The following is a 129,055-nucleotide window of genomic DNA, read 5'->3' as shown; positions in this document are numbered from 1 at the left end:
CAACCAGACCTCCATCATTGATAATTTTATAACTGAACTAACTTCAACAATTCAAAAAGCAGTTTCAAATGAAATGTGTACTATAAAATCGGATTTTCAAACAGTGACCGCCGGCTACAGAATTCTTTTCTTAAAAATTTGACACTATCCAAACAGATTTTAAAAATTTGAAGAGGTATTTTATATAAGATTTTTACGTCAAAAAACTATATTTGAAATTCACATAACTTTGTAATTTATCAGCAGATATTATAACATGGCATTTCTAATCGCATTGAATTTTAATGGCATTTCAAGTGAATTTTTTAAAAGTAAGTAGTGAAAATTAATGTGAAAAATCATAAATTAGCTACAAAAACTGTAATATAGTTCCGTCTGCAGAAATTAGCAAATTTTAAAATTTGTGATAATCCGAAGAAACCCTGCGTGAATGTTCATATCATGTATCTATTTTTCCGTAATATTTACAGTAAAAATTTCGTTAGTCTCATTGGAAGCTGACAAATGAAGTAAATTCTTCGCTCTTAAATGCCTGAAATACTAAAACTCTACAAATAAATTGTAAAATTTGTAAATGAATATATTTTGATATTTGCTATAATTTCGTCCTTAATTTATAATAATTTTTTTTTTTTCAAAATATCATATTATTCTCTTCAAAAACTTCAACTCTTGAATAGAACTAAGATCGGAATGTGGACATTCTGGAAAAAGCTTCGCGGGCAACAAAAAGACATCCGCGGCCCACATGTGGCCCGCGGGCCATGGTTTGGCCACCCATGCTCTAAGATGTCACTTGAGGTACTTGGAAAATGAATTCAAACATCTAAACGACCTTCTCTACCGACAATATATCTCTCGACTCGAAGAAAATTTCAAACGAGATCCATCCTCATTTTGGGAACGAAACGCCCCCGTACCCGTAGATGTTAGCTTCAATGGTGTCACTGCTTCCAATCTAGCTGAATCGGTAAATTTGTTCGCGGACTTTTTTCAAAACGTGTATTGTTCTGCTGGTATACAGACTGCAACTATCTCGCATCGATGCAATCCCAAGCAACCAAAAGTCTCATATCTACTTAAACTCGTGCCTCCAAAGTTCGAATTTCGCTGAACATAAGTTCCAAAGGGAATTGGTACCGAATTTCCTCGAATGTGAACATGAAAGTTACAAAAGGTTCCTCAAATAGCCTTCTATGGACTTGAAGTTCCAAAATGTTCCTCAAATAGCTTTTTGTGACATGTCATTCGCATCCATACGGTATAAAAGTTACAAATTAGATCTCAAATAGCCTTCTGTGGACTTCAAGTTCCAAGAAGTTCCTCAAATACCCTTATTTGTGACATGTCAATCGCACCCACACATTATAAAAGTTACAAATCAGGTCTCAAATAGCCTTCTGTGAACTTCAAGTTCCAAGAAGTTCCATCATATAATAAATTAATCATGTTTTGGAGCTTGAAAATTGTTTAAATGTATAATTTATATTGAAACTTCAACTCAAAACAACTTAAAGCAAACTCGAAAATGATTGTTTTAGAAAAGAGTAAATATTAATTAAATATAAAATTTCGTCCAACTGTATTTACTTACCACAAATTAATCACACATTGAAAGTCAGTTGAAGCAATTCATTAATTAAATATCAAGATAAACTCAAGGATTTGTATAATTTTATGCTTAACAGTTATAAACATGGAATTCCATTTCTTTAAAACCGATATTATTTTGGCGGATGATTGATTTATACGCCGTTTCGTAATGTTTCTTAGTAATAATCAACATGCGTCTTTGCTGCTGGCCGCTGGCTGCACTTGAGGGTATTCTAGGAAGCTTATAATCACTTCGAATTTTAGCTGCCGGTAAGACAACATCTAGGCGTGGCGTCGTGGCAGCGTGTTTGGCTATCATCTCGGAGGATCGGGTTCAAATCTGGTACCAGGACTAATTTTTTCCATTAGGTTGTTTGAATGCTTGAGTAAGCGAATGAAATAATTGTGTAGCAGAACTGGCGTGCGTGCTGGCATGTATCGAACAAAGTTAAAAACAAACCAATTAAGTAAAATCAATTGAGGGAGGTGATGGGAGGAATAAAGATGGATGCCGAGAAACCAGCAGCACCACATGGGCTGGTGTTGACCAAAGTAAGAGAAGAGAGAAGAATTTTTTTTGCTGATTAAACGTTTACTTGTGGGCTGAATAGAAGGCCGTTCAAATCTATAATGGAACTTCAAAGTTTCAATAAGAACTTAAATTTTGGGCTGAATAAAACGAACTTCGGCACATTGATTATGCTGATTAAGCTGTGTTCGACCTTTTTAACGAGACTTTTGGTTGCTTGGGATCTTACAATGTAAATTTGCCTTCACCGTGCTTCACCGAACAGGATATTTATGAAAAGTAGTCCACAGTTGATGCTTCCAAGGGTTCTGGTCCAGATAGAATACCTCCTGCTCTACTGAAACATTGCGCTGCATCTTTATCCACTCCGATCTCCAGTATCCTTATCCTTAACCGATCGGTAACTGAAAGATCGTTTTCCAATGCATGGAAAGTTGCGGCTATTTCTCCGATACACAAGTCTGGAAATGCTCACAGCGTGGAAAACTACCGGCCAATATCGATTTTAAATGCAATATCGAAGATCTTCGAAATTCTGATGCACGAGCAAGTGTATGCCGCTGTTAAACCTTCGAACTCGGAATATCAACATGGATTCGTCAAGAAAAGGTCAACAGTTACTAATTTGATGTGCTACGTAAGTTCACTGAATAAAAGTGTGGAGAAAGGTTGTCAGGTGGATTCAGTTTATATTGACTTTGCCAAAGCTTTCGACCGTGTGCCGCACAAAATATTGGTTGCAAAGCTGAATCGACTAGGTTTCCCGGCTTGGGCACTCGAGTGGATTGCCTCATATCTAACCGACCGTCAGGCTTTCACCAGGATACGAAACACGCGCTCACTAATGTTTGCCACACCGTCTGGAGTTTCTCAAGGAAGCCATCTCGGATCCTTGCTGTTTATAATCTTCGTGAATGACCTGTGCTCAACACTTCAGTCCGATACACTCCTCTACGCCGATGATCTGAAGATTTTCCGAAAGATCCATAACACTGTTGACTGTCTGGCCCTGCAAGCTGACATCGCTAGACTAGATGAGTGGTACCGCTTGAACAGAATGTTAGCAAACGTAAAAAAGTGTAAGATTATAAACTTTTCTCGTGCAAGAAGAACAATCCATTTTGACTATGTTAGAGATCAAGCAATCCAAGATGAGTTTGTGGAAATCTAGGCAATCCATGGTTTTCACTTCTAAAAATGTCATGAGAAATAAATTCATTCTTATTTAAGCTATTGAACAGTACAGTCTTTCATTTACAAGACACAATAGACTATCAACTAACCGGAGTTAGGAGTATTCTCGACCTAGGAGTGAAGATCGATAACAGGCTCACATTTGCAGAACATTGTCGTGATTTGTGGCTTGTTTTGCCACATGTCTCAGATCAGCATTAGTGCTGATCCGTTTCCCCGTCTTCTGCAGTTTGGCACTCATGCGGACCCTTGATGCAGACCTTTGATGCGGACCCTTGATGCGGACCTTTTGATGCGGACCCTTGATGCGGACCCTTGATGCGGACCCTTGATGCGGACCCTTGATGCGGACCCTTGATGCGGATCTTTGATGCGAACCCTTGATGCGGACCCTTTATGCGGACCCTTGATGCGGACCCTTGATGCGGACCCTTGATGCGGACCCTTGATGCGGACCCTTGATGCGGACCCTTGATGCGAACCCTTGATGCAGACCCTTGATGCGGACCTTTAATGCGGACCCTTGATGCGGACCTTTAATGCGGACCCTTGATGCGGACCTTTTGATGCGGACCCTTGATGCGGACCCTTGATGCGGACCCTTGATGCGGACCCTTGATGCGGACCCTTAATGCGGACCTTTGATGCGGACCCTTGATGCGGACCTTTGATGCGGATCTTTGATGCGAACCCTTGATACGGACCACCAAGCACAAGCACTACTTGTTGCTCATAAGAGCTTCGATTTCAGAATGACCTCTTAAGCGACCGGGTTGCTTTATTTATAGCGAGTGATACCCGCGCGTCACGTTTAAAACACTCGGGTGGGCAGAGGAAAACGCGAGTGGATTTTTTTCTTTCTTTTCTTCTTACCAGAACGCGCGTTCGCGTTGCTATGGGTTGCAGACCAAAGTGCATAGGGTTACCAACGGACAAATATAAATTTAACTATTTATATTTTTTTTATTTATTATTATTATTATTATTATTTCTAGTTCTAGTACATTATCCTACAAACATGTCGTGCTTACTTCTGCAAAAGGATTTGTACGCCGTCCAGGTGTGAGCTCCAGCTCAAAGCACACAATGCCTCCGTCTTGAACGAGTTCAACGATGTTTCCTAAGATACGCTCTACGGCGTCTTCCCTGGAATGACCCGATCCAACTCCCACCGTACGAGGAAAGGTGTGCTCTGATATGCCTAACCTCACTAGAAAAGCGGCGCGTCGAACTGCAGCAAGGTTTTATATTCGACACATTGACCAACCGTATTGACTGTGCATACATTCTACAACGTGTTAACATTTATGTACCAACGAGAACACTTCGACAGCGTCAGTTTCTTTCTATTCCTCACCACCCTACTGCCTATGGCCAAAACCACCCTATTGACAAGTGTTATGAACTTTTTAATTTAGTGTATAGTTTGTTTAATTTTAATATGTTCAAACGTCGTTTTAAAATAGGCTTAAGAAGTATTTCCTAGTTTTTAAGTCATCAGTCTGTACGGTAATTAAACCAAAGACGAAATAAAATTTAAAAAAACATGGGTTTCATCGCCCATCAGAAGACACCCGTCGAACTTGGTCATTACCTGGTGGTATAGATTCTGAGCACGGATTTTGGCCATACTATTCTGTTTTATAGTCCGATTTGGCCGATACGACTTGAGTCCTTCCCGGAGTCGAATTTTCCTCACGGTACTATAGGCAGCACCGGATTTTCTAGCCAAATCACGGTCCGATAAATTGAAACTCCTCTTAATCGTCTTCAAAACCTTGCCACGAAGTTTCCGGTCGACAGTTCCACTCCGACGATTGGCTTGAGGCTTCCGAATCTTCGTCAATGTTTCCTTATACCTTCGGCTTCCGTGTTGATTGTTTACATAGCACATTTGATTTGCGGAATGTCAAAAATACATACGTGAAGCTGACAAAATTCCCGACACGTGCGTGGGTGTCAAGAACATCCAAATCCGTCCACCAGGAGCGCAAAAATATAAGCAAAAGTTTGTTCCAATTCTAAATGAAACAAGATTTAGGTGAAAAAAAATTTGTTTCAGACAGCAGAAACTAAGACGAAGCAAATTATAAATATTCTAAAATATACGATTCAGTTTTTAAACAACTTTCAATGGAAACGAAAATGAAATTAAAAATTAGGAACGGTTTTGGAAAAAAAGGGGAACGCAAAAAACGATTTCCAAACTTCCTGCGAATCTCGGAAAGAACCTGTCTTGAAATCCCGGGAGCCTTTTTAAATTACTTCAAATTACAGGAGGATACAATTCCAAAGCTACAGTTTAATTTGACAGTTGTTTTCCTCTGTTTTTCTGTCCTGAAAGAGTCCTGTAATTCCAGCTGTTGAAAATACAGGATGAAACCGTCCCGGCCACAGGAGAAAACATTGATGTTGCATTATTTAGCACATAACAACTAGGGTGTCCCAAAAACGCATAATGTATCTATAGGAAATGATAGATTAAAGGGTGAAGGAGCAACTTTGTTGAAAATTTAAAGTTTGTAGGTACTGCACTACGAATTTACGATTTCGGCTTTATAAGTGAGGTTGAGAGTTGCGACTGTTTAACTTATAAAAAAGGTCTCAGGATTCAATAGAATCATTGATAAAGTACTCTATCATATACCAATTAATTAAAATGCAAAAGATTAAAGTGATTAAAGGTCACCTCACCATGGCTCGATCATTCACAATCAAATCACTTTGATTTGGTTTGTTTACAATCCGGCACGCCCACCTTCCGTGCTAGCCGGCAATTGGTCGATGGGTCCGATATCAGTTAGTAATCAAAAATTTGTGTAACAACTTTACTCCCACACCCAGCAACACGTGTATTGTTGGCCGAAGGCTCACAAAAATAGAAAATCGCGCCATGTTCCTTCCATATCAGCTTGTCTTGGCCGGCAGACTTTCTTCCCGGCGCGTCAAAACATTAGGTTCCCCAACAAGCGCCAAATTGAACGCAACCGATTGAGTGCGAAATTGATGAGGTCAGTCGGACCCGCAAAACAGGTTTAAACGACGACAGAGAGATGGCCTATATAAGCTCGCTGCCGGGTCTTCACCGGTCAGATCGTTAGGGAGAGAGTACACCGGGTGGTGGCGCCTGGTTTCGGCTTTTTTTGCTTTCGATTTTTTTGGGGACTCGGATTTTTGGGGGAAAGTTTTTTGCGCCTTTTGGGCATTCAATTAGTTTAGTTAGCGAGTTGCTTTGGTCTAGGCAAAATGGCTAGAAGCGTCGGGTTGCGTTTGGCTGTTTTGGCATTGATGGTAGGTTCGGTTTTTGCCTATCAGGTTAAACCCCGGAACTATGAGAAGATCGTCCAGCAGCAGAAGAGGTTCAATGGTGAGAGAACCCTACATTGTTCATTCAAGGTTGTAATGATCAATTTATATTAATTTACAGAGAAATTCGAGCAAGAGTTCCTGGAAGAGCACCTAAGGTACACTGAAACAGGCAAGAAGTCGGACCGACTTCAGGAGATGTTTGAGTATCTTCGTCAGAAACCGGATATGTACCGGCAAGAGTTGGAGAATCATCCACTTCCGTATGTAACCACTGAGTGTACTGCTTGTAGAGCTCTTTTCACGACCTATCTAACGTATCGACGGGTGTTGAATTGGGATCGGGCTCGGATCGCTGCTCAAGCTGCCTCGACCTGTGAGTCAATGAACATTTTGACCCCGGAAAACTGCGTCAAGATCATCGACAAGAATATCGACATCTTCCTGCACATCATCGATAACCGGCCGAATTTGTCAGCCCAGACTATGTGCGGTATTATCTTTCAATCCGGAGCCTGTGTTTTGGAAGATCGGGAATTCCTCGACTGGACTATCAACGTAGCAGCTGGAGGTACTCCGATCACCCAATCTAAAAGTGGACCATCTCGTTCAGCCAACGATATCAAGATTGTACATCTGACGGATCTGCACTACGATCCTCACTATAGAACTGGATACAATGCCGTTTGTGATGATCCTTGCTGTTGTCGACAAGGTCAAGGAATTCCGGCAGATCCCGCAAACGGAGCTGGCGAATGGGGAGACTATCGCGATTGCGACTCTCCGTGGAAGGCCGTTGAAGACGCTGTTCGCCAAGCTGCTCGAAGCCATCCGGATGCCACCTACGTTTACCATACCGGAGATATAGTCGATCACGGAGTTTGGGAAACGACCGTACCTGGAAACATCGCCTCGATCACTCGTACCATGAACCTGCTCAGAGATTCTTTCCCCGGAAAACCGATCTACAACGTTTTGGGTAACCACGAGATTACTCCGACCAACGTATTCGCTCCTAGTCACGTGACCATTGCCGATTTCTCACCCAGCTGGGTCTACAGCCTAGTTGCGGAACAGTGGTCGCAGTGGCTACCGGCTGACACCCGAGCAACCATTACCCAAGGTGGTTACTACACGGTCCTAGTTCGGCCAGGTTTCCGTATCATCGGTCTTAACAACAACGATGCCTACGTCTTCAACTGGTGGCTCATGTACGACCCAGCCTATCTCCGGAACCAACTACAATGGCTTCACGACACCCTCCTCAGAGCCGAGCAGGCCAACGAAAAGGTCCACATCCTGGCACACATTCCTTTCGGAGCCGGAACCTGCTTCGTCACCTGGAGCCGTCAGTACCGCAGGATTTTGGAACGTTTCTGGAACACCGTTCAAGCTCACTTCCACGGACACACCCACGCCGACGAGTTCAACGTATTCTACTCCCAGAACGGACAGCACGCCATCAACGTCGGCTTCAACGGAGGTGGTACCGTACCCTTCAGCAACTTCAACCCGAACTACGTCGTGTACTACGTCAATCCAACTACCTATGTAAGCTTTAAACTTAACATTCCTCACACAAAAACTTCTAAAACAATTATTCTCAACAATCCACAGGAAGTTACCGATTTCGAGTCGTTATACTTCAACCTGACCGAGGCCAACATGTTCCCGACTCGTAACCCGGCCTGGAAACCACTTTACTCCTTTGCCCGAGACTTCAACGTCCCTAACGTATCGCCAGCAGCCCTCGATACACTAGCGCGTCGTTTCGGATCAAATCCGGCAGAACTACATCGCTACTGGGAGAAGAAGGTCAAGTACGGAGATCCGTTCCTGGAGATGGGCTGCGATGGAGACTGTCTGATGGGTCACCTGTGCGATATTGTGTCGAACGAGGCTAACGACGATCGGAAGTGCAACGAGCTGGTGGCGCTGTTCCGCGAGGTTCCCGATGAGCTGTGGGATTTTAAGAAGTGAACTGAATAATATTAATGGTTTTTATAAAATCGGCTTTTGATATAAATCAAGCAACAAGTCGTTTACATGTTCTTCGGACTAATATTGAGAACTCCATCTGAAAATTCAGAAATAGAATTCCGATTTTTTTCTGTCCGGCATTGTTGAAATAACTCTCATGACAGACATGCCGAGAACTGATGAGTCCATTACCAGGAGGCTGTATTGAGTTTTTTGGTGTGGGGAATGTGGCGGGCCATTAAGGAAATATAAAAAAGAAATAATAATAAAAATTTAGGGACCAATTACCAGGAAAAAAAACTTATTTTCCTGTATTCAGAGTGTTTTGATACTGTTTACAACTATAAACGTTTGTTAGAAATCTTTATCTACTTTCGAATTTGGATGAGAAGCAGTCTCAATCTGATTAGTCATTTTTCGACAGCAAAAGTCAAATTTCAATCAGCAGAAGTGTCGACCAGCATTTTTCAGTAGCTTTCAGTCAAAAAGCAAAAGTTCCACTCCAGTTAAATATTTTCTATCGGAAAAAGTGTCATTTAAACACTACCAATTGATTTCAAACATCGCAAGTCAACTTTCACACTTCGATCAACAGAAGTCTCGATCGGATTTGTCGACGTTCATTAGCAAAGGTCATTTTTGTCATATTTCTTATGTTTGTCCTGAATCAAAGCAATCGAAAGATTTCCTTTAATTCAACCACGGTACCGTGGCTCGGGAATCTTTCGATTGCTTTGATTCAGTAGAATTATTCAACCAAGTAGGCTCACAACACATATTAAAGTCATTTTTGTCTTTTTAATAACATTTAGGAAGTTTAGATGTTTAATTATCAGTAGGAGATTGAAAATGATTTACTCTTTAGATCTCCTGAACATCAGAAATTGAAGTATGAGTTTGATTCGACAATACTTTTTGATAATTTTCTGAGACATCTAATCTATGTTAGCTGTACGAAACGTCCACGAACAGAATTAGGTAATGAAAAAAACTCTTCAGACCTCGGGAGCACAACAGATTAATTTTTTGACCAGATTTCACACGTCTGGACTGGAGGAGGTAGGAGTGTCTTATCAATGGTTATCAACTGTTGAATCCAATTTCCATATCGAATCTGTACGTTTATGTAACCTTTACAGCTATCAGAGATAACTGCTGACTACAATCTCTCGCATCCTATAAAAGCAAGATGACAATCGAACACAATTTGATAGCTATCGGCATAAGTCTACTGAACAGAGAAGAACCATGAGGTTCACAAGTGCTACCGTGTTAGTGGCAGTAGCTCTCATTTGCACATCTTACGGTTATCAGGTCAAACCACGTGACTACAACCTTACGGTTCAAAGCCTCCAGAAAGAATATGGTACGTTCCACAGTATTTTTGAAAACCTTTTTTCTAAGTTCAAACAAATTGCTTCTTAACAGTGAATTTGGAGCAAGAATTCCGGCAGGAGTTCCAACGATGGCGCCAAACTGGAGAGAAAAGCGCCCAAATGATGAGTATGCTGGATAAATGGCAGTTCCCGGAGCAACAACGCGGCACCGATCTGGAAGATCTACCGATCTCGCGGGAAGGTGAAATGTGCGGCCTCTGTAGAGCGGTTGCAACCCAGTTGATCGAGCTACGCAAATCGGGAGCATCAAGGCAGGAGCTGTTCGACGTCAGCTATGATCTGTGTATTTCTTTGAAGGCGGAAGATCCGGTGGTGTGTCGCCAATCGATCGGTCTTAATTTGGATGTGTTCCTTTATATTGTGGACACTCGACCGGATTTGAGGGTCGATAGTGCATGTGCAGTGGCTTATCAATCATCGGCCTGTCTTTTGGATGACTCCGAATACATGGATTGGACTGTTAATGTTGATCCTGCCAAGAAACCAATTACTGTGAGTGTAAAGACATACATACATGTAAGTTTTGATCCTTTGACTGTAATCTTGAAAATATTTTAGGGTTCTAAAGCCTTCAACCAAAGGCGTAGTCCGAATGACATCAAAATCGTGCAGATTACGGATTTCCACTATGATCTCAAATATGCTGTAGATCACAATGCAAACTGTGGACTGTTGGCCTGTTGTCGTAACGATCAGGGAATCCCGGAAAACCCAGAAGATAGAGCCGGTCGTTGGGGTGATTATCGACAGTGTGATACTCCCTGGGATGCTGTTGAAGATTTGATCGATCATATCGCAGAGAATCATCCGGATGCACAGCTTGTCTATCACACTGGGGACGTCATTGATCACGGAACCTGGGACACCTCCGTCGGATCCAACCTGCGTAGTATGGATCTTCTTCAAAGGAAACTTCGTGAGACTTTTCCACGAACTCCGGTTTTCAACATTTTCGGTAACCACGATGCTCATCCCACTGATCTGTTTGCACCTAAATCTGTAAGAGAACCTGAGTTCTCCATGGGCTGGTTGTATCACTACTCAGCCAGTACCTGGGGTCACTGGCTACCACTGTCCAGCCAAGCCACTATCAAAACCGATGGGTACTACTCGGTCTTAGTTCGACCAGGCTTCCGGATCATAGCTCTCAACAACCAAGACTGCTACACCCAGAACTGGTGGCTCCTGTACCAGCCAAATTACCCGGTTCATCAACTCCAGTGGTTGCACGATGAACTACTCCGGGCTGAACGAAACGGTGAAAAGGTTCACATTTTGGCTCATGTACCCTACAACTCGTACACGGCGATGTTCAGACCGTGTCAGAGGGAGTTCCGTCGAATTGTTGAACGTTTTTACGATACCATCAGCGGCCAGTTCAATGGCCACACTCATCGTGACGAGTTCTACGTTTACTACTCGAAGGAGCAGCCCCAGTATGCTCTCAGCGTTGCATGGAATGGAGGCAGCGCCACTCCGTGGAGGTTCGTTAACCCCAACTACGTGGTGTATTACGCTGACCCTGTCACCTACGTAAGTTATAATCTCGAATATAGTTTCCTAGTATTTTTGAATTAAAATTTAATCCAACCAACAGGAGGTTACCGATTTCGAGTCGTACAGCTACAACCTAACCGATGCTAATCTGTATCCGGAACGTCGCCCAGAGTGGTACAAAATGTACTCGCTGACGGAGGATTTCGGTATTTCGAATGGAAGTCCAGCGGAAGTGGATCGTGCGTTGAAGAATCTGGCTCACCCTAGCTCTCGGGGTCAGCTACTGAGATATTGGCAGTATAAGATCAAGTTCGGGGAACCGTTACTGGCGCAGGGCTGCGATGATGAGTGCTTGCTCGGGCATCTGTGTCAGATTGTGGTCAGCGAGACGGACGATGGCACTAAATGTGATGAGTTGAGGGAGATTTTCTATGAAGAATAGGAGTTCAATTTTGTTAATGTTTTGTAAACTTTAAGTCCAGGGCAGCTCTAATACCTTTTTATTTAGTTTGGATTCTATTCGTTTTACCATATCTTTGGCATTTGTGACTTTATTACAACGTTGCAGTTGGCAGACAGTTATTGTTATGTTGAGTTCGGTGTTTACTCTAGGACTCTAAATCGAGGACATCGGCTCAGGAGGCAATTGATTTGCCAATCACAAGCCCACAAGCACTTATATCACCCATAACAGTCATATAAGAAACTTTGAAATACAAGCACCATAGTCCTAGATCTCATAAAAAGTTCTTATAAATGAACCTTAATTCAGATAAGGCATTTTAAAACAATTCGCCAATAAGTTGTTAGACTTTCGTGTAAGTATGAAACCTACCACTCCCACCGGCGTGTAAATAAGAGAGTCCCTTTCTAGACTGTTACCATCCGATTCGGTAAACGGAACAATATTGAGGAAACTCCCTGAACAACGCCTCAGGGTCGGCTTGAGCTCGAACGATAAGGCTAGCCAAGAAAACACTTCGCTCACTATTAAACCTCCCACGTTTATTGATTTGCTGGTCTTGTTCGTGTACACTCGAATGTTGAACCCACCCCTTAACTATCTCCTACCTCTTGTTCAGCTGCACCTCGTGGGGAAACCTTCCGTCGTTATGGTGCTCCGTCGTGGGTACGGGGGTTGTTGGATGGCGACGACACCCACACCGGATGATGACGGAGAGGAATTTTGGTTCTTCGTTTGCAGCTCCAAGATCACAGTAGATTGGCGAAAGTCTGGCGATAGGCTGGGCGGACCTTCAGCACGGGTTGGCCGACGTGCAAACGACGGCGACGATTATAACTCGGGAATGGTAATGACCTTGGACCTTCTCCCTAGGTCGGTCGCGGTTTTACTGGCTCGTTGCAGCATCAAACGAGCGAACTCAGCGGTTTGAGTTGGTTGACCTACTAGCACTTGCGGACTCGTGCTTAGGCCGCAACACTCAGGCGGACTACCGCATGTGGACAATTGTTTGATAAGTCCAAGACTAAGATGATGAACCAGGATGTCCGCGTGTCGGTCCCAAGCACACTCTCGGGTACGCTGTAGCGTGGTGGCCGTCAAAATACGGGTGAGTATGGGTAAACTTTAGGGGCCCTGGAATTCAGGATAGGGGGGTTTTTAATTCACGGCGATACTGGACGTACAATGTAGCTACGGGGAGTGGGTTGAAGTTTACCTGGAAATCCTTGGGAATCTTTGACACTTCCGGATTTCACACACTTCACCACTGGGCACAGATTTTGTTTCACGGCGCGCTATTTTGTGATGTTGCCTTAGGCTTTCAGTGATGAAATGGCCGATCATTTACCCCGTAGCTGCCCTGTTCTTTCGCCTCCCTATCCTGTGCCACATTTCGCCTCGCCTCGCCTCGCCTTACATCTTCGCCTCGCCTCGCCTCGCCTTTCATCTTCGCCTCTTCTCATCGTCGCGCCTTTTCGCCTCGCTCTGGTAAAACGCTGCCCTCTGGTGGTGGGGATGTCGTACTCGGCCCTCGAGGTTGACGCGTAGAGGTTTTGGGTTGGGTGAACGTAGGGTGATTTTTCGCTACGCAAAGCACTTTCTCGGCACAAAATTTCAACAATATTGACAGAGAACCTACCCGTTGGTACAAGACCTCAGGGCGGTACGCTTATCAAACAAAATCGCAAGGAGCTTCCAGAATGCATTCAGACTAACCCCAAGATTGCACTTCTCTTAACAATGGTTTATCTCACTCTTGAGTTGCACAGTAAGGTAGTAACAATAATGGCACGATACCAGAAGAGCCAAGCCCTGGTGGATGCTGCCGATCCTGGTACGGGGTGTCGGTAAGGTTGACGTTGTAGACGGGTCAGCGAGTGGACTAACTGGTCCGATGACGATGGCGGCCCCTTTTCTTCGAATACAGCGTTGATCTCGATTGGTTTAGTTAAACAGTGGCCTTTCAAGTAACGGGTGGTCCACTGTCCTGGGTCAATCTTAAGGTTCGGAGATGTACAATCGACCGGTACTACCGATCGTGGGTTAACCGTGGTTGTGGCAGTTATTCCCGTCGCTATTGGTGGAAGAAGGAGATTCCGTCCACTGTATATTTTGTCCCAATACAAAGGGGTCCTGTATTAAGGAGACAGGAGAAAGGAGCGAGAGCAAAATGGCGGATGATCGGTGGCTGGCCTGGCTTATCTGGTGTCTGGCTGTTATTTGCACTTATGTAGTTTTGCTATCTTGATATATGTGTATACACTGTGGTGGTTTTTAGCAAAGTGAGCCAGCCCCAGGAAGCCGCGCTTGACCGGCCTTGAACCGCGAGTTTCAATTGTTGCTCTCGCTTTGCGATCGCTTCTCGTTCGTCGTATCGTCGGGACGTCGCTGCCGATCGTGTGTTTACCCAGGTCCCCGAAGCATCGACTATCTAAGTTGGCCCTCTGCTTGTGAGATGACAAATCATTACGGCTACATGCTGTTGACGTTCTTGCGCAGTCGTTCGTTACTTCGAAGGCGGTGAAAAACTTCACACACACTAGTCACTCACTGCGATACTCTACTTATTTTTGAAAAAGCTATATCTGACGCAGTCGATATTGATATATTTTCAACCTACGCCTACTTTTCCCAAGGGATGAATAACCTAATAGAATAACAATTCTTAATACAACTCTAACCATCGGTTCTCCCAAAAGGCTCAGTCAGCAAGAACCCCCCCCCCCCCCCCCCCCTCTCAAGGCTCAGGGTCAGCAACACTAGAAATTCGGAGTAAAAGAGTTCATTGTTTCCCGAACACGGTTTGCGGAACACTTTTCTTCCTCCCAAAAGTTGGTAGTTGTCCTACCTGTCCTACGAGTGTTGCTTCCACGAAACCCGTTAGATTTCATGTTCCTGATACATCGACGAACAATACCCACAAGCACAAGGTATTCCAACAACAAATCATCAAGCGGTGTATTTCCGAGAGCCGCCAAGTTCCAGAAAGGTCAACGACAACCACCAACCGGGACAACTTCTCACTTTTCGGTGGGGAGTATGTTCAGTCCGACAAGCGGACTGAGAATGGACGCGAGAGTGCCGCACCGAGAGAGCAAAACGGTTGCTCTCACTGAAAGCGAGATGTTTGCGCTTGGAATGTTCTAGGCGGTTCCATCTAGCGCGAGTCCGTATTTGTGTGCTTGCTCGTCAGCCTATTTAAGGGAGCATTGTTTATGCGCCTAGAGTCAGTCGTAATCAAACCGTCAAGAAGGGCGGAAGTGTATAAAAAAATGTAAATAATAGTAATAAGTGAAGAGAAAGTAAATAGATAGTAAGCCGAGAATTAAGTGCCTTGTTTCTTCTGGTGCTTCGCTCCAAGCCTAGCTCCCGGGTCCAGCTGCCACAATCGGCTCTTTTCAGAGCCCTCCCATTCAGAAAGAGTTTTGGATCTCGGTCAACCAGGCGATCGAGATCCCCCCGAGCCTTGGCCGCCAGGCAGCGTCATGAGGACCTGCCTCCACTGATGGGACAACCATGCGTGGTTGTCTTTTGCGGTCCAATCCCACGAGGGGAGCGGACCATCAGTGGTAGTTTCCCAAGCGCTCACATCGGATTGGCATTGGCCTCCAGGCAGACAGTCTTTGGACCTGCCTCCACTGTTTGGCAACCACCAGGGGTTGTCAAAGCCCAATCCCAGAAGGGGAAAGGGCAAGCAGTGGTAGTTTTGCCAAGCGCCGCACCCACAGTCCACCAATGGCTTTTCATGGTCACAACAGATACTTTTGACGTAGAATCGCGTCTTACGGCAACACTATAGGTGGACAAATTGAAATTTGCGAACGAATCTAGCGTCACGAAAAACGCCTCTTTCAAAGACATCCTATCTAAAGGATCCGGATCTATGATCCGATTATGTTGCATAATCCGATGATGTCCCATGGTCAGATTATGTCACATGGTCGATTACGCTGAATGATCTGATTATGTCATGGTCGATTATGGTCGTATTATGTCACATGGTCGATTTATGTTGCATGGTCGGGTTATGTCACGTGGTCCAAATCTGTTGCATGGTCGGATTATGTCACATGGTCCGGTAACGTGGCACGGTCGGATCATGTCACATGGTCGAATAACATTATACCTACTCCTGCATATTATAAAACGGATGCTTACGCTTGCTTCAAAACAAAACGCCAAATTGTTAAAGGTGACCACGATCATTTTTATTTATCAAAATTGATTGGTAGGCAATGTCGGCAACAGATGACAGTGTAATCACTTTGCGAAAAATTGATCGGATTTTCTTCAGAGTGTCCTGTCTGTTTGTCTGTGGTTGAAATATCGAGAAATCATGATTGGAGTAAAGGCTGAATTTTGGTTGTATTGTTTTGCATGGAAATAGAAGTTAAGTAGGTTTAGTTTTTTTCTTAGTCAGATTGTGGTTATATTGTGCTAATATTATGATTCCTTGGGGTAGATATCAGGGTATATTGAGTTATATCGAGAAAAACAGGACCTTACACTGAGTCCACCAACCCTGTGTGAGATTAATCGAATCATTTAACTATGAAAAAGTTTGGTTGTCGCTTGAAACCTTGGTCTTGTTGTAGTAGTCTCTCAAAAAAATCCTAGAAAAGCTGGTTTTCAACCGATTGGCGATCAGTACAAGTACAACTTCTCTGTTCGCCATTTTTATTCAACTGTCAGCCATAATTTATAGTAGGTACTAGGTACTAGTATACTAATTTCTCACCGAATGGATGTTGACGAAGTAATTTAGAATATTAATGAGAATTTTTGAATGAGCTCGAAAACATACTTACCATGGTAAGTGATTATTAAAATTCATGATAGTTGGTACGTGATTCTGCAAATCTATTAAACTTAGTTTGAAATGGAAGCCGGAATATCATGAAGTGGATATTTATACCGGATACTCAATTTAAGTACTTCGCCTATAAAAGAATAACTTTTTTTAAAGTAAACTCACCCAACCTGATAGCCAGTAGCACTTGTGTGCCGCTGAAAATCGCAAAAAGCCAGAAATAGTAACAAACTTGCTAGCAAAACCAATCAGTAGAACATAAACAATCGTTTCATAATACCTATCTCTACTTGGGGGGTTCTGCTGCTGCTGCTATCTTCGATGTTAACGGTCAGTAGGTGACATGAGATGCGCGAACTTGTTCCGTTTGCCGAGAATGACACCAGCAACGACGATTATTATCATCAACCAACGACGACGGGGGAAGATGATGTTGAACGATAGCAGCTGTACTACCTTAACTAGTAAAGGTAAGAGTTACATATTTTTTATTTTCTTCGGGCACTCCAGGCGAAGGAAGATAAGGCCTAAGAATTTGTCGCCCATGGTTGGCGAATGCAATTTTGTCCCTGCTTCGCCCATATAAAAAGTAACTGACCACAACTAAACAACGGTAGTCGACAATTCGGTTTCGATTGGAATCGATTGAGCTTTGATTAGTTTGGAGTAGGGAAGTTTCCGGGAGCGCAATGAGTTCGGTGTTGGTTCTGGTTCTGGTGCTGGGCCTATCCTTCGAATATGGGTTGGGCTATCAGGTGAAGCCGCATGGTTACAACGAAACCATTCTACAGATGCAGGCGCAATACGGTAAGTGAGTGGTTAGGAGGGCAGTGATTTTTCAAGTGTACTTTTTACTACTGGCTTATGGGAAATACTTCGGTTAAATTAAAAAATAGAAAAATTCATCTGAATCTTTTCAAAGGAATGCAAACATGATATGATCATTTGAGCTGTATTTGAAAAAAAAAAATGACAGACGCTCCCGAAAACTATCTATCATCGACAGTTTAAACTATTGAATTAGAGATACAATAAACTTTTAACGTACGAAATCTATGGGTATTAAAAATTAAATACCTACCTTCTTTGAAATTATCTCGAGTGTCATTTCACTTTCAAGTGCCTTGAAGCAGTTGGAACTGAATCCAGAAAACAAAGACGGATGTTACAAAACAATCCACTCGAAGGGATTTCCCGTATTAAAGGAAATATTTTTCCCATTTCAAGAACGCGTGGAGAAAGAATTCCGGAGGGAATTCCTCATCTGGAAGCAAACGGGCGTAAAAACCGATCGCTTCAACCAGATGCTCGATGCGTGGAAGTTCACCGAGCAGGATCGCCGCGAGGAACTAGAAAACCTGCCAATCCAGCGGGAAACCTTCTTCTGTACCCTGTGCCGATCGGTCGTTTCTCAGTTGATCGACATGCGCCGGGATGGAGCCACCCGGGAAGATCTCTTTGGAACCGTGTACGAGTTGTGCACCACTCTGCAGGTTCAGGAGCAGGACGTATGTTTCGGGGCCATCGATATCAACATCGACTTCTTCCTGTACATTTTCGATAACTCACCGGAGCTGCAGGCGGATAGCGTCTGTGCGGTGGTGTTTCAGTCCAGTGCCTGCATTCTGTCCGATCAGAGCTTCGTAGATTGGGAACTGCAAATTGATCCTCGGGATGAGCCTATTCAGGTGAGTTGAAAATTGTCATCGAATTCATCTCAAATTTTCGTTAAAATGTTAGAAATTAGCCATAAAATGTTCAAGAAGTCCTCAAATTTATTCGTGCAATGATTGCTTTCTTTCTCTGTTACAGGAATCCAAAGACTTCGACCACGTCCGGGGACCGAACAGCATCAAGATCGTGCACATCACCGATTTGCACTACGATCCGAAGTACGAAACGGGTTACAACGCCGTTTGCAACCGCCCTGCTTGCTGCCGTAACGATCAGGGAATACCGGAGGATGAAAGCGAACGGGCTGGCCACTGGGGCGACTACAGGGATTGTGACTCTCCGTGGAGGGTGGTTGAAGATGTGATCGATCACGTGGCCGAACACCATGGGGATGCGGATTATGTTTATCATACCGGGGATATCATTGATCACGGCATTTGGGAGACCTCATTCGCTCATAACATAAGGACGATGAATCGAGTTTACATGAAACTGCTGGAAGTATTCCCGGATACACCGGTGTTCAACATTTTGGGTAATCATGAAGCTCACCCTACGAATGTATTTGCTCCAAGTGAAGTTCGGCAGCTGGAGTTCTCGATGGATTGGCTGTACCGGTATTCTGCCGATGTTTGGGCCAATTGGCTTCCTCGTTCGACACAAACCACGATTACGATGGGAGGTTTCTACACGGTTTTGGTTAAACCAGGCTTCCGAATCATCGGCTTGAACAATCAGGATTGCTACACGTTCAACTGGTGGATCTTGTGGAGGCCGGAGTATCTGTCTCGTCAGATGCAGTGGTTGCACGATGTTCTGCTGCAGGCGGAAAGGAATGGTGAGAAGGTTCACATTTTGGCACACATTCCGTACAGTTCTTCTGGGTCTATGTTCCAAACATGTCAGCGGGAGTTCCGAAGAATCGTGGAACGGTTTTACGACACCATCAGTGGACAGTTCAACGGTCACACGCATCGTGATGAGTTCAACGTATTCTACTCGAGGGAGAACCCTGATCTAGCTATCAACGTTGCATGGAACGGTGGAAGTACAACGACCTTCAGCTTCGTCAACCCTAACTACGTTGTGTACTACGTTGATCCGGAAACATATGTGAGTATTCAAGGTTTTAAGGTCATGAAGTTCATGCAGAAATAGAACTCAAAGTATTATAACTTCTCCCAATGCAGCAAGTGACGGACTACGATTCGTATTACTACAACCTGACCGAGGCTAATCTGTACCCGGATCGTCCGCCCGTTTGGACCAAACTATACTCGTTCGCGGAAGAATTTGGAATTCGCAATCTTAGTCCAGCGTCCGTCGACCAGGTTGTCAGGCGGATGGGAACCCCAGAGGGTCGGGAAGATCTGCGACGGTACTGGCAGTTCAAGGTCAAAATGGGCGACCCATCGCTGGAGGAAGGCTGCGACGATGACTGTTTGTTGAACCATCTGTGCCAGGTTGTGGTCAACGAGTTGGGTGATGATTTCCAGTGCGAGCGGTTGCGTGAAACATTTTGGGAGGAATAAACGAGTGTAGGATACAAACTATCTGTGTTGCTGTATTTATTTGGGACAGCTCCTTGAACAACTACATATTTAAATGCAGCATGGATCTTCAATTTTCACGATACTCATAAGAAACTACAGGGTTAGAATTGAACCACACTTTGAGTCATCTCCAGAACTCATTAGCACCAATCCACAGATTCTTTCTCTAAGACAATCACGATCACAAGGTTCATCTATCAGAGGTCGAGCTGAGCGTGCACTCAATCGACGAAAATTGTTCTGTAAGGTCGTATTGGTAGCCATATTTTGGATCAGAGCACCCAAAGACTTCGGGGTCAGATCCCGAAGACTGTAATAGGATTTCATGCGGTATTCCAACTTCCACTGAGGACCTTTCCTAAAATCGGCATTCGTCTGTCGAAGGTCGTGGTAATACGTCTCGTGTTCATTGATTTCCTACAAAAAAGATACTGATCATCAAAATTGCTTTTTTTGGAACACGGCTATACTCACAAATCCCTGCTTTCCAACCCAGTAGATTCGGTAGTTCGGATTGACTCCACTGTAGGCCGCTAACGATCCAGCGTTCCAGGCCACGTTAATCGGTGTCGAAGCTCGATCGAAAAAGACTTTAAACTCATCCAAGTGAGTGTTCCCATTGAACTGACCCGTTATGGTATTGGCAAAGCGTTCGACAATCTTTCCGTATTGGATGGACCAATCTTTGAGCAGAATTTTGCTTCCGGCTGGCAGGTGAGCTAGAATGTGTACTTGTTCTTGATTAGTTTCCGATTCTAGCAACTCGTCATGGAGCCATTGAAGTTGTTTGGTGTAGAAGTTCTCAAACTTTGATAGCAGCAACCACCTGAAATACATATTTTACATGAAAATGGGTGTATGAACACTATGAGAAAATTATTTTTTATGAACGCTTTTGATTAAATCTGCACACCCACCAATTGTAGATGGAAGCCACGTTGTTGTTCAAAACAATTACTTTCAATCCTTCGACTGGTCTAACAGTGTAATATCCTTCATGGGAGGAGTTAAACTTAATCCCAGCCTTTTTGTACAGTTTAGTAACCAGTTGATCCTTCAATTCCTTGTAGAGATAACGATTTCCAAACTTATCCACCTCAAACGGGGCAAACAAACCTGCAGCATGACTATCGTAGTTTCCCAACGCCAAAATAGCGGAAACATTTGCAAATGCTCGACGAGCTCGCACCACTACAGCTGCCTTTCGCATATCTCTAACGACTTCCTCCTGGTTTGAAGCCCACAGATGATGATGCATGATATTTCCGGTCAAATAGATCCAATCGATGTTCGGATGCTTCTCAGCCATTTGCTCCAAACTCCGTTGAAAGGCATGAGCCGGTTGATCACAGTGTCCGTAGTCACCCCATCGGTTCGAAACAACGCGGAAAGGATCAACATAACGGCAGCAGGCCATGCTTCCACAATCACCCTTGGCGCCTACTACGTACGCTTGGTCCATGTGAATGTCGCCAATGTGAAGAACCCTGTAGAAACTGACAGAACGTTTTGGGTTCGATGATTTTAAGGGTTTTGGCGATATTTTGATTTGTTTTCTTATAGGAACGGGTTTCTTCTTGTCACTGCAACCGATATCCGCCAAGAGTTGTCTACAGAAATCATCTGCTGTTAAGGTAGGTTTTTGTTGAACCAGGTAGTAGAAGGAATGTACATAAATCTTAGCGATTCCTTCACAGACATTTATCGGATAACCTTCGAGTCGACACAACGTTCTACCAACAGCTTCCACCGTAAGTTTGGGCACTCTCATAGCGATAACCATTTTGATCAATGTATTGAACACTAGTCGGCATGTCAAACAACGCTTCGGCTAGAATTGAGGCACAGAAAGTTATTCTACTTTAAATAAATCTAGGTACAGCAAAATTTCAAACCTACATCTTCCGATTTCTGGATGTCTGTCAGTTCCAATGGACCCGGATGGGTTAGTTTGGCCAAAACTTTTGCATACTCTTCACTTACTGGCTCCGCCGTTAGGATTCCGATGTAGGATTTGAAAAACGTTTGTTCTTCAACGGCTACATCGACCCGAAGCAAGGATTTTGGGTTGATTTTTTGACCGGAGCTATAAACAATTGCTAGCAATATTATTGGAGTAATTGGACTTCTCATGATGGCATCGATGATATTTTATTTTCATGCGGATTTGCTTTTTATAGTTTCCGTTGGAGGGACTGAGAAGAAGTGACAATCTCAATAAGATTGCAACTTATCAACTTTATTGCGATCACTTTGACAAATGATTTGTTTGCACGGCAAAAGCATTGTGAGTGAAGGAACATGAAGCTTTTTGTATGACCCCACATTATTCCTTTATAACTACTCATAAAACGTTGTAATATGTATAATGTTAATTACGACTTTGATCTTATCAAGTTTTCGGTCGTTCCGGAGGAGATCCTTCAGGATACACTTTGTAGATACCTTTTCCATACTCCGTTTCATGCTTTGCGGAAAATTTTCAAATAACTGAGTTCGATTATATAAAACGACCTTAACTTCATTAAGACAGAACTCATGGTTGATCAATGTAGCTGTAGATGGTTCGTAATTCAGAGTGGCGGATAGAAAATACAACTTATTCTTGTGTTTTTTAACTTTACATTATCCCTTATCACTTCTATATCATCCCTTATCTCTGACCCCTTATCCCTTATCACTTATCCCTTATCCCTTATTCCGTATCCCCCATCCATGATCCCTTATCCCTTATCCCTCATCCCTAATCCCTCATCCCTCATCCCTAATTTCTCATCCCTGATCCCTTATCCCTTATCCCTTATTCCTTATCCCTGATCCCTTATCCCTTATCCCTTATCCCTTATCCCTTATCCTTTATCCCTTATCCCTTATCCCTTATCCCTTATCCCTTATCCCTTATCCCTTATCCCTTATCCCTTATCCCTTATCCCTTATCCCTTATCCCTTATCCCTTATCCCTTATCCCTTATCCCTTATCCTTTATCCCTTATCCCTTATCCCTTATCCCTTATCCCTTATCCCTTATCCCTTATCCCTTATCCCTTATCCCTTATCCCTTATCCCTTATCCTTTAACCATTATCCCTTATCCCTTATCCCTTATCCCTTATCCCTTATCCCTTATCCCTTATCCCTTATCCCTTATCCCTTATCCCTTATCCCTTATCCCTTATCCCTTATCCCTTATCCCTTATCCCTTATCCCTTATCCCTTATCCCTTATCCCTTATCCCTTATCCCTTATCCCTTATCCCTTATCCCTTATCCCTTATCCCTTATCCCTTATCCCTTATCCCTTATCCCTTATCCCTTATCTCTTATCCCTTATCCCTTATCCCTTATCCCTTATCCCTTATCCCTTATCCCTTATCCCTTATCCCTTATCCCTTATCCCTTATCCCTTATCCCTTATCCCTTATCCCTTATCCTTTATCCCTTATCCCTAATCCCTTATCCCTTATCCCTTATCCCTTATCCCTTATCCCTTATCCCTTATCCTTCATCCCTTATCCCTTATCCCTTATCCCTTATCCCTTATCCCTTATCCCTTATCCCTTATCCCTTATCCTTTATCCCTTTTCCCTTATCCCTTATCCCTTATCCCTTATCCCTAATCCCTTATCCCTTATCCCTTATCCCTTATCCCTTATCCCTTATCCCTTATCCCTTATCCCTTATCCCTTATCCCTTATCCCTTATCCCTTATCCCTTATCCCTTATCCCTTATCCCTTATCCCTTATCCCTTATCCCTTATCCCTTATCCCTTATCCCTTATCCCTTATCCCTTATCCCTTATCCCTTATCCCTTATCCCTTATCCCTTATCCCTTATCCCTTATCCCTTATCCCTTATCCCTTATCCTTTATCCATTATCCCTTATCCCTTATCCCTTATCCCCTATCCCTAATCCCTTATCTCTTATCCCTTATACGTTATCCCTTATCCCTTATCCCTTATCCCTTATCCCTTATCCCTTATCCCTTATCCCTTATCCCTTATCCCTTATCCCTTATCCCTTATCCCTTATCCCTTATCCCTTATCCCTTATCGCTTATCCCTTATCCCTTATCCCTTATCCTTTATCCCTTATCTCTTATCCCTTATCCCTTATCCCTTATCCCTTATCCCTTATCCCTTATCCCTTATCCCTTATCCCTTATCCCTTATCCCTTATCCCTTATCCCTTATCCCTTATCCCTTATCCCTTATCCCTTATCCCTTATCCCTTATCCCTTATCCCTTATCCCTTATCCCTTATCTCTTATCCCTTATCCCTTATCCCTTATCCCTTATCCCTTATCCCTTATCCCTTATCCCTTATCCCTTATCCTTTATCCCTTATCCCTAATCCCTTATCCCTTATCCCTTATCCCTTATCCTTCATCCCTTATCCCTTATCCCTTATCCCTTATCCCTTATCCCTTATCCCTTATCCCTTATCCCTTATCCCTTATCCTTTATCCCTTATCCCTTATCCCTTATCCCTTATCCCTTATCCCTTATCCCTTATCCCTTATCCCTTATCCCTTATCCCTTATCTCTTATCCCTTATCCCTTATCCCTTATCCCTTATCTCTTATCCCTTATCCCTTATCACTTATCCCTTATCCCTTATCCCTTATCTCTTATCCCTTATTCCTTATCTCTTATCCCTTATCCCTTATCCCTCATCTCTTATCCCTTATCCCTTATCCCTTATCCCTTATCCCTTATCCCTTATCCCTTATCCCTTATCCCTTATAGGCAAGATTGTCGGAAAAAAATTTGCGTTTTTGTGAAAAATAATTCTTATTTTCTGGTATTTGACCCAAAAATTCTGTGATGGATTTCTGTGATGCTGTTTCCTTCAATTTCAAAGAAAATTCTTGATGAATTGGGTTTTTTCACATTTTTGTTGGGCAAAATCAATTACCATTACTAATCTTCTACTTTTCGAATTCAAAATAAGAAATCTTTATTTAATATAGTCCAAAAAAATTACAATTTCGGAAATTCATTCAAATTTTAAAAATTCTGTGAAATCTGTGGAAATTTCAAAATTCTGTGTTCTGTGACACATATTCTGTGATGAAAAATTACTCAAAATTCTGTGAAATTACAGATTTTTCTGTGATTTCGGCAACCTTGCTTATAGGTTTGAAAAAATGGGTTTAAAATCTAAATGCTTAGGGCCCCACAACATGTCTCATAAATATCAACTGCTGGGCTCACATATTGTTCGATTTTATCAATGAGCAGTACGTAAGTTATAAGTACTGACAATTTTGTAAAAAGTTATTGAAGTAAGAGACGAAAGTAGAGGAACTAAAAGAAAGCACCTGAATATACATAGGTACGAAATTTTGTAAACGACTTCTTTGCCAAAAGGCTAAATTTGTTTATCAAGTCAAAGGCAAAACACTACCTCAAGAAACCAAAAAAAAAAAGAAAACAGCTCGCCACTGGGCAAAAATTATCCTTAATCCGGTTGAGTTGAACAAGAAGTTGAGTAGGCGAACATTATTCAAAATGAATGACTAGCTACTACGTTCTAATTCTAGTCTACATAGAACTTGACCACCGTGAATATTATGTAGATTACTGAACGCAAAGTGTTGTATTGATAGCAGCAATTTCCATATAACGGGTTAGATAATTACAGGGGTTTAAAACATTGTATTTTAGCAGCTAGACAAATTCTTATTTATTACACCTGTTGTTGACCAGTTCCTCTTTTCAAAAACAGTTAAGCAAATTGTTCCTGTAACACAAGAGTAAACAAACTATTTATTTAAGTGGCTCGATGGCTCCGTATAGCAATTTAAAACACTGCCAACTTGATCGGTTTCCTTCAGTGCGCAAGATGGATTGCCCAATGATTATTTGTTCATTGCTCCTAGTAACGGCAATCATTGCTGAAGCAAACGGACAAAGTAGTCCGGTTTCGTGTACCTTCAATTATTTGAGTACTTTAAAGGTGATCACGTGCTAGAACGGGGTATTTACAGTTGTTCTTTTTTTTTACAATCATCAGGTGATGCAGAGAGACATTTTGGCAATGCGTTTGCAGTGGGCTTTAAAAAGGAAAAAATGTCGAACCAAGCTAAACAGATCCTTTGGTGTCTCAAATCCCCCGAAACTCCCGTCATCTTGTCGCAGATACCCAATTGTGTGAAGGTAGGTTGTTAAACCTTGGAGGAACATCGGTCTATTTTTTGTGGCAATAATATTTTATGTTACAAAATTGGTCTTTGTAGCCTGAAGATTGTTTACTGTGCCGAGTGGCTTTATCAACGTTGATCGCCAGTTACAAACAGGTTGAACAGGCTGACAGTACTAAGGTACAGGCAACCATGCAAATGGTTACCGGAGGGCTCTGTCAAGCGGCCGGATTTGCCGAAGATTACTGTAAAGATTTGGTGAAGCTGTATTTGGTAAGTGGGATAAAGGGGGCAAGTCAAATTTGAATGAAACAGAAGGTGTGCTAAGAAAGGTTCATATAAGTAGCGAAAGATGGTCGTATGGAACCAAAAAATTTAACTGTGACATGAATATAAATTTTTCTCAGTACCTTTTCATACCATTTCAAAACATTTATTTGTATGTTAAATTTAATCCACCCTTTTGAACATCCAAACCAACTACAGGGTCCAATCATTGAAATCCTTCGCAGAAGACCGAACATAACCGCAAACGACGTTTGTTCGATGGCCTTTGGTCCGGATGGTTGTACCCAAGGAAGCATGTTCAAGGATCCGTCTTTCAAACCGGTCACGATTCCGGAAACGGACTTCAAGACAGATGTGTCCGTATACTATGAGGACGCAAATCCAATCAAAGCGATTCACCTTACCGACATTCACTACGATCCTGAATACAAGGCGAGCGAGTCCGGCGAAGCGCTGCGAAATTGTAAGAAAACGCTAGGTTGTTGTAGGGCTACAACGGGATCGACTTATGAGTGGGGTAGCTACCAGTACTGTGATACACCTAGGAAATTGCTTGAAAATAGTTTTCAGAGTATAAACAGTGCGCATCCTGATGCAGCGTTCATCTACGTTACGGGAGATCTAATAAGGCATCACTTAGTGGAAGTCGATTTCGAAGTCTTTAAGAGGGACGCCAAGTTTGTTTTTCGAAAGCTGATGGATTCATTTCCCAACAAACCGATTCTATTTGCTGTAGGCAACCACGATACCGATGTTTTTGGAATGTTTTCACCGGAGCGATGGAACTTGAAATCGGTTGGACAGAGTGAAGTTTACAAATTTCTCAAGAAGTGGATCGAGAAGCTCTGGAACAATGGTAAAAGTGAGGAGAAAATTCAGTGGCCAAAGATAGCGGCCGAAGGTTATTACTCGGTTTTGTTGAACGATCAGCTCAGGGTTGTAGTTCTGAACAGTAACGTCGCCTATTTCTACAACTGGTGGCTCTTAGTGGAACATTTCTACGACGATCAACTCCAATGGCTTCAGGATGTTCTGCGAGACGCGGAGATGGAACACGAAAAAGTGCACATTCTATCGCACATTCCACCGAATCATTTTTCGTTGCTCCCCGGATGGTCCGAACAGTTCCAGCGAATCGTTCATCGTTACCGGAAAACTATCGCGGCTCAGTTCAATGGCCACTCGCACTTTGACGACTTCACCCTTTTCTACGATCTTGATGACCCATCAAAACCCATAAACGTCGCTTGGAATGGAGGATCGATCACTCCACATGTGGCTAGGAATCCAAATTACCATGCGCTTACAATCAGTGGTCAAACTATGGTATGACTTTTTTTAGATTGAACCTTACAACTACAAAATTTATCTTTTTTATTTATTTTTAGGAAGTCACCGCTCTGGACATCCACTCCCTAGACTTGACGGCTACCAACAAGCAGAATAAGGCGAATTGGTCCTTGCTCTACTCTCTTCCCAAGGCTTTTGAAATTGAGGACCTCAGCCCGGAATCCCTTAATAAGCTGGTGCTGAGCATGGCCGATGAAGAGTGCCTGCTAGACGAGCTGTTCAAGATGAAGACACGTAACGGACCTCGCTTCCAGTTGCCCATCAAAGCGGAATGTAAGGAGGCGGTCCTGTGCGATTTGGTCAGCACCAACTGGGCCAACCGGACCAAGTGCGACTATCTGTTGAAAGGCGTCGCTTGGCCGCGGTCTGGCGGGAAACATTGTCGGTTGCAGTAATTTTCGAGAAATGTAACTCTCCGATTTTTCATAGAATGAAAGCTAATTCTACTTAATTCGGGAATGTTTCAATAAATTTATATATGACTATTATTCCTGATCCAAAAATAGAATTTCGAAAATTGGTAAAAAAATCTTTGAAATTACTGTAAACATTTGCAGAAACATCATTCAAAATATATAAACACGTTGTTCTTCTTAAACTAAAATATCAAGTTCCTTCAAGGTACAAAATTTTTTGACATCCGCATGAATTGTTACTACAAGTGTTTTCCATCAACTGCGTTCGGAAAAATATGAAAATTTTGAACTGTGATCCCCCCATCTGGCTTCTAAAGGCCAGAAAACGCATTTTAAAATTGTGATCCTAAATTAAGCTCAAAATCGCCGAAACACGCTTCTAAAGGCCAGAAAACGCATTTTAAAGTTGTGATCCCAAATTAAGCTCAGAATCGCTGAAAAACGCTTCTAAAGGCCAGAAAACGCATTTTAAAGTTGTGATTTCAAATTAAGCTCAGAATCGCCGAAAACGCTTCTAAAGGCCAGAAAATGCATTTTAAAGTTGCGATCCCAAATTATGCTCAGAATAGCGAAAAAACGTCTCTAAAGGCCAGAAAACGCATTTTAAAGTTGCGATCCCAAATTAAGCTCCTGAAATCAAAATTGATTTCAGGACTTTGAATTCAGTCATACGTCATGGATGGTATATTCGCGGTCATTTTCGAATTTCTCAAACTCTGAGCTCTCAATAAAATCGTTTTGATGGTTCGAAACTCACCCGTGATTTGTTGCTGAATGTTAAAAAAAAACGTTTACATGTAACTTTTACTTTTACTTTTAGTATGGGTAAATTTAAAATTTCGATTTGAAAAAATTGAACATGATTTTACTGTTCACTCTATAATCATGCCAATGTATCTATTTTGAGCCAATTTATAAATTCTCTATAATAAAAATTATCTACTGAACACCCGATCAAGGAAGAAACACAAAATTATATTTAGATGAAATATTTTGATATTATTTTTTTTTTCAAATAATGCTATAATTCGGTACTCATAGAATGTTAAATAATCTTAAACTATTTAAAAAATCTATACGATCATAGCTTGATAATCAGGTTTTAATATTGCCATTACGAGATTATATCTCATTCAAATGGCATATTTTGATATTGACCAGAACAACCTTACAGCAAAATAACTCTTCAAGATATGAATGCTTTGAAAATAATTTCTAGTGGAATGTCAATAAACCGCAGTATTCGCTAGAAGTACGCTCCATTTTTGGTTTCCCAAATAAGATTCAATTTTGTGAGACTGTAGAGCGAAAAATCATTATGAGATATTTCGATAATCATTTAGGATATATCAACTACAAATCGTATAGCAATTGTATGCAAAAAAAATTGTCGTTGAGGGATAAGATTCGAACTTATCTTTTTCACCATCACCCAGCTTACCAGCCGCGCGTCTTTGCCTACTTCTCTACCTTTGCTTGTTAGGGTGCCGTAAAATTTGCGAATGGGAATTCATATACGTGAACCTGATGTATTAGAATTTTGATGGATCGGAATCGAATGATTATTTAGAATTTAAAAAGGGAAGCGTGCGCACGGAAATAAGGCTGCCGTTTGCATGGATTGATGGGAAAAGGATGAAAATGGGTGGGGAATGGGACGCACAGCTAATCTTGGCCGGTGGTCAAGATAGTTACATACACACGAGAGTGCCCCTGATGACCCGACTTTTGAAAAAGTTATGTGCTGCAGGCTTAAATTGTTCCTAGGCCAAGTGCAAAATCATATGCCAAATTTGGGCCAGATCGGATCACGGAAAGGGGTCGCTCAACAAGCCTGAAGTTTGTATGGAATTTTAAGACAATTTGTTCGTAAGGAACATGAAAAACCAGTTTTTCATGAATAACTTTGGTTTCCTCCGGCCAATTTCTTTTGAAAATGGGTTTTCTTAAAGCCTAAATTATGACAAACATTTTATCCCAAGACTGCAAATCGAATCGAGTTAAAATAATAAAGTTATTAGGCTTCAAAGGCCTGGCATCCGTTGGGAGACGGATACGCTGTTTTGATGGCTGCGAAGGGGCTCGGATCTTTGGTCTTGTTCGGAGGACTCGAAATGGGTCTCATATCCCCAGCAGCTTAAAAGATCTGCAATTTGATGCATCTACCATCGACTAGAATTGACCCTTACATTTGGTCAAGTTTTTTGAATTTTTATTTCAAATATGTTTTGTTGGCTTTATATTTGGATTTGGGTCATTCCGAAGAAATGAGCCGGTATTTTAATATTATTTTTGAATTTGGATTAATGCCTCATTTAGGGAAATTATACTTCAGCAAAGATCATTGTTTTTGTTATCATCATTTTACTACATTTTACATTAAGCTCTGAGTTGATGAATTGAACAGTGGTATCGATTAATTGAAAGGCATTATCGTACGTTTGAGAAGCTATTTGCATCATCAATATTTATAAGAATAGCATTTATGAGTGTTTATTTTAACATGTTGCTAAAGTGTTGAAAATTTATGGAAAAAACATCATATTTTAGCGTTTATAGATGTTTCAACAAAACTATTCTCTCGTTAGGTTGGATTGTATAGGTATAGATTTTCAAAAAGCCTTGTCACCACGAGGCTGAGAAAACAAATAAGGGATTTTCAAGAAAGCATTATTAATTGGAAATAATAATTAAAATAAATATTTTTGAATCTAGCTAGATTGATTTGAAACTGTTATGAACCACCAACATAAATTAAACATTCAGTCATTAGTATCAAAATAAATTAGTTATGCACCTATTCCTGCATCAAATTATCTTCAGCAATATAAACAATCAACAATAGTATTAACATATCAAATTTTCAATCATTTCGTCGTAATACTTAAGATTCAATAACGTAGTTTTCAATTTGCATTCTGTTTATAATAATAAACAGTGCTGTAAGTTGCTATAAAACAATGAGGGCCAATAAATGATTCACTATAACATATTGCATTATTTATACTTTGATAAATAATTTATAATTCCATAATAATTTTTATATCCATCACGGATGTTAACAAATGATTAAACATTTTTACCGTCATAAAACTTTGTTAAAATGAGATACATTTTTCATAAAGAATATGAGGCAAAGAGTTGAGTTGTACTAATGAGTTCCGAAAACGATTTTATTCAGTTATCACAAACTACATAACAAGTCAAAAATCAAATAGATCAAAAAGATGATTAACTTCATCCATCAACAACATTTTAATATTTTCTACATTTCCTTATAAATATTCTTAGAAGTATGATAAAAGAATCTTAACTCTGAAAAGTCGTTTTTGGAAAAATATTAGTGTATCAGGAATAAGAACTAGAAATACAAGTTAGTTAAAACAATTAAACACATTTTTCAATTCACTAGGTCTATCTTAGTTTCTTTCTACTGCCTCAAAGATAGAAATAGGAGCTTCCTTAGGAAAAATTTAGGAGCATAGGAGGTGTAGGAAAAATAGATCGCACCATTGACCAAAATGGATCCTGATCTTTGACCTTTCCCCTTTTAACACAACCCATTCCTGGGATATTTCAATATAGATTCGCAGACGTATAGACGGTTTCTATAGTTGGAGATATAGACTTTCTTTTGTTCCTGAATTTTTCTAAATTAATCTTTGAAATATGAAGGGACAAAAAGTTGTTAATTGATTCTTTGAAGTATCCTACTAACAATCCTTCCTTCACTCCTCATTGACTACTAGGACGTAGCCGGCGCCGTTATTGATCATTTTCAAAGGGAGAGCATGAGTTTTGTGCGTTGTGAATGAACTGCTAGTCCCAAGCACCATTCTTTTGGCCCTTGCACAAAGGTTAAAAAAACTGATTTTTCAAGTGATTTTTTTTACTTTGACTGTAACTCCTGAGGGTGATGTGATAGGACTTTGACATATTCAACAAACTTATGTATTTTGATCAGATAAACAACTTTGTCGAAGACATCAAAGCCCTAATTTGACAAAAAAAAAAGTTAGCATTTTTATCTCGCTATCGGTGGGCCCCTCGGAAAAAAATTTTGATACTAGAATATGGTACTTGTGAAACTGAACAATGTTGCTGAAGACATCAAATATCTATCTCTTCATCCCTGGGCGCTATTAATTTCGTACAGCTAGATTGATGTTCTGCACCACTGTGCATTGGCGAGGTAGAACTTGTTCTGCTTAGCCACGCCAGCGATCATGGCATTCGAAGTGCGTAAGTTGAATAAAGTCTATTCAAATATGTTATCTGAAGCTTTAAATGAATGGTCATGGCTAAGCACTTCAAGTTCAATGATTTAAGGTGGATATGGGTAGTCAACCAAGCTAAGCTAAGCTAAAGTTATTAGGCTTCAAAGGTGTTTTTAAGAGCGAAATTTCACGAGAAGAAACTCATCCAAGCAAAGAATTTTGAATCAGTGGATTTATAATGCAAACTGGACACGGCGAGACCATTCTAAGCGGCTATGACTTCAGCCAGACAAGATCAGGACCGGGATGGAAATCGCGAAATCCGAATTCAGGAAAAACTTACGTTCAGAAATCCTAACTGATAAGTACCATTTTCTTTACCTGATAAGTGGGGCTATTGCTAAAATAGTTCTGAATTTTGAAATAAAACCACTAAAATATGAAAATCTGTGAAAAATATAGTACGTTATAGTTTGATTTCAATAATCAAGTTTTGAAATATTGATTTTCACTTTTACCGTATTTGTTTGGTCCACTCGCTCAGTTTGGCACTCATTCCGACAACAACTAACATAAATCGTCGTCAGTATATTGTTAACTTACTCAGTCATACGCGCATCTGCAACACTTCCAAAATCTTCAGTGTTCCATCGTCCACTTTCAGTTCAAATCTATGATACTACAGATTCAAATCTGAGCGAATAAATGATCAAAATTACAGCAAAAAGAAAAGCAACACCTATTTATAGGGACCTGGTGCAAAACTGTATGTTGTATGTATGTTGGTAATCCGACATGGGTGCACGGATTCACCGCAATTTTACCAAAGTATGAACACCTCTGCATTCTACCTCTATTCCGCGTAACTCTAATGCAGAATTTTCCATACCCGGCACCATGGCTTCGTGTTATCCGTTATGTCTGCGTGTATTTCGTGTCAATGTTGGTTTTTGTTTTGTAGGAATGTTTCAAATACCTGCACAACCATTCAAAAATTTAGATAAATTGAAAATTTTTTGAAATTTTCCTCAAGCATTCCGGCATCCGTGTATATACCTGGATGGTTGGCAGGTTTTTGATCATTCTTATTGGGATATAGAAATATGAAATACAAACTTTTCATTTTAATAGACATCTCACCTTGCCGCTACCACTCTACTTACCTTACCTTACCTTACCTCCGAGATGCCGCAAATAAGCTGGGTGTATCGTCTACAACCGAGCATCGAGCCAAAAAACGAGCCGGACTATCGAATAACAAGAAGGTTGTGACTCCAAATCGCGATGATAAACATAATACGACGGCCAAAGCGCGATCCCGGAGGCTGTACACGACGATGCTGACGAAGTTTGACTGCGTGGTAATGGACGACGAAACCTACGTCAAAGCCGACTACAAGCAGCTTCCGGGACAGGAGTTTTATACGGCAAAAGGAAGGGGAAAGGTAGCAGATATTTTCAAGCACATGAAACTGTCAAGTTCGCGAAGAAATATCTGGTTTGGAAAGACTGTACTTCTGGCTTGAAAAGCAGCATTTTCATATCTTTCAGGACTGTCAACCAAGAAATTTACGTGAAAGAGTGTTTGAATAAACGTCTGCTGCCTTTCCTGAAGAATCACGGTTGTTCCGATTGGCCGGTTGGCCGGATTTGGCATCTTGCCATTACGGTAAAAAGGCCATGGAGTAGTACGCCGCCAATAACGTGCAGGTGATTCCCAAGGACAAGAACCTTCCCAACACGACTGAGCTCCGCCCAATTGAGAAATACTGGGCTATTGTCAAGCTGAACCTAAAGAAGACCAAAAAACTGCTAAGGACGAGCAGCAGTTCAAGGCGAACTGGCTTTCTGAGGCAAAGAAGGTGGACAAGGTGGCTGTACAAAATCTGATGGCAGGAGTTAAGCGTAAGGCTCAGCAATTCGGATTTGGAAAAGCGGAAGCCTAACTGAATATTTTTCCTAAATTTAATACTAATTAAACTTGAAAAAGAAATTTAATTTGATTTTTTAAATAAACGATTTCACCGATTTACACCCGTTTTCCCTTGGCAAAATTTTGACCGTATCACCCTTTATTATAAGTGGTTATTGAAACACCTTGTTGGCTTGGCTGTTGATCATTGAATGTTGAATTTTATTTCTTAATATTTTTATCTACATGCCTTCGAAGTTGATGTTTAATTACTCTACGACTACTTTGTTGCACATAATTATCATGCATATTTACAACATTCTGATCTGGCTCCCCTCCCTCAGAGCAAGTTCACTGACGTTGGGAAAAAGTGGTAGAAATTTTGTCACTTTTTGCACATTTTGAAAATTTTGACATGCAAAAACATTTCCAAGATCTGTGGCCTTCAAGTTTTTTTGCAACACGTGTTGTAGTTTCGCTTGCTGTGATGCAAAAATAGTAATATAAATAGAAACAGTGTTTTAAAAAACTACAACTCCCAAAGATCTTGAAAACATTTTTGCACGGTAAAATTTTCAATTTGTCAAAATTTCTACCATTTTTCGCGAACACCAGTGAACTTGCTCTCAATGGGTTGGAAAGAGATTAAACTGTGGATGAAAGTCTGACAGAACTTTGTAACGTCAATTTTGTAACGAGATTTTCATTTCTTACACCCAAAGCATTTTAGAAGGTACTCTTTTACTCCAGACTTAATGCAATCCTGGAACCCCAAAGGACAGATCGATATATGAACTGGTAAGGACATTTATTCCACACGTGTTGAAATTCGATAGGTAAATTAGATTCGTTCAGCAAACGAATTTTCACTCATGTGCAAAATGTAGTTTGCATACAAAGCTTCAAAAAAATATTCTTGGATGACTCCTGCCTATCAAAGTTTGACATTCAAATTCGAATTATATTTTCAAGCTTTTCCAGATGGAACTTTTTTCTTTCAAAAAAAAAAAATTCTGCTGAACAATGTCCAGATAAGAAAAGCTTCGACAAAAACCACAAACTTTCTTCAATCGATCAGATTGCTCACCACGCGGTTCAATAAATATTTGAGCTAGATTTTGCTCTCAGTAAACCGTTTGGTTTGTTTACATTTGGCTTATCATATCAGCTCCAAACTTTCGTCCGAGCGAAGTCAGTCTTTTGGTCAGTGTTCAATCCCGATCGGCTGCAGGCTAGTTCGGTTCGACGATCCGAGCAAGACGGACGCGCTCTCAGGCTCCCGATGTCTGACGACTCACAGGCTTTCAAAATGATACGATCTTTTTTGTTGTTCTTTGTTGGTGTTTTGGTAGCCGTACTATGTGCAACACTAATCGAAAGCGATCAGTCCGGAAAAGTTGAAGCCGTTTCGGTTGAAGTTCAAATCGGTGAGTTGTGATCCTTTTGAGGTAGAAGTAGACGAATTTAAAAAAAACTTTTCTACAGATAAATATGAATCGGACTTCTTGACCGAGTTCGGCCACTATCAGTCAACTGGTAGCAAGACGGAGGCCTTCGATCGGCTGCTGGAGCTTATCAAGTCCCATGACATCAAGGTCACACTGGACCGGATGGTTCACGCCACCGACCCGAAGATGTGTCTCACCTGCCTATCGGCTACCAATACATTTTTGGAACTGTACAAAAAAAGGTCGGCAACCGACCGCGAAGATCGAGCATCGTTGATCAAGCTGGCCCAGGACATCTGTCATCTGTACAGCCTCAAGAGCTACGTTTGCGATGGGTTGATTGACCTGAACGCCGACATGATCCTGTATACGCTGCAACAACATCGGGAAAAACTACCGACGGCGGATGAAGTTTGTGCCATCGCTTTTCAGGTAGGTACCTAATCTACTTGATTTGGTAGCACACTGGATTCGTTGTCTTGAGTGATTGTTGTTTAAATTGAGGCTTATTTCTAATGAAGTGGCCAAATTAGTCTGTAAATTGATAATTTCAAATCAGATTTGCATTTTAATGTTGGAAGTAAAAAAAAACCTTATATGAACGCATCAAAACCACGAAGAATTCTACAAATTTGGTATTGATAGAATGACTCGTAGTTTTCTTTTTGATTTTGTGGAATGAGTTCATAATCTTTCAGGGGGAATAATTTCATAAGAGCTTATTTTAACCCAGTTATTTGACTCTGATACTGGTTCAAGGCTGTTTTGAACAGCTTCTGTCTTCTAAAATGTCAAAGAACTGGTTTCTTATTTTTTTTTTTAGAGTTTCATTAAAACTAAGTAGAATCTCAGACAATTCCATAGGCGTTTTATTTCTATCAGTTTGAATATTTTTTTCAGCGTATAGAGCAAGTCAATTGTAACAAATTGAGGGAGCTGATATATTACCTTCAAATTGAATGGTTAGCCCCAATTTCTGTATTTTTTTAACCCTTTATTCCTGAAAAGAATTTATTAGGGGAAAATACCTATAGATTTCTACAGTTTTTGGTTGTTTTGTCAGAAAAACAAATAAATTATTTAATTGACTAAAGTTTTTTATTTCAAATATGATTGGTTTTATGAATCATTCTTTTTTCTTCATTCCCTACCTTTTTAATGATATATATTTTGAAACAACATTTTAATTCACCTTTTACTAAAACCTCTCGATAATTTAGTTTTCGACATTAAGTTTTAGTTTTCGACACAGCATATTTCCACCTCCTTTGTTAACTTAGGAATGTGAAAATTTGCATTCTGGAATTTCTTGTCTACTTCACGGCGCTTTTTCACACCATGGAAACGGTATAAACATACCCAAGAAGATGGGTGTCGAAAAATAGATTATTAGGTGAATTTTCAGCGTTAGTTTTCGACAGCTAAAAAAACAGTAGAAATTTCATTATATGTTAGCAAAAATATAAAATAAATTACCGAAAATATTGATTACAGAACCTTATCCATCCATGAATTTCTTTTATGTTTCCTTTAATCGAATAAAAGGGGAGTTTTTTCGTGATTCAAAATCATTGTTATTTTGTCGATGGCAAAATTGATGACAAAAGAAGAAATTGATATTTGTTGCGGCCTAATTTAAAAAATTGGTCTTCGCGTATCTGCAACGTTTGATCTGCGCAGCAAAACCTAACGGTTTTCTAAAATTAAAAATTAAAATTTTCATAGTATTCACAATACAAGCTTATCTGGACCTAAATATTGTATAGAATAAACAGACTAGATTTAGGAAGATAAAAAAATAAGGATTAAATATAACACAACAAAATATCACAAGATGATAAAAGATAAAACACAATAAAAAAATAGAACAAGACAAAAAACATAAGACATAAAATTAAGGAATAGAAAACTAAATTTCATTTCTTCAAAGACAAATAAGAAGACTCAATTGACTCAAATATCGTTCAAAATAAAGGCAAAACAAATTTAGAAAGACATAAAAAACAGAAAAACATAATATCCCATGATATACGAAGATAATAAGAAATAAAACATGATGAAAAAAAAACTAGACAAAAAACTTACACAATACAAAAAAAATTAGAGAAAAGAAAAAAAGAAAATATAGAATAAAACTTAATTTAAAAAAACATTAAACACGATACAAATAAAAGAAAACTTATTAAAAAACACAAAACATGATAGAACAAGTAAAATAATAGGGACACAAGCAAAAAAACACATTTTTGTAAAGAATTTTAAAGTTAATTTTGAATGATTTAGAGCGCTGATTCTAAGTATGTTATTGGTTTTTTTTCTATCACCTTTTGTTTTCAAGATAATTGGAAGCTCTTTTAATAAATTTGTGCTCTTTTTCGGGAAAACTATAGAGCATTACAAAAAATGCAAATTCATTTTTTTTTTCAATTTAGCAAAATTCAGAAACTTTTTAAAGAAGATTTTAAGCACCAGGAATCTTTGTTATTTCCTAGAGCATACGTCAAGTCGTTTTACAATCTTCAACAATGTCGTTAAATGAGTTATAATATTCAATTTAAATACCCGAATTCTTCCTTGAATGATTTAAAAAAATACATTTTAAATCTATTTATAATTATCCAAGGCCGTAGGAAGAACCGGCTCATGGGGGTGTATTGGTGACTGAATTTTACCTATGATTTTTTGCCCAACAACGTACGAATAAAAAAAAACAAATTATATTTGTTACTATATGATTATTCATATTTCCGTTCTCATTAAAGTTAAAATCGTAACCTTAGAAAAGTGGTCCTTAGCCTTAAAGGTGAGCTAAATTTTTTTATGAAACTTTTTCAAACAAAATATGGAATTTGCTTTCATAGATGGTTAAAATTGTTGAATTTCTTTAAGAGTGAAAAAGATCAAAGTTATTTGATTTGAGCATAATATAAGTTCTTTTTCGGCCAGCCTTCCATTTCTCAAAAAAAAAACTTTTTCTATGCTCAAATCAAACAAGCCCAATCTTCCAAACTCTTTTGCAAATTCCAAGATTCTAACCTTTGTGGAAAATATATAAAATTTCAAAAAAACAGTAGGAGAATTCGGAATCAAATTTAATTGATGCAAACTTGAACTAAATTTATGATTTTAGTTTGAAATTCAGCCCAAAAAACTGCAATCTCAATAATTTTAACTATACACCGAGAAAATATAGATTTTTTTTTTAGATTTTGTAGGAGAAGATCAGGTACATGTTTTTTTAAATAAGTACCTACATGTTTTTAAAAAGGATTTTTTTTCGTGAAGAATCAATTCCAAAGTGAAAATCCTGGGGATGATTAAAAAAAACATAATTTGGGATATTTTGTATGAAACAAAACATAGAATATCAACTAAATTCTACTTTATATCTGTGGTTTTCAGCTAAATTGTGAGTATAAACTAATTCAGAATAAGTTTTTTAAATCTGGTAACTGACAAGCAAACTTTTTAACTCATGTTCTCTTGAATTCCTTTACATTTTTATGTTAATTGATCAACTCATTCACAAGTTGAATCTTTTCCTGAATTTTTAATCTGAATTCTGAACCTGAATTCAAAAATTGAACTTTGTATCCTTTTCCGCATTTCTATACGATTTCTGAATTGTACAAAAAGTACGATTTCAGAATCTTATTTTCAGATCAGAATTTTATGAGCCAAGTTTTAGAGCCATCATTCATGAATCTATTATTTAAATTCTTTATTGCTGGTTTAATCTGAATTCATTTTTTCAATTATTCATTTTTAATCTGTATTGTGAATCTAAATTGAAATATGAATTCCAAATGATGAATCTGCATCTGAATTTTTAAATTTTGGATCGCCAGTTAGAAGCGTGTTTGTGTTATAATAAAGTTTAAGAAATTCGAATTTGAATATAAAACAAAATTCTTTTAAACTATTATCAAAATATTGAAAATGCAAATGATTTTCGAAAAACATTTGATATGAAATGCAAAATCGAATTTGTACCAGGATTTCAAAGCAGCTTTGAATTTCTAATTTCTTATGATTATTCGGACTGAAAATCAAGAATCCTAAACTCTATACAGAATCAGAAATACGAAAATATTTCGAAGTAAAAATTTTGGTTATGGGAACCTCCAAAATGGGTTTAGTTTAAAATTTAATATTCAGACCTGCATTTCTATGAAAAGGTTTCCAGATTTTCCGATAAATAATATTAATATACCCGGATGTTTAATATAAAATTTGGGGAAAAAAATCCAGCCTTACCGGTTGCCCGATTTTTATTGGAAATGCCCTATTTTGCTGAATTTGCTGAATCAAAACTGCCCGGTATTGCCTGGATTTTGGTCGACAATTTTGAAATCAAATACCCCCCCTTATTCCATGGAGAAGTGAGAAAGTTTTGAAAAACTGTAGGAGAATTTTGAACTTGGGATGGGTTTTTGAGGTTTTGGTATAAGTTTTTAGTCTAGATTGTTACTCTTGAATATCTTTGCCTATTATCATGATTTGATTAGTTATAGATTTAAAATTTTGAGTGTAGAGTAGAACACCTACCTTGCTTTTTGGACCTTCATGGGGGGGGGGGGGTGAGTTTAACCCCCAATTGATGAAATTGTCAGAACAGATAAAAAAATTGATATGATGAGTAAAATTTTAAGTCACATAAATTGATAAAATTGACTCAACCTATAAAAAAAATTCGAATATTCAAAAAAAATTCAAAAGTTAAAAATAACTGTTTGTTACTTTGATTTATCGGCCTAGCGGTGAAAAGTGATGTCCGATGTCGTGTTTTTATTTCTTTTTGGCCAAAGTTATTTACGGTGGTTAATCTCTTCATAAAATTAAATAACTTTGGCCAAAAAGAAATGAAAACATGACATCATAGCATCGGTGGTTGATCACTATCAGACTATCGACTGTACCGTTTCGCATGCAATCCCCGCATGTAACGAATGCGAAGATAACAAACTGAGAAGACTTAAACATCGATAGATGCGTGTCTGAGTTAAAGGGAGCTTATCTGAGCGATCACATATCATCTTTTTGTTCGTCCGCACTACAAGTTCTCGCTTGTGGGGCGGACCACGCTAAGCCTACTAATGTGTGGTGGTAGATGCAACTCTATCTGTATATACCACTTCATAGTAGTAGGCTCGCGAGGAACAAATATTTAGTATGTGATGGTAATGCTTCTAGACAAATTCTACCCGCTCATTTTCACCATCTTTCATTTCTTCTAACCTTCTATCCATCTATATAAAAATTTCATAATCTTTAGATGTCCCTACTAAAAAGGACATCACTTTTCACCGCTAGGCCGATAAATCAAAGTAACAAACAAAAATTACGGTGGTTAATCTCTTCATAAAGTTAAAAATAACATTTGCTTGTTCATTGTAATAGATCAACATTTTTTCCGTTTTTCTCTCAATATTATTTAGTGAAATTGTTTTTTTTTATTTCCCTCCCTGAAAGCATGCAGGAAAATTTTTCAAACCAAACGCTGTGCAAAAAAATATAACCTTGTCGTGACTTGCATTGAAAATTCTGGAAAATCAATTGTAGATTTCTAATGAGCAAAATTTCACTGAAAGTTCAATCACCGGCTTTGACTTTGACTTTAAAATGTGTGTTGACTTTAAAATGTGTGAAACATGCACAATAACAATGAAACTTTGGTTGCAACATAAAAAGTTTATTGAATGATAAATTTTCTGTCAGAAAACGTCTCATCAAATAAGACATTCTACTGAAAAAAATCTTGCCAAGAAATACAAGTGACGATATTGAAAATTCTTTTCTTTTTCAAAATCTGATTGAAATTTCGGCTGAAACTTATTAGAGAAGATTCCAACTCCTACCGATAGATATTGAAATTGGAAGTTTGAGTCATGTAGGCAACAGAGTAGGCTTTTGCTGTTTTCACTTTTTTTCTAGCAACGATCCTCTTTCCTTCTGAGAAAAAATATATTTAATACATATGTTATTTTAACAATTTTATTCCTTTGTTTCTTCCTTAACTTTTTTCGATGATTTCATTGCTAAAGAGGCGTTGAAAAACTCATGTTGCAAAAATATATGAAGCAAGGCAGAATACCAATGTAGAGTCATTTTTTCATGAACAAAATTTGACTTTTCATTACAAAAACCATTCACAAAGGTTTGTGTGAAGTGTTAATATAAAAGTATACCTTTTTTAATGGTTTTCAAATCGATTTAAGGATTCAGCAATTTAAAAAAAAAGAGCACAAAAGATGCACTTATATGTCCTTACTGGAAGCTAGCAGGTGTGTTTTCTAGACCAAAAGCCAATCGAACAAGCGCGTATTTTCAGTGTTACATATTTTGCACAATTTGGAACTTTTGTAATGGTCGAACCGTTACGTCCAACGATGGAACGTTATCACTTTGAGTCAAGCTGACGTTTACTCTTTGATCAGGTGGCTCGAATGCATTCCTCAAACAACCGTAACTCACTCTTAACGCGATTCTTTCCATTGCAGGGCGCAGGATGCATCGGTGACATGAAGATAGCTCTCAGCGATCACTATCCAAAAGTTGACCTGAGTGCATCGGAAAACGTGCTTCGTACCTCCAAGGAATCGGAAATCAACGCTTCGGATGAACCGTTTGTCATCGTTCACCTCACGGATATTCATTTCGATCCGGAGTATCTAGTCGGAGTTAATGCGGAATGTGGTTCCGAAGCATGCTGCCGTACTATGCCGGACTCAGAACAGGCTGATACACTGACCGCGGCCGGTTTCTGGGGAGACTACCGTGATTGCGATACACCCTGGCATGGAGTTGTTGACGTGATGGAACAAATTCGATCTCAACATAGCAAGATTGATGCGGTATACTTCACGGGTGATATTATCCATCACTTCACCTGGAATACTACTCTTGAAAGTAACGAGGATTCGATGCGCAAGATCTTCCAACTGTTGAAGGAACGATTTGCTCCTATTCCGGTATTCCCAATTCTTGGTAACCACGAATCGCACCCGGCTAATCTCTACGCTCCACATAATGTTCCGGATAAGCTCACGTCCAAGTACCTATACGACTTCATCGTTAAGGAATGGGAAGACTGGCTTCCGGATGACGATGCGATCCGGGCGACAATAGCCGATGGGGGTTACTACACTATGATCTCTCCCCTAGGTCATCGGATCATTGCCCTCAACAACAATCCATGCTTCGTCCATAATTGGTGGCTACTTCACAACAATGACTACTTTATGGGTCAACTACAGTGGTTGCACGACACACTACTGGAAGCAGAAGCAGCTGGAGAAAAGGTTCACATCCTCGCTCATGTCCCATCGAATGATCCCTACTGTTACATTGGATGGACCCGTGAGTATCGACGAATTGTGGAAAGGTTTGCTCACATCATTCAGGGTCAGTTCAACGGACACTCGCATGTGGATGAATTTAATGTTTACTATCGTAAGGATGATCCTTGGGCAGCTGTCAGTGTGGCCTGGAATGGAGGATCGACGACGACCTTCACCAAGCTCAATCCAAACTACAAGGTGTTCTATGTGGAACCGGAGACTTTTGTAAGTGTACATTTTATTCAATAAGTTCGCTTAATCTAACTACGTTTAATGTATTTCAGGAAATCCTCGATCAAGAGGCCTGGATCTACAACTTGACGGCAGCCAATCTTCACCCGGACAAGAAACCGACCTGGTTCAAGGAGTACTCCTTCAAGGATCAGTACGGCCTACAGGATTTGAGCCCAAAATCACTGGACACCCTGCTACAGAAGATGGCTCAATCGGACACGGACCTGTTCCAGTACTGGGCTTTGAAGCAGAAACATGCCGATCCGATGATGGCTCAGGGCTGCGATCAAACATGTCTGCGGCAAACCCTCTGTCTGATTGTCTTAACTGAGTTTGGTGATAACAGGGCCTGTGATAGATTGTTGGAAAATGAAAATTAAAACCCTCTCAGGCGGATCTGTCAAAGTTAACACTAAAGTTCATATTTCCATGGTTTACTGTTGCTCATTTTATACATGTCTCTTTTTTTTGGTAGTTTTTTCTTCTTTGTGTCTATCTTTGGTTGAATCTATTTGGTTTGGCTTGAATGTTTGATTTATGTGTGTTTATTAAAATTTTGCAAAATAAATATCGGCTCGTATTTTTTAATAGCAATTTATATCTCATAGCTCTTTTCCCTTTCTGAACAACAACTAGGAATTTTTCTAGCATAATACAATCTTCGTTTCAAGACAGATCACATCTCGGATAAGTTGTTGTTGTTGTTGATTACACAATCAGGACAGTTTGATGACCGCTTATCACACTTACTCTAGGAGATCAAAATTTTTACAGCGTTTTAACGTTTCCCTTGTTTCTAACTCAATCGTATGTATTTTTTCACTTTAAATATTTTTTTTCTTCCCAACAAGGACTGATGTGGAACGTTCTTTGTGTGTGTGTGTAGGTTTACTTATGTAATGGTGTGGTGAAATACAGTAGTAAAATCCGATCGTCTGGTGTTTATTTTTTCTTTTTCCTTCGCATATCGCATAGGACCGTGGCCAGGGGGATGTCGTTTTCGTCCGCTACCCGAACTGAAATCATGGCCTGGTTGGCGAAACGGCCGCTCGAGATTAGCCGGGCCGAGGTGGTTCCGCAGAAGATGGCTTGCTCCGGCCCGAGCTCCAAACTTTTGCCGCAAACCGAGCTGGAACGGTCCATGTCGCTAGTGTCCAGGCCGGCCGAGCCGCCGATGTCCAGCCGGTCGTAGGAATCCGGTCGATCGCACTGTTAGAGGGAAGATCATAGGAAATAATCATATGGTTACTTTCTTGGAGCTTGATGATCAAACCTAAAGGGTAGATCCCAATAAGGAATTTAGGCAAGTAATGGCAGTTCAGATGATCTTCATCTGTCAAATCCATAATTGTCTGCCAACTTACTGGTAACTAACATAAGCTAGACATGGTCAATGATCTACCGATTTTGAACTATTTGTGAAAGTATACGGTTGTTGAACTGCAATTTCAGTGATCTTGGACTACTGTACCAAACATGATTAACATCCCTGACTTAAACTACGAACATTGGACAAGGTAACCTTCGCCATCTAATTTGTAGCGCCTTTGGTGCAAAATATCATCATCACGCTATGGTTACCCAATCCATTTGGAAACGTTTTGCCTTATCAAAAACATGGGCCTGAGAACATTAGGGTCGAAAAGGGGATTGATGATTATGAGTTCACGCGGACTATGTCAATAACTCAGAAGTTTGTTGAAGTACAAAAAAGGTATCCACCTATCTTCATCGTCGCTTGGCATGATGCCTACAGACCTCAGGATGATAAACACGTAGCAAGCCTATGCGTAGACTCATTGACGGATGAACCCGGGACAGCTCGTAGAACGAAAAGTATACCTATCGTCGCATCCCGAATGTCGATTGAGATCACCTGGACATTGTGTGCTAATCTGGATCATTCGGACGACTCGCGATAAACCTAAATAAATGACCTACGCTTCAAAGACCACCTGCAGCATCTGAACTTGATTCCCTCCAAAGACTGCCCCTAATCATAAGGGAAGAGAGGCTATACTAACACTAGTGCGCTCCATGGCAAAACTCGAACGAATTCCTTTGATCATACTTTTAGAAATATTACTTTACTCTTCTAGCGATTCAAGATTCGATCTCTCCTCGAGCGCCCGTGTTTTCATGCAACGACTCGGCTGATTCACGACGAAGACAACGAACGCGTCTTTTGTACCTAAACCCGTGCACATAGCGTTAAAGAATGACGCTCACTTCTACCACAGGGTATGGGTTTGGAACTACCGAGGTATCCTTGGAATCTGGAGCTTCTTGATTGACATCTTAGATTTCCTGTAGTGAAATGGATGATTTGAGACTGATCATTAAACTTTTAACCTCGAACGATGCCAAAAAAAAAAACCCAGAATTAAAGAGTCTATCAAATTCATAACGATATAGACTTTTACAGACTCTGACATGTCATGGACATGGACATGTTCATGGACAGGTAGACTCTGACAGACTACTAAACGTGAATAAAACGTGAGAATTGCGAGCTAATGAAGGTGTTGATCTGTATCATGGGTTGCAGCTTTCATAATTTTCGTGAAAATGAAAAGTATTTCCCCGGAAACGCACAAAAATATCGTGCACAAATGTTGTACCTTCCTAAACATTTTGTTGAGACTGCTGAAAATGAAAGAAGAAAGCATTCGAGAAGTTCGAAAGGCGATTGGGAAATATGAAGAGGGAAGAAGCTTCATGGACAAAAAACTCTGGCCGTAACCGAATCCGATGGACAAAACTTTGGACCAGACAGTCATGCGTGCTTACACCAGTAAGAAAACTATATCAGTTCGGGATGTTGCCAAAAATTGAGATCCCATCTATGCACCATCCCTCCTGCCAAGGTAAGATCGGATAAGACATTCAAGAAACCGAAGTGGAGTCCGAAACAAGCGGCTTCCGTCAAACCAAGAGTTCGTAAATTATATGATCAACTGCTGTGTGGAAAAACGGTGTGCGTTACCATCGACGACATAACCTATTGCAAGATTGATTCCAAAATGCTTTCTGGTGACCAGCATCACACTGTTTGGGATGGTCTAGGTGTTGACGAGACGGAGATATCAATTTTAAACAAAAAAATACGGAAAAAAGGCTATGGGTTGATAAGCCATATGTGAGTGATGCATGCTTGCGAGCCGTACGTAACCACTGTTGTGGCCATGAAAAGCCATTGGACTGTACTCGGGAGGGCACATGGAAAAACTACCACTGCTTGCCGTTCCTCTTCTGGGATTGGACTTTGACAACCCCTGGTGGTTGTCAAACAGTGGAGGCACGTCCCCAGCTGTCTCCAACAGTGGAGGCAGGTTGTTCGAGCCAAACTCGAAGAATTGGCAACGTCGCATTGCGCCACCAACCAAAAAATCATCACCGATCACCGCCTGCTACTTTTGTGAGTTGTTTGTCCATTCAAGGACATGCATTCATATGTGTACATAAAAAACGCCGGTAAACGCCGGCCGGCGTACAACAACAATTGCATGCTGTTGCTTCAGCCAGCGAGCAGTGGAAATTTCCATTGCGCACACAGATGTTTGTGTGCGTGTGAATGAATCAATCATTCAAGCAACCGGTGTGTTTGTCAATCCAGCCAGATCCATTCCATCCGTCGACAAGTTAAGACGTCGATTTGAAGTTGAGCCACGTTTTCCTCCATTCTAGAAGTTGAAGTTTAAGATTCCTTTCCATTTTGAGTTATTTAAGATTCCATTAAGATTCCTTCCTTCCTTCCTATGATAAGAGTTAAGTTACAAGTTCAGTGTAAATAGTGTAAATACATGTAAATAGAGAACAATTTAGTGATTCATTATTTGAGTAAAATCCCTCCAAATAACATCCGGTAAATTGTGTCTTCGGACTTTCGAACGGTCCCCAAAGTCGAGCAAAATACAGTCGACGGCTCTTTCACAGGTCTTCATGACGCTGCTTGGCGGCAAAGGCTCGGAGGGATCTCGATCGCCTGGTTGACCGAGGTCCAAACTCTTCCAGATGGAAGGGCTCTGAAAAGAGTCGATTGTGGTAATTGGACCCGGGAGCTAGGCGTCGAAGCGAAGCAGCGACGAACGAAGGCACTAGTATCGGTTTACTTTCTATTTATTCTCTATCTACTTATTTTCTTATATTTACACTTTATATAATATTATACACTTTTCACTTCCGTCTCATCTCGACGGTCTGACGGTTTGATAACGAATGTCTTTGTTTTTGGAATTGTTGGTGATTGTGGAAATTCTCTGTCGATCTAGCTGGAACGTAGCAACTAACAACTTTTGGAAAAGCTTCACTATTTGATGGCTTCTGTTGACGATGATGCTCTTGAAGAAGATCTCCTCCTGACTCCTGACTAGATCTTCTGCCCCCTGGATTGGTTCGGTTTCGCGCAGCACCGACCTCGATCCCGGTGTGAAATTTTGGTAGTGCCGGTTAGTTCTCAAAAATTCTCGACTTGCTCGTTTCCTTTCTGCTCGATCCACTTTGCTGCCCGATCCGCTCTAACAAACTCTTTGAAGGAGGTATCCCGTCAGAAGGTACCGGTTTATCTATCCGGCTCGAAGGACCATTCCATGTTATGACCATGAAAAGTTATTGGACTGTACTCGAGAGGGCACTTGGCAAAACTACCACTGCTTGCTCTTTCCCCTTCTGGGATTGGGCTTTGACAAGCCCTGATGGTTGCCAAACAGTGTAGGCAGTTCCGCAGAATGCCTGTCTGGAGGCCAAAGCCGGGTCGATGTGAGCGTTTGGGAAACTATCACACTAGTTTACATTCTTATAGTTTCTCTATACGTACTTATTTTTACTATTTATACTTTAAATTTCCTCCCATCACGACGGTTTGGCAATATTATTATGACTGTTTACGTGCCGAGAGTGCCTGAGCCTTCGCCTGCTGGCCATGCAGGCGCAAGCCTGATCACCCAGTACTGTTTTGGCCGGATTTGGCATCAGTTCACTACTGGCTTGATGAGTTCACGGTGGCTTGATATCAAAGACCAGAACGTACCGAAGGAGATGAATCCGACAAATTATCCTCAAGCGATATCTATTGCAACTTTTATGGCAATCACCAAATTGTTTTTTTCAGAAAATATGTAAATTCTGCATAGCTATTCATTTGAAAATTCCGCAACTCTGTGCTAAAGCTTATGAGCAGTCTTCGATGGAAAATTCAATCACTGACCAGCGATTAATTTCAATCTTATTTTGTATTTGTTTTAACCCACGAGTTGGGCAATTTGCGTATTGACGATTGCTGGTGGAACTAGCAATCGCTAGTGTAGAGTGCATCTGGATTAACACCACAGAAACCTACATTTAATCTTTCTTTTCAAAATGATAAGGGATCAAACACGTCTTGGGGAAACAAAGAGTTGGCGGGAGGGGTACTCCCAAGTTCCAGACTTGTGGATAGCAAGTGCGCCAGCTACCAGCACAGAGAAAAAAGCCAGTGCAGATACTTACGGTTAGCAAGTGTACCAGCACCCAGATCAGCGAAGTCCATCAGCCAGAGGAAGAGCCAACCAACGCAGAGACGAGTCAAGGTGTAGGAACAGCCTGTACAGAGGGATAAGCCAATGTAGAGGTACTAAGCACAGAGGATCGCCAGCGCAAATGCACGACATGCTCCAGGCGGGAAGACGGTTTTCGAGAGGGTCACCAGCTACGCTGCGGTTAGTAACGTAAGCTCATTTCCGACGGCCTGGAGCAGGATTCTTGGGAACCGATTGTGGTCTAGCAAAACAATGGTCCGGAGAGGATCTTAGATGAAGCCGATTACCGTGAGGGATACTCACATGGTGTGGTGCTACGCCCAAGTAACCAGAAGCACTAAAAACAAGCTCCAATTCTGCTGTAACGAAAGCTTTAGAGCTTGATTCTGTGCATCGTATTGGTCCTGTGAGCCAGGTTTGGCGAAATTAACTGCTGCTTCCCGTTTACCGTTCATCGAACTCGCTCCTGCACCGCTAGTTAAAGTAGTCCCACATCACCCTGCTCTACTGGCATCACTTGAAATAACTAGGCTGATCGCTACAGTAGGAAAACCAGCGACCTTCTACCTCGACTTCAAAAACGCTAACTTCGATGACATCTCTCACATTCTGGCAACTATCGACTGGGTATCTGAGCTATACCTTCTCACACATTCTGAATTATGTCATCGATCGTCACGTTCCAAAACGCTCTAGCAGCGGAAATACGCGAATCCCCTGGATCACGACTGAACTGCGACAACTGAAGGCTGCTAAAAGGTGTGCTCTTCGAAATTACAAGAAGCAAAAATCATCCTACACTAAGGATATATACCGTAAACTTAACTTCGTTTATAAAAAAGCCAGCGAACGTTGTTACCATAACTACCTACGTCGCTTACAACGTAACCTCAAGTCTTGCCCAAAATCTTTTTGGAAACACGTAAAGAGTCAGCGTAAGGAACCTGGTATACCTTCAAACATGTTTTTGGACGACATCACGGCGAACTCTGATCGTGGTATCTGCGATCTCTTCGCCCAAAAATTTTCCAGTATCTTCACTTCAGCTTCAACATCCCCAGAACATTAAGCTAGTGCTGTCAGGAACGTTTCGCCAGTGGGCTTTTCAATAAATGGTTTTGAAATCGAGGAGGCAGTCATCTCTAAAGCAGCAGCGAAGCTCAAGAATTCCTTTTCTACGGGTCCGGACGGTATACCAGCTGCTTTTTTGAAAAGTTTCATGCCTGTTTTGCTGACCCCTATTCGGCTCATTTTTCAAGCTTCGCTCTACTATGGAAGGAAGCTTACATGTTCCCGGTTCATAAAAAAGGAGATAGGAGAGATATTAACAATTACCGTGGAATCACTGCTTATGTTTTATTGCCAAACTATTTGAATTGGTGGTCTTGGATCCTTTTTTCACGTCCTGCAAAAATTACATCTCCAATGATCAACACGGATTCATGCCCAAACGCTCTACAACAAGTAACTTGCTAACGTTTACTTCTGTTGTGCATGAAAGTATTGGTGCCAAATCTCAAACTGATGCAATCTACACCGATCTGTCCGCTGCATTCGACAAGATGAACCATGAGATTGCCATCGGAAAACTCTAACGCTTAGGATTCTGTGGTACGCTACTGGGCTGGTTCCGCAGTTACTTAACCGGTCGCAAATTGATTGTTCGAACGGGTGACACCTTTTCCAGGCAGTTCCCAGCCACCTCTGGTGTGCCCCAAGGTAGCCATCTAGGACCGATCATTTTCCTAATTTATTTCAACGACGTGTTGTCACTCCTCGACGTCCCCAAACTCTGCTATGCCGATGACCTAAAACTATTTTACACCATAAACGACCACGACGACATAAATTTTCTGCAATGTCAATTTATCCTCTTCGCTGATTGGTGCAAACTTAACTGTCTGCCATTAAACCGAAACAAATGTGCAGTCATCAGCTTTTCTCGTAAGCGGCAACCTTTAATCGCGGAGTACTTCCTAGGAGGCGAACCCATCTCACGTGTGAACCACGTTAACGATCTTGGCGTAATCTTAGATCAGCGCTTGGAATTCAAGGCACACACCAACTACTTGATTGACAAAGCATCCAGAAGTCTCGGTTTCATTTTTAGAGTGGCGAAGGACTTCAAGGATGTATATTGCCTGAGAAGCCTATACTATACTGCAGCATCGTTCGTTCCATCCTTGAATACGCATCAGCTATCTGGTGTCCCTACTACCAGAACGGTGTCGATCGGCTCGAGGCTATCCAGCGGCGATTCTTGCGATACGCCCTTAGACACCTGAACTGGCAAGACCCTTTTCGCTTACCTAGCTACGAAAATCGATGCCGCCTCATAGATATCGATACTCTTCAAGCCCGCAGACAAGCAACACGTGCCTCATTCGTCGCCGACCTCCTGTCATCGCGAATCGACTGTCCCACGCTACTGGAGGCTATTCCGCTTAGTGTACGACCCCGTGGTCTTAGAAATTTGGATCTTCAGTTGTACATTCCCCTTCGAATGAACAATTACGGAGCTAACAGCGCCCTCATCGGCGCAATGGGATCGTTCAACCGTTTCTCGGCGCATTTTGACTTCGACGTTTCGAGGGATGTTTTCCGAAGAAAAGTGATACGGGCCTTGAGTACCCCATAGTTAGACTTAATGTTATGTTTTTAATTTTTAATTTTAAGTAATCATTTGGATCAACATGTGATCCGTTGATAAGAAATAAATAACAAATAACAAAACACTTCAGTGCAGAAACTGGTTTAACCCAATAAAAGCACTGTATTTGCATTGGTTAACTCTGCTTGTGGACCTACCAGGTCCGCGTTAAATCTTTGAAAGAAAAAGCTCTATTTGAATCAAATTCTGGCAACCTGTGCCCTAAATTTACATTAATTCAGCATCAATCAATTCAAATGTGCTTTGGCATAATGCTTACAGAGTGCTAAAAAGAATCAAAGCAAGCTATTGTGATGCCAATTTAATGCTTAGAAAATGCAAAATGCAAATGCAAAATTGCACATGTGTTATTCTTATTAAGAGCTATGTTGCATTTCAAAAGCACAGTGCAAAGCTGATAAAAGGGCTGTTATTATGCAAAATTGCACTTGTAACCAGTGTGTTAACTTATTGTAGAAGGTGCTTTAGTGCGCGAGGGAGAATGATCACCGTAATTTCCCGAACACCGTACCAATGGCGTATGTTTTTTGACACCCTAGTTCACTATTCACTAACAGGTGGCGCTGATCAAATTGGTTCTTTTTGGTAAAACTTTGTATGGAAAAAAATCTACTTGCATTTTTAAATTTTTTTCGGTGAGGGTGGCACACTTTTTGAAGATTTCCAAAGATTTCCATTAATGTCCCGCATCATTTGCGCTCGGTGTTGATGCCGAATGAGGTGGTGAAAATGGTTGAAATCGCGAAAAACTTTTCGAATTTTTCCCGGTTTGTTTACTTTTTGGACGGTGGCAAAGTTGCCAGTTGCAGTATGTTTAATTCTTTTCGTAAATTTTTTGCCACAATTAATATAATTCCTTAAACTATTATTTCTTTAATTCTAAATATTATTATAACTGAATAGAAACTAACAAACGCTGGGAGCTGGAAACCCGAATTTTATCTATATCTAGCATTTACATTGAAAAAATGACAAAATTTTACAACCGAACTGTGTTAAACTTATTGAATTTTTATATAGAGATACGTCGATTTCTAATTTACTAGAAATACTTTCGAAAACAAAGTTTTTCTTATATTATAAACAAAAATATCCAGAAAGAATATTAATCAATTCAAATTAACCCAAAATTTCAGCTTATAGACGAAATAATTGGGATTAATTATTGAAAAGATTTTATAATTTGAAATTTATTCTGATCAATTTAATTTTTTTTAATTGTTTGCTTTTTAAATGACCCTTCAACCCAGCTTACATGAAATCGTAGTAGAAACTTACTTTTAAGACTTATTTGATCACCATCGCAAACATGATAGTAGTGATATTTAGTTTTTATTGGAAAATTAAAGAAATTTTGTCTCTACTTTTGTAGCCGTTTGCTAAGGTTAGTTTTGTTGTTCCTACGGTAAACCTTCTTAAACCATTGTGTAATCTTATAGAGTTTTTGGATATATTCAGGACAGTGACGAAATCCAAAATGTCACATGAATAACCTTTCCAGAACGTATCCAGGCCGAATCAACCTGGACATATTGACCAAAAATCTTTGCAAAATCCTCTCATTGGAACTCAAAATTTTCAAATTAAAAACCAGGCTAATCAGTCCAAATCCCAGTATTTTTATAGAATTTCAGGAATTGCGAAATTTAAACATGAAAAATTATATTTTCTCGAGACACCTGAGTGGCATTGATCTTATTTATAATTTTATAAAATGGTTATAAGTTCAATTTGATTAAGCAAAAATTGTTATTTGACGAAAAAATCATACATCGTTAGTTTAATAGGAGCTTGCCAAAATTGTGGATATATCCTGGGTAAAAATCAAGCTTTTTTTCTTTAAATACATACCACCACCACCTCGCTTTCCTAATTTTTTTCTTTGAAAATCCGCATAAAACCAGCCAATCCGGTATCATTACACTAGCTACCATTTCTTTAGAGGAATTATCCCAAAGTAATGTAAATCGAATTGTGGCTCAAGATTTTTAATGAAATTTTCATCAAATTGGCATCCCTGATAATGTTTTGAATTTTCGTCGCCACGTGGTCGAAAATTGTTGTTTACAAAAACACACGCTCCAATTTTCTCACTCATTTTGATTTATTAATTAGTTCTACATTTTACTCACATAATATGTTATTGTAGGATTCATTCATGTAATTTGTAATTTATTAACGCTGTCTGTCGGTTACAATTAACTATTAGTTCAGGTTAAGGAAATCAAAAAAAAGTTGGCTAGATTTTGAATGGTTTGAATCCTGCAACTCAAATGAGAGTTTTATCAGTTCAAATAATACAATCATTCAATCAATCATTCAATAGTTGTTTTTGAATACTGATTATAACTTACACAGCAAACATCATTTTTGTTTCCTACGACTCAAAACAAATTTTCAAGTGTCTGGTATTCTGAATTCTAATATTTTGGCGCTTGGAAATGCTCAAATTCATTAGTTTCTGGTCAATTAATCATTAGTAACCAGTCTTCAAAGGGCAACCCATGTGCGATGTGTAAAGAAGTTCATAAACACTCTTGTACAGTACCATCGAAGTACGTGTTGAACTTTCTTATGGGTAAACATAGTTGAACTCAAGTGTAGTGTGCAAGTTGACGTTCATGTTCAAAAATGGGTGCGCACTCATGTTTGAAACAGTTTGAAATTAATCGCAGCAGTCAAGTTTAGAAGATCCAACAACTCAAGTAGGAAGACGGGTGGAAATTAGGTGCTGTCTTTTTTTATTGATAACGAAAAGTGTTTTAATCAATCAAAAGTTCACCCGGAAAGAGTTTAGATAAAGAATGGTGATTATATAAAATAAAATAAATACCTGAAATTTTATCATTAGCGCATGCTTCTATTTCTTCATCAGGGCCACGAAAATTTACAAGGGCACATCTATAACCAAGGTAACATATCAAAAGCCTGCGCCCTAGGTTGCGGCGGCCTCAGTAATCTCCAGGCAAGAATCTGAAAGATGACAGACAAACGAAATGGCTGTCTTTTCACCGTCTCCGGTGATGAAACAACTATGCATTCGGACCGCTGGATTTGGAAATATTTTCAAGTGCAACGCAAACTCTGAATGAAAAACACATCATTATCGTCATTAAAAGGCCGGGTGATTTTATGTGCGTGTAGTGCAAGAATCCGGAATGTAAAATTGGTTTTGATCGTGTTTATATAAAAATACATTTAAGAATGAAATATATATATATTTTTAAATATTATTTGACATCGCCACAAATTCATATTTTATAAGGATGAAAGCGTTCGATTTGGCAGAATAAATTCCATCAATTCTAAAAAAAATTTACTTTGAAGCAAAAAAAAATACATGCATGGAATTTTACGCTTCCAAATCAAAAAGCTAGGATTTGGATCTAAAGTCGGCATTTTCGACGCTGCTTCAAGAGATTTAGTTCAATATAGAATTGAAATCAACGTTTCATCCGTTCGAAGAATCAAATAACTTTGACTTTTTTGTAAATCAAAATTTTAGACACTATATCTAACTATTTAATTGATACTGTGTTGAAATGTGTTATGAATTTAAAAATTTTCTGTATTTTTGAAATAATTCATAAGTAAAATAACAATAATTCGTATATCACGGTAACTAAACAATATGGAAGCACTTGAAACGCACCCAAATGATTGAAATAAATCATGGAATAAGAAATTGAGTCATGCTAAATATAACACCCGTGGTTGAGATTGTTGATTTTCAGAAAAACAAATCGTTTTATGGATTATCATCAATCAGCGAACTGCCTGCCATGGAAAAGATCGTCACAGTTTAATTTTGCAAAATTTTAAACTCAATTTGTCGAGTTGAATTCGACCGTTGACGATTGCTCTGTGTACAACAGTTAATGTACGCACCTGAGTTCAAAACATCGGTGCAATTTTTACGCTCAGGTTGCTGTTTTAAATAAATCTAGGTTTTGAACTGTATGCAAGCTCAAGATCAACTTGTTGTGCCTTGAATTTTGCACACAAGTTGGACTTGGAGCATGTTTTCGTGAAGACTGTGCAACAGACAATTTCTCAATTATTTGATTTTTTAAATTATTCAATCTATCTATTAACATCCGCGTTCTGATCCTCACACAGAACAATCTATGCCGATTATTCTGATCGAGGAGCTTGAAACTTAATGTTGGGGATGTCGAATACAAAAAGATATCAAATTCAATATTAACATTGCTTTTAATAAATGGTTACAATAGTAACTCAAAAATAATCTGCAACGATCAGTTATTAAAAACTTATATTTCCATTCCATTCTTAATATTTGTAAACTGCATAATGTGTAAAGTTTTATAAATTTAAGTGTGTGTTTTAGATTAAGAAAAAAAGTCAGCGTGTATCGATTTGAGTATACTGAAGTGAGTGTGCACTGAGAGTGGCGACTCCAAGCGGTCGCTAGTTTAGGGCGCTTCCCGACAAGCCTCATTGGGTCGACTCAGCGCTAGTCGACACCAGGTGGAGCTCAAGAAGGCCCTAGCGCCACCAATGCACCCAGAGAAAACGGGACATGATGGGAGGAATTACTGGATGGACTTCGAAAACTTTGTCCTGCGTACAGGGTCAGCTTACTCCGATCCTGATAGCGTCACTTGGAATTCATACTGCAAGGCATCCACATTACACGGAGCCTTGAATAACAGAGCACCATACCAAGTGTGGCAATGTAACATTAAACCGATTCCCCATCATGATCCTAGGGCCCCGATGTTTATGCTGAAAACTGACCGACAGCTTCACCTGACGGTTGTCTGAAAGCCTCGCTGCGCTGACAACCCGGTCCGTCAGACAATCCAGCGGTCAGGAGCTTGTCTGGCATCCCGACCAGCTCCAGCCGCCGTGCTTTACGCCGTTCGAGATCCGCCCTCGGCCCAGTCCGAAGTTTGGCAGTTCACACTAGGACGCCGATGCGATCACACGTGATTGATCTGAACACTGCCACTAAAAGTATAACAGTTTTTTGATCGTAAACGGAATTTATTTCGTAGTGCCGAAATGGAGAAAATACGGAAGAATACAATAAAAATAGCATTTGGTGCGTCTGCAAAACCCCCGTTATATCTGGACATCTTTAAATTTGTCGGAAACACGTTGGCGATTCAAGCTTCATCTGTACATTCTCTGTATAAGGATGAAAATGAACGTTGCTGCTATCTAAAGTTTATAGATGAAACTGTCTTCAACAGCTTTACATGCAAAATGGCCGCTGAGTACCCTTTTTCTTACGACGATGGGACGATGATTACTGTAAGATTAAATGTCGCCAGCAAAGTTTTCCGGTACATCAGAGTATTCAACTTGCCGCCTGAAATCGACAATAAGGAAATAGCAGCAGTCCTAGGTCAGTTTGGCACAATTGAACAACAGGTACGTGAAAGATTTGCTACAAATTCCAGCTTTCCAGTATTCAACGGTATTCGTGGAGTGCATATGGAAGTTGACAAGGAGATCCCTGCGAATATTTTTATCGCTAATTTTAAAGTAAGAATTTTTTACGAAGGAATGAGAAATCGATGCTTCTTGTGTAAAAATGAAGGCCATCTCAAGGCTGAATGCCCCAAGTTAGCTAGCTACAAAATCGGAAATATGGAATCAAATGCACCTAGGACAGAACCAATATCTTTCAGTCAAGTGCTAAAAAACGAGACGGTCGGAGCAACGAGGAACACCCGAAGTTCAACAACGAACATGACCACCTTGTCGATAAAATCTAAAAATAGATTACCACACGAAAGCCCGAAGCAGCTTACCAGTCACGTTGCAGTCAAAAACGCACCAGTTGCTGCCAAAATACCATCTGTAGAAGTCATAACCAGTGCAGAGGACGACGACGACGACGAAGACGAACAATCCGACGACGTCGTTGGCGATAATGACGACGAAGATGAAAACGACGATAGCAGAAACGACGACGACGGAAGCGACGATGACCAAAACGACGACGATGGAAACGACGACGCTGAAATGATCTCGGAAAAGGTAATTCTTAAGCGGACCATATCCAGCCCCAGTTCGGCTTTAGAAAAAGAAAATAAAAAGAAGAAAAAGCCCCAAAGCAATGCGACACCGGCTGCATTGCCGGTACCATCGGTTCCGGAAACCTCTCCAATCGACACCAATGGACCTGGACGCCGAACCAGAGAAAAAGCAATGAAGATGCAGAAAAAAAATTGAATTTTAAATCTTATATCAGTTCTAAATTTAACAAAATAGAAATTCTTCAAATTCTTTCCTTTCTCTCAAAGCTCAGTAGTAAGGAGTCTTGTGAAGAAAAATAGGTATAATTGTCAATAACAATTAAAAAATAAATGAACAATCGTGGTTAGCAAATGCTAAAAAGAAAAGGTTAAGAGAAATACGTAGCAATCATTATTTTGTATTTATGTATTTTATCGTTTTCTAAATAAAGTTTTGACAAAGAAAAAAAAAAAAAGTTTGGTCCGCAATACGGTGCCGGTAGTACCACGTGCCCTGTCCACCTGTGCACAGCTGTGGTCTGCTGTTGGAGCTGAACAGCCGACACCCGAACCAGCCCACCACGTCCCAGCCGAGCTACCACACAACCGTGAGACTGCGCAGACCGTAGCCGAAGGTTAACGTAGACCAGAGTCACCACCGTTAGTTCGCCGTGCCCGTTTACAAGGTAGGACCAAACAACCATTTTAAGGGTGGAACTTACCGCGCGGTTCTTGAGAACCAATTTACGCTACCCATTCGTCCAGTGCCCAGAGTCGCGACCTAAAGTGCTAGGGAAAAATAAAGTGGGATTTCAAACAAGCAAACTAAAGTGTTGCCTTGTATCGCGAAATTTCCTTTACGAGTGTGCCGTTCCTGAGGCTTAGAGGGGGTGCTTGCTCGACTGAGCAGCAGGCTAGCCCGTTACACACTTGATGTGCTGATATAGTGTAATTCAGCACTTGAATGCAGGTATAAAGCTATAATAAGGCATAGCTTTTGTGCTTATGGTTACTTGGGCGCTGCGGTTAGCATGCGTGAGCTCGCTTTCAGCTACTGGAAAGGTCTAGTGCTGTGCGAAGAGTTTTTTGTGCGACACATCTTGTCATCGACTTCACAGCCAAGCTGGACGACTACTGCCGGGGATCGAAATTGGAAGGAAAAGCTTGTTCCAACAGCTTATCTTACGATATTCAGCTACGCTGTGGTTAGCATGCGTTTGCTGATTTTCGAATACTGGGAGAAGTTGTTGGTGTTGCAGGATGCTCAACAGTCGACGATGGTATTCAACATTCACAATCCTCTAATTGATGGGGAGGTGTTATAACCCACGATTAGGCAATTCACGTATTGATGATCGCTAATGTAGAGAACAGTTATGTACGGACCTTGCAAAGAATACGAAAAAAAGAGAACTTTATTCCAACATTGAAACCTGCGTTGAACGTTGCTCAGAATTTTTTATATTTAAATAAGGCGGACCAGAATCGCATTCACTAAAAGAGTTGATTTTATTTGCCGTATGTAAGAGAGGAAGCGAATTAAATCTCTGACTTAGGGTCGCCTTGGTAGAAGTAAGGTGAAACTATTTTCAGGGGACATCGGAGTAGAGATTAAAAGAGTTCACCAGGTCAGGGCTGGGTAGACACTGAGTTTTGAACTGCGTTCATAATTTGTTTGAGCACAAGAAATGAAACTTGTTCAGATAGCTTTGTTGTTCGTGATGCAAAAAAATAACTTTTTTGATTTCATGTACTGACATATCATAAATCCTAACCTAATAAGCTTCACAAAATATTCGAAAATTTGAACTTCCTCCATCAATTCTTACAAACCATAATTATCAAGTTGTTTTTAAATACTCACATCATAATTAACACCATCCTTCCGACCGCCAACGTCCACACCGACCACGGAAAGAACCGCCGGAAACACTGCCGTCAGCGAACAATTCCGATGTTTGCCGTGATTCTTCAATGTATAAAACGGCGCAACTCCTTCGGCCATCACATTGCATGCTGAAATGGAACAACAATTCTGTTGGAAACGTATGTAAAAATAAATTGGTACACAAACTTACGATCCGGATTATGCAAATACCGCACCGAAACAATGAACGATCCGCTGATCGGTATCCGGTACTGAATCAGTGCCGCATTCTGACTGGACCGGAAAGCTTTCCGCACCGGATGGAAGGGCCACATCTTGGGATCGTTGCAGAACTCCTCGATCCGATGGTCCATACTCTTGGGGTGGTCATGTTCCGTGGGAAAATACATCCCATTCAGTTCCCATCCATCGACGAAGGACATCAGCCCACCCGTTTCACAATTGACGTCAAGGTGTTTAACTGTCACCTCGACCAGCTTATCCGGATCCGTAACGAAATACAAACCACAAACGTCCATCACCGGTGCCGAGTTCATGATGTCGATCAACCGGCCATGCTTTGGCGAAGCCACAATCGGAGGCAGCTTCTTGAAGATGAACTCCCCCTCCTCAGATGTCACATGCATGCAATCTGCAAAGGATAGATGGGTGGGAAAACACAAACACGTTTTTAACAAATTAGACAACGAATAACAGTGCCCCGCAAGGATCGCTCGAGGAATTTACCAAAGGAACTCTAGGTTTGAGGGCATCATGAATAAGTTAACGACATTCCATTCTGTCTCTGTCAGATGCCGACGCCACCGCATAAGAAGAGCAAAGGCAAAAAAAACGTGCTGTGGCTGCGAGCGGCCTTTTGTCTTCCTTGCATGCCAGAATTCGTCTGTCAAAATCATTTCCCTATGAATTTCTCACACCCTTCAAAGTCAAACCTAACATTCATATGGCATACCTTTGAGGCGTGGGAGTTTTATTCGAATAGCGTCGTCAGAAGGAGGAACCACTTCACTTATCACAAATTCAAGATGATATTACTTTGGATATCACTCGAGGATGAATTACACACATCGTGAAGCAATATGGAAAGTGTGGCTGCTGGCTGACGTGCCTCCCTAAGGCTGAGTCGTTTCTGTTCATTAATTTCGAATTTGTCAAGATATCTTAACACACTCTCAGATAAACGGTTCAACTTCATCTCCTCGAGCAAACAACATTTGCTTATAACCCCTAAAAATAGACTCCATCTCGAGAATCGCTGTAAGAACATGCATGTCTACATGTTGCTTCATCATACAATGGGCTTTTGCTTATAATTTATTCAAATTCGATTGAAAGACGAGCCGTTGGAATAATACGACATTGTTGAAACTTGCTCGAGGAATCTATTAACAGCCGGATGAGGGTACTCGACATGTGACAACAATATTTTGTTCGTTTGGTGTTGGGAAACGTTTCAATTTGTGTATACACAACAAGTATTCAGTCAAGACGAAGCTCTAAGGACCCGTAAACTAATGTGTGCAGAAAATCTTTCCTATAAATGTCTCTTCTAAATCTTGTAAAAAATTAGGAAATTTAATAAAACACTTAAAGAGAAGGTATCGAATATTTATCCTAGCTACATGGTTGTCACATTTTATTGCTCCAGTCATTTTGAACAGACACGTTAAACGATTAGACATTTGAGGATTGTTCTCTGCAGTTGATTTTTTGTATAAAAAAGAAACAATATTCCAGCCCGCTTCACTAGTCTCATGCTGAGAGTGACATTAAATTGGAAATATTTTCATCGCCTTTTGTATCAGCCAGCTGGCAAGACGGAAAAAATGGCAGATAAATTTCCTTTTCATCTTGTTTCCAACCCCCCTTACTGTTGTACAGAAGGTTTTTTTTCACAGTTTTCCTCAGCGGACCAACGGCTAAATTATTGCCCTAAGTCGCCCTAAGAGTGATGTTGACACTCATCCTTGGGCTGCTGCTGGAACTGCGATAGACTGGTTCAACATTCAACAGCTTGCAATACCAGCGTGAGGAATGCATCAACTTTCCGAGGAATCAATGAACATTTAACATGCTGAAGTTATTGGATACTGTGGAAGATGATATTTCTTCTAATATGGCGACCGTTATAAATTATTCGATTTTTAAGCATAAATATTGATTTAGACTTAAAAGTTTTTTAACTGCTTCACTCGTTTTGGAACATAATTTTGAGTTAGTTTTCACTACACAAACTGTGTCACAGAATACAGAGTTTTAGAAATATTTACAGATTTCACACAATTTTAAAATTTTGGACGTCTTTCTTCAAAATTCAATTTTTAATATTAGGGTAAATTTTGGATTATTATCTTCGAATCGGAAAAATGTGATAAAATTGGTAATGATAATTGATTTTTTTAAGGAAACTGTAGAAAAGACGCTATTTGACATGACTTTTGAAACAATTTAAGAAAAAATAAACATCATAGAAATCCGTCACAGATTGTTTTTTGTTGAATCGCAGAAAGTCAGATTTTTTTTTGTCAAAACACACTGATCATAAATAAAAAATGAAACAGTAACACCAAAAAATAAAGTTTAATTTTTATTCAAATTTTCTTTTCAATTTTGTGAGTGTAAAATCTTAAAGTTTAAAGGAATAAAAGTCTACTTTTTTAACGAAATCCGATTGAAAGCGTCATGATTATTTCTAGAGTCACTAAAGGACATTTATGAGTTTTTCATATATTCAAGATTTCGGTTTATTTGATAAATGTTTAAAAGTAAAATTCGATGATGTATAAAAATAGCTTATGTGTTTCATAATTTCCTTAAGATTGTCTGGAAGTATCCATATTTTACCGTATGTATAGGTGCTGTGCGCAATTAGCAACACTGGTCTTGCTATAAAGTCAGCGATCTCCATGCTGGCTGATAAAAATTAAGTTTCTGCTCCAATTTGGCCTTCCGGTGAAAAAAAAACGGAAGTGGGTAAGGGAGTACAGATTTTTAAGGCTGCTATTGCTGATTGTTTGTTCTGATTAGGCCTTCTGGTGGAAAAAGACAGAATAAGCTTTAGAAGCACAGATTTTTTAAGGCTGCTGCTTCTAATTTGTTATTTTGATTTGGATTTTTAAGGTTAATGCTGTTGATTGTTAGTTTTGATTAAACCTTCTTAACTCTATTGAGAATAGAGTTGAGAAGGAATGTAGTGATGAGATGAAGGGTAAGCAGAAATTAAATAAAATTTGTAGGATGGCGAATAAAGATGTGGAATATGGAATAAAAATTAAGGATATTTGCTAAAAAAAATTGTTCTAAAGGAGAAAAAAATTGAGAATGAGAATAGAGGTGAGAAGGAATGTAGGGATGAGATGAAGGATAGCAGAAAATAAATCAAATTTAACTAAAAATAAAATAAAATAATAGTTGTATTCGGCAACACTGAAGCTAAATAATTAAATGAAATAAATAACTATGACAACGTTTGCTATTTTGGCAACACTAGGCAAACAAACAAAACAAAGTCAGTCATTGATCTATTCTTGTGAGCAACAGACGTGTAGAAGTGAATTTTTGGATTGAGATTCTAAATCACGATACTAAGGAGGAAGGATTTCGAACGCAATAACTATTGTTTTAATACCTTTTTTGGTGAGTTCCTTTAAAGAAAGGTTTTATACTTTATTTGTTCAAAGTCCAACGATAAATTTCAGGTTATCATCTTCAGGATTTCTCTGCAGGATCTCCCATGAACCGCATGGTCGCCACGACTGTTTCTTATCGGATCTTTACGTGTAATTTTATGTGTATTTAATGTGTGAACAAATAGTGCAATAAAAATACAATATATTATTCAAGGCTGTGACTTTTATTCTGATAATTTCCTACAACAATCACCAGCATAAATTTGGATTTAGAAGACAAACCGATTTTAGTCCGAAAACGAACCAATTTTTGTCTGCATTCGGACCAGTTTTGGTTGGACAACTGACCGATTTTGGTCGGAAATCTAACCGATTTTGGTCTGGAAACGACCCAGTTGTTTTGACAGTTCAATTGCAAAAACTTATCGTCGTCAAGAAAGTTGTGTGACCAGGCACTGAATTGGAACGAGTTTGGTTCGATTTCTGGTCTGTTTTCGGACCGATTCACGCGTTGATCGGGCAAAATTCCGACCGATTTTGGTCCGATTTTTCGATCTGGAATGTAACCCGCATTAAGACTTAGTTTTTCTTATCCATATGGTTTTCCACTCCACAAAAGTTAATTCTTATTATAACAAAGCTCCTGTGAGATACCTATTCGGTGTACAAAATTGCGTCTAAGAGGGTAAAATTCAAACAAATTGTTTTGTAAATTCACTGTATCCAACGAAAACAATTTATACCACTTTTTAGTATTTCCCTCATATTTAGAGATAATCATTAAATATTTGTCTATTTAACTTTATCTTAAGTATATGTTCAAAAATATGATCACTTTCAAATTTTATTTTTTTAAAGGTATAAAGTGACTTATAAAGTGACACTTTACTATTCTTGTGACATTCATGTCGAGAAATTGTACTTTGTTTCATGAGGTTTGAAGCATTCTAGTTTGAAACAAAGAATTTACAATGCAATTTGTATGGATTTAAAGAAAGGTTGAGCAATTGTGGCGTTCGGTGTCAATCTTATGGAAAATTTAAATCACTTTTGATGTAGTGTGAAAATTATATTAAAAATGCTTTTTGGAAACAGCGTAGTTCACCCTTATTTCGATTGACTAAATTACTTTTACAAATTTCCTCAATTCAAGAAAAATAGGGAAAGTAAACCTCTTTTCTCAATGAAAATAAAATTGGTATAAATCTAACGTTGTATTTTACTTATGTTTCCATAATGAAATGAATGCTTAATGTTTTTGGGTTTTTCTTAAATATGTTGTTCTAAAGTAATGCTAATAAAATTCTAATATATGGGGCTTACTGTACAATTCTCAGACAACAGCTTGTAGCGCGACTGAAACATGATTTAAAGATAGTATTCAGTTACAATTTATTTTAGTTATTCGAAGAATTTTTTATCATAAACATGCTTCGGAAAAAAGGTTGTAAATCAGTTGTTAAGTGCTCGATAAAAAATAACTTAGTGCCCATGTATGCCGAAGTAAGAAGCTATATGTTGCACATGTGGAAATGCAGATTGATAAAAATCTCGAAATACATCTACTTTTGAATTGTCATCAAAAATTATGTGTTTCGTATTTCAAAAATCTTAAGATGCCAAAGTGTGACATATTACGTCAGTTTTCTATTTCAGCTTTTAAACTTTTCTACTGTTACTGGAAGAGCTTAGGCGGTTGATTAATTGAAAAGTACGTGTTTTTCATCACTTATTTACATTTTTTGTTGCCACGATTTTAATTTTAAAAAAATATTTTCACATGTGCCACATAAAGCTTCTAACTTCAGCTTACTTAGACACTAAATGTTTTTTTTTTTCGAGCACTTTATAACTGGTTTATAGCCTTTTCCGAAGCATGTTTTTTTTCAAAAAACGAAAATTTCTTCGATTTTATATAGCGTTAAAATAAATGATTATAGCTGAATATTGGCTCTTAATCATATATTAGTCACGCTACAAGCTTTCCAAAACTATAAATTAAGTAAAAATCGGTTTAGTTAGAATCAAGAGAATTTTAGCGGAAAACGTGTTTTACTGTTAGATTGGTTTCATCAAATGTTTAAAATCTTTTTTTTCCATTTCTCTAATTCAATGAAACTGAGATTTGATTTTAACCAGCAGATAACTGCTGCAGACATTGCTAAATGTTAGCGTATAGTTCGATCCTTTGAACTTTTTAACGAAAGAAAGTGTTTATCCTGTCCGAAGCACAAAAACATGCTCCCAAAGATAACGTGGAAAAAAGTCCTATGTTGTGATTTTCGAGTTCTTGTCAAGCATTTCCCCAGCCATGAATAGTTGTCTCTATCTTTAGCTCGCTTTTGAAACTCAACACCTTTGTACGTATGTAGGCTTGAAGTTGTTTTTTATTTCCTTCGCAAAGCCGACATGTATACCGTTAGAGAGCTTGTATATCAAATCACACGAAATTGAGCCAAATCACATGGTCCAGGAATACAGTTCTGGAAGAAAATAGCTCTGAAAAGACTGGCTCTTTGAACTTCCAAGGCTCAAAGAATGTTCAAGAGATCATGACTGTTCGACACTGATCCAAAAGAAAACTTACGAAAAAAACGTCAATCATTTTGAGTGCGAACTACCTTAAAGTTAGTGATCCAGGTAGCGTCACTTATACTTTCTCTAAAGGTATTTTTGTTTTTTTTTTTTTTTTGAGTCGATTTGGCATACATGTGTGGCATTTACCCTACGAACGTAGTTTCACTTTGAGGATGGTCAAATATCACTCTACTTCTCGTCGAAGAAAGGCGATGGTCCACCATACGTCGTCATCGTTTTCGTTGTCTGAAGCGGAAGTTTGGAGCGATTGAGAGGAAAAAAAACACTTCCCAGTTACTCGTACCTACCACACTACATATCATCGTATGATATCATTTCTCACCTGTCACTGGATGGACCTTTTCCGGGGGTTTGATAAACTCGAACGGATTCCGAACTGCTTGCCATGCCTGTTGGAAAAAAAATGGGAGAAGACCAAAGGAAAAAGGCTTAGATTATAACACAACAATCGAATCGGGAGTGTTGACCAACTTCTTCGGGCAACGAATTCAGGGTCGGATTGAGATTTTGAGGGACCGATGGACTTTTTTCGGTGTACCTTTTTCAAAGCAACCAATAAATAGTGTATCATAAATTTATAAAGCTAGATTAAGGATTAAATCATGAGACTTTTGAAAAAAAAACAAGAATGTTTAAGAGCTTTATCCATCTTAAATGTAACTTTGAAAGTACTGATTTCTGTTAGTTTATTTAGAATTTACTACAATACACGGAAAATTTAAAAAAGCTAAAATTTACAGGGAAGCAAAGGTGATTTTTTTCACCCATCTTTTGAGGTAAATTTAACGTTTTTCCCATCCACCTAGCAAAAACGTAAATTTTACCTTTTTTCCATTTTCATATGTGATGAAAGAGATTAGAGAAACATGAACTATCAAAGAACGAAAGAACATAAGCCGTAAATATCATGAAAATTTCGAAAAAGATACAACGGCTCACCGACAGGACTTGAACCTGCAATCTCCGCTTCGGTACAACGGCGCGTTAGCCAATTCCACCACGGTGAACGTGATGGAACCGGCGAACACGAGCAATCGAGCTCTGCCGATCAACTGCTGGACCTTCTATCGAAACACCATGTGTATCCCGCATGTGATCTTTCCCTCTATTGATCTCTCTTGTTTCTCTAACCCCACCCATCGACTCGGGATTTTAGCCGAACGAGCACATGGTCGATTGCTTCGGGTTTGCCGCAACTTACGGTCAGATGAAGAAGCAATCAGTGCCGCTCAAGGTTCCGAACATACCAGTTACACAGGGAGGTGTTGCTCTGTTGAAATCAATACTGTTGTTATCTGACCGTAAGTTGCGGCAAACCCGAAGCAATCGACCATGTGCTCGTTCGGCTAAAATCCCGAGTCGATGGGTGGGGTTAGAGAAACAAGAGAGATCAATAGAGGGAAAGATCACATGCGGGATACACATGGTGTTTCGATAGAAGGTCCAGCAGTTGATCGGCAGAGCTCGATTGCTCGTGTTCGCCGGTTCCATCACGTTCACCGTGGTGGAATTGGCTAACGCGCCGTTGTACCGAAGCGGAGATTGCAGGTTCAAGTCCTGTCGGTGAGCCGTTGTATCTTTTTCGAAATTTTCATGATATTTACGGCTTATGTTCTTTCGTTCTTTGATAGTTCATGTTTCTCTAATCTCTTTCATCACATATGAAAATGTGATCATTTTCAGGTACAAAGATGTACCTAGCGATTTCATAACATCAGTATTGACCTTTTTTCCATTTATCTATGAAAAAGGTTAATTTTATCTCGCTTGAGCTTTCATTACGTCTTTTGAAACAAAAGGCAAAAAAACAGTTTTATTACAAAAAAAAATAATAAACTGACATGAACGAGTAGCAACTTTTTTCCATTTAGAATATTTGTAGTCTGGGCAACATATTCTATGTATTAAATATAAATTTTAAGTTATCAATTTTGCAGCAGTTTTCTGTGACTTCTTAAGATGTTTGATACGACGTAATGAAAGCTCATAAAAATGTAAATTTTCGTTTTCGAGATTCACTGAGCATAAAGGTAGATTTTACCGTTTCCCCATTCTCTGACTAAAAAGGTAAATGCTACCTGTTTTCGCTGGTTTCATCAATCAAAAATAAAACAAAGACAAAATTTATGCAAAGTTTGATATTAATTAAAGTTAGTCGGAGATTTTTACCTTATAATTATTGATTTGGATTCTATGACTACGTCTTAAAAAAGTGCAACTTCCTTCCGCCAGGCTGGTGACAATCCGGATCGGTGATCTACGGTTCGCACCATTTCAAAACACTTCGCTTCAAGGTATGATTTATCTTTTTCGAATTTACCTTTTTTCTCGGTAAATTGTACCTTTTTTCCAGCTCAATACAGGTAAACTTCACCTCGATGTGAGGTGAGTTTCACATCGAAGAGGTAGAAGTTACGTGCGTGAAACCAAAGCACGTTCATCTTTTTTTCTCGGTAAATTTTACCTTTCGAAAGAAAATCAATCAGGAAAAAGCTGCGCCCAGGGATAGCTGCAGCAGCAATGCAGACATTTTCTCTATATAGAATCAAGTTTCCCAAGTAACACCAATTGTTTTGTAAAACTCTTTAAGCCTCTTATGAAACCTAAATTTGGTCTAGAAGCTTGCTATAAAACTTGAAATATAACTATCGCTGTATTTGTTAATTTCGAATGGATCAAACAATTTGGTAGGAATAGCGCTTATTATTTTTTTTTTTTGGAATTTCGTCACAAGCAAAAAATACCTATCTATAGAAATGATATGAAGGGTATGCAGAAAATAAATCAAACTTAATAAAAGTAAAATAAAATAAAAGTTGTATTCGGCAACACTGAAGATAAATAAAAAATAAAATTTTTTTTATGGCAATCTCTGATATTTTGACAACGCTAGGCAAAAAAAAACAAAGTCACGGCACCGGAAAATAAGACGGAGAAGATGGAAAAGCGCAGATTGTTTAGGATGCTGCTTTGATTGTTCATTCCTCCGGTAATTGAGACGGAGAATTTTGAAAGTATAGATTGCTAAGGTTGCTTCTATGATTGTTTGTATTGATTTGGCCTTCCGGTTGAAAAATACGGATTGCCTTAGGAAGCGCAGATTCTTAAGGCTGCTGCTGCTGATTGTTTGTTTTGGTTTGGCCTTCTGGTGGAAAAAGACGGAATGGCTTAGGAAGCGTAGATTTTTTAAGATTGTTGCTGCTGATTGCTTGTTTGATTTGCACTTTCGGTGGAAAAAGACGTAATTGGCTTAGGAAGCGCAGATATCTAAGGCTGCTGGAAGGCCGGAGGAAATAACGGAATGGCTTAGCACAGATTGTTAAGTTTGCTGCTATGATTGTTTGTATCGATTTGGCCTTCCGGTGGAAAAAGACGGAATGATTCAGAAAGCGTCGATTTTTTTTAGATTGTTGCTGCTGATTGTTAGCTTTGATTTGGCCTTCCGGTGGAGAAAGACGGAATTGGCTTTGGAAGAGCAGATTTCTGCTGATTGTTTATTTTGATTTGGCCTTCCGGTGGAAAAAGACGGAATGCCTTAGAAGCGCCAATTTTTAGGACTGTTGCGGCTGATTGTTTGATTTGGTTTTCCGGTGAAAAAAGACGGAATTGCCTAGGAAATGCAGACTTTTAAGGCCGCTGCAGCTAATTGTTTGTTTTGATTTAGTCTTCCTGTGGAAATAGACGGAATGGCTTAGGAAGCGCAGATTGTTGAAGCTGTTGCTGATTGTTTGTTTGAAAAAGCACGAATTGGGCAGGCTTTTGCTAAGAATATATTCGGATTGGATAAAGAATATGCAGAAAATAAATAAAATTTTAAGATTTGATTTTTTTTAAGATGTAGATGTTACCTTTTTGGTTTTCACGAGCGTTCACCTTACTATCTAGGTAATTTTACCTTTTTATTATTATCCCAAAAATTTTGAAGCCGCTGATTCAAATGTTAATCCAATGCGAAATTTTCTCATCTGCCATAAAATTAGACCGGAGACATCTGAGTGGTGTGTGGTTTTCCCATTGTACAATGTACCAATGAAAGTCAACAATATTTATGTTTAATTTAAAAATAACAATCCAGTATAAGAAGAGATGAATAACGATGTTTTGGTTATAAACATCCCAATCCAACCCATAATATTTTTCTAAATTTTATGAAATTTCAAATAAACTTGTGAGAGAGTCACATCTGGATAGGATGTGAATATTTTTTGTTCTCGTCTTAGGGTTCGTACTCGAATAATTTCTGTATCAGGAACGAGGCAAACAAAGTATCGATGGCTTTGTCCATTGTACAATTTCTTTTCTTCGTATGGCGACCGTCGAAAATGGGGAATCATTAGTCACTTTTGTCATATTTGTCATTTTTGTCATTTTTGTCATTTTTGTCATTTTTGTCATTTTTGTCATTTTTGTCATTTTTGTCATTTTTGTCATTTTTGTCATTTTTGTCATTTTTGTCATTTTTGTCATTTTTGTCATTTTTGTCATTTTTGTCATTTTTGTCATTTTTGTTATTTTTGTTATTTTTGTCATTTTTGTCATTTTTGTCATTTTTGTCATTTTTGTCATTTTTGTCATTTTTGTCATTTTTGTCATTTTTGTCATTTTTGTCATTTTTGTCATTTTTGTCATTTTTGTCATTTTTGTCATTTTTGTCATTTTTGTCATTTTTGTCATTTTTGTCATTTTTGTCATTTTTGTCATTTTTGTCATTTTTGTCATTTTTGTCATTTTTGTCATTTTTGTCATTTTTGTCATTTTTGTCATTTTTGTCATTTTTGTCATTTTTGTCATTTTTGTCATTTTTGTCATTTTTGTCATTTTTGTCATTTTTGTCATTTTTGTCATTTTTGTCATTTTTGTCATTTTTGTCATTTTTGTCATTTTTGTCATTTTTGTACATCATCGCCCCCTTTTACCCCCTTAAATTCGGTAATGGTCCAAATATCGTCCCAAAAAGTGGTGACACTTCGCCCTTTTCTTCCCTTCATCCCCAAGGATGTTTGTTAAACAATGCCGAGGACCTTCGGAGAGGAGAAACGTGAAGAAGGAAGAATGCAATAAATCTGACTGACATCTGAACACCCGAATGTTAACTTCACAGGTGGGTGTTTACGACGACGACGACGACGATAGGAATAATCCAGTCCTTATAAGCAGGATCTCAGGTTTCCGGATCCGGGACCATACGCAACATACATGTCAGAAATCTGGACGGACGAACCGGACGGATAAGTAAATTGGTTGCTGTCATAAATAGAGACGGTTCTGGGCCGGCCAACTTTTTGAAGTGGCAAAGACTAACGATGATGATATTGATAAGCACAAAATCCCGGTCCAGTCTGAAGTGAAGATACCGAGATCATTAAAATCGCTCATCGCTCTGGAAATGATAATTAATACATCTGATGCTAATGAGATTAAATCCGTGGGATATAAAGATGGGATTTTTTTTGCTATTTTTAAAAATAGTTCCATTTTGGATTCAAAATAGAATATTACCTATGAAAAAGTAATTATTTTGATGAAGTAAATTGCAAACAGTAACACGTGGTAAATTTTCTTAGGACATAATCTTAAATTTATGCTGGATTTACGAGTGCCTACACGTAATAAATCGTTTGACATCATTCGCCTGACTCCCGTGCATATCATATGATATTTGAGTTCAAGCAAATTTTCTGTGGCAGTTTCAAATCAGCCCCCTCATTCTCATGCAAAATTGATTCTATTAGCACTGTCGTCTTCCAAGAGAGAGCATCCAATGGTAAAATCTGCATATCTGCTGCTTCAAATGCGTCAGCATGTATCTATGAAGATGATTTATGGATTGGGTGCTTCCGGCAATTCCGACGACGACGAGTGTGGCAAATGCCTTTCGTGGGATGCACAAATTGGCTTGAGGACGATTTAAAAAACGCATGACATTTCAAAAACAATCCTTGCCGAGCTTATCTTCTTTTACAACAAATTGTCATTCCCATTTGAAATATTTTGCCTGACCATGTGACTAGTCATAAATAACTTTTTCTATATATGGTGAGTCCAAGCCTACACACATTTTTGACAAGGCTTTAAGGATAAAAACAGGAGTTTCATTAGAATAAAATCTCTTTTGAGGTTTAGGAAAACTTATGGCCACACCATTTAGCAAAATAGAACCTTTGACCTTTAAAGTCTGTTGTTGAACTAATTCATCAACTTAACAATCAAATTGGCTTTCCTAACAAAATTGATGATAAAGTTATGACGGAAAGCATTAAGAAAAAACAATGAAATAAGGTTATAAGCTAGGCTTCACTTGTTGTCGTCAAGAAATTGTCATAAAATAATAATTTTGGGAATATTTAGAAACAAGAAAAAAACGAAATTTATTCCTTTATATTCCTTTATTTCCATTTTTCCTACCCATCTTTTGATTACTAGGACGTGGCCGGCGCCGTTATAAATGTGTTCAGAGAGAGTTGTTTAAAAATAGTAGAGAGAGAAAAAGAGAGTAAATGTTAAAAAAGTACTTCGAAAAATGAAATCTGGACATTATCTGGGAAAAATTGAAAAGTAGTGGTGATTCCAAACGCCTAATTTCAATCAATAAGAAAAATATGGCGAAGAATATATCGTCTTCCAATCGTCATATTTCTGCAAATTGTCAATTTTATTAACAAGCAGGACTCAGCTATGTTTTTTACGAGAGATTGTAAGTTTTTGATTATTTCGGAAAGTAAAAAATGATTAAAATTTGAACGAGACATTGTAACATTGTAACAATCAAGAATATGAGATGAACTTCGGAAAAAGAAACATTTAAAATAATGAAATTCAAGCCAAAGTACGAATAATTTTACACTTTCTTAGAAAAACAAAAAAAATCTGTAAACAGGTTTTGTTCTGAATTGTTAAATCATACTGCGTAAATTTGAACTCAGAAAAATTGACTTTAACCGAAATCAGCTCTAGAGTGTTAATATGAAAAGACGGTGTCTTCTTTAAAATAAAATCCAATAACAAAAATCGACATCTCCAAAAACTTGCAAAATTGTAAAGAAGACTCTCCCCTATCCATCGCACTTTTCGGGGAAAGGATCGATCGGGGGCTTAGAACAATTTATTATATTGAAAATTCAAGGAAAAAACACACGAGCAAAACTTTCAAAATTAATAATTATCCCTAAGAACTTCAAATCAGCAAAATCAGAAAAATCAGCAATCCAGATTGATGGAAACCAGCTATTTCTTTCAAAACAACCGGCTGTATTTAGTACCAAACTTATATTTCAATTCAAAATTAAATTTTGAATACTGGCTGTGCATATAATGAGCAATGAAAAACAATTATTTTCTTCCATTTTTAAATAATGTTTGTATTTATTTCCAAAAATTTATTTTTTAATTTTCCAACGCCGGCTCTGGAGTGGCAGATTTGTGCCAAAGTGTTGATCATTCACCACCTTAGAAAAGAATTCTGAAAAATATCTATTTATAAAATATGTTCAACCCTTGACTTATGACCTTGCTAGAATACAGAGGAAAAAAAAAATTATATTAATCTAACCAAAATTCGTTAAATAGAGTCTCACCTTGCTTCAGGGTACGAAAACAAACAGACTCCAATGTGACAACTCGATTGTTGATTGTCCAGCTAACTAGATCAATTGCAGGAAAGTCCAACAATTTGAAAACCGATTGATTATTTTTCAGCAAAAATGACAAGAACACAACCGATTGCTGAAAAATCCAGCAATTAGAAAACCGATTGCTGGTTTCCAGCAAAAAAAAATGGATTTCTGAACGATTCCTGCAATTTTTTTTTTGCTGGAAATCGAGGCAAAAATTTACTGTGTAGGACCGGAACTTTTTCTATAAATCTGGAAGAACGCATCAGGAAGAAAGTGAGAATTACACAAGGCAACAAATTTTACATTTTTCGGAGTTGCAAATAGCTTTAGAGATGATTTAGAACAATTTGGGGCGCTGAAAATTCTTTGAAAATGGGTAAAAAATCATTAAACTAATTTGTGCACTTTTTTGGCAAAACTGTAAAATATTACAAAGATTTGGATATTGAAGGTTTTAAATCAATCAAGACCACGAGTCATTTTGACTTCTGGTGAAAAAGTTATACAAAGAAATTTTCTTATTGTTTATTTTTCTCAATTCATCGAAATACGGGAATTTTGACGACATTTTTTGGATATTTTCACCCAAATTGAATCTTAGATAATTTATAAAACAGAAATTCAATCGTTTTGCAATTTTCAACAAAGTTCTCAGAAGTCAGAAATAATTGTAATGTCATCTTTAAAAATTAAAAAAAAAATGGTAGAATTTAATATTTTTAAAGCGATGTTCCTCTGAATCTAGAATATCTAGACAAAATCTGAATCCATAATTAGATGGAAGATTCATGTAGGTTTGTTGGCTCGTCAGTTATCAATGATCGATTTTATTCAGAATTGATCTATTTCAAAATTTGCGTACGCAAAATCACTAAAACAAGAGCTGGTGGACAACATCGGACAAATGATTCGAATTCAGGACGCCACCATCTTTCGAAAACAATTATTGAATCACAGGTTACTAAAAACTCATTTTGTAATTCTAAATAAATTTTGTGCTATCACGTAGATCCTCGTCACGTTTCTGGAACCTCTGAAAATCGAGTTATAAAATCAATTTTATGGTTTTTCCAGTGAGCAACAATATATTGTAGAATGATTATATTGTAACTTATTTCACTCAAACTGCATTCTGTCTTCGATAGGAATGATCATAAAGAATGCACCTTTGTAACCGTGCTTTTGATAATTTGTTCCAATGTTGCCAGTTTATTTTACGTCTAGTTCTAGACAATGTTTATTGTTAGTTTTAAATTATGTACAAACCTAATCATTTTTTATTTAAAAAAAAAAAAAAAAACAATATTTTTATCAAAATTTTTGAAGTAATCATCTATTTTAGCGAAATCTTTAAATTCTGATCGTATATTTTATTCGCAAACTTTGTTTGGTTTTCACTTGTTGGTCAATGTACTCGAAATCTGAGTGGAAATTTGTTGAAAGGTGTTGAAAAAATGGGGAAAATTTTGACTGGCAAAACATAAAAAAAGTTTACGTTGAAAAACCGTCCAAAATTTTGTGTTTTTGATTTAGGAAATTTAACCCTCATCCGTCCCAGACATTTTTACTGGTTAGAGTTCCTGAGGTGTCAATTTGACACTCCTGACTAAAACCGCTATATCTCTCTTGTTTTCAAATGATTTTTATAACATTTCTAGTTTTAGAATCTCGTGATGGAACCCAAATATATTTTTCACACAAATTTCAGATACAACACTTCAGTTTTCCAGCTTTTCAATATAAAAAAAAAGTCGAAAAAACGTGGTTTGGAAAAGACTGTAGATCAGCCACTGATAAGGATCAGCTACGGAATGCTAAAAAATCACTTAGTGTCCAAGAAAGCTGAAGTTGGAAGATATACGTTGCACATGACATTTTTTTGAAATTTTTTAAGATCATGACCACAAAAAAAGTTAAAAAGTGTTGAAAAATGTGCTTTTCAATGTTGAGCGAGCCAAGGACGACAGCGCGTAGTTGCTACGGCTAGATACGGTCACTAAAACACTGATAAGCGAGTTGAGAGGACAGCTTGATGAAAATTGAAAAAGCACCAGTAAGCGAGTTTAGAGGACAACTTGAAAGAAATTGAAAAAAAAAACATCAATAAGCGAGTTGAGAGGACAGCTTGAAAGAAATCGAAATATGAACACCAATAAGTGAGTTGTGAGGACAGCTTGGCGATCAAACGGGATGAGAGAACAGCTTGAGAGAAATGAAAAAAAATACCAATAAGCGAGTTGTGACAGCTTGATAGAAATTTAAAAAATCATCAATAAGCGAGTTGAGAGGACAGCTTGATGATCGAGCTCGTTGAAAGGACAGCTTGATGAAATGAAGAAAAACATCTATAATCGAGTTGAATTGAATTTAAAATAATAATAAAATAATTGAAAAAAAACCAATAAGCGAGTTGAGAGGACATCTTGGTGATCCAGCGGGTTGAGAGGACAGCTTGATAAGAAATCGAAAACAAATACCAATAAGCGAGTAGCGAGGACATCTTGGTGATCAAGTAGGTGCAGTGGACAGCTTGATAGACATTGAAAAAAACACTAATAAGCGAGTTGAGAGGACAGCTTGATAGAAATTTAAAAAAAACATCAATAAGCGAGTTGAGAGGACAGCTTGATGATCGAGCTCGTTGAAAGAACAGCTTGATGAAATGAAGAAAAACATCTATAATCGAGTTTGTTTGTTTGTTTATTCAATCAAGTATAGGTCCAAATGACGACTTAAAGTTAAAGTTACATAAAATTTACATCTAATTAATGATTTCTTGATAATCTTAAAACACTTCTTCGAAAAACATTCCGCGAATCGTCGAAGTCGAAGAGTTCGTAAAAGCGGTTGAACGTTTTCATCACACCGATGAATGCACTATTAGCTCCATAGTTGTTCAATCGAATGGGAACATACAGTTGAAGGTCCTGGTTTCTCAGTCCATGAGGTCTCACACTAAGAGGAATAGCTTCTAGTAGCGTAGGACAATCGATACGCGATGTCAGTAGATCGGCGACAAAAGAAGCTCGTGTTGCATTTCTTCGGGCTTGAAGAGTATCCATGTCTATAAGACGACATCGATGTTCGTAGCTTGGCATGTGGAATGGGTCTTGCCAGTTAAGGTGTCTAAGGGCATAACGCAAAAAGCGCCTCTGGATGGCCTCGAGCCGCTCATTACCGTTCTGGTAGTAAGGACACCAGACAGCTGAGGCGTATTCGAGGATGGATCGAACTATGCTGCAATACAGGCTCTTCAGGCAATACACGTCCTTGAATTCCTTGGCCACTCGGAATAAAAATCCGAGGCTTCTAGAAGCTTTATCGACGACGTAGTTCGTATGTGTTTTGAATTCCAGCTTACGGTCGAGTATTACGCCCAAATCATTGATGTGGTCCACCCGCGCAATGGACTCATCTCCTAAGAAGTACTCCGCGCAAAAAGGCTGCCGTCTTCGTGAGAAACTGATGACTGCACATTTACTGCGATTCAAAGGCAGGCAGTTGAAAGATTAGTGAAAAGATTAAACTGGTTTTGCAGAAAATCAATGTCGTCCTGACCGTTTATGGCGTAAAACAGTTTAAGATCGTCAGCATAACAAAGTTTCGGGCCGTTAAGGAGTGTGAGCACATCGTTAAAATAGATTAAGAAGATAATCGGTCCTAAGTGACTACCTTAGGGCACACCAGAGGAAGCAGAGAACTGGCTGGAGAGAGTGTCTCCAGTGCGAACTGTCAATTTACGTCCAGTTAAGTAACTGCGGAACCAGCCAAGTAAAGGTCCGCAGAATCCTTAGCGCCCAAGCTTACCAATGGTGATATCGTGGTTCACCTTATCAAACGCTGCTGACAAATCGGTATAAATGGCGTCAGTTTGAGACTTAGCAGCAAAACTTTCGTGTACATAGGAAGTGAATGTCAACAGGTTAGTTGTCGTAGAGCGTTTGGGCATAAAACCGTACTGATCGATTGAAAAATTGACGAGTTGACAGGATAGCTTGATGATCAAGCGGGTTGAGAAAACAGCTAGATAAAAATAGTAAAAAAACATCATGAAGCGAGTTGAGAGGACAGCTTGGTGATCAATCGAGTTGAGAGGTCAGCTTGAGAGAAAAAAAAACACCAATAAGCAAGTTGAGAGGACAGCATGATAGAAATGAAAAAAAACACCAATAAGTGAGTTGATAGGGCATCTTGGTGATCAATCGGGTTGAGAGGACAGCTTGATAGAAATTAAAAAAAAACACCAATGAGCAAGTTGTGAGGACAGCTTGGTGATCAAGCGGGTTGAGAGGACAGCGTGATAGAAATGAAAAAAAAACAATAAGCGAGTTGAGAGGACATCTTGGTGATTAAGCGGGTTGAGAGGACAGCTTGAGAGAAATGAAAAAAAACACCAATAAGCAAGTTGTGAGGACAGCTTAATAGACATTTAAAATGTACCAGTAAGCGAGTTGAGAGGACAGCTTGGTGATCAATCGGGTTGAGAGGAAAGCTTGAGAAAAATTTAAAAAGAAACACCAATCAGCGAGTTGAGAGGATAGCTTGATAGAAATTGAAAAAAAAAACCTATAAGCGAGTTGAGAGGACATCTTCGTGATCCAGCGGTTGAGAGGACAGCTTGATAAGAAATCGAAAACAAATACCAATAAGCGAGTAGCGAGGACATCTTGGTAATCAAGTAGGTGCAGTGGACAGCTTGATAGACATTGAAAAAAACACCAATAAGCGAGTTGAGAGGACAGCTTGATAGAAATTTAAAAAATCATCAATAAGCGAGTTGAGAGGACAGCTTGATGATCGAGCTCGTTGAAAGGACAGCTTGATGAAATGAAGAAAAACATCTATAATCGAGTTGATAGGACAGATATGCGAGTTGAGAGGACAGCATGATGATCAAGCTCGTAGGAAGGACAGCTTAATAGAAATTTAAAAAAAAAACACCAATAAGCGAGTTGTGAGGACAGCTTGGTGATCAATCGGGTTGAGAGGATAGTTTGATAAAAATTGAAAAAAAAAACACCAATTACGGATTGAGAAGACCGCTTGAAAGGAATTGAAAAAAACATCAATAAGCAAGTTGAGAGAACATCTTGGTGATCAAGCAGGTTGAGAGGACAGCTTGATAGAAATTAAAAAAAAACACCAATAAGCGAACTGTGAGGGCAGCTTGGTGATCAAGATGAATTAGAGGACAGCTCGATAGAAATTGGAAAAAAAACCGATAAGCGAGTTGTGAAGACAGGTTGATGAAAATTGTAAAAACCACCAATAAGCAAGTTAAGAGGACAGCTTGGTGAACAGTCGAGTTGAGAGAACAGCTTGACAGAAATTGTAAAAACAATAATAAGCGAGTTGAGAGGACAGCTCGTAATTGTAAAAACACCAATTAGCTAGTTGAGAGGACAGCTTGGTGATAAATCAAGACGAGAAGACAGATTGATAGGAACGAAAAATACCCCAATGAGGCAAGTTTAACAGAAAAAACATTTTTCGATTTTTTTTTCTTATACTTTGAATAACGTTAAATTGAAGTGTTGTGTCTGAATATTATCAGACAAATATTTGAAGTTTCTAAAACTTGAATTCTATACGAATCGAGGAGTGTAAAATTGACACTCAAGAGCGAATTAGGCTCAATGACACCAAAATGCGTCAAAATTCATCAACTTCTCAAAGCCCATTTTCAAAATTTCTCTGCTGTGACTGAAAAAACTTGGACGGATGGTTAAAAAGTACGGTTTTTAAACCATTTTTTTTTCAATTTTTTTTGGGCCAAAAAAATTAAAAAAAAAGATATATCATCGACAAGCCTTGCTGGATAAGTATACGACCTGTGCTGACAATACCATCTTTTTGTAACCTGTATTACCTGTATAACCTTTAAATAAAATAACTGTTTGTTATTTTATTTAAAGGTTTCTATTTTAATGTATTTCTGTTAATAATAGTACAGATCTACCGTAAAATTTTATAAGGGCTAAACTGCCAAAAGCAAAAAAATCGAGTTAGCGGTCAATCTGGATTATATTATTGTTCACCAAATCTGCATATTTACGAAAAAAAAAAACAAATCTTCCTGTATCTTGATTTCTGTTTTCCTGATTGGGTTATATCATGATTCCCGATTTTATCATCTAAGGAACTTCAGCCCGCAAAACAATTGAGTAGCTAAACAATTTCCGAAACATTCCAAGCTTTTGGTTTACCAGTTCAATCATGTATAGAATGGGAGTTGAGAGCAAATTTACTTTCGAAACAAAGTTTCATGCTCGTATCATAGCTCCGTTCCTAATTTGGCCGTGTATGCTTGGAAACCTCAAACCCGAAGGTGCTGATGGTGGTGGGATTCCAAATTGATTTACTTTATTCAACTAACTGGGAAGTATTTGGTACACTAGAGCTCCTCGGAGCGAGAACAAACGCTAACTTAATTTTGGGTTTGTCTTACGAAACATTGAACTATTTCCGGTCGACCAATGATGTGTAGAGATCTTTCCCAGGCATTCAATAAGTATGGAAGTACTCTGTTGAAAGATGCTTCAAAGTTGATTTGGATTTCTAGTCTTGTTGCCTTGCGGTGACGTTCTTCCGCGAAGCACCGTGATACCAAATCTGATTACATGCGTGATATAATTACTGATACTGCTGTTCAATAGCGCAAAAATAGAATAATTATGACTCGAAACACAATTTCTCATTTGAAATGCCTGAGGAAAAAAAGTTTAGTTTAGGTAGACTTCTAAAAAAAATTCTGAACAGAATTTCTCAAAATTATACAAAAGATTCGATAATCATAAATCTTTTCTTTTTTTAAACTAAATATCTTCTACGAACTAATTCTTCTAGATAAAAAATTCTAAAATTAATCCTTTCTAGTAAGCTCACCTTTACACGAAAGTTCGACTACCAAATCGGAAGTCTCCATCGCCTGCCGCTGGCTGCACTTTCGAAAGTGATTTTCTCTCATTTTTCCACCATAACCAGAAAGCTCTGATGTTGTTAGAAAATTTTAATTATCCCCTCCATTTCGAGGATTTAATATTATTTTTAATCAAACCTCATTTCCGTTCGTAAACTTCTTTTGAGGGAGCCAAGGAGCGGGTTACGCGAAATTTGTTCTGAAGTTCGCTGTCAAAAATCCGCGAACAGCAAAAGGAACAGAACAGAACATGTTGCATACTTTCGGGTCAGGATGAGAAATGACGGTGTTAATCCCCCGTAATTTTCGTTAACATTTTTTTTACTCTTCTTTCGAGTCAAAACTGAAAACATTGCTCGCTCTGGGCAAAGATGTTATGGTTAATTATTCACAGCAGCTTCCCGTAAGGCAGATTGCATCGGTTTGTCGGAACCGAAACTTTTTTTTCTTATTATCGAACGGAAGTGGGGCGCCCGGAGGTATGCTGTCCTGTTTTCTTTAAAACTTTACAGGTGTTTTTGGAAATAATTTATGAGTTCTGCTATTCGATTTAACTAGTTTTTACAATTCGAAAATTTTGACATTTTTGACATTTTTAACAGTTTTGACAATTCGAAAATTTTGATATTTTTGACATTTTTGACATTTTTGACATTTTTGACATTTTTGACATTTTTGACATTTTTGACATTTTTGACATTTTTGACATTTTTGACATTTTTGACATTTTTGACATTTTTGACATTTTTGACATTTTTGACATTTTTGACATTTTTGACATTTTTGACATTTTTGACATTTTTGACATTTTTGACATTTTTGACATTTTTAACATTTTTGACATTTTTGACATTTTTGACATTTTTGACATTTTTGACATTTTTGACATTTTTGACATTTTTGACATTTTTGACATTTTTGACATTTTTGACATTTTTGACATTTTCGACATTTTTGACATTTTTGACATTTTTGACATTTTGGACATTTTGGACATTTTTGACATTTTTGACATTTTTGACATTTTTGACATTTTTGACATTTTTAACATTTTTGACATTTTTGACATTTTTGACATTTTTGACATTTTTGACATTTTTGACATTTTTGACATTTTTGACATTTTTGACATTTTTGACATTTTTGACATTTTTGACATTTTTGACATTTTTGACATTTTTGACATTTTTGACATTTTTGACATTTTTGACATTTTTGACATTTTTGACATTTTTGACATTTTTGACATTTTTGACATTTTTGACATTTTTGACATTTTTGACATTTTTGACATTTTTGGCATTTTTGACATTTTTGACATTTTTGACATTTTTGACATTTTTGACATTTTTGACATTTTTGACATTTTTGACATTTTTGACATTTTTGACATTTTTGACATTTTTGACATTTTTGACATTTTTGACATTTTTGACATTTTTGACATTTTTGACAATTTTGACATTTTTGACATTTTTGACAATTTTGACATTTTTGACATTTTTGACACCTTTGACAATTTGGCATTTTTGACATTTTTGACATTTTTGACATTTTTGACAATTTTGAAAATTTTGACAATTTTGACAATTTTGACAATTTTGACAATTTTGACAGTTTTCACAATTTTGACAATTTTGACAATTTTGACATTTTTGACAATTTTGACAATTTTGACAATTTTGACAATTTTGACAATTTTGACAATTTTGACAATTTTGACAATTTTGACAATTTTGACAATTTTGACAATTTTGACAATTTTGACAATTTTGACAATTTTGACAATTTTGACAATTTTGACAATTTTGACAATTTTGACAATTTTGACAATTTTGACAATTTTGACAATTTTGACAATTTTGACAATTTTGACAATTTTGACAATTTTGACAATTTTGACAATTTTGACAATTTTGACAATTTAGACAATTTTGACAATTTTGACAATTTTGACAATTTTGACTACTTTGACAATTTTGACAATTTTGACAATTTTGACAAATGAATTTATGGAAATGTGCTCATATCTTTCTTTTCCTTCCGGTCAAAAATATTTTCAACCAATTTAGAAAATATTACAAGAATGGAGAAAGTTTCGGATTTTTTTTCTCATTTCTCAAAGCCTTTCGTAGTTGATCTCACTCAAACCTCCAGCCTCAACACTGGAAAAGGTAGGCACACAATAAAAAATGTGCAACCAACTTTTGTCATCCTTTCTTCAACGCTGCATAATCATCATCGTCGTCTTTCGTCAGCAAGCAAATAGTTCCATTAATTATGTTTCATTTTGCTACCACAAACTGACTAAGCAAAAACCCAAGTACCCAAGTAGGAGGGGGAAAAAACTTGGTTGCAACTTGTTAGTTCGAACCAACTGGTGCTAGTAGTTGTTGATGACGACGGTGTGGTGACAAAGTGGTTCAATGTCAGGAATGATTACGGTGTGGCTGTGAAATCGGAAGTTGGGGAGGTCCTACTCTCGAAACTAACGAGAAATTTATCGAGTTATTATTGCTGGAGCCCATGGTGAGCAAGCCGTATTTTCATGCTTCAAGTGCCACTCAATGTGTTTGCTGTTGTTGCGGTTTAGTTGGTTTGATGTCCGGCCTTTTTTTGGTGTGATTGGAGGAAGAGTGCTATGGCGCATTTGGTGGCATTACAACAGCTCATCGGAAGGAAATTTCACCTTGAGCGTGGCAGTCCTAAATCCCATAAATCATAGCTTAGCTACAATCTTGCTCCGAGGCATAGGAGACGTAAACAAATAATAGTAGTAAATACTCATGAGGAGGACGACATTTACCAACAAAAAAAAAGATCGAAACAATTTTAACGAAGAAGCTGAAACTAATTCCTTGCAACGATTTAAGCTCTTATAGCTTTTCCAAGCAAAATATGGTGTTTTCTAGAAGATTTATAAAATTTTCATTATTGTAAAGCGTGTTACAATAAATGCCTTTCAAGATTGCTACAAAAACTTTGTAAAATGCTATTCAAAACTCTCAATAATATTTGGAATGAAAAAAATACACCTGAATTTTACATTTTGCAGATAAACGTTAGTTTTAAAAAATCAAATTGGAAGCCCTGAAAATCTTTAAATAATACTTATGAAGAAAACAGGCTTTTAAAATATTTGTTAGTTTCAATAAACTGTCAATTGACTGTCGTTGAAAAACCTCTCTGTAACTCTTGTAAATTAAAAAAAGACTTAGAAGTCACTTTGAAGCTTCATTAAAATGCATACACCAATAGAAAAGGTTGCCAAAATCCAATGCCTATTTAGCAAATCTCTGAGCCGAAAATGTGCTGAAAAGTGTAATATGATTAAAAAAGCACTGCTGGCATAAAAACTCGAGCTCCCAAGTAAAATGATGCATGGCCACTACATTCAAGCGAAACAAGAAAAACATTTTATGGGGTTTTCATCCCCTTGGATAATTCATCCCAAAAAAATAATCATATGGTGAGAACCGAACATCTCATCTCGGCTTGCCAGACCGATATCTTACCCAGTGTACCATCTTAGTCGGTTAGCAAACAAAAGTTTATTGTCATAGCCATGGATGGCAAAACTCCACAGATCGGCTTCTCCAGTGAAAGAGAGAGCTATTTTTTTCGTCTGCTCCCCCAAGCTGTATGGAGAGAGATAAATCGCACTGAAATCAAGAGGTCGTTCATTAATTACGTAAGCACGTAAGGGGGGGTGGGGATGTTTCACATTTGCTTAAGATCTCTTTCTAGGGGGTAGAGGGGAGGATGTTTCCAAAAATCTTACATAAGAATTGTTACATTGATAATTCGTCACTACCATACGAAAGCATATTACTCTGATTTTTTTTCTTATTACCTATTTGTTGATTATTTTTTCTGTTGTGTTTTTTATCTTTTATTACCTTTGAATGAATGAAAAAATTGCTGGTACTAGGTATTAAATTTATAGAAAACCAATTTAAACCAACATGTCTCCGCCAACACAGAATTACGTTATTAAAAAAGATCGTCGCTTTTCGCTTTTCATCATAGCAATCTTAGAATATATATAATAGAATATAGAGAAAAAAATAAAAGTAGCGCGTTGTGACACCACGAGTTGAATCCATCAAGAAAAATCTTTAAAATCAATATGAGGTGATCTAGATAATGAATTTCTAGACAGTTTTTTCATCGATGGGTACTACCAACTCTAAATTTTACAAAAGATTTGCCAAAAAAAATATAAAACTCTATCGCTTACCACTATAATGAGTCTGAGCTTTTAGGTTAGTTGACAACGTAATTATGGTTAAACATTTTGCACCAATTTTAGTAGCATAAAATGATTTTTTAAAGATTTTTATGATTTTCAGGTCAAAAACTTTACAATTTATTATGGTATCTTGTACTAACCTGATTTTTTTTTATCAGTATCTAGATTTTACATTGTTGATTCGATTGTGGAAATTTATTGACTATCATTGTTGCCCCAAACAAGCTATGTCAAATAATGCTTCCTGTAATCGTTTATGACATTTGTTGATTTTTTTTAAATTTTGCTTTTCAAATGCAGTTATTAAGATTTACTGAAGAAGTGCTTTGTTTTCAAGCATGGATGTCACATGTTTAATATTTTCAAGCTATTTAAAAAAACGTGTCAATTTCTCACAGAATAAAAAACGTAAGATCTTTCTAGAAGGAGGGGGTGGGGGTTTGAAAAATCTTACTTTGTCTTACAAGGAGGGAAGGGAGGGTTAAAACATTCCAAAATCGTGTTTACGTAATTAGTGAACGGCCCTCAAGAGTGTGATTGTCAACACATAAGAGTGAGCGAGAGCATTCACATCCGCTGATGAACAGAATTTCCTTCTCCGGACAAATCTATTGCACATTGTGTTGAGGAGAAATCTGAGAGCTTACACAGTTTATTTTTGGTACGTTCACGAGAAAATACGTTGCTCTCAGAACCAAAGGTGCCAGAGGGGTCCTGATTTTTCATGATTTGTCCTTATTTTCAAAAAGCCGCCCTGAACTTTTAAAAAACTGTCTTAATTATAAATGAATTTTAAATAAAACAGTTTAACCTATTAAACCGATGGTAATCTTTGGTTCAGATGATATTTACGCGGCGTTTTTTCGACATAAACTACAAGCCAGCTAAATTCGTATCTCTTCTATTCTATTCTCTCTGCTCTTTAAATAAAGGCTTACATTTATGCAATCTAAACAGAGCTGTATTTCATTCCCAGACAACCAGAAGTCGTATATTGTTTTACAGATTATATCGTATGAAAGTTATTTATACTCATTTTCGTATATCTGCACCTACAATGTGCGTCCCATGCATATTCTTTTTCGTATTTAAATATATTGCATGATTTTATCACGACAATACAATCCAAATCAAGAATATGTGTGCTAATGTACCTGTATGGCCTCCAAAATGATACGTATATATTGGTTTTGCGGCATTATATACGATATGTTTACACGTATATTTGCACGTATATTTGTGTTTCTAATTTGATATACCCACCAAATGGTTGTCTGGGTTTCCACCAATCTACTGGTGTTCTGAAAAAATTTTTTTTTCTTCACTGAGTCCTGATTCTTTGACGAAAACACCTGGCACCTCTGCTCCAAACTCTACACCGAAAAAACTTTTCACATAAACGCTACGTGAATATATATATATAGATTTTTGCCACCATGAAAATCACGTGAAATTTACGTGAATTTCAGCTATCAAACAAAACCCGCGTAGCAAGCAAAATTCACGTAATTTTCTTAAAGTCTGCTTCATTTAATATTGGAACAAATTCTTTTGCTCATTGTGGCGCTCCTAGTGGACGGATTTGGAAACTTTTTTCACACACGTGTCGGGAAATACATTACCTTTCACCATGTATTTATGTCATAACACCAAACGATAGCATTTTTTAAACAACCGCCATGGAAGCCGAACGGAGAGATCAAATTGTGCACAGTTTTCTTGAAAATCCATTGTTGTCGGCATCGAAGCTAGCTAAACAGCTTAAAATGCCCAGAAATACCGTATGGCGTGTTATCAAGCAGTACAAGGAAACATTGACGACGGCTCGGAAGCCGCATTCGAAGCGTCGGAGTGGAACTGTCGACCGGAAACTGCGTGGGAAAGTCATCAAGGCCGTCAAGAGGAATCCCAATCTTTCAGACCGCGATTTGGCCAATAAGTTCCAGGCCGCTCACAGTACGGTGCGACGAATTCGTCTCCGGGAAGGAATAAGGTCATTCCGAGCCAGCAAACAGCCAAATCGGACGCTGAAGCAGTGTTCCGAATATCAATCAAAACAAACACTCAGGATGCGTTTCCTGTTGGAAACATTCTGATTGTATAATGGGATAGCGCCTCTCGCAACTGCTTCGCCTGGCTGGTATGCAATCTCGATCAGCGCTCCTATCAGCTATGCAAACCGAGTCGCATCATTCAGAATAATCGGTTTAGCAAACATCGCATATCGGAGATGATTGAGATACAAACTGATCCATTCTGAATGTAGCTCACTCAGTAACTGCCTGAATTATATGAAATTCAAAATTATTTTTTGCAGGACGAGAAAAATCAAACAATTGTGAGGAACACCATAAATTCTCAGTAATTTCAACGTGACGGACGACAGTTTAATAAAAGAACTTGTAAAAATTGAAAAACACGGCGAAAGTGAACATCTTTCCCTCACAAACACAACTACAATTTGATTTTAATCATACTGATGTTAAAAAACGTTATAACAACAAATAAATTTAGTAATTTGCTGTATATCAAATCAAACAAAATACGCTAATGATCGGCTTCATGTATCACTCACTCACTGCCTGATTCATTCACTTCTGATCGAAGACCAACAAGATTCGCCATATGCATTGCGCATTGGTGAGATTCCAATTTGATGATGGTGCTGCACTGTTTTGACAGCAAGCATCGTGCGAGGTGATCTGTATTTTTGCGATGAATTGAACGATCGATGATCGGGTAGGTCGAGTAGCAATCAATAACGAAACCCGACCGCTGCACAGTGGTTCAAAATCAAAAAAAGTGGGAAAAAATTATTAAAAAGCTATTTTGTTGAAGATTATAGGCAGAAAGTTGAAAAAAATATGAATTAATTTTTTTTTCAAAGTTTGCTATTTTTTTCAATAATTGCTAAAACGGGATTTGAGCTTTATACTGTGAAATTGAATAATTTTCAATTATTTATAAATATTTTTGTTAAAATTAAGTATGGGCTCCTAAATTCCTGTAGGTTGGTTAGATAAATATTGAAACTAATGTTTTAAGGTGAATTTGCATATTTTTCGAAGCAAACAATGCTCGGTTTACTCTGTATAAATACTTAAAAATTTGCATTTTTAAACAAAACAGCGTTCCACTCAATGACATCGTATTCAAAATATAGCAAAAACTAGCAGCTGATTTTAGGATATGTTTTTGATGAGACTTTCACCTATCCAACGGTGTATAATTTACCACGGCGATCGGCAGTGCAAGCTTTATTTTTGCTTCTGAAAAATAAATAGAGTAAATCTAAAGATTTTTATCATCTAATTTTGGGTTCTCAATCAAGCGAAACTTTGTTAGTTCATGATATTACGGAACTTATTTTATCTCCAAACTGTGAATAAGATTATAATCCATCACTTCGGTATGAACATTTATAAATATTTAAGGATTTATATGCTTTTTTAAGTTGTTTTGCCCTGAGAGTAAAAAATCCTATTTTTAATTCTTGTGTTAAAGTTGTCGTTTATGTTTGTTTCATAGAAGGTGTATAAAAGGTCCTAGAAAATATGTAAATACATCATAACGTTCCTAGAATATTGGAGATTCGATTCCAACACAAAAAATTTGGTTGTCGCTGACTTGAAAAATGAACTTTTTTCCGGCTTTTTGGGGATTTGAACCACTGTGCGCTGTACGTTCAGGTGCCAAGGGCAATCAGAAACATTCATTGAAAATGAGTGATATTCGGAACACTGCGCTGAAGCAGAACAATGTGGCCAGAATCCGTGCTCGAAAGCTGTACGACCAAGTGCTGACCAAGTTCGACGGATGTATTCTGATGGACGATGAGACCTACGTGAAGGCGGACTTTGGGCAAATCCCAGGTCAAAAATTTTATTTGGTGACGGCTCGGGGGGATGTACCTGCAAAATTTAAGTTCGTGTTTGCGGATAAATTCGCCCGCAAGTACATGATTTGGCAGGGGATATGCAGTTGTGGACAGAAAACCAAAGTCTTTCTCACTGACAAGACAATGACATCAGAAGTCTACAAAAAAGAGTGCCTACAGAAACGGATTCTGCCGTTTATTCGTGCCCACGACCGTCCAGTAATGTTTTGGCCGGACCTCGCAAGCTGCCATTACAGCAAAACGGTTATGGAATGGTACGCAACGAACGGGGTCAGCGTAATACCGAAGGACCTCAACCCCCCAAACTGCCCCCAGTTCCGGCCGATAGAGAAATACTGGGCAATCACGAAGCGGAGGCTTAAGGCAAAGGGAAAACTTGTTAGGAACATGACTCAAATGAAGAACTGGTGGAATCAAATCGCCAAAACGGTGGACGAAAAGGGTGTGCGCCGCCTTATGTGCCGTATTACGGGAAAAGTACGAGAATTTCATCGAAACAGCAATGAATAATTTTTTTAATTTTTTTTATGAAAGAGTAAAGAAAATGCTACATTTGTATGAAAAACAAATTATGAATTCGTTAATAAATGACTGAACTACACGCAATTGTTTGTGTTCCAATATTAAATGAAGCAGACTTTATGAGTTGAAGGTGAAACGTACGTGGGAATAACGTAGATCGGATGTGAATAACGATACCTTTCACGTAGATTTAATCAAAATATGAACGTATTGTGTTTTGTTTCGTATCAATGAAATAAACAATAATTTATTCGGAGAACAGATTTTATTTAGCTGAATCAATATCACAACACTATAATTTTTCAGTTACACTTAACTATTTACGTTGTTTTTTCACTTTACGTTTCTTCACAAAGTCTTCACAAGACTTCCCAAAGTCTTCGATTTTTTTTTTTAAATTATATTGGCTGCTCAAATTTCGCATCCTGTTGAAATGGCAAAATATATAAACCACAAAAATAGAAAAATATGTTTACTACTTACGAAGATAAAGCTTCTCTATCACAAAAAAAAAATCTTTTTGACAGTCGATAGCACTTGGATTCACGCGCGCTATATTGGGTACCTTTGTTCTTTCACATAGCTTTTTTTTAAATGAGCCATTCACAGCTAAGTGAACATCACATAGAATTCAACAAACCCGTTTGTGATTGGCGGTTCTTCGGGATTTCACGAAAAAAGGAACGTGTATTTGTTTCGAAAGCATGAAAACTATGGGAATTTCACGTAAGGACCTTTGACCCAGGGGTGGAAAACAGAAGAAAAAAACAAAAAAAGGGCTCAAATGTCAAATTGATCTGATTAAATCACCACCAGTGAGCAAGCATCAAATTTTGTTTCATTAGAATGACCATTCTTAAAACTTTTTTTAAGCCGTTGAGAGAGTTTTGCATTGGCTAAGTTTACAAGTTTCACCAAACTGAGCACGCCTCATCTGTAAAACAACAGATTTGTTGATTTTGTTTGGTTCCGGCACGAATTTTTATCATAAACGATTACAAACCTTTTCAAAACGTGCTCATTTTTTTGTCAAAAAGTAAAAAATGCTGCAGTAAAATTCCTAATTGCTTGACCTAGCCTTTGACAGTTATGTTTGCAAAACAACAAAAATCAGTAAGCATGGTAGCCACAAGGACAGATTTATCTAAAAAAGTACAGATTTTTGCATTATTTTTTTGGTACAGATTATATCCACACAGAAGACAGCTCCACACAGGATTTGGTTAATATTAGTACAGATTTCACCTTTAAAAATAATAAGCTATGAAAAGTGTTTTGAAATAGACCAGAGATGTACCGAATATTGACGTTTTCAACTATTCGGCCAAACGAATATTTGGCTGAATATTCGGTCGAATATTTGATTGAATTTTCAATTAAAAAACAAATGCGATTAGGTATTACGTTTTTCTTCTATTTCTTTCATTGTTTTTGAGTCGATTTTCAAAATGTCACCAAAAATTGAAATGATATCAGATGACTTGTCGCTTCTGGGGCGTTTTTCATCAAAGAGACTCGATTTTTGTGAAATCTGGGACAAAATATGTCTTAACAGGTGCCAATCAGTTTGAAATTGCTTGTTTGATATTGAATTAGATCAAGATCGAATTTGTGTAAAAATTTTCAAAATTGTTGTTAAAAAGAACGGTGATCTTTAACCTAAAGCATACCATACTTTCTACCACACATATCCACATGGAGGGTCATTCAGGGCATTTTTTGAAGAAAATAATTTAAAAGCAATGGGCAAAACTGCAGAAAATCAAGGAATTATTCTAAAACGTACAACAGGAAATTATGTTCTTGAAATTTTAATTTTTCATTGAATCACAGCAGCAGTGTTAAAATTGTATCTGAGGATTAAACACAAATTTATGTTCATTTTAATTTTTTTTTTATCATTTTCAAATACAAAATCTCATTTTTTTCAAAGCGAAATTAAAGTTTTTTATTTGATTTAGAATATAATCTGAATAAACCCGGGACAAATCCGAAAGTCTTAACCCTCATCCGCATTAGATTTCATTACCCTTATCAGCACTGGGGGTGTCAATTTGACACTCCAAGCTAAAATCGTCATTACTCTTTTTATATCTAACCGATTACTTATATCACTAGAAACCTTGTAATGTCAGTAAAATATGATTAGAACATTATATATAGCTAAAGCTTAAAGTTTTCTCGTGCTGTGTGCTGTAGTGCTGTAGTTCATATATTACACGTCCAAAAAATATTTGCTTTATGCATATGAAAGCTGAAATTAATGTCTACATCATGAAGCCAAGAAATATTTTTTAAATTTTTTTTAATGAAATGGTCACAAAATGGTCAAAAAAGTGGTCTGAAAAACCTACTTTTCATTAGATTGCTAGTAAAAACTGTTTGAGCGGCGGTAGAGCTTTTGAAAAAATATCATTACAAATTTTATTTTAATTCTGACATTTTGTTGTCTTTAGATTTTTGATGCATCAAAAGTTGAATTTACTGGAGTTTTGCAAAGTTGACTACTTTGCGCGATTTTTTTTCACAAATTGAAATTTCATTTGTTTTTTTGGTCCACCGTCAGGTTGTACCCGGATTTTTAGTGCCTTTACTTTGTTAGAACCAATAAAAAGTATATTCATTGGAAAGCACATTTAATTTACATTCTAGTGAGGTGCAACAATTCACGCTGTGAGATTTCACAAAAATATGAAAATTATAAACGTAAAATCATTCCTGAATTTCTAGAACCACAAGCAACACGTCCAGCAAAACGTGTTTGTTTGCTCTCCGAGAGGTGGGTGGTGATTTGGAAAGAGAGCCAAGCCGAGAGCCGAAATAATGATGCGTGTAGGCCGTAATATTGATACGAGAACTACTGTCAATAGAAAATTTCCAACAAAGAAACGCACGCACGCAGTTTGGGAGGGCATTTTTATCTCATAAGCATTTTATAAATGATTTAAATTGAGATATTATGAAACTTCAAATTGATTTCTAGCATGGATTTTTAGTATACTTTTAGAATCCACCGTACAATTAGGTAGGTATTTGTTGAACTTTGTAGCTAAAAATATCATTTATCTGGATACACAGGAGACCACAAACCCTGTTTCATCACACAAATCTGAGTCAAATGTCCATCAACGATAGCAGTGACTCAACGAAGTCATGCCAAAGTTTGATCCGTGCAGATTATGCAAGCAAACGTGCCAACTAAATGAGAGTTTCAATTGGGCCGATGGCCGATGATAGTTGGATTCAAACGGTTAAACGGTCATATCACGGTAAAGCGATCCAATTCTAGGTAAATCTCACCACCGGAATCACGCGATTCCATGGAAATAGACCGATGCACCTTTGTGAGGCGTTCAGTTTCTCTCCTAAAGTCCGAGGGTTTAATTTACAACCCCGATTGCCAAGGATCCGAACAAATACTCATTTTCATCCGGCTTTTTACGGTTTCTGGCGCGCTTTTATTCGACCGGATGTTGTTGATTCATACTCGTTTATTGTTTGCTCGTTTCTACTGTTGAAGGGGTTTTTCGAGAGTCAGACTCCCTGGAGGCCCATTTTCTGCCGAACGCTCATTGTTGTTCATCAAAGAAGGAAAATGATGTGTGTAGGGTAAAGCCACTGAATTTCATCTAGTATTATTTCAAAAGTAATTATAATTGAGACCCCTTATGTAATTTGTGTTCATTTTATCATTTGCAGTTGCTAGTACCCAAAATTTTTAACAACGACCGAAACTATCAAACCAAGCTCATGAGCTAGATATTGTGGATTTCATCATCACAACAGAAACAGTTACAATGCAACATGCCTGTAGAGAATTAAAATGATTAAAACCATAGAGTGAAACTTTAATTCTAATTGCGAATTTGAAAAATAAAATACTTTCCAGCTAAGCTGCAATTTGAAATCACTCACCTTTTTGTACTAAGTACAATAAAGTTTTCGATAAGTGTTAGGACACAAAAGTTATTAAGCTTAAAAAAAAGTAATTTTTTTTAAGGGTGATACTCATCACTATTAATGAGAGACACTGCTTCGAACTTTTTGAAGCAGCATTAACAGTGATGAATATCACCCTGAAAAAAGTTACCCCAATTTTTAAGTTTAATAACTTTTTTACCATAAATCGATTCGAAACGCAGTCTTCAGATGAAGTTTATGTCATAGTTAGGCTTTAAGAGAAACCGTTTTCAAAAGAAATCGACCGAAGGGCCTAAATTTGTATGGGTGATTTACAGTACATTTACTAGTACAAGATATCATACCAAGTTTGGGCCAGATCGGATCACGAGAAGGGGTCGCTCAACGAGCCAGAAGTTTGTATGAGATTTTTATACATTTTGTTCAGGAGGAACATAAAAATCCAGTTTTTCATGAATAACTTTGGCTCCAGGTGGAATAACACCTGGAGATCACCGTATCAAACGCAATTACAAATCGACCATGTATTGATAGACAGCCGGCGCTACTCGGACATCATCGACGTCAGATCCAACATCAAGTCAAACCATTATCAGGTGATGGTGGAGATGTGACCGAAACTCTCTGTAATGAACAACATACAAAACCGACGCCTGCATCGGTTAAATATCGCACGACTATAGCAACCTGGGGCGGGATTATGGAACTCGAAACAATCGAGTTTCATTCGATTCGACCAACTTTGGCATTACCGATCTCGATTCGAATGGAACGTTTCGCGATGATCTACTTCCCGATTTACTCGAAATCTAGTACTTTAAAATTTAGAACTCGAACGAGATTCGTAATACTGATTCTAACTCGATTCGAGTTCAACTCGAAACGGGTAACTCGAATCGAATAGGATTCATAATTTCACCCCTGGTGTCGCGGCCGGCTAAGCACAATCGCTCGAAGCAACGCTGCCGGCAAAGGGCGAGCTTGACAAAGTCCCTCTCGAGCACTGTTGGGATACCATCAAGGCCGCCATCAACAGTGTTACGGAGAACGTCATCAGTCATGTGGAACGAACTCGACGGAACGACTGGTTCGACGAGGAGTGTAGGAGGGTAATGGACAAAGAGAATGTCGCGAGGGCGGTAGTAGTGCAAAAAGGCACCCGTCAAAATATGGAAAATCACGGACAGCGAAAGAGGCAGCGAGTCCGAACTTTCCAGGGGAAAAAGCGCCTCCTGGAGCAGGAGGAGCACGAGGAGCTGGAGCAGCTGCATCGTTTCCAAGAAACACAAAAGTTCTATCAGAAACTCATCGCATCCCGCAAAGGCTTCGTGCCCCAAGCCTACACAGCAAAAAATTTCTAAAAGTATACGCAATCTAAAACACGAGTGATCTATTTTTTCACAAGTGTAATTAAAAAAAGATGTAATTTTCCACTTCTTTTGATGTAATTTTAGTCTTTTTTCAAAAAGCGAATAAAAATAAATTGTTTTGGTATAATTTTACATTCCGTGATGTAAAAATAAGGCGGCCAATGAAATTTATATCACAAGTAGTGTAAAATTATATCTGTTTGATTTAAAATTGACTGAAACTGTTTGTTTGTGCCATTTGCCAGTCGAGTCATTTTTCGGAAACCGAGTGTCTTCGTTCCAAGACGAAGCTCCATCATCTCTATGGTAAAAGTGGTAGGTTTTTAAATTAGCAAACAAACGAATGATGTTATTGAAATTAATTATTTGTTTCTTGATTACAGCGACAGCAGGTTTTAAAGTGGCAGGGATCCGGAATTTGATTGCCAGGAGAGGAATTTGCCAGAACAATCCGAGGCATTTGAAAGCAAAATCTATCCTGACCCGACAGTGACATATGGATCTGGACCATGACAGTCCGGAACGGAATTCCCCTTGGTCCCCCAGTGACGCTAACTGGTTAGAATATCAGCAGAATGCCCCAGTCTGGTGGTGCTCGCGATGGTGGGTGTACTTTGTTTTTCTTCACTATTGATGTTTTTTAAATAAATGTTTAATAGTAGTAAACTAGTGTAATTTTTCTTTTTAAAAGGCTCATAATATTCCATAAAAATGCAAGTATCCCGAAAACAAATCTAAAATTTTACATCACTGTGTATTTTTACACGACAATAAGCTGTTCCCTTTCCGTGCATCGTTTTTGGTCTAAATTTACACGCCTCAATGTAATGATGATGTAATTTTAGATTATAAACGATGTTCCGTTTTCGTGCATCGTTTTCAATCTAAAATTACACGATTTTTTCTTGCTGTGTAAAAGTGCTGGGATAAGGACGGGGCATCCTGACGGACAATCGTGAGGCATGCTTCCGAAAATCAATCATTTTCACTGAGCCATGCTTGACTACATTCAGAGCCAAAAAATCAAAGCAGTCAAATTTTCCTTCTTCAACCAAATCATACAAACAATCATGCATGACAACGACGCTTCTGTATTTGAAACACTTTTGCGATACATGATGAGGTAAAAAAGGACGCAGACTATCAGCAACGAACGTCTCGATGCTGATTTCCTTCCCCTAACGACTTTCAACCTTTAGGATCATTACTGATATGTATCAGTTCTGAGCGATCTATGTAGGCTATCAGATGATTTTTTATTTTTCGTTTTGCCTAGAAGGACAAAATCATGACTAGGTAACCGCAGTGAACTGTACAGCATGTGCTACAGCTTTTTTGAACATGTGGTCCTGGTATTTATTCAGATTTTTCCTTTTGAAACATTAATGATCGTCTATCAATAACGAGCATTATCAACAATGATGCGAGGATAGACGTTCGGGAATGGTTGAGGGAGCGACGTTCAAAATGTATCACCAAGTATGTCGATCACCGTCGATTAGCCACGTGACGAATAGCAACGGTAGCCTCCGGTGGGGCATGGTATATCTTCTTGTATCAAGTTAGTGTTGATTTTCGACATAAATTCAATGGGTACTTTTACTACGTGCGTATCACAGCACTCGGAGGTAGCATCATTCTAGCTAGAAACCATTCCTGATTGCTTTTCTTGAGCGATTTTCCGACCACTGTCGTGAGGTGATCAAAAGGTGGAAGCAGCACTTCGATGAACACCTGAACGACGCACATGCAGGAGATCAAGACGGTGGGGGAAGGTTCATCGTCGGCGTAGCCAACGACATAGAGGAGCCACTCCCAACGATGAGTGAAGTTAAGGAAGCTATTCACTAGCTGAATAGCAACAAGTCGGCTGGGGAAGATGGCATTGCAGCTGAACTTATGAAAATGGGCCCGGACAAGTTGGCCGATTGCCTACACCGGTTGATGGTCGGGATCTGGCATAGCTATCAGAGGAGTGGAAAGAGGGGAATAGCTACCAGAGGAGTGGAAAGAGGGAGTAATATGCCCCATCTTCAAGAAGAACAACAAGTTGGACTGTGAGAACTACCGAGCGATCATTGTCCTTAAGTGCTGTACCAAATCCTACTCCGCCGCATAACGCCACAAACAAACAGATTCGTGGGAAGTCATCAGGCCGGGCATCGTGGAGGGACGGACCAGATCTTCACACTGCGACAAATCCTCCAAAAATGCCGTGAATACCAAGTCCCTACGTACCATCTGTTCATCGACTTCAAAGCCACATACGACATGATCGACCGTAACGAGCTATGGAAAATCATGGACGAGAACGGATTTTCCGGGAAGCTGGTCAGACTGATCAAGGCGACGATGGATGGAACGCAGTGCTGTGTGTGGATTTCGGGTGAGTTTTTCGAGTTCATTCGAATCACGCAGGGGGCCTCGACAAGGCGATGATCTATCATGGATGATGTTCAACGTGTCACTAGAAGGTGTTATTCGACGAGCGGTGGGCAAAATGCGGGGCATGATTTTCAACAGATTCAGTCAACTTATCTCCTTTGCTGACGACACTGCACTGGTATAGTCGGCAGATCATCTGCGGCGGTGGAGGAGATCGACCGCAAACTGAAACGCGAAGCAGGAAGGATTGGGTTAATGATCAATACGTCCAAGACAAAGTATATGCTGGCCTGTGGATTCGAGACCTACCGAATCCGCTTGTCCAGGTCACGATCGACGGCGACGAGTTGAAGATAGTAGAAGACTTTGTCTATCTCGGCACACTGGTGACCGCAGACAATGACACGAGCCTTGAGATCCGACGGCGGATGCTCAGTGCAAGTCGTGTCACTATGAACTCCACCAGCAACTGCGGTCGAGAAGACTTAGCCTTCGCACAAAGCGTAACCTGTACATGACGCTCATTAGACCGGTTGTCCTCTACGGGCACGACACGTGGATATTGCTCGAGGAGGACCTGCGTACACTCTAAGTATTCGAGCGACGAGTGTTAAGAACCATCTTTGGTGGCTTGCAGGTGAACGGAGTGTAAAGGCGAAGCGCGACTCTACGGTGAACCCAGTATCCAGAAGGGGGTGAAGGCTGGCTGGACACGCTGGGCAGGTCATGTAGCGAGACTGCCGGATGACTGTCCTGCAAAACAGGTGTTCGCTACGAATCCACTAGGAACGAGACAAGCAGGGACGCAACGAGCGAGGTGGTTAGACCAAGTGGAGTGTGATCTGGCGAATGTGGACTGCCGAGAAATTGGAGAACGGTTGCCATGCACCGAGTGTGTTTTAGGAGTTATGTTCGTCAAGTTATGTCGTGAGACCTCCTGCGTTTCTAAAACATTGCGCGGCATTTGTTGCTACCCCGATTTACGGTATCTTAAATCGATCACTTAATGAAAGGACGTTTCCCAGTGTTTTTAAGGCCGGAGCAATTTCTCCGGCAATGCTCATCACGTCGAAAACTACCGCCCAATCTCAATTCTGAATTCAATTCCAAAAATTTTCGACGCTTTAATGCACGAGCATGGATTCGTAAAGAAACGGTCTACGGTGACGAATCTGATGTGTTATGTTAGTTTCCTGAGTAATAGTCTGGAAAAAGGTTGTCAAGTGGATTCAGTCTATATTGACTTTGCAAAAGCGTTTCACCGTGTCCCGCACAGAATTTTCCTTGCAAAGATGGATCGCCTAGATTTTCAAGCTTGGTTACTTGATTGGATTGCCTCATATCTATTGCACCGACAAGCTTTCACGAAAATTAGGAATTCACGATCACGAACTTTCGACACCCCATCTGGAGTACCGCAGGGAAGTCACCTTGGACTCCTTCTGTTCATAGTTTTCGTGAAAGACCTATGTAATACGTGGTAATACTTTTCAATTTGACACTCTGCTTTATGACCTGAAGCTGTATAAATGGAATGACACCAAACGCCAAAAAAATGTAAAATAGCCAACTTCACTCGTGCACGAAACACAGTCAACTTCAAATATCAACTCTCGGGATCAACATAGGAGAATGTCAAGTCCATTCTCGACCTGGGAGTGAAAATTGACAACAAACTAACATTCGCTGACTCACGTCTGCGAAGGGTTTTGCTGCATTAGGATTTTTGCGTCGTAGCAAGAAAGACTTCGACGACGTCATCCACGAGGACACTACGACAACATCAGTTCCTCTGGATACCTTTTCACCGTACTGCATATAGCCGTAACCATCCATAGATAAATGTTGTGAACGTTTCAACTCAGTATACCATCTTTTTAATTTCGATACGTGTAAACGTAGATTTAAATTAGGATTGAGTAGTATTTCTTAGTTTTCAGTTAGTCTGTATGATATTCCAACCAAAGATGAACTAAATAAATTTGAATTAAAAAAATATACTAATCTTAACTCGAATCGGCAAGTTAGTTGCTTCCTGAGCCGATGTCTGTGAGTTCGAGCCCAAGAGCAAACATCGATCACAGTTGTACCGGATAAGTTTTTCAATGCCTGTCCGCCAACTGCATCGTTGATATAAGTCGTGAATGGCATAAAGATGTTAAAACGACTGTAATCGAAAAAAATAGAAAGGCGCTTTCGACACGTTTTGGTTGCTTAAGCAACTCGCACACATCGTTCGCAACCATATTGGATCAGCGGCAGGAGAGATTTCTTCGGAAAGAAAGCTACATTTGGAATAGGATCGATTGTTTTTACAGAATATTCTCCCAGAACCGGAGCAGTGGAAAATCTTCCATGAGCAGCATCGTGGAGACTAAGTCGCCTCATTCGACCATGGACCCTGATGACATCCATCATCAGAATTGAGACTATTGGCCAGCAACTCCCGGATAATTATAGCTCAGTCGCAGAAGACCCTTTGACTGATCTCAGGGCCGGCCTACGGCTGGGTAATCGGAGGGGAACGCGGACAAAAACTAAGGGAACAAACTGTGGGTTTTCTACAATCAAAACAATTAACGAATTAAAACTTTGGACGGAAAAATTACTTTTATTTAAAACACGAGAAAAACTACTATCTAACTTTGGTTTTGCAATTTTAAGCTTTATTAAGCACGCTACTGTGTGGTGTGTTTGTGTAGGGTGTGGGTTGGACGGTGGTCGATGACCGTTGCGGTACGTACCGGATGCTCGATGACTACGTTGGTGAGCGCTCACAGGTTACCTTTACCGGGGTTTGGTTCGACAATGGCGGATTGTTGATGGCGGATCAGGAACGGGAACTTGCCAAAATGGTGGCAGTTCGTCTGGCGTTGACGAACGGATTGGATACGGCGTCTTCCTTCGTTGACGGGGATCAGCGGACCACGGCAAGGCCGTATTGGCCGCGCTGAGAAGGGCTCTCCTTGGGAATTAGAGACTTCGAGAATTTCTCGAAGTCCCGAGAGATAGGCCTCCTTTACGTTTATGGTTCTTACCTGAACCAGAGGCCGAAGTCTTTTACGGTAAGACGTAGACTACCGTCAGGTAATCTAGGCCGAATCGTACGACGGGATTCCTCAACAATAAACGGGGTGGCACAAGAAACAAACACTCTGGTTTCACAAACTTCTTGGCTGTTGGGGAACACACCTGACTCGCACGAACGCCGGAAGAAAAAAGCCCAGAGTCAAAGACCCTTTTTGGCGCGTTACTTCACTCCTTTCTCCACCTTCTCCATTCAAATATTTTTTAGGCGAGTTATTGCACCTTGCATGCAACCTACATGCATTCGACCTTGCAACCAGTCTTGGTTGCAGACTTGTTGACGAAGATGCCACACGCCCAACTTAAAACTAACAATAATTGTATTTGTTAAAACCTATCTTCTAAACATTTATTTAAAATTTTCCTAATCCTAACTAATTTAACAAAGAGAAAAACAACAGCTCGAAACAACAATTAAAACAAAATGGAAAAATTACCTAAGGACTTTGTAACGACGGTTACAGAATCAATCGGTGGCATCTTAGGTAATCAGACCTTAAGTCCGACACTGGAACAGTTGTCGGAGTTCTCGTCGCAAAAATGGTACAAATGCACATTAGTGATGTGTTCAGCTTATTCTTCGTAGCAGTGGAAGAAACTTTCGTGAATCGGGTGCCCGACTGCGTTCAAAAGTCAGACGCAGGTGTGCAGTATCCAAGGAGGCTGGAGAAAAAGAGCGATTTTCGCAGGAACTGGTTTCAGCTGCGAATCGACCGAACCCGGCAGTGTTACCAAATGTTGAACGATGATGTAAAACGCTTTATGGGGTTTAAAAATTAAATTGGTCAAAACTAAACAAATATTTATCAGTTACTGATTTACTTTATTTTGCGACACCGAAAGCCCTTATCTTTTTGTTATACAGTCAGGCCAGCCCGGTTGCCCGGATTTTATTGAAAAATGCCCGGATTAATTCACTGTTTTTGGTAAATCAAAGTTTTCAATTAAAAAAAAAAACAAGTTTAAAAATTTTGTTTCTTGATTTTTGTTGAATAATTTCTGGATTTTGACAAAATTTCCCCAGATATTGCCCGGATTGTCAATTTTGAAATCAAATGCCCGGATTTTGATAGGTTTTTAAATAGAATTGCCAGGATTTGTCTGGCCCGGCTTTCAGATCAAGTAACAAAAATTAGAAAACCAATGATATAAAATAACGAATTTTTCAGCATTTAGTATTTAGCATTCAGCATTTAGTATTAATTTGAAAATGTATCACATCTACACATATGTATCACATTTCTGTTTAGCACCACTTGAATAATAATAACCGATTTGAAATTTCTTTTCATGTCAAAACACTATCATTGTGAAAATCTTGCGTAAAGATATTCCAAATCCAGATGTTTAAATATTCTGAAAACAATGTTAAAAAAGGGTTCAGAAAATACATCCTAAAATCTTTCAAATGGTGATTAGGATTTGTATAAATAATCCTTTAGAACCAAAATAGGAAAATTACTAGCATCGATGGTTGAAATCTTTAATTTGCATCAAAGTCTGGTGAACTTAGCTTACGATTGCCAGAAATTTTCTCGCCCGTATCCGGGCCGGGCAAATCCGGATTGTTTCATTTAAAACCTGGCAAAATTCGGACATTATTTTTCCAAATGTCAAATTAAAATCCGGTCAATATTCGGGAAAATTTGATGAAAATTGAAGAACTATTCAACAAAGATCAAGGAAAAAAAATTAGAAAAAAAAATTTTTCACCGAAAAACACAACAAAATTTTCAATCGTATTTCAGTCTCCCAAAAAATCGTTCATGTTTTTTTTAAATGAATCAAGCTGATAAAATTTCATTTTTGGGCGACAAAATTGAAAATTATCAGGAAGCAATTGATTTTGTTTCAGGTATTTTTTCAACAAAATTTGGGCGGCCGAACTTTTACCCATTTTTTGTATAAAACATTCGTGCAGGTCCGGGTAATCTGGTCAGCTAAATTTTGCATATTTGATTTGAACTTACAATAAGTTTTCTTTTAAGTAAGCCTTAAATTTTAAATGAAAATTCTAAGTAAATATCCAATTTTCAAAGATAAAGGTAAAGGATTAAAATTTAGCGGTACAAATCGGATGTATGCAAACTCGATCCTGCTTAAAGATTTTAGATTGAAATTTGGTTCTTGAAAAAACTGCAATATTAAAAATGTTGAACAATATGCCCAAAAAAAAGGGATTCCCTGCAATTTCTGTAAGAGAAGATACATATTCCTTTATCATCAATTAATTTCCATTAAAAGTCAATTCCTCAAGATGGATTTTTTTGCTACTGAATTTTTTTTAATTTCAGTTGAATTGTGCAAACGAACTAGCTTTGGTTAAATTTTAAAATTGAACTAACAATCAGAATTATCACCTTGCGATCTCTTGAAATTTACATCCCTACCGAAATAGTCATTTTGGTTATTTTATATTGATTATGAAACTCTTTATCGAGCTGAATCTGAATCTGAATTTTGAACCTGAGTTAGAAATTTGAATTTTCAATCTGTTCAGAAATTTCAAAAAGTTTTCTGAAATGTACATCAAAACGGTTTAGAGCCAAGAATTGAAATCAGTTTCGGAGCCCTTGATCATGAATCCATAATAATAATTCGAATGTTTTGGGTGAATGATTTTTCTTTCTCTCGATTATGTTTTTCTAATCCGAATTACAAATCTAATTCAATTAAAAATAAACATTTCGAATGATGAATCTATATCGATGAATGATGAATTTATGTTATGTTTGAATTTTGAATAAGAATAAAGTTCATGATCTGAATATGACATAAAAACTGAATTCCAATCTGAATATGACATAAAAACTCTTATTTTTTTCATACTCGGAAAATTATTAGCTAAATGTATATAATACGTATGAGTTTCGAAAACCATGAATCAATTTTGAAGGAAATGTAAACCCAAATTTAAACGACGATTTCAAACACCGCTTTTGATTTGAATTTTTAATGATGTTTCGAACCGAAAATCAAAAATCCTAAACTGGATACTTACCCGAAATTCGAAAACACAAATACAATTTCGATTTCAATTGTTAGCAAACCAGAATAAAATTTAGTATAGAGTATTAAGAAATGAATTATTAGTCATAAGTGGGAAAATTTTGAAAATCTGTAGCTGAATTTTGAACCTGGGATTAGTTTTCCAGATTTTGACATCAGTTTTGAGTCAAGATTGTTACTATCGAATAACCTTACTCCATCATCAAAATTCGAAATTTTAAGTGTAGAGTAGAATACCTCGCTTGCTTTTGATGGACCTTTATGGGAGGGGTTTAACCCCCAACCCCCCCCCCCCCCCCCCCGCCTTTTCTACGACCATGCTAGAGATACAACGGTTTTGACGAGAAGTATCTAGTTGATATATGTATATAATATTAATTTTAAAAGTTCTAAACTTGAATTAACATTTTTGAACCCTGAGCTTGACTTCATGTTTTCAATATAGGCATAATATTCTCGAAATTGGCAAGATGAAGTTCTCCATTCATAGCACGGATTTTTCTTCGTGTATCGTCATAGCTAATTAGTGATTCATAACCTGTAGATTGAGCAAAATCTTGCCTTTAATCATCGACACATCTCTGTTTTCCGGTGCTGTTTTTCAGACGATTATGAATTTCGAGCACGATTGGGATACATCTCTCTCCCTGTTAATAAACACAATCAAAGCCATATGTTCGATTGGTTAACATGTCTTACCTCTGAAGTGTTACTTACTTGGCTGTTGGTCAAATGTCTTGTGGAGGGTTATATTTTTAGACCAGAAGTCTTTTAACTTTTAGACAAACATTCAGTTAAATGATAAATCAGAGCTAAATGTAGGATAAAGTTTCGTATCTCGTATCATAATAAGATTAATAATGAGAATAATAATAATGAGAAGATATGATGACACTACACAGAAGGACTGCAATCTTTCAAGATCATAAAATTCCTCAATTAAGTGTCTAATAAACAGATAACGCTGAAATTTTCAATCAGTCCCAACGCCCTTTTTCGATTGCTTTCCAACAAATCGAATTCAACACCGAAATCAATCTGGACCATAAAATATGATTCACTGGAATAAAAAAAACCTCTTTCGATCGCAAAAGCACAAACAAAAAGATTCAACTTTCAACGATGGATAAATAGTTGCCTACGAAAGTTGTTCTGGAAAAACCGAAATTGCGATTTCGGACCGATGAACACATCGTCATTTCGGTCTGTTCGGTAAATAGGCGAAGCTGAAACTTTTTTAAAAAGGTGCTCCTTTTGATTTTCATTGCGAAAATAATTTACCAAAAGTAAATCATTTGCATAATAAGCTTGAATAACTTAATTTCCATGTCCAACACAATTCATCAAATTGTAATAAAATAGAAATATTCAATGTAACATATGTGAACAATAACTCAGTCGTAAAACCATCACACACATTGACGATACAGGAACGAAATAACTTACCGTCACTCGGAAGCTCAGCACCAGAACGTTGAAACAAAGGACCCAAAGTCCTCGCATGTTGACGTAGGAATTGGACCGGATCACAAATTCGCACTGCCAGGCCACCAAACAGAGCAAGAAGAGTGAATCCTTTTCCCGAACTGACTCTCAGACACTTTCACTTTTCAACAACTTTTAGTCAATCGTTTGGAAACTGTCACTTTGTATAACTCTCTTGCCGATGATAGAGTGATGAGAATATCTAGTTTAACTTAGAGACGGCGCTAGTGTTTTGGGAGATTTTTTGGTAACACCATTGCATTGATTTAAACCTAATCACTCAACGTTTAAAAAAAGAAATAAAATCAATTCCGATGAATTAACCATTAATCTGTCAAAATTCTATCATAGTCCATTATCATATGGTGAAAACTTTCACATGCAACAGGCGCCAATTGCAATCGGTCGTTCGTTTATACGGTTTTAGCCCTGGTTGCCATTGTCTCTAGTGGGCTTTTTCCCCCTCCTGAAAGTAGGCAAAAAATAAGCTTCCGAACAGAAGGATTCAAGTTTATGCCAGCAAGAGAGCTAGGGCTGATCTCTTTGCAGAAGTTTTGCCTCCGGTTATTGTCTATCTTTCATTTTTTTTGTCCACTGACTGTTGCCTTTCTATCTTTTCAATGGTTTCTGGTCGTCTTTTTCACCTCACCAAAAGTTATGCTATTTGAGAGTTTTACGGCACAAAACGGTTGAAAGTTTGCTTGTGAATGGATGGTTGACTGGATGAGTTGAGTTGAGTATGTTATGGAATTGTTTGCATAGTGTGTGCTTTCCTCCCCAAACACGAATGGAAAGGAGTTCTGTCAATTGGTGGGTCACCAATTGCATTGGTGGCTCCAGAGAGCGTCCACGTTTTGTGTAGGTTAATTTCCATTTCAGTTATTACGAACTGTAACCACAAATTTGACAATTTCAAATTGTTTGCAGTTGAGATTTATTCTTGCAAAAAAACGTTATGCTCGTATATGGTAGAAAATTTTGGAATTATATGTGAAACAGAAATATAATTTACTAGCTGATCCCATACGAACTCCGTTTCGCATTCAACTTGGCACATATCATGAACAGTTTGTATGAAAGTCAATTGCAAGCATTTTCCAGATGCGCTTCTGAAGTCATTATTAAGTAATAATTGCAAAAATATTGGACTATCACTTTGTCTGTCGTCGGCTACTAAATTTGAAATCCGGAATCAATTGACCGTGCTAAAATACCCGTGTATAAATTTCGACTCAATCGTTGCATAACAACGCAATTATTGCAAAAAGGCTTAACCCCTTTCGGTGGCCTCTTATACTATCTTTGATATCTGAAATAGATTGCCCTTCCCTCATAACTCCCGTATGCAAATTTTCAAAGTGATCCATTTATAATAGCGTCAATATTGCTTAAAAACAGTGAAAAATTATTTTATATGGACGACCCCTTCCGTCGAACATTTGACATCTGAAATCGATTGCTCGTCCCTGAAAACTACCGAGTGCAAATTTCCATCCCAATCCGATGTATAATAACGACGATATTGCAAAAATATTTAAAGGTTAATATGGACGACCCCCTTTGCCGGCCCCTTACACTGAATTTAATACCTGGAATCCATTGCTCGTCTCTTAGTTTTAGTTTGGATAAGTGAAATCAGTTGTTTGTCCCTAATAACTCCTATGCGCAAATTTTCATCCCAATACGATGTATAAAAACGTCAATATCACTAAGTTACTGAAAATTTAATACGGACGACCCCTTTTGCCGGTCCCTTACAATGAATTTGATACCTCAAATCGATTGCACGTCATTCAAAACTATCGTTTATCAATTTTCATCTCAATACGATGTATAATAACGCCAATATGGCAAAAACAGTGAACAGTTTATATGGACGACCCCTTTGGCTGACCCCTTACACAAAATTTAACACCAGAAATCAATTTTTCGTCTTTCAAAACACTCATGTGCAAATTTTCAACACGATCCGACGAAATGTAACGTCAATATCGCGAAAACAATATTTGTCTTCTATGGACGACCCCCTTCAGAAGGGGTCATCCGAAAATCTAAAAACATTTTTCATCCTTCCTGGTCCTAATGAGCATCCATGCCAAATTTCAGACCTCTAGCTCTTAAGACGGCTGAGTTTATAGAGGACAAACAAACAAACAAACAAACAAACAAACAAACAAACAAACAAACATACAGAAATTGCTTTTTATATATATAGATTTCATAATTAAATAAAAAGAGAAGTGTTCCTCCATGAAGCTTCTTCATGTATTCATATACGATAATTTTGTTTTTTATATAAACCAAAGTCATAAAAACCGTAAGCAGAACACAAAAAATCAATTCGAAATAATAGAGAATTTGGGATGTTGAAGTATTCTGATATATTATATAAGAAATTTTCTACACTTATTAAAACTCCAATGTTTGTAAGAATTAGTTCAGACTTTTTCAGACATTTAATTCAAAATTCCGAAATGCATTCAATGCGTAACTCGAAATATAATTTTCCTGGAAAAAACCTTTTGAGCATATTCAAGATTGGATAATTGATAAATTTATTGAAAACTTCCGAGCACCGTTAGTGAAAATTTACAAATCGATAATGCATTCGTTCTAATTGATAACCTTGAACATTATATGTCATGATGAATAGACGTCAGTTGAAAAAATAAAACTAAATAGACGGACACCTCGCGTTATAAAAGTTAGGCTAGATTGTTCAGATATCATTGCTCTGTTAAGAGTACTATGTTAAAAATGTTTGAAGCATGTTTTATAAAACCATATTACCTATACGATTAAATCTGAATCAGAACACGATACCCAATTTCGTGAAGAGAGCTCTCATACTCTATTTGAAACATGCATGACCAGACTATAACTGCTATTTTAAATTTTGCATCCAAATTGATTCCAATTTCTTGCCAATATTTTCAGTGATTGTTTTATAATGACATATCTGAATTTTAATTTAAATATGATTTTGTTCAATACTATTTAATAGCATAAGACTAGGGTTTTCTTATCAATTTGAATGGTAATAATCTAATTATGATAAACTGGTCCTTGAGCGATAACTTGACATTCTCTGAATCGAATTTTATAAAATAACTAAGCAAGATGAATTTGGATGTGTTAACTGTCAATGAAAAACAAAATAAGAGTATCTATAAGCTTTTACGGTTCAAATACTCAAAAATATTTAATTACTCTACACGGTCAAACGCAATGTCAATCAAAAGACACTCTCAGCCATTTTTAGGATTTTACGTGAAAAGATAGATCAAACTAAAGTTCAAAGCGCTCATGAATTTCCATAAAAAAAATGGGGAAAAATTACAAAAAGGTACAAAGAACGCCAATCAGATAAATAGTTCTAACCAGAACCCCGATACTGAAACAGCTTATCGAGTTAATCGAACGAGATCCTTGTTCAATCAATTGAAATAAGCGATTGACAACGAAAATCCACCCCCAGCCAGAACCGATATGAAATTTAAAAAACCAGTCAATTATCCAAACAATTCAGTTTTAATTGATTTGTTTTCCTTTATGCATTTTTGGAAAATGAAATCTTTAATCGCTCCAAGTTTAAAAATTCATTTTTAAAATTACCATTGATTATCAAACTTTGAATTTAAAGTGCACACTCAAGTTACAAAAAAATTAATAAAAAAATAAAACAGTAAAATTTGTTGAAAAAAAAATATAAAATTGAGAGGAAGACCTATCAGCCACTGGTGGATTTCAATACATTCATGCATACATATGTACAAAACAAAAATTCAGTTTATACTGAGAAATCCATAATTAATGTAAGAGATTTAAGAACAAAGTTCAAAACAAAATAAATATGTAAAAAATATTGTGTATCAAAAGTCTGAATTCGAGGTACCGTATGCCGGGGTAATATTGATCACTTTTTTCAATATTTTTCGATTATTTTTTTCTATTAAGAGGATTGTGGCATGTTTCATATTTTTAAAACCAGTACTGGACTCCTATGAACGTAAAACATGGTTGCAGAATTTGATTGAACTACTTTAAATTTGCTTTAAAAATCGATTTCCTCGCTGTTCAGGATGCTTTGGGGTTACATTGATCAGTCTCCATTTTGACGGTTTTAACGAGTTTTCTTGATCGTAACGAAACGAAACACCTTCATAATTGTTAACAAATTCAAATTTATCAATTTTGCCTTGCTTTTGAACGTTTTCTTTTAAAAACATTTATAATCGAAAAAAACAATGATTCTGCATACATCTAGGGGCAAAAATTATAATAATTGCTAAATAGTTTTAGCTTCAAAATACAAATGAAATTTTACCTTCACACATTCCCCTTGACCCTCCCACTATTTCCCTTTTTATTTTTTCTTCAAAGTCAATCAATTGATAGGATCCCTATCCAATGAGGGCTTACTCTTGGAAAATGTCCTTAAATGACTATAAAAATAGCACTATAACTGCTCATATACAAAGAAAAAATTTGACTTTTCACATTAAACAACCCGTTTGCTTCTAAATGCTTTTTGGTATCATCCGGAGAGCTGTTTATTTGCGATCCTTGGGAAAATAGATATTTTAAGATTTTGAAATTAGATTTTTACAAACTGAAAAAAAATTCAAATGCAAACCAAATTTTGCCTATTTGATACTCAATTAATAGGTTTTCAAACGTAGGAAACAGTTTTCGAAAATTCAAACTATAGACTGAGTTATTGACGATAATGTGGAAAAGTTTATTGTTGGTCAAATTTACCCCGGTGATCAATGTTACCCCGTTTTACGGTACATACATCATCAATTTGAAAGCAAAAAGAATCACGATTTAAAATGTCCCCCTCACAGAAAAAAATATTTCACAATTTTTTTAACAACATTTTTATGCAGAATTTAACCTCTTGATCCGGTTTATGCCAATATGATTGGTAATTGGTAATTGATAATTGATTAAGTTTACAGAATTTAATTTCGTGTGACTCAGCTTCTAAATTTGATTTATGAGATTTTGTTCCACTAAACTTCATTGGTATTTTGATTCAAAATACAGTACAACAAATATTTTTGTCAAAATACATATTTTCAGGACAAAAAAGGGCCATTTTCGTTCACACATTAAAAATATAAATTTCAGCAGTGTTGTTTGAAAGTTTTAGATCGTGAAGGTGTGCAAACAAAAATCCTAGTAGAAGGTGCAAATAAACAAAAATTTGAATCCCATTGCAAAACAATAATAATTAAAAGTAATTTGTACATTAAAACGGCAGCCAAACCGATTATATACATTTATATGTAGACTGGCCCAAAAAACTGACTTGTGCAAAATTTCAGCTCAATCGGAATTGATTTGGGGTTGCCTAAAAGCGCTCTTGGTTTTTTTTTTGGACCACAGGAAATCGGAAATTAGAAATTTTAATATTGATGCCAAATGACTTAAAAATCTCGAAACAAAATTTGGGCCAAAAATCTACTTTCGGGGAGTTTGGTTTCCTAAAACAAATGACCGATTTTCCGAAAAAGCCGAAGTACCAGAAAGTCGATTTATTTGAGATAACATCAGATTTCGACGTACATTGCTTGCATTTTTAAGTCATTTAGCATCAACATCAAAATTTGGTTCCTCTTTTGGTGATTTTTGAGGGCGATAAAAACGATACTTTAAGCGCTTTGTGGCTCCCTTAAAGAAGTCCGATTGTGCTGAAATTTTTAACGACTTAACTTTTCATTTCAGATCCGATTTCATGTTTGCTGGGAAATACCCGAAATCAAACCCCAGAATGAATTAATTCACAGAAAAAAATCCCCTGAAAGCACCATTTACCAGAACTATTTGGAATTGGAATTGGGAAATGGATCAATAGTTCAATCTGGCAAACTTTTTCTGCAAAATTGTTCGTCCGGAGAAAATAATCTGGGAAATATTTATTTCTGGCGATTTGAATTCTTGAGATTTTGCATTTTGCATTGTTATCGGGTAAATGGAATACAACTAATAAAAATAACTATAAATAATCATAATCCAACATTGACTTATCAATGTTAAGATCCAATCAATCAGTTCAGGTAAAATTCAACCTAAAAAAATTGAAAATTATTTATTTTTACTTTTTTTTAGTTATGGTTTTTGAAAACTAATTTTAATAATAGCAGAGCATAAAGCTTAACGACATTTAAAAATAGAAATTAGCTTGAAAGTTTTGAATTTTTAACAGGAGTTGTTACGATTTTTCTCTAATATACAGATTTTAAACTTGATGTTTAAAAATAAAATAAATAATTCTTGATGGTAGAACGAATACTGACAGAATAGAGAATTAACATGATGATGTAGAGTATGGTCCGACTCATAATATCTTAAATATTTCTGATAACTGGCTATTTTTGTTAAAAATTCAAAATCGTTCAGATATGTTATTGGTATTTTAACACGTTTGCCGCCATGCTTCGTCCACACAATAAATGTCCAACTTTGAAAACCCAAATCGTTAACGGGAAATATCGCTTCGACTTTAAATTTTTGATAGAGAACAGTGAAGGATGCGGTTTTTATCCGATACAGTTTTGAATAAAAAAAATATATTTCCAAATTAATGATTTGACTTTTGAAATTTTGAAATTTTGACGTTTTTTGCGTCACCCACTTTTGGCGATGGATGTGCTAAGAATTTTTTTTTTTCGAAAATTTTCCTTATCAGTAATTTTTGCGATTGATAATAGAAAATTTCTTGTTTTTTCTACTTCGAAACACATCAGAATGCAGACATTTTTTGTAGTATGTTAAATTTATTTACAGCTACAAGTAAAATGACGATATGATAATAAAAACTGAAACTATTATAGAAAATTTTCTCCAAACACAATTTTACTACCACATAACAAATTTCAATCAAAATTCATAGTTTAGGAATAGGTTTTTTTTCGATAAACCTTATACAAAAAATGGCTATAAAACTCTGATATTTCGATTCTGATTGACGATTTTCGAAGAAGGAAAATGTATATTCTTGAATTTTCCACATTGCTATTGACATTTTTACCTGAAAATGTCGATAAATTTAACCTGGACAAAATTTTAACACAGGAATACAATCAACTTCTGTATTCCTCAATATAATTCGATTGAAAAAAACATAATCAAGCATAGCTTTGCAATATTGGTTTTTATGTAAAATCATCAAAACAAGACAGATATGGCGAATTAAAATACCGTCGGAAGTTTTATTACATTTTATTTTAAGATTATCTGATTTATGTCTCCTTATTTAAGAAATTTTGAAGTTTAAAACTAAGTTAGTTGTGTAAATTTTAACATGTTTCAACCAAACTTTATATATTTTGTAGGTTTTTTTATATTTTTAAAAAAGAAACCGTAATATTGCTGTTATAAAAAAGAATTGGATAATTGTTATATTTCTTTTGGAAAGAAATTTACAATAAGCATAAAGATCTTCCTTCAGCCTTCGAAGATCACAACCTTACGATATTTTATTAGAATAAGTATGAGTTCATAAGAGTTATTGATGTTAAAAAATTTGAAAAATTATTATTTTTACCAAGCATATTGAAAAATATTGGAAGTATATTGGAAAATCAGTCCTGAGATTGCTCAAAATTCCCGTTCAAAGATTTTTGCAGTACTGTTTTCAACACAAATATTGAGTTGAATCACTTATTTTTCATCTCTCCTCTCAGCCCGATTTCTGAATATGTTTTCTACCCTTGAAATCGACTTTCCCTATTGGAATGTATTTTGAACTAATGTGCAATACACTTGTCAATCTCCAACCATCCATCTTTAGCCGCCAAACCGTTTCACCGAAATCACTGCACGCACAACTCCTCAGCCAAAGTTTTTCGATTGCTAGCAAAACATTGCTCAAGCTCAATTGTTTTTCTTTTGAAACCGAGGGGAACAAAAAAAAGTCAGTAAATTAATTTACTGAGTCAACAGCAGTAAGTTTCGGCAGCATGAACAGCAGCAGAAAAACGATGAAAACATAAGTATCAGCAGCATTTTCTTCCATTTTAGTTTCTTGTATCAGTCACAACTTTTCAATAGGGAAGGAAAAACAGTTGCATCACATACAGTTATTAATTTGAAGATGAGCAAAATCCAACACAAGTCTTCATTCCTTCTGGATTTAATGTATTTTATTTTCTCGAGCACGTATTATCTCCAAAGCACCATCAATTTAAGCCCCATTCTTGTTCGTTTTCTCTATGGGGACTTTTGGTTTTCAGCGCTAAAAAGCAGCAACAGCACTTAGCTATCTTCCGGTCACAATCTTTTACAGCATCCCCTCGAGGAGGGAGACCAGGGAACAACACAGGACACAGAACACAAAAAAAGGAGAGAAAAAATCCCTGACGAGTATTGTTTTAATCCTTAAGCTTGAGCCACTTGAGTTAAGATCTTTTCTTAACCATCTTCCGAAACCCACCTTTTTGTGAGTCTCTTTCTTGTTCACTTGTTGAATACCAACCACCAGGTAGCTCCACCGGAAGCACTTCCAGAGTTTTTTGTTTCCAAAAAGAAGTTCAGTTAGCAAGATGCTGGCCAACCACCAGCAGTCCCCTAAAAACGGGGTACACGGTACCAACAAAAAAGAAAACGCCGGTCCAATCTACTCTCTGGAGCCCCCACTAGTATGATGCACCACACCAGAAAACGACCCACCGATGAATGACGGTTGCTGATAGGAGCCACACCGTTTTTATAGAAGCCAAGACGACTGAACTGACTGATCCCTGTCTCTCCTGGCGCCTGGTTCGAATTTTCCTGCTTCCGGTCCCAGTGTCCCAGTGCCGAATGTTTTCCCGAGCATCATCGTCATCGTCGTCTTCCCAATCCCAATAAACATCGGGTGGGATGACAATTTCCCGCCGAATTTTTGCTGCTCGAATTTTGTTTCCAAAAACGACCACTAGAGCTCGTTTTCAATTAATAAAATCCCACATTCGAGCAGTTCCTTTTTCGCGCCAAAAACACGTAACGAGGAAGTTGTGTTTTTACCCCGCCTTTCTCCCTTTCCCTTTCGCATGTTTCCAACCAGTAAAGGGTTTTGGCAGCACGTGCATGTAATACGATAACAATTCTCCCCGACTCCCCGAATGTATTCTCGATGAAAACATCGTGAAATGCAGTTTGTTGGGACAACGCTTTATGCGTAGTTACTGGAATAAATCTGCAAGTGCATGATGAACCAATTTTTTTTCGTGTAGGCAAATGGTTATCAGGAGGGGATTCAATGAATGGGCAACATTTAGCGATAAATTAATCACTTGCGCCAAATTTCCTTTATTCGTTGAAAATAGGTCTTTAAACAGAATAAAACATACAAATTATCAAACATATTTAGTCAATACAAAACAGAGACGATGGTTAAAGAACTAATTGAAATGGGACACAATAACTCTCTGGAGCCACTTTGTTTTTTTTATAACGGCCCCACAGAGTACTTATTAAATTATGGGCAATCAAATCTAATATTTATTACGGAAAAACGGATAAGTTTGTGATACTCAACGCAATCGTTCTTACCTTTGTATTTGGATTAAAATTCAAATATTTTACCCAAAACTAATTAACATTTTAAAAGCATAGAAATATGCAATCAAACAAAACCAGTCTGGTTTAACTTAGTTTACGTATTGCCTCGTGCACCATTTTTTTGTTGCCCTTTGATGTTTAATGAAGTGCCGGAAATGATTTTATGACTTTTAAGCAGAAAAAAAATGTAAATAAAATATTGAAGGTCTAACAGAATCTCAACTCAAAACCTTTATTTGGGAGAAACCAAATTAAAATGTTTAAAAAATCTCTCTGGAGCCTCTTTGAGTAAAAAAATTAAATTCCCGAAAATGACAATCATAATTGCCTTTCAATTATTGCAGAAATATGATTAAACTGGAATATTCCACTTGAAACACAAACAATTTTTCGAATAGGTACATATCAATATCATAGATTGACAAAAATTGTAAGACTGGCTGTTAGCCAATCTCTAGAAATGCAGTGAACCCCTATCAATCCCTAGGGTCGGTTCGCTTACCACTCTATATGCTATGTTGCAGGGAAGTTCGGGAGGACTAAGGTAAAACTCCTCAGTTACAATAATGGTACCGTTTATTCAAAGTTGCAGTTTGTTCACCCACCACTTTCTTAACTTATCTAACCTGACAATTTAGTTGCGGCTACTTCCTCTTCTCCTGTGTCGTCGAGCTCGTGTTCCTAGTCGATAAATTGGAGATCGGCAGGGTCGTGACGTTTGTACCCAGTCCCACCTTGGGTGCTGAACTGGGCACGGCTGGTCCTCAGACGGCAAGCGGCTTGATAAGGATACGTACCTGGCCCCACCTTGGGTGCTGAACCAGGTACCTTGGTAAGTAACACCGACTATTGGCGGTCGATGTTGTGGAGTCACGCTATGCGGTGACGTGGGGTTGATTTCACACCGGTAAAAGCGAGTGGCTTTCTTAACCCAAAACAGCGGGGTCCTGTGGTATTCAGGGACAAATTAGGGGCCGGTTATGGACAATGGCAAAATGGCGAAGGTTAGTTACCTGTCGTTCAATCGCTTAACGTTCTACGTTGAGTGTTGGTTCGGTTTTGTCCTACCAATCGTTCACTATATCGCACTTTTAGATACGATGGTTTTAGGATTCCAGAACATAAGTAAGCTATATTTTTAAGCTGATGTACAAACTTTAATCAGCGTTCAGATGTCGTTCGCGAACTTCAATAATGACCGGAAATTTCCTGATTCCCCGGCCTTGAACTCTAAGCAGTTCGTTGCCCTCGTCCCGCGTTTTTTTTCGCTTCGCTCAACCGTCGATTTCGCCGATTCGCTTCTTCGCTCTGCGTTTACGGCTCACATCTTCTTTTTGCCCTCTGGTGGTAGGTTGTAGAACGACTCTTTTTGAGAGGTCGTTCGCCTGGTTAGGGTGGCTTGGTGAACTGCTTTACCAAGGAGAAACCCTTAACCCCCACGGACAACACTGCAACATTATTTAATTCCAATTATACATCAAGATCACTGCGAAATCCTTCGACTGACTAGCAACGCTTACAAAATGCAATGCACAATAAAAGACAACTCAATAAAAACTTATTTGAAATTGGTCACTTCGATTACTTCGTATTGCCTATCAACCATTTTAGTGGGTTGCACCGAACCTCTTTTTGTTTTTAAAATGCTTCCCATTATTTGGGCATCAATGTTATTGGCAATAAAAGTAACCTGCTGTTTGAAGATGAGCACTTGATTTGTGAGTGCTGGGAATTGTTTTGAACTGCAATTTCACTCAAGTCTTTTCACTATTGACACACAAATCGTTTTCGACAATTTTGAACGAATAAAAAAATTTGGAGATGTTTTCTAAATCATACAAATTTGAATTTTCCACGAAATCGAAAAAATTTGTTACGTTTTATAAAAAAATGTTCGAGCACCCATACACTGAAGCAAATATGTAAGATAAGCGAACTTATACCAAAGCTTATACTCCTTATAGGGTAACGGACTTATTTTGGACCGGGTACATATTTTGAACCACCTTGCAGCTTCTTTGCAATCATTCTCTCATAAATAATGTTTATGATAAAAAATTTGAACAAATATAGTTAAAGCTGCTTCTTATGATTCTTATCATATCTAAGATTCCATTTAAATATGCTGGTAAGGGATATTAAATGGAAAATAAAGTTTTGATTTTTCACTTTTGGGCCAAATAAAGCCCATTTCAGGAGGACCTGCCATTATTGGAGTCAACTTCCAAGAAGTTTTCTGCCTAGCTATGATGAATTTAACAACTACAAACATGTTCACAGCTATGGGAAAACACTTGAAAACTAGTTTGCAAGCTCGAAAAGCCAAAAAAACCTGTTTAAACAGCAATTTGACCCATTTCGAAAATACTAATTAATTCCTTAGGGACTTATGAACCACCCAACATAACCTGAGTATTAAACTAGCTGTTAATGTTCATGAACGTAATAAAATGTTATACGGCGCTATGAAAAGTATTATGCACACCATTTCAATCGCTTAAAATAAATAAAATTTGGAATTTTGGCATTTTTTTATTTAATCAACTCGCTAAAGTCTTAACCCGAACCAATACCCGGACCAAGATCGGTAAATTTACCCTATACAGCGAAAAACAACTATCTTGCGGTCGTGAACGATAGACAACTCCTTTAATTTTTCATCAAAATCAAAATTCAATTTATTCGTTCAGAATTCGGATTCTGTCCCCTATTCAGATTTTTTTTTGACGTAGAATTACGTCTTACGGCAACACTATAGGGGGGCAAATTGAAATTCGCGAACCGATCTCGCGTCACGAAAAACGCCTCTTTCAAAGACATCTCTCTTAAAAGACATACCAAGCCTGCTCAACGTTGATTGGCTATTCGAAAATGGAAAAAAAATTAGACGCCCCGCCCCTTCATGAGTTTTGTTATTTCCAGCCTACGAAAGGTATAAAACAAGGGGTCAACTGATGGTTTGGTTCATTGTATCAGAGAAATTGAAACTAGTGACAGGGGCAGTAGCAGAGCTGACCAACAGCGGCGGAAGCAAGTTGTGTGTGACAGCTCAGAACCTCACTAACCCACCTCACTTACCCCACATCACACACACACACACACACACACACACACACACACACACACACACACACACACACACACACACACACACACACACACACACACACACACACATGCACACACACACGCACACACACACATCCACACACACACACACACACACACACACACACACACACACACACACACACACACACACACACACACACACACACACACAGCCGCAACCCCTTTACCACCTTCTCCCACCACACTCCCCATCCCCACCTTTCGCTTAACACCCACCATCGCACACCACCCGCACGTAACATACCACCCGCCCATCAAATACCACCACCACCCACCCATCGCACACCACCCATCCATCACACATCACCCACCACCGACCATCACACATCACCCACCCATCACGCACCACCACCACCCATCGCACACCAAAGTTCATCACACACCACCCACCCACCACACACCACCCACCCATCACACACCACCCACCCATCACACACCACCCACCCATCACACACCACCCACCCATCACGCACCACCAACACAACGCACTCGTCATCCACCTAGAAAAGTCAAGCGCAACTCTCTTTAAGATTTTGGCCCTGAAAAGGGCCTTTTTTTGTTATTTGTAGATATGAAAACATGGTTTACCTAACGCTTCCTCGGGAATCTCGTGTTTAAGCAACAGTTTAAGCTAGTGATTGCTATGTGATCTTAAGGGAAATGAAAACATGATACTGATTCCAATCCAACGAGACGCATGAGACTAAAAACAGTTTGAGAGTTTTTGCCCTGAGTCAAGCGTTTAGATCAAAGCAGTCATTGTAGGCTTTTCTCGCAAGCGTTTGATACAAAGCTCATGTGTTTATCACATTATTTGCATAACTGCCGGGCGCATAATTTCGACGACATCGGCCTTGTTTCTGCTTATACTTATATTTAATTCGCCTTTTGTTATGCAGTTGAAAAAGCTGCATACTATCTTTATGGGTCGATTTAGACCATTAATAGTTATTAAAACGACAATTTATGAAAGAATGATTTTTTTCGAAGTTAAGTTCCTTTGAAAAATTCGACATACTTTATTCTAGAATGCTTATTTGAAACGAAAAACACATTGACTCGGGATAGGCTGTAGTAATTCTACGTAAACTTCTCGGTCGTTTCATAGATACAACCACTGTAACTTTTTTTTGAGCAGGGAAAAGCCCCCTGGAGCTGTTTAGTTACGACTCCTCCAAAGGGCATAAAACCTCCTCACCATTTTATTTTAATTTTTTTTTCATATGATTTTTTCATTAAGATTGATACAATTTTGTTCTTCACAATTCACACTTTGTAATAACTCAATTGGCTATTGATGATTTGTGACGATGGGTGGTAGTAGGTGGCGGTGGGTGGCGGTTTGTGTGGCGGGTGAGCGGCGGTGGTCGGCGGTGGTCGGCGGTGGGCGGCGCTGGTGGTAGTGGCTCGGTGAAGGGAAGAAAATAAGAAAATATTTTGCAAAAGTGGCATTAGTCGACTGTTTATAATGGTTGACGCGCAGATGATGAGGACTGGTAGCTGCTTGGTACCTCCAGCGAGATATAATCTCTTTGAAGGAGGTACACTGGGTTTATGGATCAGTTAGTGACACATCGGTGGATGGTTTTTACTAAATGTAATCGGAGATTTTGCAGCGGATGTGTTGTTTACACATATTTTTAAATTTTATCAAGTTCCTTTCTTCTTTTAATATGTTAGGAAGTTGGTTGTACTTGGACTTGGAGAAATAACTGGGAGACGATTTAGTGAGATTAGACTTTGGACGACTAATATCTAGCATACGATTACTTCTCAGATTGTATCTATGGATACCGAAATTTAGCGTTTCGTTGTGATGGGTTGATTGGTTGTTTAATTTGTTGTGCACTTGTGTAAGGCATTGTAATTCCCTTAGTGCTAGGATGGGTAATATTGATTTGGTAGCTTCTTCGTACAGGTTTACTGTGGGATGTAATCGTGGTTTTCTATAAATCGTTTTCAAGCATCGGTTTTGAGTAGCTTGAAGCGATTTTAGTTTTGTTTTTGTGGCGCTTCCGTATATTGAAACCATGTAATTTAATCTGGATTGCACGAACGCCAGGTACATGGCCTCTAACAGTTTTGTAGGAACAAACTTAGACACCTTCCATAACAGGCCACAAGCTGAGCTAACATCGTTTTTAATATGATTAATGTGAGGCTGCCATGATAGTTTGGTGTCAAACATCAACCCAAGATACTTGTAATTATCGACCTTTTCGATAATCGTAGAGCCAATAGTTAACTCTCGGACCTCTTCGACTCGCTTTCTAGGTGAGTGAAATATGACGTATTTGGTTTTTGATAAATTTAGTGATAACAGGTTTTCTGAGAAGAATCCCATTAGTATCTGCATATCATGTTCCATGCGATTTACCAGTTCATTAGTGTCTCTTCCAACAAAGGTCAGCGATGTATCGTCAGCAAACAGGCGGGTTCTTCCATCGAGTGCAAGCTTCGGTAGATCATTCACGTATATTAAAAACAGGAGCGGTCCTATGTTACTTCCCTGAGGTATACCAACTGACATCGGTCTAAGTGCACTTTCGGTATCATTTACTCCCACGTACTGGAGACGATTTGATATGTAACTTTTAATAAGATCGTTCGCTTTTCCTCGGATTCCGTAAAACTTCAGTTTTTCCAACAACAATATGTGATCGACGGTATCGAAGGCTTTTTTAAGATCGAGGAAGAGAACTGCGGCGTATTGTTGGTTTTCAAATGCATCGTAAATTTCCTTGGATAGATCACTAGCTGCGGTTACAGTACTAGATCCTGTTCTAAATCCGTACTGATGGCTGTAGAGGATCTCGTGTGACTTGAGGAAACTAGTTATTCGAAAAACTAGTAGCTGCTCCAAGATTTTGCTTAATACTGAGAGGACAGATATTGGTCTATAGTTGTTTACGTCATTTTTGGGCCCACTTTTATGAATTGGAACGATTCGAGCGACTTTCAGAAAATTCGGAAAGGTTCCGGTAGCTACGCTTTCATTAAACACATCTCTTAGCAGATTGGCGAACAAAACATGATGTTTTTTCACAAAAAGTGCACTAATTCCATCGAGTCCAAGGCCGGATTAATGGGGGGGCAAAAGGGGCAATTGCCCCGGGCCCCCCGGCTCAGGGGGGCCCCCCGAGGGAAAAAAGTTTTAACATTACTTTAATCATACTACTCCAATTTCTTCAAATCTATGAAAAGAATTCAAGACTAGATATTCGGAATGAAAACTTGAAATAAACCAACTAAAGAGGCTCCAGTGAAATAATATCTTGAATAGTTTTTTCTTACATAAGAAGTCCCCTAGAGTAAATAGAAAAGGAGTTCTCGCGAATTTTGCGGGCTGAAAATATCAAAATATTGGTATTGAAATACAAAATTTCAACCCAAAATCTGACTAAAAATAATGGTAACTGAATTCCTAAATTAATCAACATAAATTAGGAAGAATATGAGGCAAACATCTAAAACTTTCATTTTTTTTCCATCCGAACATGTCAGTCAGGATATTCTGTACAGAAAAGTTAAAATAAAGAAAAATATCTCCATATTTTCATTACATATAAACGTCTTGCACAATAAAATTGTTTATTATTACGTTAACTTTCCAAGAAACGATTATTGCACTAAAATAGCAGCAAATTTCGTCAAAACTGGCTCTCAGTGCTAAAAGATAACAGAGAAGCTTTATGATAATCATTTCAGAATTTTACGCGAGCAGTGTCCGGGTTGATACCGGGTATTTTTATGACTTTTCACTTTTCAATCATTACTATTGAAATTTACGTTGGTTTTTAAATTCGAAACCCTTTTCCCTACCTATTTTAAAAAATAAAATCTAAAAAAAGAACTGTAGTTGCTTAAATTGGACCAATCGACAGTACAATCCCAATTTCTGTCTTAGACTTGAAATTCGTACACAGTTAATTTTTGCCTCAATTTCCAGCAAAAAAAATGCTGGAAACGTTCAGCAATCCAAAATTTTGCTGGAAACCAGCAATCGGTTTTCTAATTGCTGGATTTTTCAGCATTCGGTTGTGTTCCTTTCTTTTTTGCTGAAAAATCAGCAATTGTTTTTCAAATTGCTGGATTTCCAGCAATTGATCAAGTTTGCTAGAAAATCAGCAATCGAGTTGTCAAATTGGATTCTGTTTGTTTTCGTAAGCTGAAGCAAGGTGAGACTGCATTTTACGAATTTTGTTTAGATTAATATAATTATTTTTATTTTCCTCTATATTCTAGCAAGTAGGCATCAAGTCAAGGGTAAGTTTTTATTGTACAGGTAGATATTCCATAAAAGATACTAATCAAAACTATTTTTACAGGTGGCGGATGATCAACATGATCAACACTTTGGCACAAAGCTGCCACCCCAGAGCCGGTGTTAGAAAGTTGTAAAAAACGGGTTTTTTTTTTAAATAAATAAATCCCTTATTGAAAATGGGAGAAAATAATTGTAGTTATTGCTTATTACATGCACAGCCAATATGAAATTTTAATTTTGAATTGAAATATAAATTTGGAACTAAATACTGCCGGTTGTGTTGAAAGAAATAGCTGGTTTCCAGCAATCTGGATTGCTGATTTTCCAGCAATTTGAATTGCTGGAAACCAGCATTAACGTTTGCTGTTTTTTCCAGCAATTGAAATTGCTGGAAATTTTGCTGGAAAGTCAGCGGGACAAAAACCAGCAAAAAAAAATTTGCTGTGAATGGAAACATTTTCAACAGATTTGACAGTAGTAAATATCCTGAATTCAGCATATCATTTTCCAAATGATCATTCTATAATTATAATAAAAACGATCTCATAGTTGAGTTGCTAATATCATTGAGTGACTCTCTTAACATGAATATTTCTATGTTGTTAATCTTACATTTTTCCAAATTCAATTCATTGAGATTTTCAAGCCTTATGCTGTTTCTTCACTTACTGAAGTTCAGTTTCATAGTTTTTTTGAATTTTTAGAAATCGGGATCGTTGTTTAAGGTTCTTAAATCATTCTGTGTTTAATCTCTATTCCGATTTTTTTTTTCAATCGACTATTTTTGCACTTCTACCCCTTTGGCTTTGAGGGCTTTGAATGAAACTTTTGTCACAATTAGAATAACAATTTGATTACAATTTTTTTTTATCTGTTGAGAATTATACTCATAAACTGGGATGAAAAGGTTTTTTTTTGGATTTCAAAGATATAAAATTGAAATTCATATTTGGTACAATTCCTGCTTTGGCTCTGATTGTAACTCTGAATCTCTTTTTTTTTAATTAATGCATATTTTGTTCCTCAAAACTTGATTTGAATTTATGATTTAGATTTGAGACACTGAATTGTGGTTCGGAATATAACCTGAAATTCTCAAACTCTTATATCTGTATCTCTAAGGAATGTGAAATCAATCATTTTGTTAATTTTGTATTCTATGTTTCAAATCTTCATGATACTTCCCAATTGTCATTTAGTAAATATCTTTCGATAAAGCACAAACCAGACAATCAAAGATGAAATGAAAATCATTCAAAATATCTATCTGGTCATTGTTTTTCAAATCAGAGAATTTAAATGGTGATAAGGATGTTTAAAAAAATGAAAATTAAATTTTGCAGCTCAAATCAAAGCTTTCGTTTTTGAGAAATTTCTAAACTCTTCCGCAATGTTTGCACGTGATTAATAAAAAAGATTTATTTGAAGATACCAAAAACTATCTTTTACGCAGACAACATGGCAATTCGAAGACAGTGTACTGAACTCATCTCTAGTTCTTTTATACGGTTGAAATGTTACGTATTCTCTGGGATAGCATTTGAAAAAAAAAATGAATCATAGGGGCCCCCCGAGAAAAATTGCCCCGGGCCCCCCGATGGCTTAATGCGGCCCTGATCGGGTCCGATCCTTTTTTTTGAATCCAAATGATGTATTCTGATCAATACTTCTTGTTCAGTTGTAGGAATTAGAAAAATAGACTCTGGGATAGCATTGGTCAACGTCCCATATTTATTTATATTTCGTTGACTAAGGCTATGATCATTTAGTATCCGGGCAGTTACAAACGTGTGTATTTTAAAAACTATTCATTTGATCGAAAAACTTTCTATGGAGGAAATGAAGGTGTTAATATGACATTTAATGTAAAAATATAAAAAAAATATATTTATCAATGATTTCAAGAAATACTCTAACTTTTTCATAAAATCTCTTTTTTATCTTTGCACACTTTTTTCAGTCATGTATTGATCTATTTTTTTAACCACAGAAACAAAACCTTTGCAAAATCATGATATTTTACACAAACTCACCTGTAAAAAGCAGTTGGGATCGTTTTGGAACCTTTTCATGAGTAGGCATCTCGAAGAATTTGATCTCTTAAATCCGGTTTAAACATAATTTTTTTTGTCCATCAGAACACATCTGTCATATTCCGTAAAAACCGGATGCAGAGATTACAATCTTTGGAACTGATCATTATTAGTTATTTACTTGGTGTCTTCTAGTCAGGCAACACTTTTTGCCTTCCGGAAATGGATTTTTTGCATTACTTAAGGAGTCTGCATTAAGTTATCCCCAATAACCATAGACTTTTTACCATATTTAAGATCAAGGGTTCCACTAAGATGCTTGGTTTGAACTTGAAGCATCCTAGAGTGGCTCCTTATACTTCTTAACCATTTGGTCCGAAAAAAAAATCAAAAAAAAATCAACAGTTCCTGAGCTTTCAAGTCAGCAATGAAGAATTTTCGAGGCGCAAATTGCGTAAAAGGAGCAAATTTGTGCAAAATTATTTTTATCATCTCTTTTTGCGTCGTATATATCTCAAACACACGTTAACTTAAAAATTTATCAAAAATGGGCAAGATAGTCCTTTTCATAACCAACACAACGCTACTAAAGTTTTGCATATCCGAGCTCTATTAACGTAGATATCACCGAAATAAAGTGCCCGGATACTAAATGATCATAGCCTTACTAATAGTTTAGGCAAGCTGCGGGCCTATATTCGCAAAAAACTCGTTGAAGTGACTTGCGACAGACGAAGGGTTACTGGTGAGCTTTTCGTTTATGTTGAGTGTTATTTTGTTTGCTTTCACATTTTTTCGATTGGTCAGAGCGTTTATAGTATTCCACATTGCTTTTTGATTTGAGGACTGGAAAAGTGATCCGTAGTAACTAGTTTTAGCTAGCGTTTTGGCTTGTTGAACTTTTTTAGACATCTGTACAAGTAATTCCTTGAGTCGACAATCATGTGGGTGGCGTTTGCATCGTGCTAGGAGATTGTTTTTAGCTTTAAGCAACCCCCAAACATCGTAATTCATCAAAGGGCAGAAACCTTTTACTTTGGCTTGAATTTCAACTTTTTTAGAGTATTTTTTAAGGAGATTCTTGGGCAGATTGATCACATATTCGAGTTTTTCTGATGCAGAACTAGCGGAGATATTGCGGGTCGAGTTTTCGCATTCAGCGTCAACTTTTGTATAATCAACTATGGTTTTCTGGAGAATAGTTTTGAAAATGCGTCTAGCCAGACTAACGCTCGAAAAAATGATACAATGGTCGCTTATATCGGATAATAAGGTTTCATTAATTACTCTGTCAACAATAGCTTCCGAGCATACGACATGGTCCAATATATTACCAATTATTGGTCTTGTTACAAACGTATTGGTTATAGCGAAATTGTAACTGTCTAACATGGAGCAATAGTCTCTAGTAGAGTCGATATGAGTTTTGTTGGCTGGGATGTTGATATCTCCGACGATTAAAAATGGGACACCTCTTCTAGTACTAGCTAGTAAACTCTCCAGTTTATCCAGAAATAGAGGCATACTAAATGAAGGAGGTCGATAAATGGCATGTAGATGAAGTAATTGAGAATCTAGTTCAATTGTTACATGAATGTGGTGGAATCCTTCCGAATAGTAATTGATGACTACGTCGCAAGAGAGATCTTCTTTATAGAAAACCGCAAATCCACCACCATCTCTATCGTGGCGACAAGAAAATATCCCCTTGTATCCCAGAAAGTTTAAAGATTGTGCCGCATGCGTTTTGAGCCAAGTTTCTCCAATAACGATCACATCAATTTTATTCACGTATTGCTCAAGAACAAAATTTATATCATCAACTTTGCTTAAGTTGTTCAAACCTCTAGCATTTAATATTCTTGATTTTCAATAAGGAACATCATTTAAACAAGATTTTAAATTTAATCTGTTTTATTATCCCGGTTCTAAATTGGTTTTGCTTCTCATGCTGAAGTAAGGTTCATGATCCACACTCAAAATTCATATGTACTATAAATATTTAGTTGTTTTTTTTTCAGGAATTGAGAAGAAAAATATTTAAATTAGAAACTATTATTAGAAAAGTTTCTTAAGAGATCAACTCAGTCATAAACTGTTATAAGAACTGAAGATCATCGCAAACTATGACAGCAGTGATCTCCTGTACGAGATTTCTTCAGTGTCTTCAAATTGATACTAGTTTTACCAATTTGGAAACGATCTCATTGAATTTATATGGATTTGTATGGAAATCAGTGATGGCGTTTAGCTATACGGCCATGTTTTTTTTGGAACGTATCTAGGCCGTATAACGAGGTTTGAGTGAATTATGCAGTATAAAAAAAAATAAAAATTCAAAAATGTTGAATCAGTCATCCTTCAAAATTTTTGTTTTAGGCTGGGATATATAAATAATTGAAAAGAAAGAATAAAATTCAATACCTAAAAATTGAGAGCTTAAATTAAAAAAAAAAAAAAGTGTTAGGTATTATACAAATAGCGATTTAATGTTTTCGAATTCAGGTTTAAGATTAAAAAAATCGCTTTCAAATATTCAATTCAGGTTCAAAATTCAGATTTTGAAATAAGCTCCAGTTCTAATTTGGGTTCTGCAATCAATAGACAGTTTTAATACACAATTCAGCGTAAAGTCATAAAATTGAAATGATATTTTAGCTATTTTGGAGTTTTTGTATCATGATAAATTTAGATTTTGATACACACACATCACCGACAGAATTTCAATTATGAAATTAACTTCGTATTTGTGCAATCTTCAGATGAAAAATTCTGGTCAAAATACAATATTTTCATGGTTATTTATTCAATTTTTTTTTGTTCTATCTTCAATCAGATCGAACAAATTTCCAGGCTTAAATTGATTTAAAAAATGCAGATTTCTGAAGAATTTGATGCGGATATGATCGACCAAATAGATTTTTTCGATAATAAACTACTAATCCGGTTCAAACAGCATAGATTTCGTTTCTTGGGTTATTTTCGCTTGAAATTTCAGTGACTTGAGAAAAGGCTAATGGTTGTGGAATTATAATTCAGTTTTTCGAGCTATTTTGTTTTGAGCGTGTAGTAAGTGAGTCAAAAACCTACCAAAGAATGAGTGTTTAGAACTTAGAGTGTATATGTCAAACGCACACATGGGAAAACAACGTAACCAACAATCAACAAATCAAAACAACAACAACCAAAGAAGAAAATTGGGATTTTGATTCGTCATCGCAGCAGTAGCATTTATTGCTGAAATTCCGCCATTTTCTCGCATCCCAAAGTCGCAGCCAGAATTGAAGGAGGAAATATCCGTATTGTTCGTCAATAAGGTGAGATAAAAGGATTCAGCTTTGTTGAATTGGATAAAATCAAACGTTTCTTCGACTCGCAGGCAGCGGAAAAATAAGTGCTCCCCGAGTTGGGCCAGCAGAAACGGAAACCGAGCGAGGTTAAAACGAAGGTAGCAATAATCAGTCGTCATCGATTCCAGTAGAAAGCTGTGGAGGATTTAGAATTGCTGCTGCTAAGGTGAGATGAAAGTTGCCCTGTGAGTAATGGCATAACGAAGTGTCGTATACTTTACAGACGGAATCCGAGTCTACCATTGCCAGATTACCCGGAAGAATAAACAACCAAAGCTCAGGTTAAACAACACTTTTCCTTCGATAACTATCCTCTCAAACAACCAGCATTTTGCTGGTAGGTTGCTGAAAACTTCGAGGCAAGGCAAACGGTTAGTCTAACCTTACAATCCCCTCTTAGACCCATTAAAGTAGCTGCTCGATATTGCAGTGTCAGGTGCCCAGTAAACCACGTAACGGACGGTAGCCTATAAATTTAGCGAAGCCAACGACCTCGTTGGGTGAATGCCTTATTATTGTACTGCATGAACCAATCCTAATGTCGCGATAAATTACAATAGGGTCGTTTTTGCGAGCTGAGCCAACCGCTTTTCGGGACTCGATTTTCGCCATCTTGGTTTTGCGAGTCCCATTTTTGCGGAAGTGCTCCGGGAAGCTGCGGTACGCCCGTCGAAGCAGTGCAGCCTGGCAGGGCAGCTGCGATACACCTGTGCCGTCCAAGCTGTGATATGATTTTTGTGCGTTTTGGTGTTATGGTAGGAAAAACGGGCCAGTGATTAGTTCTTATGTAAGCTAGCTTAAGTGTTTCAAATGTCGTGTGTTAGTAAAAAATATAATTGCTACAAGTTTTGGGTTGCGTATTTGTGTTTTGGGTAAAAGTTTGCCGTGAAAAACACACTGAAAGTCAGTGCTGCTCAACTTGTTTCATGGTGTTCAGTTCTGTTTGGCCAGACCGCAAATTGTTTATTATAAAGTTTCAAACTGAAGTTTAATATTCTAATCGAGCATGCAAGAACAGCAAATAGGTGAATCGTATTTGAAACTCAAAATTTTAATCTCTTTTCCGATTATCATAAATATGTACACTATAAAAAAAATCGTTTTTAAAAAAATCGTATAGTGTTTAATCAAATTTTGGCTCCGTACTGTTGTTTACATCCAAGTGAAGTAAGCGTTGTAATTTTTTGTCGTTTTTCGCGAAGAAATCTGAAAATGCGTGGCCTCACTTCCGAGCCATAAAAAACGGATTGTGGACAAATGGGGAAATGTGAGTGGTCTTTCAATAAATTCAAACTAGCTCTCCCTTAGCTGTGAGGTGTGAGTCTCGGAGCGGTTTGAACCGCGTTGAGAAAGTATGGAGAACAGTGTACTTTTGCAGATTCCCCGAGACGCGGTATGAAACCTGGCATTGCTGACATTATATACAATGGACACGAAAATCAAGGATTAAATACAAACGACATCCTTCCTCATCGACTAACGTTATGCGTGCCAAAAATAGATCTGGATTTTAGACCTGCCGGAAGCAGAAGCAGCCAAAAACTCGTACCAAACAGGCTGATCCCGTGAAACCGAGGGCTCGGAAACTCTACGACAAACTTTTGAACAAGAAGGGGGAAAAGATGTTCCAACATCAGTTAAAGCTATTTACACTAAAAAATTTGATAACAGGTTATGGTGTGGCAAGCCATATGGGAATGTGGTAAAATGTCTTTTTTATTCATAGCCACAACTATAGGGGAGGATACATGATCCCTGGGTATACTTGATTCCTTCGCTCTATCTCGAAACTGGAATGTCTTACAAATATCAAATGTTCTAGAAAAATGTGCCGAATAGAACGAAACAACAAGGCTGTTATCTCAAGTGATTTAAAAAATTTGACTTTTAGAGTAATTGAACTTTTTTTGAAAAATTTAACAAAATGTGATTTGAAGATCTTGCTTTATCACTTTAAAATGTTTCCCTCGTGAAAAAAATGTAATAAAGTATTTATTTCAATAGGTGATTCGTTAGAGTATAATATTTAAAATCCCGACTTCTTTATTATAAAAGATAAAATGAAAATAAAAGATGGTATGGTTTTCTACATTTTCAAGGTATCATAAGGTATTTTTTTTAATTTTTAATGCATGCTTCCGAAAATCAATCATTTTCACTGAGCCATGCTTGACTACATTCAGAGCCAAAAAATCAAAGCAGTCAAATTTTCCTTCTTCAACCAAATCATACAAACTATCATGCATGACAACGACGCTTCTGTATTTGAAACACTTTTGCGATACATGATGAGGTAAAAAAGGACGCAGACTATCAGCAACGAACGTCTCGATGCTGATTTCCTTCCCCTAACGACTTTCAACCTTTAGGATCATTACTGATATGTATCAGTTTTGAGCGATCTATGTAGGCTATCAGATGATTTTTTAATTTTCGTTTTGCCTAGAAGGACAAAATCATGACTAGGTAACCGCAATGAACTGTCCAGCATGTGCTACAGCTTTTTTGAACATGTGGTCCTGGTATTTACTCAGATTTTTCCTTTTGAAACATTAATGATCGTCTATCAATAACGAGCATTATCAACAACGATGCGAGGATAGACGTTCGGGAATGATTGAGGAA

The 129,055-nt window shown here is 38.0% G+C and overlaps 7 protein-coding genes across 10 annotated transcripts; 5 read left to right on the top strand and 2 right to left on the bottom strand.

Annotated features, from left to right (window-relative positions):
- Positions 1 to 6,422: 6,422 nt before the first annotated feature.
- On the top strand, positions 6,423 to 8,659 carry LOC129739325 (sphingomyelin phosphodiesterase-like). Its single transcript, XM_055730736.1, has 3 exons — positions 6,423 to 6,683; positions 6,744 to 8,173; positions 8,240 to 8,659. Exons 1-3 carry the CDS (start codon positions 6,563 to 6,565, stop codon positions 8,600 to 8,602), a joined length of 1,914 nt encoding a protein of 637 aa, XP_055586711.1. The 5' UTR covers positions 6,423 to 6,562; the 3' UTR covers positions 8,603 to 8,659.
- A 1,175-nt stretch (positions 8,660 to 9,834) lies between these two features.
- Positions 9,835 to 12,187, top strand: LOC129740033 (sphingomyelin phosphodiesterase-like). Its single transcript, XM_055731615.1, has 4 exons — positions 9,835 to 9,968; positions 10,031 to 10,491; positions 10,558 to 11,532; positions 11,597 to 12,187. Exons 1-4 carry the CDS (start codon positions 9,851 to 9,853, stop codon positions 11,936 to 11,938), a joined length of 1,896 nt encoding a protein of 631 aa, XP_055587590.1. The 5' UTR covers positions 9,835 to 9,850; the 3' UTR covers positions 11,939 to 12,187.
- A 5,205-nt stretch (positions 12,188 to 17,392) lies between these two features.
- On the top strand, positions 17,393 to 19,984 carry LOC129738406 (sphingomyelin phosphodiesterase-like). Its single transcript, XM_055729585.1, has 4 exons — positions 17,393 to 17,576; positions 17,997 to 18,457; positions 18,582 to 19,556; positions 19,634 to 19,984. Exons 1-4 carry the CDS (start codon positions 17,459 to 17,461, stop codon positions 19,973 to 19,975), a joined length of 1,896 nt encoding a protein of 631 aa, XP_055585560.1. The 5' UTR covers positions 17,393 to 17,458; the 3' UTR covers positions 19,976 to 19,984.
- On the bottom strand, positions 19,908 to 22,129 carry LOC129758857 (sphingomyelin phosphodiesterase 1-like). The gene is made up of 4 exons (XM_055756466.1): positions 21,896 to 22,129; positions 20,914 to 21,827; positions 20,471 to 20,822; positions 19,908 to 20,413 (listed from the first exon to the last, which is right to left on the bottom strand). Exons 1-4 carry the CDS (start codon positions 22,127 to 22,129, stop codon positions 20,090 to 20,092), a joined length of 1,824 nt encoding a protein of 607 aa, XP_055612441.1. The 3' UTR covers positions 19,908 to 20,089.
- Positions 22,130 to 25,817: 3,688 nt separating this feature from the next.
- LOC129738955 (sphingomyelin phosphodiesterase 1-like) lies at positions 25,818 to 28,345 on the top strand. Its single transcript, XM_055730291.1, has 5 exons — positions 25,818 to 25,943; positions 26,012 to 26,154; positions 26,235 to 26,411; positions 26,625 to 27,752; positions 27,815 to 28,345. The coding sequence occupies exons 1-5, from the start codon at positions 25,841 to 25,843 to the stop codon at positions 28,169 to 28,171; spliced, it is 1,908 nt and encodes a 635-aa protein (XP_055586266.1). The 5' UTR covers positions 25,818 to 25,840; the 3' UTR covers positions 28,172 to 28,345.
- Positions 28,346 to 35,513: 7,168 nt separating this feature from the next.
- Positions 35,514 to 47,163, top strand: LOC129738412 (sphingomyelin phosphodiesterase 1-like). The gene is made up of 4 exons (XM_055729602.1): positions 35,514 to 35,748; positions 35,807 to 36,201; positions 42,270 to 43,334; positions 43,394 to 47,163. The coding sequence occupies exons 1-4, from the start codon at positions 35,604 to 35,606 to the stop codon at positions 43,721 to 43,723; spliced, it is 1,935 nt and encodes a 644-aa protein (XP_055585577.1). The 5' UTR covers positions 35,514 to 35,603; the 3' UTR covers positions 43,724 to 47,163.
- LOC129738413 (corticotropin-releasing factor-binding protein) lies at positions 43,742 to 112,777 on the bottom strand. 4 transcript variants are annotated; one of them, XM_055729603.1, is made up of 6 exons: positions 112,540 to 112,777; positions 104,058 to 104,368; positions 65,958 to 66,024; positions 59,599 to 60,039; positions 59,385 to 59,536; positions 43,742 to 44,552 (listed from the first exon to the last, which is right to left on the bottom strand). In XM_055729603.1, exons 2-6 carry the CDS (start codon positions 104,112 to 104,114, stop codon positions 44,286 to 44,288), a joined length of 984 nt encoding a protein of 327 aa, XP_055585578.1. In that variant the 5' UTR covers positions 104,115 to 104,368; positions 112,540 to 112,777; the 3' UTR covers positions 43,742 to 44,285. The 4 variants fall into 4 exon arrangements, with proteins under 4 accessions (XP_055585578.1, XP_055585581.1, XP_055585580.1 ...); XM_055729606.1 differs by having other exon boundaries at positions 104,058 to 104,320; XM_055729605.1 differs by having other exon boundaries at positions 104,058 to 104,375; positions 112,582 to 112,777.
- Between the last annotated feature and the right edge of the window lie 16,278 nt (positions 112,778 to 129,055).

Source organism: Uranotaenia lowii, chromosome 1 (assembly GCF_029784155.1).
Source record: "Uranotaenia lowii strain MFRU-FL chromosome 1, ASM2978415v1, whole genome shotgun sequence".
NCBI classification, from domain to species: domain Eukaryota; kingdom Metazoa; phylum Arthropoda; class Insecta; order Diptera; family Culicidae; genus Uranotaenia; species Uranotaenia lowii.
This window is presented reverse-complemented; position numbering and strand designations above follow the sequence as displayed.

Bases quoted from the DNA above. Each gene is read 5' to 3' on its own strand.
- LOC129739325 (XM_055730736.1), top strand. From the start codon at position 6,563: ATGGCTAGAAGCGTCGGGTTGCGTTTGGCTGTTTTGGCATTGATGGTA. The intron at 6,684-6,743 runs GTGAGAGAACCC...ATTAATTTACAG, and splicing joins GCAGCAGAAGAGGTTCAATG to AGAAATTCGAGCAAGAGTTC. The intron at 8,174-8,239 runs GTAAGCTTTAAA...AACAATCCACAG, and splicing joins ACGTCAATCCAACTACCTAT to GAAGTTACCGATTTCGAGTC.
- LOC129740033 (XM_055731615.1), top strand. From the start codon at position 9,851: ATGAGGTTCACAAGTGCTACCGTGTTAGTGGCAGTAGCTCTCATTTGC. The intron at 9,969-10,030 runs GTACGTTCCACA...GCTTCTTAACAG, and splicing joins AAGCCTCCAGAAAGAATATG to TGAATTTGGAGCAAGAATTC. The intron at 11,533-11,596 runs GTAAGTTATAAT...TCCAACCAACAG, and splicing joins ACGCTGACCCTGTCACCTAC to GAGGTTACCGATTTCGAGTC.
- LOC129738406 (XM_055729585.1), top strand. From the start codon at position 17,459: ATGAGTTCGGTGTTGGTTCTGGTTCTGGTGCTGGGCCTATCCTTCGAA. The intron at 17,577-17,996 runs GTAAGTGAGTGG...TCCCATTTCAAG, and splicing joins ACAGATGCAGGCGCAATACG to AACGCGTGGAGAAAGAATTC. The intron at 18,458-18,581 runs GTGAGTTGAAAA...TCTCTGTTACAG, and splicing joins CTCGGGATGAGCCTATTCAG to GAATCCAAAGACTTCGACCA.
- LOC129758857 (XM_055756466.1), bottom strand. From the start codon at position 22,129: ATGAGAAGTCCAATTACTCCAATAATATTGCTAGCAATTGTTTATAGC. The intron at 20,823-20,913 runs GTGGGTGTGCAG...TATGTATTTCAG, and splicing joins GTGGCTTCCATCTACAATTG to GTGGTTGCTGCTATCAAAGT. The intron at 20,414-20,470 runs GTGAGTATAGCC...TCTTTTTTGTAG, and splicing joins GGGTTGGAAAGCAGGGATTT to GAAATCAATGAACACGAGAC.
- LOC129738955 (XM_055730291.1), top strand. From the start codon at position 25,841: ATGGATTGCCCAATGATTATTTGTTCATTGCTCCTAGTAACGGCAATC. The intron at 26,155-26,234 runs GTAGGTTGTTAA...TGGTCTTTGTAG, and splicing joins AGATACCCAATTGTGTGAAG to CCTGAAGATTGTTTACTGTG. The intron at 27,753-27,814 runs GTATGACTTTTT...ATTTATTTTTAG, and splicing joins CAATCAGTGGTCAAACTATG to GAAGTCACCGCTCTGGACAT.
- LOC129738412 (XM_055729602.1), top strand. From the start codon at position 35,604: ATGTCTGACGACTCACAGGCTTTCAAAATGATACGATCTTTTTTGTTG. The intron at 36,202-42,269 runs GTAGGTACCTAA...TTTCCATTGCAG, and splicing joins TTTGTGCCATCGCTTTTCAG to GGCGCAGGATGCATCGGTGA. The intron at 43,335-43,393 runs GTAAGTGTACAT...AATGTATTTCAG, and splicing joins ATGTGGAACCGGAGACTTTT to GAAATCCTCGATCAAGAGGC.
- LOC129738413 (XM_055729603.1), bottom strand. From the start codon at position 104,114: ATGCGAGGACTTTGGGTCCTTTGTTTCAACGTTCTGGTGCTGAGCTTC. The intron at 60,040-65,957 runs GTGAGAAATGAT...TATCCTTTGCAG, and splicing joins AAAGGTCCATCCAGTGACAG to ATTGCATGCATGTGACATCT. The intron at 59,537-59,598 runs GTAAGTTTGTGT...GTTCCATTTCAG, and splicing joins GTATTTGCATAATCCGGATC to CATGCAATGTGATGGCCGAA.